This window comes from Notamacropus eugenii, chromosome X (assembly GCF_028372415.1).
Source record: "Notamacropus eugenii isolate mMacEug1 chromosome X, mMacEug1.pri_v2, whole genome shotgun sequence".
Lineage (NCBI taxonomy): Eukaryota > Metazoa > Chordata > Mammalia > Diprotodontia > Macropodidae > Notamacropus > Notamacropus eugenii.
The window spans coordinates 8,512,284-8,641,192 of NC_092879.1; the positions used below are offsets into that span (position 1 = coordinate 8,512,284).

General features: G+C 39.0%; 2 pseudogenes; both read left to right on the plus strand.

The window, feature by feature from the left end:
- Positions 1-47,526: 47,526 nt before the first annotated feature.
- Positions 47,527-113,266, plus strand: LOC140515868 (peptidyl-prolyl cis-trans isomerase FKBP7-like; annotated as a pseudogene).
- Positions 113,267-114,649: 1,383 nt separating this feature from the next.
- On the plus strand, positions 114,650-121,597 carry LOC140515870 (BRCA1-A complex subunit Abraxas 1-like; annotated as a pseudogene).
- Positions 121,598-128,909: the final 7,312 nt, after the last annotated feature.

Here is a 128,909-nt window from a genome sequence, read left to right on the forward strand (position 1 = left end):
TTCTTGGGGAACAGGTGTCTCCCCCTATCCTTTCAGATGAGGAAGAACAAGGCATACTGTCAGAGGAAGTCAAGGCCTCTGCCTCCAGGGCCTCCAAAGGGAACTTAAATTGCACTCAGGCAATAGAAGACCTTAAAAAACAAGTTAGCAGCTTACTAAAGGAGAACGAAAAAGATGCTGAGGAAAATAACAGCTTTAAAAAGAGGCTAACTCAATTGGAAAAAGAGGTCCAAACAGCCAATGAGGAGAAGGAGGCTTTAAAAAGCAGAATTAGCCAAATGGAGGAGAAGGTTCAAAAGTTCACTGAATAAAATAATTCATTGAGAGAATTGGGTTCAGGGAAATGAATGAGTATGAGTTAAACCAAGCAGTTAGTAAACAAAACCAAAAATTTGAAAAAACAGAAGATAATGTGAAAACATCTCACTGGAAAAACAACTGACCTGGAAAATAGATCCAGGAGAAACAATTTAAAAATTATGGGACTACCTGAAAGCCATGATCAAAAAAAGAGCCTAGACATTATCTTCAGTGAAATTATCAAGGAAAACTGCCCTGATATTCTAGAACCAGAGAGCAAAATATGTATTGAAAGAATCCACTGATCACCTCCTGAAAGAGACTGAAACAGAGAAACTCCTAGGAATATTGTGACCAAATTTCAGAGTTCCCAGATCAAGGAGAAAATCCTGCAAGCAGCTAGAAAGAAGCCATTTGAGTATTGTGGAAATACAATCAGGATAACACAGGATCTGGCAGCTTAAACGTTAAGAGATCAAAGGGCTTGGAATGGGATATTTCAGAAGTCAAAGGAACTGGAATTGAAATCAAGAATCACCTACCGAGCAAATCTGAGTATAATACTTCAAGGGAATAAATGGTCATTCAATGATACAGAGGACTTTCAATCATTCATACTGAGGAAAAGAGCAGATATGTAATAGAAAATTTGACTTCCCAAGACAAGAATCAAGAGAAGCATGAAAAGGTAAAACAGAAAAGACAAATCATAAAAGACTCTCTATAGCTGAATTGTTTACATTACTACATGGAAAAGTAGATATTTATAACTCTTGAATCTTTTCTCAGTATTTTGGTAGATGGAGAGATTGTACATACATACACACACACATACACACACACACAAAATAAAATAAAAAAACGAAGGACGATCACAACAACAACAACCTGATCAAGGTACTGTTTCCGCAGTTCCATGAATATCAAATGCATCACTTTGAGGAGCTGGGAATATTTATCTTGGAGAAGACTTAATGAGGATACAATAGCTGTCTATTGTGAGAGGGGACGTGAGTTCAAATTCCAGTTCTATAACTTGCTATCGCTGTTTCCTTAGGTAAACAATTTAATTTCTTTCTCAATTTACTCATTTATAAAATGAGAGAATTGGACTATGTGACCCCCAAAGCACCACTCACTTCTAAATCTGTGATAATTTTGGATCTTAATGAAATAAAGAACGTGTTGTCAAGCTACTAGTGAGCATGTACTGTGTTGGTAGTGGCTATATAGCCCCATGGTGGGTTACATTAACACTGAAAAGGCAAATTAGAAACCGTCCCCCAATGGACAAATGCCCAAAGGACATGAACAGGCAGTTTTCAAAAGAAGAAATCAAGCTATTAAATAGCCATATGAAAAAATTCTCCAAATCTCTAATAAATAAATACAAATTAAAGTATCTCTGAGGTTATACCTCACACCTTCCAGACTGATATGATGAAAAAGAAAAATCATAAACTTTGGAGAAGCCATGGGAAAACAGACATATTCGTTCAATATTCATGAAGCTGTGAATTGGTGTAGCCATTCTGGAAAATAATTTGGAGTCATTTTCAAGGAGTTACCAAACTAGGCTTATACCCTAAAGATATAAAAGAAAGAGAAAAGGACCCAAATGAACACAAGTATTTATAACCACTTTTTTTGTGGTAGCAAAGAACTGGAAACTAAGTGAATACCCATCAATTGGGAATGACTGGACCAATTATGATATATTAATGTAATGGAATGCTATTGTGCTATGGGAAATGATTAAAGGGATCGTTTGAGAGAAACGTGAGTTGACTTGTATGAATTGATACCGAGTTCAGTAATAAAAATCACGAAGAACAAGTTATAAAATAATGACATTATAAAGAAAAATAACTTGGAAAGACTTAAGAATTCTGATAAATGCCATGACCAACCAGGATTCCAGAGGATCAACGGTATACTGTGCTACCCAGATCCTAAAAGAGAGGTAAATATACTTAAGATGTAGAATGATACACACATTTTTGGACATGGCCAATACAGGAATTAATTTTCCTTGACTATACAGATTAGTTATAATCATATTTTTCCTTTTAATAGGGAGAAGGTGAGAGGAAAAGAGAATAAATATTAATTTAAAAATAAAATAAAACACGTAAATAAGATACATTTTAGAAAGCATCTGTTACGATGTAGGCTGTGCTCCCTCTGTTCAATTTGGTCATCTATTTGACGATGGAAAGATAATCCATTCTTTCCAAAAATCCAGTAGCATACGAAGTCATGAAACTGTGTTATTAGAAGGAACTTTCATCTCATTTAGCTCTATTCATGAAACTAAGAGCACAGAGGGAAATGGAAGTTTAACTTGTCCTGCCTTGCTATTGACCTCTGACATTACTTTCTCAACTCTCCCTCTCTTGTGAATCATCATAACAGCCCCTTTCACAAAGACACTGGGATGTTCAACTGAAGTAGTAGCCAAACTACTGAGCCCTGAGGATAACACAGAGAGATGAATGCTTTAGCAATCAAGGAGGTAAAACTGCCATCTTTCAATTTGGCATCTTCCCTCAAACTGAATTCCACTATTTTCATGACCTTTGAACTCACAGAAGAAAGTGAGCATCATCTTGTTTCCATACTTCAAATGGAAAGGGGGTCTGTGATCTCTTATGTGCCCTAACCAGTGGCATTTTTTACTAACAGAATATGAAGCATAACTCATAGAAATAAATATCCAAACATGCCTTCTGTAAAAGGATAAATATGGATCTCCCCATTTGTGTTTCTAGTTTCCAAATCTGAGTTAACAGTTTCCAAATGGATATAGATGCTAGTATGAGTAATAAAATATACATTTATTTGAAACTATTACTATTAGCTTTTTGTCATCATTTCTTTTCTCGATAAAGGGTTATCAGTAGTGGAGTTACTGTCATAAGTGAATCTGTGAAATTGTTTATATTAAAAAGAGGTCCTTACACTTGAAAGATTAGAAACCAACTTAAATAGAGTTCTAAATAAACTCCTGAGGAGGGTGTGGTATAAGGGGCAGGGAGGTTTGGTTTTGCCTCATGACATCATTGATATATGCAAATTAATACCACCAGAACAAATGAGTAATTCATTAATAATGCACAGTTATGCCTAAGGCACTGAGAAATTAAACAATTTGCTCCTGCTAATGCAGCAAGTATGAATCAGAGCTAGGAAATAAACTCAAGCCTTCCTGTCTCTAAGACTGACCCTCTTGTCACTTCACAATGTTGCCTTTCCTACTAGATCTTTAATAAGTATATTCCATCTTTAAAATAATACACATCACTGTTTCCACATGTTATTGCCCAGCCATTGTGCATCCTTTCCCCTCCACATCACACTTTTCTCCATATGTTATTTACTAGTGTCAGAACCATCAAAAGAACACCTGCCATAGCTCAAGGTGAGAGGTGAGGGTGGTCTGGAAAAAAGTTATGTTTCTGAAGGCAAATATCCAGGTCAAAAAGCTGGGGATATTTTTGTGAGTAACCACAATGAATTCTGACCTTGGATGCCAGGGCAGAGGCATCTGTCCTCCAACTGGATATTCTCTAATATCATCTATGCTCTTACAGAAATTCCTTATGGAGCCCCCAAACTGCAGTGATTATTCATTGATTTTTTAAGTCCCCAGTATTTACCAAAAAATAGTTGCAGTTACCTAGAAAACTTGTGAAGGGGAGTAACAGATGTCCTTCTTTGAACACTGGATATAGAGTGGTTGCTTTGATTAAGGGGATCCATTTGCCTTTTTACCTACTTACATCTCCCAGGAATTAATATAATTCCATTTATACCATTCTGAGCTTGGAAGAAAATGGGGGCCACCAATATGAGTTTTTAGTTTGGAGGGTAAATGATGGTTTCAGTTTCAGTAGTTGTCCTTCCAACATATAGTTAAAGTGAAATAAGGAAGGCCTAGGGAAAAGGCTCAGTTCAAGAGGAATTTCAGTTTCTCAAGCTTCCATCAAACACTGATCCCAGGCACTGAAATTGACTTGGAAATTGGAAAATGGGACTCATAAGAGACTCCACAGTTATCCACTTCTTCTTTGGAAGAAAAAAATAGTATTTTCCAATTTGATCATCTTGGATTTGAAAGCCGCAAAAGATATATTGTCTAGAGAAGTGCTAAGAATGGATTTCCAGGACTAAGCTAAGAAATAACAGATGGGGGTGGGGAACATTCAGAATGGAGTTGAGGGATTTTTTGGAGTTCCCAAACAAGTCACCCTAGGGACTTTAACTAGAGTCACACTGAACATCTCGTCAATCATTGAAGGGCAGTGGTCTTAATTAAAAGGCAAGATTCTAAGGACAGAGCACCTTAATAACATCTCAAAGTGCCAATGAATGTCTGATTGGAATTCAAATGATTCATCTCACTCATCCTGCCCCCACACAACTCCCTTTTCTTGAGTTGATGCCTTTTAACCTTTTTTTTCCTTTTAAAAGTTTCTTCTTCTAACTGCCTGAACTGATGTTTATATTATGCCTAAAAATTATTGTAGAAAATCACCTCTTAATGAATACATTTCCTAGAAGAATTATTTACATTATAACCTGTTCCTAGATAGTCAGATGAAAATCTTCTAAGGTATATCATTAATCATCTAATTTATTATCATTACCGGCAGAATAGTATGCCTTGGCCCCCTTGGAAAAATGTTGCTATATCAGAGAATCAAAAGTAAATAATTTTCAGATAGATTCAATTTAGAGTCACCAGAGGCTAAATAGTAAAAAAAAAATGATCAATTTTGTCTGTGATCAAAGAATCCATGTCTACCCTTAACACAATTTGAAATGCATAAATTTATAGAAACATAGTCCATTCATTCCTTTAACATTCATTCAGAACACATTTCTTAAGCACCAGCTGCATGTAGAATAAACATCCTAATCGGAATGGGTTATAAATAGGGATAAAAACAGTTTCAGTCTAACTACATTCCTACAGATTTTATTATTATGTGCCGACTCTGGCATAAGCACAAATTTCATAAATGAAGATCTAATATGACTTTAGATTCAATTTTATTTTATTTTCAGTTCTAGATTCTCTGTCTCTCCCTGCCCCCTTATCTACCCATTGAAAAGGGAAGAAATACAAAACTGATTACAATTATGAAGTCGTGAAAAACAAATTTATTTCCACATTAGCCTTATTCCATCAACAATAACAACAACAACAACAACAAAACAGGGAAAAGAAAGGAAAAAATGTTATGTGATTTTTAAAAATCACAGCAAAATAGTACTCGGTGACAGCAAAATGAGCAATGTGTTGGCACTGAATTAGTTTGGTTTCCCCATTTTAATTTGAACTTCTTTCTTTCTTCTCCTATCCCAGGGTATAGAATCACAGAATCTCAGAGGTGGGAGAGACCACCAAGTGATGTCAGATCAAAAATATCCTCAGTAAGTGATTGTCTTGATAGAATTAGCATCTAGCCCATCTCACCCAACTCCGTCTTTTCCACAAAGGTAGTGGGAGAGAATTTGTTAAATACTTTGTTGACATCTAAGTGTATGGTAATTATATCATTCACTTGAGTTTAGGAACCTTTTCCAAAAGGAAAAAGAGCATAGTCTGGCATGATCTGCTCTTCATCAAGACACGGTGACTTTGTGCTCACTGTTCTGCTATCAAAGGATTCTCAACCCTCCCTAAAAATATATACTAGAATTTTTCCAGGAATCAGTGTTAAGCTTACTGACTTATTCTTTGCACATACATCCTTCTTCCTTCCTTCCTTCCTTCCTTCCTTCCTTCCTTCCTTCCTTCCTTCCTTCCTTCCTTCCTTCCTTCCTCCTTTTCTTCCTTCCTTCCTTCCTTCCTTTCTTTTTTCTTTATTTCCTGCAGCATCCTTCCTTTTTTATGAGGATCATTGATAAACAGTGATAGTGTCTCCATATCTTCCAGTTTTTTCAGTACTTTGAGTTATTGTTCATCTGAGCCTGGTGATTTCAACTCATTGAGAGTAGCTACCAGGATCTACCATGTCCAAACTTACCTTTCTGTTAACCATTTCTATTCTTACTTTGCTCATCCAAAGATAATTCAACCTGGCAGGGAAAATAGATACAGCATTAGAGTTGGGCCTTAATACTAGCAGGCCTTACCTACCCTGAGCAGAGATCTTGCCTTCTTCTTGAGCCTCCTCTCATATCCAGTATAGCTAAGGAATTCCCTGGAGCAGCTAGGTGACACTGTAGTGGACAGAGTGCTGGGCATGGAGTCAGGAATCTTCCTGAGTTCAAATCTGGCCTCAGACACTTACTCTCTGCGTGACTCTGGGCAAGTCACTTCACCCTGTTTTCATCAGTTTCTTCATCTGTAAAATGAGATGGAAAAGGACATGATGAACCACTTCACTATCTTTGTCAAGAAAACCCCAAATGGGATCACAAAAAGTCAGACGTGACTGAAGTGATTGAACAACAAAGAATCCATTTTAAGATGAACAGAAAAGTCTCTGTAGATCCACCCCATTCTTTCTCTCTCTGGAGGAGGTGCTACATTTATTGGTCAAGAAACATTTACGAAACACCAACTATGTGTGCCAGGCCCTATGCAACGCCCTGGGGATACAAAGACAAAATGTGTGTGTGTGTGTGTGTGTGTGTGTGTGTGTGTGAAGACTGTACTTATGATTTCATTGCTAATAAGGAATGTGTGCAAAATTCTACCAATGCTGATTGTCTAGAGCACTGATAGGTTAAGCAACTTACAAAATGTCACTCTGTCAATATGTGTTAGAGGCAGGATTTGAACTGAGATTTTCCTATTTTTGAGGCTGGCTCTCTATGTACTATGTCATGCTGCCTCTTGTATATGTTTGTGTATATGTGTGTGTGTGTGTGTGAAAAGTATATATGTGTGTATATAAATTACTTATACATGAATATACGTACACCCAAAACAGAAGGTGAAAATTAGAAACAGGAACAAGATTGGGGATACATCAGAGTGAGGAAGAGTGAAGAATTAAAGATGATGCCAAAGTGGCAAAAATGGATATCTAGAAGGATGGTGGAAACTTTAAGTGAAAAGGAAGTCTAGAATATGGATAAGAATGAGTACACTTTCAGACAAGTTGATTTGGATCTGTCCATAGTATATTGAGTTAGAGATTTACGTATAGATTTATGGGGGGTGGAGCCAAGATAGCAGAGTAGAAAAACGCATATACTCTAGCGCTTCCCCAACAGCCCACAAAATACTGTAAAAAATGACTCTCAATAAATTCTACAGCAGAAGAAGCCACAGAACAACAGAGCGAAAGAGATTTCCAGCCAAAGGTAACCTAGAAGGCTAACAGGAAAGGTCTACTTTAGAGAACGCTAAGCAGAGCAGAGCCCAGTGCTAGCCACGCTACACTGGAAGGAACAGGACCTGAACAGACCTCTGGGGCAGAGTTCTCAGCAGGGAGGGTCCCAGATACCTCAACCCACAAGCAACAAAGAATGCTCTAAAGATAAGTGTAGGAGGGCTTTCCCAACTGAGCGAGAGGGGAATGGGGTTCATCCAGCAATAGCCCCAGGCGATGGCAGCAACAGCAGCAGCAGCCTGCAAGAAGGCGCGGAAGGCCAGGAATCAACCTGGATCCATTGTCCAGGCAGCTCAGCTTAAAGCCTCTGGGAGTAGGGAGCAGCTGATCTAAACCTTAGCCCTGAGTGATGGTCCCACCCCCACCAAAAGGCCAGGGGAAAACGAGCAGCTAAGTCAAATCTCAGCCTTGAACATGATACCAGGGAGAAGAGGGGCAATAGGACCATCCTCTTGACAAAGGATTCATAAGTCAAATAACTGGCTGGGGAAATGCCCAAAAAAGGGGAAAAAAAATAAGATCATAGAAGGTTACTTTCTTGGTGAACAGATGTCTCCGTGCATCCTTTCAAATGAGGAAGAACAAAGCATACTGTCACAGAAAGTCAAGGCTCCGGCCTCCAGGGCCTCCAAACTGAACTTAAATTGGACTCAGGCAATAGAAGAGCTTGAAAAGAGAGTTAGCAGCTTGCTAAAGGAGAACCAAGAAATGCTAAGGAAAATAACACCTTTAAAAAGAGGCTAATTCAATTGGAAAAAGAGGTCCAAAAAGCCAATGAGGAGAAGGAGGCTTTAAAAAGCAGAATTAGCCAAATGGAGGAGAAGGTTCAAAAGCTCACTGAACAAAATCGTTCTTTGAAAGAGAGAATTGAATTCATGGAAGCTAATGAGTATGAGATAAACCAAGCAGTTAGTAAACAAAACCAAAACTTTCAAAAAACAGAAGATAATGTGAAACATCTGACCTGGAAAATAGATCCAGGAGAGACAGTTTAAAAATTATAGGACTACCTGAAATCCACTATCAAAAAAAGAGCCTAGACATCATCTTTCATGAAATTATCAAGGAAAACTGTCCTGATATTCTAGAACAAGAGGGAAAAATAAATATTGAAAGAACCCACCAATCACCTCCTGAAAGAGACCCGAAGAAAGAAACTCCTAGGAATATTGTGGCCAAATTTCAGAGTTCTCAGGTCAAGGAGAAAATATTGTAAGTAGCTAGAAAGAAACAATTTGAGTATTGTGGAAATACAATCAGGAACACAAAGGATCTGGAAGCTTCAACATTAAGGGATGGAAGGGCTTGGAATAGGATCTTCTAGAAGTCAAAGGAACCAGGATTAAAACCAAGAATCACCTACTCAGCAAAACTCAGTATAGTGCTTCAAGGGAATAAATGGTCATTCAGTGATATAGAGGACTTTCAAGAATTCATAATGAAAAAGCCAGAACTGAAGAGAAAATGTGACTTTCAAACACAAAAATCAAGAAAGGCATGAAAAGGTAAACAGGAAAGAGAAATCGTAAAAGACTTTCTGAAGCTGGCCTGCTTACATTCCTACATGGAAAGAAAATATTTGTAACTCTTGAGACTTTTCTCAGTATTTGGGTAGGTAAAGGGATTGTACATACATACACACAGACACACACAGACACACACACAGACACACACACATACACACATATATAGACAGAGAGTACAGGTTGTGTTGAATCAGAAGAGATAATATCCACAAAAAATAAATAAAATAATAAGTAAGGGGTGAGGGGGGAAAATACTTGGAGGAGAAAGGGAGAAATGCAATGGGGCAGAATATAACTTGTAAAAGAGATAAGAAAAATTTTGTTCAATGGAGGAGAAAAGGGAGAAGGGGAGGGGATAAAAGGGAAGCTACTCTCTCCACATATGGCTTAAGGAGGGAATTACATGCTTACTAAATTTGGTATGAAAATCTATCTTACACTACAGGAAAGTAGGGGAGGAGGTGACAAGTGGGGTGAGGGGAATGATAGACAGGAGGGCAAATGGGAGAAGAAAGTAACTAGAAATAAACACTTTTGGGAAGGGACAAGGTCAAATGAGGGAATAAAAAAACAAGGGGGGATAGAGTGGGATAGAGGGCAATATAATTAGTATTACACAACATGATTATTATGGAAGTCTTTTGCAAAACGACACATATTTAGTCTGTATCGAGTTCCTTGTCTTCTCAGTGGGGATGTATAGGGAGGGAGAGAAGTTGGAATTCAAAATATTAGAAACGAGTGTTGAGAACTATTATTGCATATGTCAGAGAAATAAGAAACACAGGTAATGGGGTATAGAAATTTATCTTGCCCTACAAGAAAAGAGAGAAGATGGAGATAAGGGAAAGGTGGGGTGTGATAGAAGGGAGGGTGCATTGAGGGAAGGGGTAATCATAATGCAAGGTATTAGGGAGTGGGGGAGGGGAGAAAATGAGATGGGGAGAAAAATTGGACATGTTACAAAGTGATGTAAAAGCAATTAGTATTAAAACAATTGACTGAATTAATTACTGAGACTAAATCATAGACATCTTTAGTTTGGGGTAAAGAATTTTAGTCTAATTTTCCTAGAGCCAGGTAACTTGGGGTACAATTTGGCATTGATGGAAAAGTTAAGGTTTTAATGGTAAATTTGATTTTATGTTTGTTATTTAATCAGAAACTAGAACATGTATAGTAAGTCATCTGAACCACTTAAGACTTACCTCAAAAGATGTTCCTTAGCCAATGTGAAATTATAGTCATATCTGAAACCTGGTTATTGGAACTTGCTATTTTAAGATTCTATGGGACTATTAACTGACTGTTCCTCTGAGTCTAACTCCAGGTATGGACAGCAAGAAAGGCGGTCTGAGCCTCCAATCTATGATGCCAGTAAGCCTATGAGATGCTGGTATGAACTTCAAAAGGTGATCTCATGGGAAGAGTGGGAGAGTGGCTGTTCAGCCTGGGTTGAGGTAGGAGTCTCCTAACTCAATTTCCCCACTGATACCTGGCAGACTTTAAGCCTGACTGAATGCAAGTTGACAATCTACTCCCGCCTGGAATTGAGGTGAAGTTGAGGAGATATTGGTTCTCTTCAATGTCCCTATTTTTAGTGGCAATTTCCTACAATCAATAGGTTTCTAAGCTTAATACCAGATCCATTAAATTATAGATTGTTTGTAAGGGAACATCTGAAGTTAAGTCTAAAATTAAGTTATTAGGCTTAGGACTTTAGACCAACAACAATGTTAGGGGCCTTTAATTCTTAGCAATAGTGTCGAGACAATCAGGTCAAGGGCTTGTGAAGTTACCATACATAGTTATTATTTGTGTCTCGGTTAATGTTAAAAAAAATTCGTTTGTGGTCTATATTGTAATTGCTTTAAGAGAAGTGTCACCTGACCAAAACTTGGAATTGTTTTATGTGATATGAACTGTGTTAAAAATAAAAAATAAAAAAAAATGAAATAAGAAAGTAAAAAGGCGGGGAGCGGAGCCAAGATGGCGGAGTAGAAAGACGCACATACACATAGCTCCGAAACCACAACCCACAGAACGGCTAGAGGGGACCAACTCACGGTGAATTCTGCACCCAGAGGCCACAGAATATTGGAGAGAGGGAGATTTCTGTTCCGGAGGGACCTGCAAACCTCTCGCGGGGGATCCTTCGCGCTGTGGACTGGGCACCGGGACTGGGAGCTGAGTGCAGCCCTGCAGCAGCCGCGACACCGTGAGGAAGAGAACCGAGTGGGCTATGGGGACGGGATCTCCAGCGGCCACGCGGGTCCCTCCACCCTCAGAGGGACCTGCAAACCTCTCGCAAAAGGTCCGTTGCGCTGCAGACGCGGAGCCCAGCCCAGACCTGCGGCGGCCGTGGCTCCGAGAGGTACAGATCCGAGCAGGCTTCAGAGACGGGATCTCCAGCGGCCGCACAAGCCCCCCCACCCACAGGTGACGAGAGTCGGTGAGTCTCTTTGGCGGGTCGAGAGGGGAGTGGGGTGCCCCCATGGCTCGGGCCCCCCTGGGAGATAGAAGCTGAGAGGCGGTTGCAGACAGGGGCTCCCCAAGCGGGCGGGAGCCTGGATCCATTGTGGAAGGTCTGTGCATAAACCCCCTGAGGGAACTGTGCCTGAGAGGCAGCCCTGCCCCGACCTGACCATCTGAACTTAATTCTCACACTGAATAGCAGCCCTGCCCCCGCCAAAAGCCCTAAGGCGGGAAGCAGCATTTGAATCTCAGTCCCCAAACGCTGGCTGGGAGGACCAGGAGGCGAGGTGGGTGTGAGGAGAATATTCAGAGGTCAAGCCACTGGCTGGGGAGAATGCCCAGAAAAGGAAAAGAAATAAAACTATTGAAGGGCACTTTCTTGGAGAAAAGACACTTCCTCCCTTCCTTTCTGACGAGGAAGAACAATGCTTACCATCAGGCAAAGACACAGAAATCAAGGATTCTGTGTCCCAGCCCACCCAATGGGCTCAGGCCATGGAAGAGCTCAAAAAAAATTTTGAAAATCAAGTTAGAGAGGTGGAGGAAAAACTGGGAAGAGAAATGAGAGGGATGAAAGAGAAGCATGAAAAGCAGATCAGCTCCCTGCTAAAGGAGAACCAAAAAAATGTTGAAGAAGTTAACACCTTGAAAACTAGCCTAACTCAATTGGCAAAAGAGGTTCAAAAGGCCAGTGAGGAGAAGAATGCTTTCAAAAACAGAATTAGCCAAATGGAAAAGGAGATTCAAAAGCTCACTGAAGAAAATAGATCTTTCAAAACTAGAATGGCACAGATGGACGCTAAGGACTTTATGAGAAAGACAGATATCACAGAACATAGCAAGAAGATTCGAAAAATGGAAGATAATGTGAAATATCTTATTGGAAAAACAACTGACTTGGAAAATAGAATCAGGAGAGACAATGTAAAAATTCTGGGACTACCTGAAAACCATGATCAAAAGAAGAGCCTAGACATCATCTTCCATGAAATTATCAAGGAAAACTGCCCTGAGATTCTAGAACCAGAGGGCAAAATAAATGTTCAAGGAATCCGCAGAACACTGCATGAAAGAGATCCAAAAAGAGAAATTCCTAGGAGCATTGTGGCCAAATTACAGAATTCCCAGGTGAAAGAGAAAATATTGCAAGCAGCTAGAAAGAAACAATTCAAGTATTGTGGAAATACAATCAGGATAACACAAGATCTAGCAGCCTCTACATTAAGGGATCGAAGGGAATCGAATAGGATATTCCAGAAGTCAAAGGAACTAGGACTAAAACCAAGAATCACCTACCCAGCAAAACTGAGTATAATACTTCAGGAGAAAAAATGGTCTTTCAATGAAATAGAGGATTTTCAAATTTTCTTGATGAAAAGACCAGAGCTGGAAAGAAAATTTGACTTTCTAACACAAGAATGAAGAGAACCATGAAAAGGTGAACAGCAAAGAGAAGTCATAAGGGACTTACTAAAGTTGAACTGTTTACATTCCTACATGGAAAGACAATATTTGTAACTCTTGAAACATTTCAGTATCTGGGTACTGGGTGGGAGTACACACACACACATGCACACATGCACACATAAATAGAGACAGAGTGCACAGAGTGAATTGAAGAGGATTGGATCATATCTTAAAAAAAAATGAAATCAAGCAGTGAGAGAGAAATATTGGGAGGAGAAAGGGAGAAGTTGAATGGGGCAAATTATCTCTCATAAAAGAGGCAAGCAAAAGACTTATTAGTGGAGAGATAAAGAGGGGAGGCAAGAGAAAAACATGAGGTCTATCTCATCACATTCCACTAAAGGAAAGAATAAAATACACACTCATTTTGATAGGAAAACCTATCTCATAATACAGGAGAGTGGGGGACAGGGGCACAAGCAGGGTGGGGGGGGAGGATGGAAGGGAGGGCATGGGGAGGAGAATGGAATCCGAGGTCGACACTCATGGGGAGGGAAAGGATCATAAGAGAATAGAAGTAATGGGGGACAGGATAGGATGGTGGGAAATATAGTTAGTCCTATACAACACAACTAGTATGGAAATCATTTGCAAAACTACACAGATTTGGCCTATATTGAATTGCTTGTCTTCCAAGGGGAAGGGGTGGAGAGGGAGGGAGCTAAAGAAGTTGGAACTCAAAGTGTTAGGATCAAATATAATGTTCTTACCACTGGGAAATAAGAAATACAGGTTAAGGGGTCAAGAACGCTATTGGTCCCTAGAGGACAAAAGAGAAGACGGAGACAAGGGCAGGGAGGGAGGATAGAGGAGAGAGCAGATTGATCACAGGGGCAATAAGAATGCTTGGGTTTGGGGGGGGAGGTGATAAAAGGGGAGAAAATTTGTAACCCAAAATTTTGTGAAAATAAATCTTAAAAGTTAAAGAAAAATAAATAAATAAATAAAATTTTAAAAAAAAGTATTTGCAAACAGCCAGTTTGAAAGAAATCAAGTACTGAGGAGCCACAATCAGGACCACAAATGATTCAAGTGTTACTCCTATAATAATATTTTATTTTTTCCCAATTGCATGTAAAACAATTTTTAACATTTATTTTGTAAAATCTTGAGTTCCACATTCTCTCCTTTCCTCCCCTCCTCCCTCCCTGAGATGGTAAACAATTTGATATCAGTTACACATGTGCAAACATGCAAAAACATTTCCATATTAGTCATAATGAAAGAAAACATTGACCCTCCCAAACCCCCTACACACACACACACACACACACAGACACACACACACACACACACATACACAGAAAATGAAAAATAGCATGCTTCAATCTGTACTCAGACTCCATCAGTTCTTTCTCTGGAGATGGATACCATTTAGGATTGCCTTGGATCATTGTACTGTTGAAAATTGCTAAGTCATTCACATTGGATACAATAATAATACAATATTAATGTTACTGTGTAAAAAAAAAAGAAAGTAAAAAGGCAATTATATAGCAAAAAAAAAAAAGAAGTAATAAAAGAAATGTACATATAATAGGCAGCTGGCGCCTGTGACTAAAGCTCAAGTGTGAGACTAGGGCTATTATCGATAAATGGAAATTTTAGTCATCTGCAAAGATGAAAAGGAAACCCATTGAAGCTGCTATGTCTTTCCTTTCCATTTAAATCTGTATTGAAATTTGGAATTGAAAAGAAAAGAAAAATGATTTGTTTAAAAAATAAATTTATCTGTTTGAGGAAAAGTTTCCTGATTGTGTCTGTAGAAAGTCTTCAACTTATACCTGAAAGACCTTGGGCAAGTCACTTTCTTCATCTTGGCTTCAGTTTACTCCTCTGTCGAATGAGAAAATTGGAGTAGATGTGTTTTAAGGTTCCTTCCAGATCTAAAATGTGTGATACAGTATCCTTTTGGCTTCAAAAAAATGTGGTCCTTTTGGTATTCAATAGAATTCAAGCTTCTTGAGGCAGTCATATTTTCTTTCTTGGTCTTTGCAACCCTATAACATAATACATTGAATGCTTTACATACAGTAGTAATAAATACTTATTGCATTGGATAATTGAATTCATGTACTTGGTTTGCACTGTGACCTTTTATTCATTTATACTTTGCTTTATCAGGTGTTCTGAGATAGATGGATATACTGTGTATATCCCTTCTAGGGCAGAGGCCACTTCTTTTGTGATAATATCTTTCAAAGAGCTATCTTCCTATCATGAAAATGTCATTGGCAAAACTTCTTCTAAGCCCTCATATACAAGGAAGAAGGATTCTTCCCTTGTCTGTATGCCTCTGAATTTCTGGACTTCAATACCATGAATGAGCTGGAGTTTTCCTTTAGAACCTCCCTAAGAACCCTGGGACTCCTCACCCTGGAACATCCATTTACCCTTATACCCTCTCTTCACTTCACTTTTTTCATTATTTCCCTTATGGAATTCTTGACATTTGTTCCTCCAGATGAATTGTCTTATTGTTTTTTTTCTCTCTAAAATAATCCAGTAGTATTGTATATGTAAATTAATTTAGGTAGTATTTACATTTTTATTATGTTGGCATGACCCAATCGAAGAGCAGTTAATGTCTCCATTCATATAGGTCTCTTTTATTATTGAAAGACCTGTGGTTTTACACTCTTGTATGAATCTTCCTAGGTAAGTTCTTCAATATTGTATAGATTCTGTAGTTATTTAAATGTAATTTCTCTTATTATCTCTTCCTATTGGATTTTTGTTGGCAATATATAGAAACACTAATGATTTGTGTAGGTTTATTTTACATCCTACTACTTTGATGAATTTATTGCTTAAATTGTTTCTTTTTTTACTTGACTCTCTAAGGTTACCTCTGTAGATCATCATATCATCTATGAAAAGCAATAATTTTGCTCCCTCTTTGCTTTTTTAACTTTTGTTGCTATATGTTGCATTTGTATCATTATATTAAATAATAATATTGACAATTAACATCTTTACTTTGCCCCTGATCATATTGGAAAGACCTCTCGTCTCTCACAATTACATAAAATGCTAGATCTTGGTTTTATATTGAATGCTATTTATGATTTTAAGGAAAGGGAAATTTATTACTCTGGTTTCTAGTATTAACACAAATTGATACTGTATTTTGTCAAAGCTTTTTCTGCATCTGTTATGTAATCATGCAATTTTGATTATTTTGTTATTAATATGGTATACTTACACTTTTTCCTAATATTGAATCAACCTTGCATTTTTTATATAAATCCTATTTTGTCATAATGTATAATTTATTTGATATGTTGCTATAGCCTCCTTGCTAATATCTTATTTAAGATATTTGCAACAATATTTCTTAGGGACATTGGTCCATAGTTTTCTTTGACTGATTTGTCTTCCTCTGGTTTTAGGTAGTAAGACCATAGTATCCCTTATTTTCCTATTTTTGCCAGACAGTTCTTGTAATATTAGAAAAAATCATTCTTTGAATGTTCTGCTTATAAAGTTAACTGGTCTAGGGAGTTTATCTATGGCTTATTCAGTTTTTTTTTTTTTTTGCTGATATTGATTTATTTAAATTCTCTACCTTTGTTAGTTTGGGTATTTTATACTTTGTAGATATTAATCTTTTTCATCTTAATTGTCCAGTTTTGGAATATTATTGGGCAAAATATTTTCTACTAAGTTTCTTTATTCCTTCCTCATTGCTTTTATTTTCTACTTTTTCTTACTGTTTCTATGTTTGTAACACTTCTGGCATCTGATCCCTTCACTCCAATTGAAACTATCTCCTTTGATCAAGAACTCATTATGTCTCACCTAGATTATTGCAATATAACTTATTGATTGATTCAGTCAGAACAAATGTGAACAGGTCTTCTCTGTGTCTTGAACAAATCAAAGCCATTTAATGAGATCACTATCTAAGGAACTTATGTAAAAGAGAAGACCCATCTCAATACCAGATGGAGATTTCTATTCTGGCTATATCTTTGTGGAAAGTGCTCATTTCTTGGTCCAGTGAATTATTAAAAAAAAAAAAAACTTTGTGGAGAAGTGTGGGAAACAGAATATTATACTTCTACCTATTCAGCCATTTTAAGGAGGGTCCAAAAGTTTCTTTTTTCAAGAATAAGTCTATAGAATAGATATTTTTGAAATTAATCTTCTTTGTTATCATCTTAGAGATGAAATTAGAAATATAATTTTGTTATTAGCATTGGACTGTTTCCTTCAGCTTTGTCACTGCCATTCCTGAAATTTGGGCATGCTTTGGTGAATTCTATATCATCACTGATCTATTACAAGAATATTTACTATTCTTGTGTGTTTTGAAGACAGTGCTCAGTGACTTCCACTGCCTTCGAAATGGACAAATTTGTGCGTATATTGAATATAAATAAAAGATTTGTCACACCCCTAATCAAGAGTACAAGCTATGCATTTTGTGATATGAATCAATGGTACAAGTGTACTAAAGAAAATTATTGACAGAAAAATGTAACTATGCATTTTGATTTCGTTATTTACAATAGATGAGTGAAAAATATATATTTTTTTTAAAACTTAGAGGTATGAAGAAATAAGGGATGATTTAAACTTTAATTTGATTTTAGCAGCTTATATTTCAGATGCCAGAATCTGAAACTGAAAAATAGTGCAGTACAGTGGAATCAGTGCTGGATGGATGAAAGACTTCATGCCAGTCCTTCCTCTGTTAGCTAGATGTTAGCTAGGCTGTCTTCAGTAAGTCACTTGACCACTATAAGCCTCAGTTATATCATCTGTAAAATGCGTATAATACCTGAACCAAGTACCTTACTGGGTACGAGTAGTAATTATTAGTTGAATGAAAGCTTCTTAAGGCAAGGGATATTTATTTTTAACTTTGTAAACCCACCACTTGACACAATGTATGACTCATACTAGATACATGATAAATGTTTGTTAAAGGACGAATATTAATTCAGACCATAGGGTCATCGCTTTACAGTCGGATGAGAACTTAGAAGTGGTCTCCAAGTCTCTAATTTTACAAATGAAGAAGTGAGACCTAGAGACATGAAATTATTTCCTCAATGTCATAGAGAGAGTGAAAGATCCAGAATCAGAACTCAGATTCTCTGACTTCAAATCTGGTAAACACACACACACACAAACACACACACACGCACTCACACACACACGATACATATATACATACATCTATACATCTATATACATACACACATACGTATATACATATGTGTTTATACATATACAGACATATATACACACAATATATACAGCATATAGTGTTCACATGTATATGTATATGTATGTAGATAGAGAGATTGATATTGCTTAAGCTGGAAGTATAGCCACTCATAGGCCAAATTCCACTACTGATTGGCACAGGAGTTTTGAGCTCTCTATTTTCTGACCTTGGCTAATTGCCCCTCTTCAGGTAGCCTGGGGTTCCCTGATCCCAGGGACTCACCATTTTGTTACTAGATTTAGTGTTGGGCACTCACTTGGCTTCACCCACTGCATATCAGAACTGTTGAGCTCAAGTGATCCACCAGCCTCAGCTGCCCCAGTACCATAAATTGCAAGTCTGTACCACCACACCAGGCTCCAGTGGGTTTTCCACTGAGGCTATTGGCTTCCTCGATGCAGAGTCACTGAGTCATAGAAAAGCTGAAAGAGAATGCAAACGAATAATATATGTCAAGTATTTTATAAGCCATAAATTTAAATTATTATTCATTTATTAATCCTTATCTATGTGCTTGACACTGTTTTAAGTACTAGGGATACAAACATAGCAAAAGAATCCCTGCCCTCCGAGAGCTTACATTCTCATAGGGGAAGGCAACATGTATATGAGAGTGGTGGTCAAAAAAAGGAGTGTCATAAGGGCACTTACTAGACTCAATGGTACTATCATCTGACTATTGAGCCCAGAGCAAGAGATAGAAAGGAAGGTTGGGGACAAGGTCATGAATGTTGTATGCTTCCCTTGGAACAGGGAGCTTGGTCTTTTGTTGGTTAGTGCTAGTAAACTAATTTAGTTTGCACTACCTTGTTAATAAATAAGCCAGCTCATTCCCAGGAATGGAGTTCCAAAGCTGAGTAAGTTCATTCTTCCAGGTATGAAAGGCATTTGGTGGGCAGTCTAGTCTGCTACTGCTGCTCCAGGTAAGGAGAAGTGGAGACAGCACCAGAATTGTTGGCAAAATGGCCAGGTGGACAGCTGTATTGGATGTAAAATATGGTCTGGCCTGGTAATCTCGGGCCAGCTAGATATAGTGGGCTAGGTTAGCAATAATAATTCTTATTCCAAGTCCGCCTTCTCACAGTATGTTACCGTGACTTCTAATCATGCCCCTATCAGACTTTGGCTGCTAAGGCAGGTTTGCTTTAAGTTTCAGAATCTGCTTTGTCTCATTCCCTCAGTGTGTTATGGTTGTTTAACATGACAGATTCCATTGACATTTTGGTATACAGACAAAATCATTTGTTTGGGGAGAAACAATACATGTGGAGGTAACACATGCTGAAATTTAGAAAAGTGAGAATCCTAAAAGAGATATGAGAGCTATATAGTCAGCATGACAAGCAGAAAAAAGAGAAATGAGGATTCTTTTATGATTAAAATATCTGAAATCAGAATGATCAAATTTTCCTTCCTAGCTATTTAAAATGAATTTTCAAATGGCTAAATTCACAATATATTGAGCATAAATAATGTCATTATCTTTAAAATATGAATAGTCATTGCCATAAGTGGAGGGTTTTGTGCCTCAGGCAGACATCACAAGATGCCACACAGTAATGAGGGGTTGAGGAGCATGGTTCATGGAACATCATGCTGTAGGTGGGGGAGAAAGCACTCAGGTACACTAGATCAAGGGCCCTGCTTAAGGCTGCCTCTTGGAGGCAGAAAAGAAAAGAACACACTGCAGCCTATCATATAGTAGATTCCTATTTTTAACTCCATATCTTTGCTAACTAGGTGCTAACATTTTTCTTTTCTGCTGAAGAACTCTAAGTGTTGACAGAGCCTTCTAAATTGTGTGCCCTGGCACAAATTCCCCATTGCCCAATCCTAGTAATGTCTCTGTAAACCATATTTATACTGTCTTTAAAAGCTATCCACTTTTCAAATATTATTGGGAATATCTTCCTAAGTTAACCCTTCCACACCTCTAAAAGACAAAATGAAAATTGCTGTAGATGGATGGCAAACTATAGTTTGGGCTTAGAGAGATTAAAAAATCATTTAAAAATGTTTAATATGACTAGTTCTCCAGCTTTTTAATCACCTAGTCTTCTTGATTCTCTTTTAATTTCTCCCCCTTGTCATCCTTTCATCATTTAATTATAATTCATCCTTAACACATCAATCATGACCCTACCTCTGACACAGACTGACTATGTGACTCTAGACAAGCCATTTCAGCTCTGACTAATCTATGTAACTCACTAAGACTCCAAGTTGTCAGGAAGGAATTGGCCTGAATTGGTAGAGGGAGTTTCCTCATCCTTGAGATTTGTATATTTACAAAATCACAAGCCAAGCCTTTCTAATGCAGCACACTGCAGTGAATGCTTGAAAAAGATTAGGGGAAAAAACCAACCCAGAATCACAGACATTTTCTTTCCACAGTAATTTTTAAAGCATGCACCATAGGCTAAATAGTAGGGGGAACTGGAGGAAGTAGAACATCTGGGCATTCAGAGCCTGTAATCAGTTGGTGAAAGGCACAAATCCAAAGCTTAGATTTTAATTAAACATTTATTAAGGCCATTCTGAGGTAGGGGAAGGGCATGCAAAGATAAAAAGAAACAGTGTTTGCTCTTACGGAGCTTGAGTTCTAGCAAGGGGGGTCAGGAAGTGGAAAATAGCTTCTGTATCAATGATGAAATGCAAATATATGTAAATAAATACAAAACGGGGAGAGGTAAGTGGAACACCAACTGTTTTAGAAATCAGACCTTTTGTAGGAGGTACTACTTGAGATGAGATAGCGGTACCTAGAGGCAGAGCTGAGGAAACATATCCTGTGGGCTATTCTGTACAAAGACCTGGAGAAAAGACATGGAATGCCATTCAAAGGACATTTCAATCAGGCCAATTTGGCTGGAATATCAAATGTGTGAGGGCTACTTGAATGTGTAATCATCCTAGAAAGATAAATTGGAGCCAGGCTGCAAAGGGCTTTAAATGCCAAGCAAAAGAGTTTTTATTTTATCCTAGAAATAATACGGAGTCACCAAAACTTCTTGAGGGAAGGATGTGACCAGACCTGGACTTTAGAAATATCATTTTAGCAGCTGTGTCTAGGATGGATGGGAGACAGAAGAGGCTGAAAGTATCATTGCCAGGTAGAAAGTTACTGCAATAGACAGAGTAAAAGGTGACTCATGATCTGAATTAGGGTGGTTGTTTGAGTAGAGAAAAGAGGAAAAATATGAGAGATGTGGAGGTAGATTCCACAAGTTCTGGCAGTTAATTGGATATGGGGAGGGGAAGCTAAGGGAGAGAGAAGAGTAGTTGGATGAATTCTAGGCTGCAAACCTGAGTGATTGGGAAAATTGTGATGCCTTCCACAGAAACAGGGAAGGGAAGTGAGTTCCAGATTAGACATATTGATTTTGAGATGCCTAAGGAACATCCAGGGGAGCTGTCCAGCACTCAGTAAGGTATGTAGGACTGGAGCTCAGGAGGGAGATAAATGTTTCATGAATTGCCAATTCTTAGGATAAGTAAGTACTTTTCTTGAGCTAAGCAGTGTTTGTTGTGTAAACAAAGCCAAAAATTTATAGATTGCCTAGTTTTGACACATTTCTTGGAGCAACATTCTGGCCAAGGGAAGCAGCTGACTGAATCAGCACAGAGCTGGGAATGGAGGGTGGGCTAACCAACCAGTGGAGAAAATAGAGTTCCTCTGTACTGAACCATTGCTACAGCAGCAGGCCAGGGTAGTTAGTAGCATTACTAGGGATTTGTAAGAAAGCTGAGTGCATGTTAGCAGGTGCTGACGGATGGAATTAGTGTGGATGGAATTAGCTTCTTTTTTTGACTTTTAGAAGGCATTGTATTTTCACAATGAGAATTGGACACCCTGAGCTTCTAGGCATTTGGAAAGGCATTATTATATTCTGTGATATGTAGAAGAGGGAATGCTTAGTAAGAGAGAGGGAGAAGGAAAAAAGAGAGAAGGTGAGAGGGCAAAAGGAGGATGGCCATTAAAAAGGTTAAAGAGACATGATTTTGAGGTAATCTAATGATTTTGGTAATAAGGCAAGCACTTGGGGCAAAGTCAAGATGGTGGAGTAGAAAGACATACGTACTCTAGCTCTTCCCCCACAGCCCATAAAATACCTGTAAAGAAAGACTCTCAACAAATTCTAGAACAGCAGAAGTCACAGAACAACAGAGTGGAGGAGATTTCCAGCCCAGGGTGACCTGAAAGGCAGACAGGAAAGGTCTGTCACACTGAATGTGGAGCAGAGCCTGGCCCAGCCTGGGCTGCATGGTATCAGGAGGAGCAGGACTGGGGCAGGCTTCAGGGATGAAATCCCCAGCTGCAGCGGCGGTTCACAGATCCCTCAACCCACAGGCGCCAAAGGTCAGTGAGAGGGCTTTCTCAATCAGAGCGAGAAGGGAGCAGGGTTCTCCCCTGGTCCTGGCCCGAGGTGGCGGCAGAGGCAGCAGCAGGCAGCAGCAGCTTCTAGCGGCCAGAGAGTCCATTGTTCCATTGTTGGGGCACTTAGCTCAAAGCCCTGGGGGAAACTAAGCAGCTGGTCTGAACCTCAGTTGCCAGGGAGGCCAGGGAGCAAATTCCTCTCCAGTGATTGTGACCCCATGGAGGAACTGAGATCTTACAGGTCCCCAGAATATACCCCAATCTGTCTCTCTCTCTCTCTCTGTCAAGGACCAAAAAAGTCAAGTAATTGGTTGGAAAAATGCTTCCAAAAGGGAAAAACAAACCTAAAACTATAGAAATGTACTTTCTTGGTGAACAGGTATTCTCTGTCATACTTTTGGATAAGGAAGAACAATGTTTAACAACAGGGGAAGGCATAAAAGTCAAAGCTTCTGCATCCAAAACCTCCAAAATAAATATGCAATGGTCCCAGGCCATGGAAGAGTTCAAAAAAGATTTTGAAAATCAAGTAAGAGAGGTGGAGGAAAAATTAGGAAGAGAAATGAGAGCAATTCAAGAAAATCATGAAAAGTGAGTCAACAACTTGCTAAAGAAAAGCCAAAAAAAAAAAAAAACGCTGAAGAAAATAACACCTTTAAAAATAGGCAAACTCAATTGGTAAAAGAGGTCCAAAAAGCCAATGAGGAGAAGAATTCTTTAAAAAGTACAATTAGCCAAATGGAAAAGGAGATTCAAAACCTCAGTGAAGAAAGTAGTTCTTTAAAAATTAGAATGGAATAGATGGAAGCTAACGACTTTATGAGAAACCAAGAAATCACAAAACAAAGCCGAAAGAATGAAAAAATATGGAAGATAGTGTGAAATATCTCATTGGAAAGACAACTGACCTGGAAAATAGATTCAGGAGAGACAATTTAAAAATTATGGGCCTACCTGAAAGCCATGATCAAAAAAAGAGCCTAGACATCATCTTTCATGAAATTATCAAGAAAAACTACCCTGAGATTCTAGAACCAGAGGGCAAAATAAGTATTCAAGGAATCCACAGATCACCTTCTGAAAGAGATCCAAAAAGAGAAACACTTAGGAACATTGTGGCCAAATTCCAGAGTTCCCAGGTCAAGGAGAAAATATTGCAAGCAGCTAGAAAGAAACAATTCAAGTATTGTGGAAATACAATCAGGATAACACAAGATCTAGCAGCTTCCACATTAAGGGATCGAAGGGCATGGAATAGGATATTCCAGAAGTCACAGGAACTAGGACTAAAACCAAGAATCACCTACCCAGCAAAACTGAGTATAATACTTCAGGGGAAAAATTGGTCTTTCAATGAAATAGAGGACTTTCAAGCATTCTTGATGAAAAGACCAGAGCTGAAAAGAAAATTTGACTTTCAAACACAAGAATGAAGAGAAGCATGAAAAGGTAAACAGCAAAGAGAAGTCATAAGGGACGTTACTAAAGTTGAACTGTTTACATTCCTACATGGAAAGACAATATTTGTAACTCTTGAAACTTTTCAGTATCTGGGTAGTGGGTGGGATTACACAAACACACACACACAGAGAAAGACAGAGAGACAGAGAGAGGGAGAGAGTGAGACAGAGAGACAGAGAGACAGAGAGCACAGAGTGAATTGAAAAGGATGGTATCATATCTTTAAAAAATGAAATTAAGCGGTGAGAGAAATATATTGGGAGGAGATAGGGAGAAATGGAATGGGGCAAATTATCTCTCATAAAAGAGGCAAGCAAAATGCTTTTTAGTGGAGGGACAAAGAGGGAAGGTGAGAGAAAAACATGAAGTTTACTCTCATCACATTCCACTAAAAGAAGGAATAAAATGCACACTCATTTTGGTATGAAAACCTCTCTTACAATACAGGAAAGTGGGGGAGAAAGGGATAAGCAGGGTGGGGGGGGGGGACGATGGAAGGGAGGACAGTGGTAGGAGGGAGAAATTTGAAGTCAACACTCCTCAGGAGGGGCAGGATCAAAAGAGAGAATAGAAGCAATGGGGGGGGGGCAGGATAGGAAGGAGGGAAATATAGTCAGTCTTACACAACACGACTATTATCGAAGTTATTTGCAAAACTACACAGATATGGCCTATATTGAATTGCCTGCCTTCCCAAAGGGAATGGGTGGGGAGGGAGGGAAGAAGAGACGTTGGAACTCAAAATTTTAGGAACAACTGTCGAGTACTGTTCTTGCTACTAGGAAATAAGAAATACAGGTAAAGGGGTATAGAAAGTTATCTGGCCCTACAGGACAAAAGAGAAGATGGGGACAAGGGAAGGGAGGGATGATAGAATAGAGGGCAGATTGGTGATAGGGGCAATTAGAATGCTCAGTGCTTAGGGATGGGGGCAGGGGACAAATGGGGAGAAAATTTGGAACCCAAAGGTTTGTGAAAATGAATGTTAAAAGTTAAATAAATAAATTTTAAAAAGAAGAAATTATCAAGGAACACTGCCCTGATATTCTAGAACCAGAGGGAAAAGCAAGTATTCAAGGAATCCACCAATCACCTACTGAAAGAGATCCAAAAAGAGAAACTCCTTGGAATATTGTAGCCAAATTCAAGAGTTTCCAGGTCAAGGAGAAAATATTGTATGCGGCTAGAAAGAAACAATTTGAGTATTATGGAAATACAATCAGGATAACACAAGATCTAGCAGCTTCTACATTAATGGATGAAAGGACTTGGAATATGATATTCCAGAATTCAAAGGAACTAGGATTAAAACCAAGAATCACATACCCAGCAAAACTGAGTATAATACTTCAGGGGGAAAATAGTCATTCAATTAAATAGAGAACTTTCAAGTATTCTTGATGAAAAGACCTGAGCTGAAAAGAGAATGTGGCTTTCAAACACAAGAATCAAGAGAAGTACAAAAAGGTAAACAAGAAAGAGAAATCACAAGGGACTTACTAAAGTTGAACTGTTTGCATTCCTAGGTGGAAAGATAGTATTTGTAACCCTTGAAACTATTCTCAGTATCTGGGTAGCTGGAGGGATTATACACACACATAGACACATGCACACACAAACACACACACACAGACACACAGACACAGACACAGACACACAGACACACAGACACATATATATATATGTGTATATATATATGTATATATATACATATATATATACATATATATATATATATATATATAGAGAGAGAGAGAGAGAGAGAGAGAGAGGCAGAGACAGAGAGAGACAGAGAGCACAGGGTGAGTTGAATAGGAAGGGATTATATCTAAAAAATGAAAAATTAAGGGATGAGAGAGGAATATATTGGGGGGAGAAACGGAGAAATGGAATGGGGCAAATTATCTCTCATAGAAGAGGCAAGAAAAAGCTTTTCCAATGAAGGGTAAAAGAGGGGAGGTGAAAGGGAAAAAATGAAGCTGACTCTCATCACATTTGGCTCAAGGAAGGAATAACATGCACGCTCAATTTGGTATGAAAATCTATCTTACACTACAGGAAAGTAGGGGAAAAGGGGAGAAGCAGGGTGGGGGGGATGATGGAAGGGAGGGCAAATGGTAGGAGGGAGCAATTAGAAATAAACACTCTTGGGGAGGGACAAGGCCAAAAGAGAGACTAGAAGAAATGGGGGGTAAGATAGGATGGAGGGAAATATAGTTAGTCTTACACAACATGACTATTAAGGAAGTCATTTGCAGTACTACACACATATGACATATTGAATTGCTTGCCTTCTCAGTAGAGATGGGTGGGGAGGGAAGAAGGAAGAGAAGTTGGAACTCAAAGTTTTAGGAACAAATGTTAAGAATTGTTTTTGCATACAACTGGGAAATAAGAAATACGGATAATGAGGTATAGAACTTTATCTTGCCCTACAGGACAAGGAGAAGATGGGGATACTTTATGGGGAGAGGTATTAGAAGGGAGGGCACCTTGGTGGAAGGGACAATCAGAATGCAAGGCATTTGGGGATGGGGGAGGGGAGAGAGGGGGGAGAAAAATTGAAGTTCAAAATTTTGTGGAAATGAATGTTGAAAACTTAAATTAAAAAAAATAAGGAAAGCACCTATTAATAAAAAGATAGTCATTTGACCATCTCTCTGTTAGACCAAAGACAATCATGGTGGTCAGCTCAGGACTTATGCGGTTCTTTTGAAAGAGGAGTGACAATCAACTCTAACAGGTTAACACAATAGGAAGTAAGCTATATGAAAATGAAGGACTGAGAGTGATATCATGTCATCCTTGGAGAGTCAGTATTATTTCTATATCCAAATCACTCCCAGCTTTGGGCAATCTAATCAAAGAATTTATCCCTACCCAAGCCTGAGTATAACAGAATAGGCTTCCCCACCTTGGATTAAATTCCCCGTAAGGTTGGGTGTTGTCTGACCAATTGAAGAGAGTTAATTCCATCTCAGTATCATTAATGTCTTTCTAGAGAGTGAACTTTTTACTTTTTAAGATCAGGACTTTAGAAGAACAGAACTCTGGACTTCCCAAAATTATTGGCTATTAATAATCATTTCTCTCTGGAGGGAGGGAAGGAAGGAGAGCGGAAGGGAAGGAGGAAGGGAGGGAAGGAGGAAGAGAGAGAGTGAGAGAGGAGGGGAGGGAGGGAGGCAGTGGATGGATGGATGGATGGATGGATGGATGGATGGATGGATGGATGGATGGACACTTGCTATCTATGCAACCTTGGTCATATCATTTAACCTTTCTGCGTTTAAACTTTCTAGGTTCAGTTCTATAAAATGAGGCAGGTGTAGATTAGATGGCAGCATGGTACAGGGGAAAGAGACCTTGTGGATGAGATAAACCTAGTTCCAAATTTTGCCTTTGTCATTTTCTACCTGTATGACCCTGGGCAAGTCATTTAACCATTTTAGGGCACGGTTTCCTCCTCTGTACAATGAGGGGCTTGGATGAGACCTCTGAAGCCCCATCTAATTCTACATTTAGGTTTTCCTATAAATTTAGTACTTCTAAGATGCCTTCTAATTCCCCATATGCGATACTCCATCCTGAGTTCAGCCTGAATCAGATTAAAATATAATTGGAAAATATTCAACAAAAATAAATAAAAATATAATAGAACATGAATATTGTTACTATGTGGTTTTCTAAATCAATTTCCAGCTGGCAGTGATCCTTATTTGTTGTGTTGGTGGCCTCCTTTCACAGCACTCCACCTTCCACAACTTGAACCTAAGATTAATACTTTGAATGTGCTTTTATTAAATTTCATCATATTAGATTCAACCCAGCATTCTAGTCGGTCAGGATCTTTTTATTTCTTGATTCAGTCATCCATGGTATTAGCTATCCCTTTCAGTTTTGTGTCATCTACAAATTTCATGTGCATACCATGTATGCTTTATCCAGTTAATTGATAAAAATGTAAAACAGAACAGGAAAAAACATCGATCCATGGGACACTCCACTTCTAAGTTGAAAAGAAACTATTTCTGGATGGATAAATGAATGGGTGGATGAATATGCAAAGTATTGTGCTAAGCTCTGGAAATACAAAGAAAAGCTATGAGGGCCAATACCCTCTAGGAGTTCTTGCTCTATCAGAAGAAACTTCACATAGAAGCTTCCAGTGGCAAGTCAGATGAAAAAGTCCTATGCTTCTTAGGGCTGCAGCTTAGAGCAAATGGCAAGACCTCTTCTTTCATATCACTTCTGCTGATAAAATAATATCAGTTTCTGATGTCGAACCAAAGATTGTCTTTGCTGCTGTTATACGGAAGAGAGAAGATTTGGGAAATAAGTAACCTGTTAGAAGCAGTTTGGTTTGTGATTTTCTGCATGATCCTAGCAATGTTTCAGGGTTTGGTGAAAGACTGGTTATTTTGGGTAAAGAACAAAGAAAGATAATAGATGACCCCAAATCAAGGTCTGGGATGCTGTCAGCACCACTGGAGTTGACATGGTCTGAGAACTTGGGAGGAAAACTTTGGATCGATTGAGTCTGGAGTAATGACAAGATTTCACAGGCCCCTTCCTCCTGAGATTGTCATGAGAGCAAAACTAGAGTAGGGGTATATCTATACAGGCTTGTTATAGTGTTTCAAACATCATTACTGTACACTATTATATAGTAAGAAAACTATTATCTCAGCACCAAACTTTGGCATAATATCTATACTAGGTGATCACTTTTAGGTTGAAAGAGTAAGACCTTCTACCCTTCTTTGTAATTTACCCTCCTACTCAACTGGGAGCTCTGTGATGTTGTCTAAACTTTTTAATTTACCCAGAATCTAGCACATTTCTCTGTACACAGTAGTTCTTTAACAAGTGTTGATTATTTGAATGAATTAAAATTAATGATTGTTAAAGATAAAATTTATTAAAATTATATTTTATTGTTTTGGAGATCTTTGTGTCTTCTTATTGTGGCAACTATCTTATATTAAACTTCGGCAAGACATGGAAATAATAAAGGCAATGATAACCTTTGCCCATTTTCCATGTCACATTTTTGGAACTGATGGATCAGTTGAATACACCCTAAAGCTGCTGCATTTGTTCACAGTGCCTTCTTCTTACATTTCCTGGTTTTAATTTGATCTTGATTTTAATCTTTTCCCTAGCTAATCTGTGGTCAGACTGCACATAAATAGCTGATTGTGATATGATACACACTAATAACCAGTGGTTTTCCTGGCTGAAGGAGCTCAGAAATTTCCTTAGCCAGTAAGCAGTTGATCTCCTTGACAAGCAGAGAAAGAGATGGCAGCCAAGGGCAAAGATGGTTTAGAATACAAAGCATTTTTTAGATTCTTACATTGGATGGTGGATACACTAAAAAACAACAGAAGCAAAAACAAGTCTACAGAAATATTGGTGTGATATCTGGCAGAGCCAAGATAAAAGTTTCATAAAAGAAACTGGGAAAGTGAGAGAAAGTAAAAGGAAAAGAGAGCAGATTTGTCAATGTTTCTATACCAATCTATTTTCATCATCACTGACACAGTACCGCCACATTTAACCCAAACACTTCAGTCCAAGACGGTAGTGAAAATGGCCATTAAGATGAAGAAATTGAGAAAATGGCTAGACCAGACCAAGTACACCCCAAAGAAATCCCTGCTGGAAGAGACATACTTTTGAAAACATCAGAGGCTTGGAGGGGAAGATATTTAAAGTAGGGAAGAAAAAACAAGGGAAAAAAAGAGAGAACACAAATAATTATGGAGTCATGCCTGCTCTTTCATCTCTAGAGTATCTTTATGGAAAGGTACAATACATACATCCAGGTTATCTTTAGAGAAATTGGGAGGAGACAGTAGGAAAAAGGCTTTCATCAACAAACAATTCTATATAGCAATCCACATAGTCCTAGTGATACAATTGACTGAAAGGGTCAGAGAAAGCAAAATTCCACTGTATCGATTTTTGTTGATTACAAAAATATGTTTTACTTGTCACTTGACTCCAAAAAGGAGAAAGAGCATACCTACGCTAATACGATGGTTTTGGGACTCACTGATCTGGTTAAGTATCTCTTGTCTGGGGGTTGGTATTTCACTCATTGATTCAGGCAACAAATGATTCATATGTGTCTGCTATGGGCATAGCACTCTGCTAAGGGTTATGGGGGCTCTGACATCTTGACTAGTCTCCTTGCTATGCATATATGCACAAAGGTTGCATTTTTTTTTTTATTCAAAGGATAAAAGAAGTAGAAAGGAAAGAATTTTTTCCACTAAAAAGCTTTATTAAGAAGTATAAAGCATGCTACTCATATTTAGGAATATGGCATCATGCAGTACTGGTGGGGATGCTGCTGGTATCAGATCTGTGGTACACAGGGAATCTTCTAGAAACAAGAGTACAGTCTGACCAAAGGGAAATCTTACCATGTTACGGCTTGATATATGAAATGTTGGGCTGATCTCCTACATGATTAACTGCTTTTACCCACCTTATAACTCATCATTCAACTTAGCCATCTCTCTGCTTTTCAACTGACCATGGGTTTTGCCCAGTAGTTTTGAAATGAAGAAGACCAAATCTCACACGACTGAGGTATACTTTGTGAGCCTATGCTCACAAATAATAGAGGTAATAGAGAATTACCATGAATGTTTTTTCCTCATCCTTTAATAGCATAATAATAATAATAATAATAATAGCAACAATAATGGAGGACTGGTTATGTTTTTCAGGTTTATTGAACACTGGGTTATTAGGTTCAGTTATTTCTGATTTCTCCTTGTCTAGTTTCTTCCATTCATCTAGTTTTTTAAAAATGAAAAACTTTTTTTTAAAGTTCTTTGGCCTTCTTTCTGAGAAATTCATGGATTTTAGTGAGAACTGGGTTTCCATTCTTGTTCTGCAATTTATAGTCTGTGTGCCATTGGATAAGTGATTTCCCTTCTCTGGGCCTCAGTTTCCTCTGTTGTGAAATGGGCTAGACGGCCTCTAAGGTCCCTCCCAGTTCTGAAATATGAAACCATGAAAGGCTGTAATGACATAGAAACCTTTTCTCTTTTCTAGAAGTACCTTTCTCTGTAAGGTCAAAGTGTTTGAGAAAAAGCAGCCCTGCCAGCCCAGGTGGTGACTTGGGCATGGCTGAGAGCCCAGGTTGAAAGACCTCTCAGTGATGTTTGGATGAAATCTCAGGCCAGGCCACTACTGAGCTGAGATTCCAGGGACGGGAAGGCAGAACTTCCCAAAGTACCTGTCAGAGGGTTGAATAGGAACAGAGATGGTAGATGGTGGGGACTGATCCACGGATCAGTTGGGATTTGGAACTGGGTGAGTGATGATAAGCCAAGGGGCCTGAGGAAAGAGGACAATGTAAAGATGAACCTGTTCATTATGTTGTCGAAATTTTGAAGGGATGAAAGTTAGGCCATAGGGACTGGTGGAACAGATTGGGAAAGCAGGACAGGGGTCAAGTGCTCAGAGATCAGTTCAAGCACAAAAAAAATGAGCTTGAGTGAGGCACAGGATGAAATGGATTGAAAAACGTTATGGCTAGGTAAAAGAATCTCTGAATTCTGAGTTGTGGAGGCAGAACATGTATGGGTGATGATGAGCTTACTATGAAGACAGTTGCAGCTTGTATGATGACATCTGTTGCAGAGGATGGGGGCCTGATACATACTATGTGACCACTGGAAAGTCACATAATCTCTCAGTGCCCAAGCAGCATTCTTCAAAACAGAATTGACAGATAAGCGGCTAATATCCATCAGTGATGGGAGGTTTCCACACCAGAATTTCCTTATACTAATGAAATCATAGGTCTGAATCTTACACAGATAAGTGTCTATGTAAGTATAGATATACTTGAATATTTAGTAATGTCAGTGAAAAGGTGGTCGTAGGAGGGCATGGCAAAATATGGTGGAAAATAATGGAAGCTAAAGGAGAAGTCCTTAGCCTGGGGACCATGAATTTATTTACGTATTTATTTCAGTATAACTAATTTCCTTTGTAATTCCATATATTTTATTTTATCCATTTAAAAATGTGATTCAGAGGAGGAATCCTAGGTTTTACCAGACTTTCCAGGGTGTCCAGGACACAACAAAGGTTAAGAGTTCCCATGCTAAAGGTTCAAAGACACCACAGAAGCCTCATGTCTATATAACCTCAATATTCCCTTCAGGAAGGGTCTAGGGAGGAGCTGAATAAGGCCAGCATCAAAATGCCCATGAGGATGAAGGTGGCTTTGTATTACTAGGCAGAAAATGACTGGTCACCTGAATAGGATCCATTTATTAATTATCTATGTCCCTATGTCACACCATCAGCTCATCAGAGCAAAGATCAACATACCAAGAGGCAAGGAGTGAGAAGCAAGGCAGGGCAGGTTGTCAGGAGGCACTGGGGTCATGAGGTGGGCCTAGGAATCCCCTATTTTATCCAATGCACACAAAAGGATGAGCAGAACCCACCAATATTCTGTTTTCTGCCTGGAATATGGCATCCCTCTACTTTCTTCTGTATGTAGTGAAAGATAAAATAGATGCCTGGCCTTCTTAAGAAAGACCTTCTTAAGAAATTGAAGGTTTAAGAAGGATATTCTCAACTTGGGGAGATCACAGCACTTGAAAAATGAATTAAAAAGACCAGGACTGATGCATTCATATTACCTCTCCCATGGTCTGGTGACCAGTGAGCCAGTTTTTTTTTTTCTCCCTTGATGGGAGAAAAGGTATTTTTCATTAAAAAGGAACTATTTTAGACTTTGATATATCTTCCTCATAAGAAGTTTTAAATTAAATTAAAGTAAAATGGAGCACTCTAATGGTATATTGTTGAGAAAAACATTGGCGTTCAATGTGAATTATAATTACCACTTTAGGATCCACTATAATACCCCCAAATCATCAATTGTCCTGATTCCTTGATGTAGAGAGTGGAGGGGAGGAACCCTGCAGAAGGTATCTCTTCTCAACTTGACACAGACAGGAAAGTGACCTTCCCTCTATGCTCTGAAATCACATCACCATTAGACAGATTTAGGTCTGGGGTAAAAAAGAGTTTCCTTACAATAAAAACTATAGAATAATAATTAGCAAGCTTGATTTGTAAGGTAGTGAGCTCTTTATAACTGAGAATACACAAGCAGAGGTTGGATGACCACATGTGGCAGATGCAGCTTCTAATTGGACTCCATAATCTCTGAGGTCACAAATCCAATGTGAGTTTCTTTCTTCTTTGCCTTACAGAGGTATATAGGCCACAAATCTAGAGCCCCTTGAGCTGTAAATACATAAATTCTGAGAAATTGAGAAAGGCAATCCCTTCTTGGGACCTCAGTTTCTACTTCTGCAGAATGAAGCTCTTAAAGTCCTCTAAAGTCGTGTCAAGCTCTATGTCTGTCTGATCCTCTGAAGCCTAGTGCTGGGTTGGGGTGAGAGACTCTGAATGGCTCCAACTTCCCAAGGCAGCCCATTCCACTGGTGGGTAGTTCAGATTCTTAATAAATGTTTCTTTCCTTCAACTGAACAGAAATCTGCTTCTCTATAACTTACCTTAGTTACTTCTAGTGTTGCCCTCTAGAGCCAGGCAGAGGAAGGCCAGGCCCTCCACATAGCATTCTTTCAAACACTTGAAATGGCTGTCTCAGTTCCTCTACTTCTTCTCCTTACTAAGCTAAATGTTCTCAGATCCTTCAGCTTATTCTCAGATAGCATGTTCTTCAAGCCTCTCACCATGGAAGTAGATAGACTGCTGGATCTGGAGCCAGGAAGACACTTATTAGCTTTGTGACCCTAGGCAAGTCACCTAACTTCTGCCTGCCTCAATTTTTAATGTACAAAACAAGGAAAATAATAGCACCTGTCTGCCAGGGGGATGAAGATCAAATGAAACAATGTTGCTAAAGAACTTTGTAAAACTTAAAGCACTATACAATTGCTAGCTATTTTACTAGCTGTAATCCTGGTTACCTCTTCTGAATGCACTCTAGTTTGTCCGTGTCTTTAAAATGAGGGCACTTAAGACTGAACCTAGAACTCCTGATGTGGTCTGTCCAGAGAAGAATACACTGGACAATCTAATTACAAGAGCAGCATATATTTAAGGCGGGCAGGCCCAACAGCTATCATTTAGTCCCTCTCCCTTAGTTTACAAATGTGAAAACTAAAACTCGGAGAAGTTAAGGCATGACCTTGCATTTCCTAGAATCCATTCCTCTCTCGGTAAGCCAGGATAGCTTTAGCTTTTGGACTGCCCTGTCACAATTCACTCTTTCAGCCTCTATGTCACTAAAGGCCTCTAGATGTTTCTGTGAACATTTACCCTTCCCCACTGTGGCACTAAATTTCATTTTCTAGGAGCTTCCAAAGATGACTAACAGTCTCTCAGCAGTTATGTGTTTCATTTTTTCTGTGCCTTGGAATATAGTTTGTTGGGGCCTATGGATTTGAATTCATTGAGTCTCTGGGTGTTCCCTTATCACTTCTTCATCATTAGGGAGTGAAACAAGAAAAAGAGGGAATAGACAAGAAAGATATTGTAGAAATTGGATAGAAGAAGTAAAGAAAACAAAGAAAAGCAGTGACCCAGAAGGTTACACATGGGTTTTTTTGGCTACCGCATTCACTGTTAACTCATTCCTCTCTCTCATCTTGTACTTTTTTTTTAAATTTAATTTATTTTCTTGCTATATTTTAAGTTCTGAACTTTCTCCCTCCCTTACCACTCCACAATAGAGAAGACTACCATTTGACACAGATACATATTTATCTTTTCTGCAAGAATAGTATTTTTTATGTACTTTGTTAAAATCTGGGTAAATTCTATCTAATAGTATTCCTTTGTTCTGCCAGTATCATTTCTTATGATATAATGAAAACTTCTTCTAGGAGACAAGTTTTTGTGATCAACTCTTTCTTTCCCAGATTCAGACTAACCATCCCTTTAACAATATACTGTAATGCTGAAAGAAACCATACACAACAAGCCATTATCATTAACAAATGTGAGTACTCCAAATGTATTAGAATCCAAATTAATAAGGTAAGCATTAACCAAGATACAAGAAGATATAAACAGTAACACAATAGTGACAGGAGACTTCAGTGTCCCTTTCTCAGTTTTGTATGCCTAATAGAAAGATATAGAAAAGGAAATATGCAGAACTAAACAAATTGCTGGAGAAACTAAAGTCAAAAGATTTATGACATCTACTAAATGGGACTGCAAAAGAATATATGTATTTCCTAGTACCATATGGAACCGCTACAAAAATTGGCCATATATCTGGGCCCAGAAATATTGCAAACAAATGTCAAAAGACAGAAATAGTAAATATATACTTAATAGATCATAACATAATAAAATATTTATCGGTTTATGGACTATAAACAAAAGACACATACCAAAGTAGATACTTAGCAATGAAATCTTAAATAATGAGTGTATCAGAGAATAAATCATAGAAACAACTAATAATTTTGTGAAAGAAAATGATAACGATGAAGCAACTTACTCAAATTTCTGAGATGCAGATAAACAGTCCTCAAAGGAAATTTACATCCCTATAAACATGAAATATCAAATAAGAAAAGAGAGTATTAATGGACTGAATATGTTAAAAATTAGAAAGTCAAGAAATAAATCTAAAATAAGCACAAAAGAAGAAATGTTAACTATTAGAGAATAAATAAATTGTAAACACAAAAATCCATAGAAATGATAGATAAAAATAAAAAGCTGGTTCTTTTAAAAAACTAATAAAATAATAAACCTTTAGCTAATCTGAATAGAAAGAAAGCATAAACAGAAAATGAGAAAGGTGAAAACACAGCAAAAACAAGAAGAAATAAAAAAAAATTAGGACATATTATGCATAGCTATATGCTAACAAGACTGAGTACACAAAATAATGTAGAATATTTTCAAATACATAAAATACCCTATTGGTAGACCAGATAGAGATCTTAAATAACCAGATCTCTGAAAAGAAAATAGACCTAGCTGTAAAAGAACTGAAAAAGTCCTAGTCCTGTTGGATTCATAGAATTCTATCAAACTTTATATATATATATATATATATATATATATATATATATATATATATATATATATATATATATATATATATATATATATATATATATATATATATATATACATATATATTTTTATTTTTCAATTCTTAACATTCACTTCCACAAGAATTTGAATTCAAAATTTTCTCCCCATCTCTCCCCACCCTCCACCCCAGGACAACATGTACCCCATCCATCCCTTCTGCCAGTCTGTTCTCCCTTCTATTAACCACCCTTCTTCCATCCCTCTTCTCCTCTGTATTCCTGTAAGGTAAAATAGATTTCTATACTCCATTGCCTGTATAGCTTAATTTCCAGGTGCATGCTAAAACAATTTTTAACATTAATTCTTAAAGCTTTGGTTCCATATTCTCTCCCTCGCTCCCCACCCACCCTCACTGAGAAAACAGTAATTCAATACAGGTCATACATGTATAACAATGCAAAGTACTTCCATAATATTTATGTTGTAAAAGACTAATCACATTTCCCTCTGTCCTATCCTGCCCTTCATTTATTCCATTCTTTCTTTTGACCTGTCCTCCCACAATAGTGTTTACTTCTGATTATCCCTTTCCCCAATTTGCTGTCCCTTCTATTATCTTCCCTCTCCTATCCCCTTCCCCCTTGCCTTCCTGCAGGGTAAAATAGATTTCCATATCCAGTTGAGTTTCTGTTATTCCCTCCTTAAGCCAAATCCCGTGAGAGTAAGGTTCAGTTATTTCCTTTCATCTCCCCCCTCTTCCCCTCCAGTATAAAAGCTCTTTCTTCCCTCTTTTATGTGAGACGATTTTCTACATTCTACCTCTCCCTTTCTCTTACTCTTTGTACTTTCCATTCAACAGTAAATTTTATTTTTTTAGGTATTCTCCCTTCATATTCAGCTCACCTTGTGCCATGTATGTATGTATGTATATGTATGTGTGTATATATATATTATATATACATACACACATATATATACATGCACACATATATATATAATATACACATACATACATACCCATACACACCTACATGTATATTCCCTCTAACTACCCTAATATCTAAAAATGTCTCATGAGTTACAAATAACATCTTTCCGTGTAGGTATGTAAACAGTTCAACTTTAATGAGTTGCTTAAGGCTTCTCTTTCCCGTTTACCTTTTCATGCTTCTCTTGATTCTTGTGTTTGAAAGTCAAATTTTCAATTCAGCTCTGGTCTTTCAATCAAGAAAGCTTGGAAATTCTCTATTTCATTAAAATTGCATTTTTCCTCTGAAATATTATACTTAGTTTTGCTGGGTAGGTGGTTTTTAGCTTTAATCCTATCTCTTTCGGTTTCTGGAATATCACATTCCAAGCCCTTCGATCCCTTAGTGTAGAAGCTGCGAAACACTGTGTTATCCTGATCGTATTTCCACAATACTTGAATTCTTTCTTTCTGGCTGCTTGTAATATTTTCTCTTTGATCTGGGAACTCTGGAATTTGGCTACAATATTCCTAGGAATTTTCCTTTTGCTATCTCTTTCAGAAGGTGATCCGTGAATTCTTTCCATTTCTATTTTACCCTCTGGTTCTAGAATATCAGGGCAGTTTTCCTTGATAATTTCTTGGAAGATGATGGCTAGGCTCTTTTTTCATCATGGTTTTCAGGTGAACCAATAATTTTTAAATTATCTCTCCTGGACCTATTTTCCAAGTCAATTGTTTTTCCAGTGAGATATTTCACATTGTATTCTATTTTTTCATTCTTTTGGTTTTGTTTTATAATTTCTTGGCTTCTCATAAAGTCATTAGTTTCCATTTGCTCCATTCTAATTTTTAAAGAACTCTTTTCTTCAGAGAGCTTTTGAACCTCTTTTTCCATTTGATCAATGTTTTTTAAAGCCTTCTCCTCATTGACTTTTTGGACCTCTTTTGTCATTTGGATTAGTCTATTTTTAAAGGTGCTATTTTCTTCAGCATTTTTTGGGTCTCCTCTAGCAAGCTGTGGACTTGCTTTTCATGATTTTCTTGCATTGCTCTCATTTCTCTTCCCTATTTTTCCTCCACCTCTCTTACTCGATTTTCAAAATCCTTTTTGAGCTCTTCCATGGGCTGAGACCATCGCATATTTTTTGGAGATTTTGGATGCAGAAGCCTTAACTTAGATATCTTCCTCTGATGGTATGCTTTATTCTTCCTCATCCAAGAAAGTAACCTTCTATATTCTTATTTTTTCCCTTTTGGGGGAATTTCCCAGCCATTTCCCCTTGACTTTTGAGTTCTTTGTCAAGTGGAGGGTATACTCTAGGCACCTGTAAGTTCTCAGTTTTTCCAAAGTGGTACAATCAAGGGAGACAAGTTTACTCCTCTCCTGGCCTGTGCTGTGGTCCGTGAGCAACCACAAGAACTCTTTTCTGCCCAGGATCTGTGAGTAGGATTCCCTCTCCACAGCTACCACCAATTCCACCAAGCCAGCCAGTGCTCTACCTAACCCCAGGACCTCCACTCAGGGTTGAGACCCAGAACAGCATATCCCACATCAATTTCCCCAGGGTCTTTAGGCTGAGGACTCCAAAAGTGGATGCTGCTCCTGCCCTGGGGCCAGACGCCACTCCCTTCGCACCCAAGTGGAAGAGCTTTCTTATTGATCTTTGAAGATATCATTGGCATTCTGGGTTGAGAAGTCTGGAAAACACAGATGCTACCTGAAATTCTGTGCCCTGAAGCCTGCTCCAGTCTTTTCCCTGCTTGCCAGGCCACCAAGGTTGGACTGTGCTCTGCTCTGAGCCCGGGGTGATAGATTTTTCCTGTTGCCCTTCCAGACTGTCTTGGGCTAGAAATCTCTTTCACTGTGTCGTTTTGTGGCTTCTGCTACTCTAGAATTTGTTTAGAGTCATTTTTACAGGTACTTTATGGACTATGGGGAGAGAGCTAGAGCAGGTCCATCTTTCTACTCCGTCATCTTAGTTCCACCCCTTCAAATATTTAAAGAACAATTAGTACCCATACTTCATAAATTAGTCTAAACAATTGAAAAAAGCAAGCACTCTACAAAAATTCTTTTTTTTTTGTTTTTGTTTTTTTTTATCGTTACATATTTTTTTAATTTAACTTTTAACATTCATTTTAACAAAATTTTGGGTTCCAAAATTTCTCCCCTTTTGTCCCCTCTCCCCCAAACACCGAGCATTCTAATTGCCCCTATCACCAATCTGCTCTCTCTTCTATCATCCCTCTCTGCCCTTGTCTCCATCTTCTCTTTTGTCCTGTAGGGCCAGATAATTTTCTATACCCCGTTACCTGTATTTCTTATTTCCTAGTGGCAAGAACATTACTCGACAGCTGTTCCTAACACTTTGAGTTCCAACTTCTTTACCTCCCTCCCTCCCCACCCCTTCCCTTTGGAAGGCAGGCAATTCAATATAGGCCAAATCTGTGTAGTTTTGTAAATGACTTCCATAATAGTTGTGTTGTATAAGACTAACTATATTTCCCTCCATCCTATCCTGTCCCCCATTACTTTTATTCTGTCTTTTGATCCTGTCCCTCCCCATGAGTGTTGACCTCAAATTGCTCCCTCCTCCCCATGCCCTCCCTTCCATCATCTCCCCCCCACCCTGCTTATCCCCTTATCCCCCAGTTTCCTGTATTGTAAGATAGGTTTTCATACCAAAATGAGTGTGCATTTTATTCCTTCCTTTAGTATAATGTGATGAGAGTAAACTTCATGTTTTTCTCTCACCTTCCCTCTTTGTCCCTCCACTAATAAGTCTTTTGCTTGCCTCTTTTATGAGAGATAATTTGCTCCATTCCATTTCTCCCTTTCTCCTCCCAATATATTTCTCTCTCACTGCTTGATTTCATTTTTTTAAGATATGATCCCATCCTCTTCAATTCACTCTGTGCACTCTGTCTCTATGTGTGTGTGCGCGTGTGTGTGCATGTGTGTGTGTGTGTAATCCCACCCAGTACCCAGATACTGAAAAGTTTCAAGAGTTACAAATACTGTCACTCCATGTAGGAATGTAAACAGTTCAACTTTTGTAAGTCCCTTATGACTTCTCTTTGCTGTTCACCTTTTCACGCTTCTCTTCATTCTTGTGTTTGAAAGTCAAATTTTCTTTTCAGCTCTGGTCTCTTCATCAAGAATGCTTGAAAGTCCTCTATTTCATTGAAAGACCATTTTTTCCCCTGAAGTATTATACTCAGTTTTGATGGGTAGGTGATTCTTGGTTTTAGTCCTAGTTCCTTTGACTTCTGGAATATCCTATTTCATGCCCTTCAATCCCTTAATGTAGAAGCTGCTAGATCTTGTGTTATCCTGATTGTATTTCCACAATACTTGAATTGTTTCTTTCTAGTTGTTGCAATATTTTCTCCTTGACCAGGGAACTCTGGAATTTGGCCACAATGATCCTAGGAGTGTCTCTTTTTGGATCTCTTTCAGGAGGTGATCGGTGGATTCTTTCAACATTTATTTTGCCCCCTGGTTCTAGAATCTCAGGGCAGTTTTCCTTGATAATTTCATGAAAGATGATGTCTAGGCTCTTTTTTTGATCAAGGCTCTCAGGTAGTCCCATAATTTTTAAATTGTCTCTCCTGGATCTATTTTCCAGGTCAGTTGTTTTTCCAATGAGATATTTCAGATTATCTTCCATTTTTTCATTCTTTTGGTTTTGTTTTGTGATTTCTTGGTTTCTCATAAAGTCATTAGCCTCCATCTGTTCCATTCTCATTTTGAAAGAACTATTTTCTTCAGTGAGCTTTTGAACCTCCTTTTCCATTTGGTTAATTCTGCTTTTGAAAGCATTCTTCTCATCATTGGCTTTTTGAACCTCTTTTGTCAATTGAGTTAGCCTATTTTTCAAGGTGTTATTTTCTTCAGCATTTTTTTGGGTCTCCTTTAGCAGGGTGCTGACCTGCTGTTCATGCTTTGCCTGCATGTCTCTCATTTCTCTTCCCAGGTTTTCTTCCACCTCTCTAACTTGATTTTCAAAATCCTTTTCGAGCTCTTCCATGGCCTGAGCCCATTGAGTGGGCTGGGATACAGAAGCCTTGACTTCTGTGTCTTTCCCTGATGGTAAGCATTGTTCTTCCTCATCACAAAGGAAGGGAGGAAATACCTGTTCACCAAGAAAGTAACCTTCTATAGTCGTATTTTTTTTCCCTTTTCTGGGCATTTTCCCAGCCAGTGACTTGACTTCTGAGTATTCTCTTCACACCCACTTTGCCTCCAGATCCTCCCAGCTAGCGCTTGGGGTCTGAGAGTCAAATGCTGCTTCCCAGCCTCAGCGCTTTGGGTGGGGGCAGGGCTGCTATTCAGTGTGAGATTAAGTTCAGCTGCTCAGATGGGGGCAGGGCCGCTTCACGGGCTCACTTCCCTCAGGGGGTTTATGCAGAGACCTTCAACAATGGATCCAGCCTCCTGCCTGCTTGGGGAGCCCAGGTCTGCTCCCACCTCTGCTGCTGCCTCCCGAGGAGGCCTGAGTTATGGGGGCACCCCACTCCCCTCTCGACTCGCCAAAGAGACCCTCTCACCGACCCCTGTCACCTGTGGGTGGAAGGACCCACGCTGCTGTTGGAGATTCTGTCCCTGAAACGTGCTTGGATCTGCTGCTCTCGATGCCACAGCCAACGCAGGGCTGGGCTTGGCTCCAGGTCCGCAGCACGACGAACCTTTTGTGAGAGGTTTGCAGGGCTCTCTGGAACAGAAATCTCCTCTGCTCCACCGTTCTGTGGCCTCTGCTGCTCCAGAATTCTCTGGGACTTCTTTTTTACAGATGTTCTATGGGCTGTAGGTTCGGAGCTATTTGTATGTGCGTCTTTCTACTCCGCCATGTTGGCTCCGCCCCCCCCCCAAATTCTTTATGAGACAAATATAGTTCTACTACATAAACAAGGGGAAGGTGAAACACATAAGGAAAACTATTGGCTAATAAAATAATTGAATATTGATTTAAGACTTTTTATAAAAACATCCTGTCAAGCAGACTACAGTGATTTGCCCAAGAAATCATTCATTATCACCAAGTAAGATACACACACACACACACACACACATACATACAAGGATCATTCAACATTAGGAAAATCAATCAAGATAATTCATCTTATTAAAAAACCAAAGTATCCAAAAATCACATGATTATCTCAGTAGATACAAGAATAAGCCTTTGACAAAATATTTTTTGTTGTTACTCATTGGTTTCAATTTTATCTGACTCTTCATGACCTTGTTTGGGGTTTTCTTGGCAAAGATAGATAATGGAGTGGTCTGTCATTTCTTTCTCCAGCTCATTTTACAGTTCTCCATCCATTGTGCTACGTAGTTGCTCACTGACAAAAGATAGCTCTCTTTTATGCTAATAGTTCTAAGTAGCATAAGCATAGAAGGACCTTTTTAAATATCATAAAGAGCACCTGTCGAAAAAAAAACCAAGTTGTCATATGCAATGGGGATACAATAGTATCTTGTCCTGTAAATATAGGATTGAAGCAAGGATGTTCTCCCTATTATTATTTGACATAGTTTGGAAATGCTAGCAACAATACTAAGATAAGAAAAAGAAATTAAAGGTATAAAGATGTGTGTGTGTGTGTGTGTGTGTATGTTCGTCCTTCGTTGCCGAAGAAGACCACGCCATCAGAGAAATAATGACCTGACTCGCACTTGACTTTGTTATTTTTTTTTGGGTGAGTGAGAGCTAAAGATATAAAGATAGGCAAAGAGGAGATTTACTGATGGAATACTTGGAAAATTCCAGGGAATCAATAAAGATACTAATTGAGACAATAACTTAGCAGAGTTGCAGGCTACAAAACAGACCTTCAAAAATCAACAGCATTTCTATTTAATCATAAATGCCAAGAAGTTGAGTCTCAATTGTTGAGGCTAATTTATGAAGTATGGGTACTTATTGTTCTTTCAAAGTTTTATGGAATTCTCCTGTGAATCCAACAGGACCAGGAACTTATTTTTTCCTTTGGTAGTTCTTTTACGGCTAGGTCTATTTTCTTTTCAGAGATTGAGTTTTTTATGATCTCTCTCTGGTGTTCTGATTGTTTGGGTATTTTATAATGGAAGGGGAAATTCCATTCTAAATAATTGAAAAATGCATAAAATGTCTGGGGATTGATATACTCAAGTACACGTAAAACAATTATAAAACAGTCCTTAAATGCTTAGAATAATATATAGTTTTCATGGTTTGGCTTTGCCAATATAACAAAAACAACAATACAGCCAAAGTTAATTTACACTTTAAATGATCTACCAATCAGATTATTAAGGGATGCTTTATAAAAATAATAATGCCAAATAATAAAATAATACCAAAATTCATTATAAAACAAAAGATCTACAATGTTAAAGTAAATGATGAAAACAAGTTAGGAGTGAAGAGGAGTTGCACTTCTAACCATCCAACTACTTTATAAAGCAAAAGTCATCACCAAACCATTTGACATTATTTTAAAAATAGAAATAGATCGATGGAACACATTCAGTGAGGAAGAATCAGAAAAAAATGGAACTCAATAACCCAGTGATAAAGCAAGAAAACTTAAATTACCTATAAGAAAACCTCCCTATTTGTAATTTAAAAAACTGCTGGGAAAGCTGGAAGGCAGACTGGCAGAAATTAAGCTCAGAACAACACCTTACACTATATTCCATAATATACTATAATGACCTTAACGTTAAAGAATATACTATTAAAAAATAGAAGAGAAGCAGGTCATATACCTTTCACAACTATGGGGAGGAAATTTAGGGTCAGAGTAATATAACTGAACAAAGATAAAATAGGTAACTGATTATGAGACTGAAAATCTTCTATACAGATAAAATTAATGCACTTAGCAATTAGTAAATATTCATATAAGACTAATGACCATTCCCCGATAGATAAGTAGTCAAAAGAAATGAACAGAAAATTCTCAAAAGAATTGAAAAGTTTTCACAACCACATGAAAGAATATTCCAAATCACTAATTGTAAAAGAAATGCGAATGAAAACGATCCTGAAGCTTTACCTCCCATCTTGCAAGTTGGCAAAGATTATAAAAAATGAAAATAGTTAATGTTGGAGAGATTGTGGAATGATAGGCACACTAATTCATTGTTGTTAAAAGTGTTAAATGGCATAACCGTTCTGAAAAATAATTTTGAATTATGCAAATAAAATAAATACAATGCCCATACTCTTTGAACTAGATACTCCATTATTGGATTTTACTCCAAAGAAGCCATCAATTAGAAGAAAATTCACATATACACCAAAATATTTATAGCCAATATTTTTGTGATTAGAATTAGAAAAAAAAGTAGAAAAAAAGAATTAGAAAAAAAGTAGTTCCCTTTCAACTGGAGAGTGGCTAAATAAATTGTGGTGCATAAATATATGGAATATTTCTGTGCTCTAAGAAATGAGGTGAGTGATGAATACAGAAAAGGATGGAAAGGTCTGCATGAACTGATGCAGAGTGAAGTAAGCAGAGCAAAGAACATTATATATATATGTATATATATATATATGTGTGTGTGTGTGTGTGTGTGTGTGTGTGTGTGTATATGTATGTATGTATGTATGTATATGTATATACAGGTGTGCGCTACTACATCTGTCCCCTTTTTAAAAAAATCTAATCTGTAGACAGGTACCTAATGGGTAAGCACAATTTATACCCAAAAGATGTAACTTAAGTTAAAGCCCTCATTGCAAACCACTACAGAGCCACAGAAGAGGGCCAATTTTCCTCACTAAACTGAGAGTCCTTTGACATGCTACTGCATTGTTGGTAGAGCATTGAACTAGCCCAATCTTCTTAGAACATAATATGGAATGGTTAAAAAGAACAAGAACAAAACTCTTCATACCTTGGACTCAATGATTCTATAAGTGGGATTCTATCCTAAGGATGTTATTAATAGGGAAAGAAATCTCTATTTGTTTTTGTTTTGTTTTGTTTTGTTTTTGCATTTCTTTGTATCCCTAGCTCTTAGCACATCATAGTGCTTGGCAAATAGTAGCCATTAAATACGTGCTTGCAGACTGCCCAACTGACTGAAATTTATTCGTCCCTTTATGGGAGTTCTCAAAGTTCTCTGCTGCCTTGGTTGTGCTTGAGCACTAAAATATTTTCACATGGCATCTGTGGCTGGGAGAAAAGGAGAAATTTGGATACTAGGATCCCTACAGGCTATGAAAGATCATGCTAAATAAGTTGTCTGTCGTATGTGACACCCTCTTTCCAGTGTTAGATTAAATTTCAGGCCACCAGTAGATACCAATCAATACCACAGTAATATAGCACCTACAGTGTGACAAAGGTAACAGGACAACCATCATATGGAAGAACAATATGATTTGTCCACAAAACCTATCCATTAAGGAAAAAAGAAAGAAGGAAAAAAGGAAGGAAGGAAAGAAGGAAGGAAGGAAAGAGGGAATATTAAAAGAAGGAAAGAAGGTAAAAAAGAAAGGAAAGAAAGAAGTAAGGAAGAAAGGAAATAAAGAAAAGATGGAAATAATATAAAAAGAAGGAAAGAAGAAAGGAAGAAAAGGATTTTAGCAAAACTAAACATCCTACAAATATGTCTAATAGTAAATATATACTTTACCAATACCTGAAAAGAAGAGGAGGTTTATTTTCTCCTCTGTCCTTTGGGACCATGCTAAATCATTATAACTACAAGTTATGCATCTTCATGATTCCTAGGATGCCAAGAAGGGATTCTTGCGAATTTATGAGTATTTCTATCCTGTAGAAGGCATTGCTTTTGAGCAATAATGAATACTTCTGTTCCATTTAGAATTGTGTATCTAAGCCTAACTCTAGCATCACAAAGTGAATATTAGTGGTAAGAAGATGAGGATCATAAAGGGTGAGTGCCGGTTTAGAATTCAAGAAACACTTGACATTATAACAAATGCCTTGAGGCTTGTGAATTGAGTGGCACCATATGTTTTCCAGTGGGCAGTGAAGTCACTCAGCAATGGTTGCCCTTGGTAGAAGAAATATATAGCACTCTGCATACTGAGCTTTCAGTCAACAAGAACTTGAGGATTAAAACTCTCAATTTATTTTTGAAGCAGAAAAATCATGAAATTCATATACCTGGCTTGGGGTTAGGTGGGAGAAGAGATAAATAATACTAGACCAACTTATTTCCTAAGCAATTGTCAGTTCCAATTTTACCCTCCTTTTTCACTTAAATACCTACTTTATCAATGTAGGCGTGCCTAAAGTTCCCACTCCCCTCCTGTAAATTAAATCTACCATCATACACTCAGATACTTAGAAATGAAAATAATAATACCGAACATTTACATAGGTGTTTTACATTTACATTTATATTTTACAACATTTAAAGTTAAGAAAATACTAGATAGTCTCTGAAGGAGACACTTTGGTATAGTGAATACAACCCTGCACTTGGAGTTTAGGAGATCTTTCTGTATTCCAAAGTCACTTTAGACGCTTATGAACTGTGTGCTCCTGAACAAATTGTCTTACATCTTTCAACCTTAACTTCTTTTTTTTTTTTAATTTAACTTTTAACATTTATTTTCACAAAATTTTGGGTTACAAATTTTCTCCCCTTTTATCCCCTCCCCCCCAAACCCAAGCATTCTAATTGCCCCTGTGACCAATCTGCTCTCTCTTCTATCCTCCCTCTCTGCCCTTGTCTCCGTCTTCTCTTTTGTCCTGTAGGGCCAGATAGCTTTCTTTACCCCTTAACCTGTATTTCTTATTTCCTAGTGGTAAGAACATTACAGTTGATCCTAACGGAAATCTCTATTTGTTTCCCTCCCCTTCTCCCAGTTAGTAGCAGCATTAACCCAGGTGTCCTGTGGTATATGAATATAATGTAAGATTGTTAGGTTGTCTGTCATTACAAACATAAAAAATATGAATAAATTTAGAAAGCTATGGAATGATGTAGAGTACTGAAAGTGGAATCAAAAGAGCATCCTACATTCTGATTACAACTGTTGAAATAATGAAAAGAACAATCAACATTCTACAAAATGGAAAAAAAATGATCAATCTAGATAAATATTAACAAATGAGACTATCTGATAATTGTGTTAAATCAATTCCTGTATTTTTGTTAAGCTGTAAATGAGCAAACTTTATGATTTCAAACATAGTCTTTTTTCTTTTAGTACATTTGAAGGTTTGCATTTATTGATTACATTTGAAGGCTTTGATCAAGCTTCTGTTGTGTCAGTTTTATATTTTTTTAAAAAGTACTTAATATGCTAGACATGGTGGTGAATGCGGGTAATCCCTGCTGCTGAGGAGGCTGGGCTGGCAGACCTCTCGAGCTCTGGAGTTTTGAGCTGCAGTGGGCTAAGCTCTTTGGGTGTCCTCATGAAATTAGACACCACTATAATGAGATGAGGGGTGGAGAGGGAGTAGGGATGGAAACCAAGCTGCCTACGGAGTACAAAACAAAGTAGGTTGAAGCTCTTGTGTTTTCAGAGGTGTAATAGGACTTTCAGATGGCTTCCTGCACCTTCATCCTGGATGAGATGGGGAGACCCAGACTTTTAAAAATTATTAAAATAGAGGGCGGGGCCAAGATGGCAGAGTAGAAAGATGCACATACTGCTAGGTCTTCCCTCACAGCCCATAAAATACCTGTGAAGAAAGACTCTCAACAAATTCTGGAGCAGCAGAAGTTACAGAATAACAGAGTGGAGGAGATTTCCATCCCATGGTGACCTGAAAGGCCAGCGGGAAACATCTGTCTCACCAGACAAAGAGCAGAGCCCAACCCAGCCTTGGCTGTGCAGCGGGCTTGGGGAGGAGGACACAAGCAGGCCTGGGGGCGGAATCCCCAGTCCCAGAATCCCGAGTCCCAATAGCAGCGATTGGCAGATTCCCTCAACACACAGGCTCCAAAGGTCAGTGAGAGGGTTTTTTCAGCTGGCCAAGAAGGAAGAAGGGCCTTCCCATAGCTCCAGCCAGAGGGCCCATCTGGCTGGCAGCAGCAGCTTCTACAGCAGCCCCTACAGCAGCCCGCATCCATTGTTGGATTGTAAAATCCCTGGGGGCACTGAACAGCTGATTCTTACCTCAGCCCTGTGCAGAGGCACTGCCCTCACCTGATACTCCTGAGGGTTCTGAGCAGCTGATCTTTATCTTACACTGAATGGCGGCCCTGCCCCCACAGCTTATCTGAATCTCAGCCTCCAGTGCTGACATGGCAGAACTGGAGGCGAGGTGGTCGTGGAGACGAAACTCTGTTATTCAGATTCTGGACACAAAGTTTCTGCTTGTTCCCAGAATAGTGTACACGCTTGATTGTACCACCTTAGAGCAACTGAGGTCTTACAGATCCTCAGAGTATACCATACTCTTGACAAAGGATGCAAAAGTCAAGTAACTGGTTGGGAAAATGCCCCCAAAAGGGGGGAAAAAGACTATAGAAGGTCACTTTCTTGGTTAACAGATATCTTCTTTTTGGAAGAGGAAGATCAATGCTTCCCATCATGGAAAGACATAAAAGTCAAGGTTTCTGTATCCCAAATATCCAAAATGAATATTCAGTGGTTTCAGGCCATGGAAGAGCTCTAAAAGGATTTTGAAAATCAAGTAAGAGAGGTGGAGGGAAAATTGGGAAGAGAAAAGAGAGAGATGCAAGAAAATCACAAAAAGCGGGTCAACAGCTTGCTACAGGAGACCCAAAAAAATGCTGAAGAAAATAACACCTTTAAAAATAAGCTAAATCTGGGGCAGAGTCAAGATGGCGGAGTAGAAAGACACACATATGCTAGCTCCGAACCCACAGCCTATAAAATATCTGTAAAGAAGAACTCCCAACAAATTCTGGAGCAGTAGAAGCCACAGAACAATGGAGCAGACAAGATTTCTGTTCCAGAGAGCCCTGCAAACCTCTCGCAAAAGTCTGTTGCGCCCCAGACCCGGAGCCGAGGCCAGCCCTGCCTTGGCTGCGCAGCACCCAGAGGAGCGGATCGGAACGGGCTTCAGGGACAGAATCTCCAGCAGCAGCACGGATTCCTCTACCCAAAGGTTGGTGAGAGGGTCTGCTCGGCTTGCCGAGAGGGGAGTGGGGTCCCCCTAACTCAGGCCCCCTCGGGAAGCAGCAGCAGAGGCAGGAGCAAACCGGGGCTCCCCAAGCAGGCAGGAGGCTGGATCCATTGTTGAAGGTCTCAGCATAAACCCCGTGAGGGAAGTGAGCCCGTGAGGCGGCCCTGCCCCCATCTGAGCAGCTGAACTTAATCTCACACTGAATAGGAGCCCCGCCTCCGCCCAAAGCCCTGAGGCTGGGAAGCAGCATTTGAATCTCAGACCCCAAGCGCTGGCTGGGAGGATCTGGAGGCAAAGTGGGTGTGAAGAGAATACTCAGAAGTCAAGTCACTGGCTGGGAAAATGCCCAGAAAAGGGGAAAAAAAATACGACTATAGAAGGTTACTTTCTTGGTGAACAGGTATTTCCTCCCTTCCTTTGTGATGAGGAAGAACAATGCTTAACATCAGGGAAAGACACAGCAGTCAAAGCTTCTATATCCCAGCCCACCCAATGGGCTCAGGCCATGGAAGAGCTTAAAAAGGATTTTGAAAATCAAGTTAGAGAGGTGGAGGAAAAACTGGGAAGAGAAATGAGAAAGATGAAAGAAAAGCATGAAAAACAGGTCCACACCCTGCTAAAGGAGAACCAAAAAAATGCTGAAGAAAATAACACCTTGAAATATAGGCTACCTCAATTGACAAAAGAGGTTCAAAAAGCCAATGAGGAGAAGAATGCTTTCAAAAGCAGAATTAGCCAAATGGAAAAAGATGTTCAAAAGTTCACTGAAGAAAACAGTTCTTTCAAAATTAGAATGGAACAGATGGAGGCCAATGACTTTATGAGAAACCAAGAAATCACAAAACAAAACCAAAAGAATGAAAAAATGGAAAATAATGTAAAATATCTCATTGGAAAAACAACTGACCTGGAAAATAGATCCAGGAAAGACAATTTTAAAATTATGGAACTACCTGAAAGCCATGATCAAAAAAAGAGCTTAGACATCATCTTTCATGAAACTATCAAGGAAAACTGCCCTGAGATTTTAGAACCAGAGGGCAAAATAAGTATTCAGGGAATCCAAAGATCACTGCCTGAAAGAGATCCAAAAAGAGAAACTCCTAGGAACATTGTGGCCAAATTTCAGAGTTCCCAGGTCAAGGAGAAAATACTGCAAACAGCTAGAAAGAAACAATTCAAATATTGTGGGAATACAATCAGGATAACACAAGATCTAGCAGCTTCCACATTAAGGGATTGAAGGGCATGGAATAGGATATTCCAGAAGTCAAAGGAACTAGGACTAAAACCAAGAATCACCTACCCAGCAAAACTGAGTATAATACTTCAGGGGAAAAATTGGTCTTTCTATGAAATAGAGGACTTTCAAGCATTCCTGATGAAAAGACTAGAGCTGAAAAGAAAATTTGACTTTCAAACACAAGAATGAAGAGAAACATGAAAAGGTGAACAGCAAAGAGAAGTCATAAGGGACTTACAAAAGTTGAACTGTTTACATTCCTACATGGAGTGACAGTATTTGTAACTCTTGAAACTTTTCAGTATCTGGGTACTGGGTGGGATTACACACACACACACATGCACACGCACACGCACACACACATAGAGACAGAGTGCACAGAGTGAATTGAAGAGGATGGGATCATATCTTTAAAAAATGAAATCAAGAAGTGAGAGAGAAATATATTGGGAGGAGAAAGGGAGAAATGGAAGGGAGCAAATTATCTCTCATAAAAGAGGCAAGCAAAAGACTTTTTAGTGGAGGGACAAAGAGGGAAGGTGAGAGAAAAACATGAAGTTTACTCTCATCACATTCCACTAAAGGAAGGAATAAAATGCACACTCATTTTGGTATGAAAACCTATCTTACAATACAGGAAAGTGGGGGAGAAAGAGATAAGCATTGTGAGGGGGGGATGATGGAAGGGAGGGCATGGGGAGGAGGGAGCAATTTGAGGTCAACACTCATGGGGAGGGACAGGATCAAAAGAGAGAATAGAAGTAATGAAGGATAGAATAGGATGGAGGGAAGTATAGTTAGTCTTATACAACACGACTATTATGGAAGTCATTTGCAAAACTACACAGATATGGCCTATATTGAATTTCTTGCCTTCCAAAGGGAAGGGGTGGGGAGGGAGGGAGGAAGAGAAGTTGGAACTCAAAGTTTTAGGAACAGCTGTCAAGTACTGTTCTTGCTACTAGGAAACAAGAAATACAGGTAAAGGGGTATAGAAAGTTATTTGGCCCTACAGGACAAAAGAGAAGATGGAGACAAGGGCAGAGAGGGATGATAGAAGAGAGGGCAGATTGGTGATAGGGGCAATTAGAATGCTCGGTGTTTTGGGGTGGGGGAGAGGACAAAAGGGGAGAAAATTTGGAATCCAAAATTATGTGAAAATGAATGTTAAAAGTCATATAATAAATAAATAAATAAATAAATAAAAATAGGCCAAATCAACTAGCAAAAGAGGTTTAAAAATCCAATGAGGAGAAGAATGCTTTCAAAAGCAGAATTAGCCAAATGGAAAAAGAGGTTCAAAACCTCACTGAAGAAAATAGTTTTTTAAACATTAGAATAGACCAGATGGAGACTAATGACTTTATGAGAAAACAAGAAATGACAAAACAAAACCAAAAGAGTGAAAAAGTGGAAGATAATCTGAAATATCTCATTGGAAAAACAACTGACCTGGAAAATAGATCCAGGAGAGACAATTTAAAAATTATGGGACTACCTGAAAGCCAGGATCAAAAAAAGAGCCTAGACATCATCTTTCATGAAATTATCAAGAAAAACTGCCCTGACATTCTAGAACCAGGGGTCAAAACAAATATTGAAAGAATCCACTGATCACCTCCTAAAAGAGGTCCAAAAAAACAAACTCCTAGGAACATTGTAGCCAAATTCCAGAGTTCCCACATCAAGGAGAAAATACTACAAGCAGCAAGAAATAAACAATTTGAGTATTGTGGAAATACAGTCAGGATAACACCAGATCCAGCAGCTTCTACATTAAAGAATTGAAGGGAATGGAATATGATATTCCAGAAGTCAAAGGAACTAGGACTGAAACCAAGAATCGGGTAGGTACCCAGCAACACTGAATATAATACTTCAGGGGAAAAAATGGTCTTTCAATGAAATAGAGGACCTTCAAGCATTCCTGATGAAAAGACTAGAGCTGAAAAGAAAATTTGACTTTCAAACACAAGAATCAAGAGAAGCATGAAAAGTTAAACAGGAAAGAAAATTCATAAGGGACTTACTAAAGTTGAACTGTTTACATTCCTACGTGCAAAGACAATATTTGTAACTCTTGAAACTTTTTTCAGTATCTGGGTAGTTGGTGGGATTACATAGACGCACACACACACACACATGCACACACACACGCACGCACACAGAGACAGAGACCACAGAGTGAGTTGAATAGGATGGGATCATATCTTTAAAAATGAAATTAAGGGGTTAGAGAGGAATATATTAGGAGGAGAAAGGGAGAAATGCAATGGGGCAAATTATCTCTTATAAAAGAGGCAAGTAAAAGACTTTACAGTGGAGGGAAAACGGGAAGAGGTGAGAGAAAAATCATGAAGCTTACTCTCATTATATTCGACTCAAGGAAGGAAAAAATGCACACTCATTTTGGTATGAAAACCTATCTTACAATACAGAAAGGTAGGGGAGAAGCAGGGTGGGGGGGATGACGGAAGGGAGAGTAATGGAAGGAGGGAGCAATTAGAAGTCAACACTCTTGTGGCGGGACAAGGTCAAAAGAGAATAGAAGAAATGGGGGGCAGGATGGGATGGAGGGAAATATAATTAGCCTTACACAACAAGACTACTATGAAGTCATTTGCAAACCTACACAGATATGGCCTATATTAAATTTCTTGCCTTCCCAATTGGGATGGGTGGGGAGGGAAGGAGGGAGAGAAGTTGGAACTCAAAGTTTTAGGAGCAACTGTTGAGTATTGTTCTTGCATACAACTAGGAAATAAGAAATACAGATAATGGCGTATAGAAAGTTGTCTTGCCCTACAGGACAAAAGAGATGATGGGGATAAGGGACGGGAGGGATGTTAGTAGGGAGGGTAGATTGGTGATAGGGGTAATTGGAATGCTTGGCGTTTTGGGGTGAAGGGAGGGGAGAAATGGTGAGAAAATTTGAAACTCACAATTTTGTGGAAATGAATGTTGAAAACTTAAATAAATAATTAAAAAAATACATGATTGAAAGTGGAGATACGTGGAATGGTCCTATAGAGACAGTGAGGGATAATGGACAGACACTGTGCTCATTGGTATCTTTAAGAAAGACTCCTGATACTTTGGGTGGTGATGGAAGGTATTACGTAGTGTGGGCAAAATGAATGAATTGAGGTCATCATTTTTGGAAGGAACAACCTGCATTGATAAGATCATAAATGGATTGGGAGTATTTCAGCAAAGTGTCAGGATAGAGCAATATCTATTAAACTGAAACTTCTCTTCTAAGGTTAATTTATTTTGTTGTCCTAATTAAGAGACAGCAAAAATAATAAAATGCTTAACAAACTAGTAGCCTCAAAATTAATTTTAGATAACTTAGCATAGTACTTCACACATAGTAAACCCTCAATAAAAACTTTTTCACTCAGTCATTCATTTGTGACAAACTAAAGCAATGTATTGTTTGGCCCCTGTATGTTGCCTTGATAGAAAAGGTTTTTTAGAAAACTAAAACCACTCTTGTTTGAAAACACCTCCTTTATCTCAATAGCATAATCAGCATTTCAAGTTCCATGGAACATGCTCAGTTTCGCAGTATGGAACAGTATTATTGAGTGGAGATATGGAACAAATTAGGCTGCAAGCTAATAAAACAAACAAACAAACAAAAATTTTTAAAATAGCATATTTAATAAAGCTTTATCATGACCCACTTCTGAGAGTACAAAACTGATTTCTGATACTTTAGGAATGAAAAGAAAACATTTAACAACAAGTTCTGTCACTGTTCACTCTTTTTTTTTAAATTTAGAAGGTTGTGTTATCTTTTTGTAAAAAGATCAGCATTAGGAGATGAGTTAGCTCTCTGTTTCCTATATTTCCTCCTTCCCTGTCCCTCTCCTACACCTCTACCTCTCCTTCCTTTGTGTGTGTCTGTAGCTGACTGTGACTATCTTTTCTTTTGTGTCTGTCTTTCCTAGTGCTTTTCTTTTTCTGGACTTCTCTTTCCATCCCCCCCCTTTTCCCCCTTCTTCCCTTTCCTCCTCTTGTCCCATTTCCTCTCCCTCCTTTCCCCCAGTCCCTCTCCATCAGCCAGTCATCATATTCTACAAATTACAGATTATGTGTCTACGTGTTTTCATGTCATGCATTTATGGAGCGATGGTTTTCAGAGACTGTTAGAGGTGAAGGAGTGACATCTTTTGCCTGTGCCGGGTATGCAGGAGGCATTTACTAACCGCTTGTGCAATGAACGAATAAACTATTCGATCTTTCACAGTTTAAAAAGACAGAAGAAACAATGTAATGGTTTTGTTTCACTTCAGCATTACTCAAGTGGTTTCCATATTCTCCTTGCCATCCAACACCACCACCACAGACAGAGCTTGTCTTACTATCACATGGAAAACCTCCTATCTGTGTTTTCCATTTCCTAATGGTAGTGTTTCAGTTGGCTTCTGTTTTTCTCCCAAGCACCCTTCTAATACCTGAGAATAAGACTCCTTTCATCTAACCTTAAAACTCTGTAGTGTCTAAGCTAGATGGAAAAAAAGTTAGCAGTTGTCGGGAAAAGTAGTAAATAAAGCATCTTGGCCATTTTTCATAAGCAGTGCCCTAAGTGGTTATGTAAATTTAATGTAAAAAATGTGTCTTTGGACTTAGCATACACAGCTACAATTTTCTGAGACTATTAAAGTAGGAATGGAAATTCATTGAAGCACAGACAAAAGTTAAATGATTGCTGGGAGATTAGAAGCTTTTTCAACATTTAGTTTGCTCTGTTTAATACAGATATACTTTTTTTAAATTCAAAATGAAGCATATTCACTCCATTTTCAAACCCTTTTGAAAGTGTACACCACCAAAAACTTCTGGCTTATATTTGGGGAAATATTCTTTTACATAGACTAAGGTGGACTAATATTCTTCAGCAAGTGAATGCTTTGGGTACTTATGGGACCCTGGCCACTATTTATTACTTGAAGAATTATTCTATAACTCCTCGGGGGAATCTGATGTAATTACTTAGTCACTCAGTTTAGGGAGATGCTTGGAAAACCTTCAAGCATATTTATAATTCAGTTTCTTTCACTTTTCTCTGTGCCCTGGCCAGTTCTGTGATCTTCCCCTCCAAACCAACAAAGCAGACCTAGAGTCTATGTGAGTGTACCACTCGCGTAGTTCGTGAAGTGGGTCCATGTGTCTGTCTACTTGTGAGTTTTCATCACTGGAAAACTTTATGTTCCTTTTTGCTTATTTTCTATTTCATAATATTCCTGAAGAAAGGCAGACCTTTAAGTTGGCCTATCATCACAGGATGTTAGATGCTTCTTCTCTGGGATGTTGGGACCTCATCCATATCATAAATAATTCCCCTCCTCCATTTTTTCCATTCTAAGAAGTTTGGGGACAGAAGTACATTTAACACTGTCGTTAGGGGAAAAGATGTGGCATTCTATTGCCCTATGGCTACATTTGCCATTCTTGTGATTTCCCTGACCAAAGCACCCCTCCTTGGCCACCATGCTCCAGTATGTGTACTCTTCATCTATTAGAATGTAAGGTCCTTGAAGGTAGGAACCATCTTTTTTATATTTATATTGCTAATGCTTAGCATAGTGCTTTGCGCATAGTAATAACTTAATAAATGCTTTTAGTTCATTCATTCACACTCTCATTTTACCATGGAGGAAAATGAGGCATAAAGAGATACAGATTACACAAGATCACAGAGCTATTAAATAGCAATCAGGATTCAGACTCATGTTTCCTAAACTTCAGTTAGCTTCTTTCTCCTCCCCTAAACATTAGCTTCAATTTATAAATAATATCATTTGTTTTAGAGGTGGAAAGGACCCTAAACATCATCTAGTCTAAATTCCATCTTTCCAGATGAGGAAACTGAAGCCCAGAGAGGTAGGAAATGGTGGCACCAGGACCTTAACCCAGGTTATGGACTCTATATCCAATGAGTGCTCTTTCTACCACACTGTGGTACTTGGATGACTTAGAGATCTCCTTTGACCATCAAGGAAAGTGTTCATTTTTTGCTGTAAGCACTGCCTATTCCTGAAATACTTGGACTCTGATGCTACAAGACTCTGTCCAGGTCAAATGCCCAGCCAATAATTCCAATGTATGGGCAGCAAGACAAAAGATGGAAGAAGATGCTGATGACAACTTTCACCTACTGAATGGTTTTCATCATTCGTGGATTCCTAGCACTGCACTGGCCTCCATGAAATATTAAGAAAGTAAGGTGAGGATTGTGATCTGTTTCAGTGGAAGGAGAACCCACAGTTATGAGATCATGGATTCATCAAAGCTGTGATTTGTAATTAGTCCAAGTTGATGCCTGCTGTACAATGTCTTCTAAGAGTAGTAGTAGACACCATTTAGATAGCCCTTTAAAGTTTACAAAGTGCTTTACACACATGATATCATTGATACTATTCTTTGGAATTTGAGTACCATTTGCTTTCTGTCTGTTGGCTTGGCTGTATTTCATAAGTAGCTTATTGGCTGTAAATAATGAGCATGAAGAGATTAAGGAGTTTGCATAATGTTCCTTAGGTGACTTAGTGGCAAGAAGGTTCAGTCCTAGCACTTTAACTAATAGGCCACACAATTTAACACAAAAACCCCTTCAGGACCACTGAAGGCCTTTGGGATCTTAATCATTCTTGCCTTAATCTGCTAATTGAGCAGCCTGACCAACCTAGGGCAACTTTAATGGAGCCATTTCACTATTGTTGGCTAAGGCTAACAATGGCCAACAATTAGCCAGACTAATTTTTTAATGGAAACTAAGATCCCAATGGTGTTCATTTTCTCAGAGAATTTGAATCATTCTTTTTGCATTATTCCAGTAGCAAAATAGAAATAGATTTATTAGAAGCAGCACATTGCTTCCCAGATCAAAATTGCCTTTGGCTTTTAGAATCGATTATAATCTCCTATTACGAATAATGTATGAAGCCTGTGCTTCCTTCTACTAACATATAAGAAGGACAGAAAGCTAATTGGTATCTTCAGTATGGGGGTGAGATGACACAAAACATTCAATCAGTTTTCAGGTTTTCCAGAAGGATAATACAGTTGAACCTAGGCTCCGCTGACACATGCACTAGTAGCTATGTGCCTTTAGTTCTTTTTCTAATAACTTGATGGATCTCACCTTACTTGCTGACATCACACCGTAGTTGTAGGCATGGCCAAGTTCATCAGGAAGGAGGAAGGGGAAATGTAGGTGGCAGCTGCAGGAATAGCTCAGAGATTTTGGACAGGTAAGAGAACATAGAAGGAACAAAATTACTAGCAACAGGCTGGGAATTCCAGGAGGAAATTCAAGTGCTCAAGGCCTACACTATCCCCAGAGGTCAGAGTCAATATAAGTCAGATTCTGACCTGGCTTCCAGGATCCAGTTACTTACATGTAGCCTGTTAAGGAGGGAAGCCATAGCAAAATATTCTAATCTGAGCATTAAGGAGACAGGACTTGGGTAGGATAAGAGTTAGGGACTGAAGGGATGGCAAATGCAAAGTAGAGACATAGCATGGTGTAGTAAAGAGACCAGAATGGAATGAGAAGAGCTAGGTTCAAATTCATATGTTATTTATTATGTGGCCCAGGGGAAGTTCGTTAATCTTTCTGAACTTGAGTTTCCTTTTCTTTACAATGGGGAATACTTGTGCTACCTACTTGTCATCATTGTGTGTATCCAATGAGAGAATCCTACAAAGTACATTTGAATGTGAATGCACTTCACATTTCATCATCATTATTTCTTTTATACATTTTTGTACATATAGATCTTTTGCTTCTTTCTTTGATTTCTTTTGGGTCAAAGCCTGGTGGTAAGATCATAGGGACAACAAGGTGGCACAGTGGATAGAGTGCCAGGCCTGGAGTAAGGAAAATTCATTTCCCTGAGTTCAATGTCACCTACATTTCTCCCTGAGTCAGACACTGACTAATTGTGTGACTCTAGGCAAGACACTTCACCCTGTTGGCCTTAGTTTCCTCATCTGTAAAATGAGCTGGAGATAAAAGTGGTAAACCATTCCAGTATCTTTGCCAAGAAAACCCCAAATGGAGTCATGAAGAGTTGGACATGACTAAAAATGACTGAACAGCAGTAACATCATCATCATTGGTCCAAAAGGGATGAAAAGTTTAATGACTTTTTATATACACTTCCAAATTGCTTGCTAAAACATCTGGACCATTTCACAACTCAGCTAACAGTTTAACATCATTTCTGAGTCTTATTATTTTTGTTATTATTATATTCTAATAATCGTCTGTACTATGAGTATGTCAACTTCTCATACATTGATGGACTCTGCCATTGGTCTGTAAGGTAGTGATGATAATAGAACTTAACTGAGTTTTCCCCTAATAATGGTGTAGAGCTAGAGGAATACAGAAGAGAATCCACCCATGGATCTGAATTCTCTCAACAGGTACTACAGCTGTCTAGAGGCCACAGAAGCAGGAACATTTGACAAATGCAACATATATTTCAACTGACTAAATTTAGCATTACGAAAGAGAGAATAACAGTAGGCAGACTCACCAGGGTTGTTTTTTAATTGAATGAAAATAAATCCTGATAGATTCACCCTGTCTTCATGATTCTGCTGGATTCCCGTGGATGACAACCCACGCTATTGTATCAGCATATTTCAGTGCACCCGTGGATTTTTGACATCATCAATGGGGATACTCTCTCCATTAATGGGATACAAATTCCTATATGCCTGTCCATCCTGTAGAACTCTTGCTTATGTAATCACACAAATCCTCCATAGACATATTGGTTGTATTTCAAGGGCCTTCTTACATTCTCATTCTTGAGAAATTTCATGAATCCCAGTGAAGCCTATAGGCTGTTCATTGGTTATCCATGACTCTTGCCCATGAGACTAGTCTACCTTATTTTTCAATTAATGAATTCTTTGAAAACATCCTTTAAATTTCTTCTCCTGTGCACTATTCATTTGCAATATATTACAATGTACTCATACCCTCCTTGAACTTCTCCTTTACCCTGTGGCCAACCCTTACCTTGCATTCTTCAGAGACTACAGTATTCCATGTCTTAGTCATACAGTGGTGGCTGAAAAATATTGATATAGATGGGCTTTTGTTTCAGGGAGAAATTTGGCCTCATTAAAATGACTGCAATTTTCTCCAAAGCAACTGAGTCCACTATCATCCTCTTGTTCAATTCCAGATACAGTTTATTGTCCATTTTAGCATCTTACTAAGATATGCATACTGATAAATAAGCTGCCAATTCAACACACTGTAGTCTAAATCAGCGCTTCTTATAGTGTGGGTTGTGACTGGTCTATGACCTACAGTTTAAGAAGTGCTGAAGAGGATGCAAGTAGAAAACATTTAAGGAACTTTGGTCTAGACAATAGGCATTCTTCATCCACTTGTTCTTTCCTGTGTGGATAGTTAGGCCAAACTCTTTTGAAAAAGTTATAGATCTCATTTCTTAGGCCCATGAATTACACTGTTGACTACTCTGTTGTGTTTGTATGTATAATTTATGCATACTTTTAAGAATGTTAGGTTTCTTTTTTTTCCCAACTTGAGTTTAGGTCAAAGTGGAAGAAAAGCATCCTTTTTTCCTGAATTCTTGGAAGCTCTAGGATCCAGCTCATGTGAGTCCCAATTATTTGCCTGCAGAAATATGAAGGTCCAAGTCTGATCCTGACTTGGCTTTAGCCCTCCAAAACCTAATATTCACCATTCTGGGAAGTCTTCCTTGAATTAAGACCAGGGGTAATCCATAAATGATTGCTGAGGAGGGACCACAGTGAAGACAACCGTATCGAAATGCTGTCACTCTTTGAATGTTAAAGCATCCAAACTATGGATTTTGGATAGCAAGAAGAAGATTATTCATTAGTGTTAGACAGCAGAGTTCATGTCACTGGAAATATTACTATTCTGCATGCAGTAACTACATATAGAACTGCAAGAATCCAGCTCAATCAGAGGCTCATACAATGTGTTGCAAATATTAGTATAGCTGCAAGTTAGAGTAGGTACATTAAGCTATGGAATAGCTGAATGTCAGAAAGTTCGGAGACAAGATTATGAAAAAGATCGATATCATTCTCAGTATCGAATTACCTACAAAACCAAATTATATATTATTTGGGCATATCAATATAATTAAAGATAGACCCAAGTCTGCAGAAAATATTGATATCCATATTATATATTACAAACTAGAAATCTATCTTTCTTTTGAATGACAAAATGGCATTGTATACAAAATTCAAGTATACCATTCCCCATGGCATACTCTGAGTAATGATAATTTGCTGTGTAGAGTCTACATTGGTCATTAATGTATTCCAGAAATACTCATTACATTATCTGCAAGGCCCTGGACTAGGCACTATAGGGAGTATAAAGACGAAGACCATATGGTCCTAACACTCAAGGAACTTATAGTCTAGTGGGAACAGATGAGGATTAATGCTAAATGTGACTATATATATATACACACACACACACACACACACACATACATACATACACACATATATACACATATACATGTGTATGTGTGTATATTATATATACACGCACACATATACATATAAAAAGGGAATGAGGTCACTGTGTTTGCATGGATTTTTGTTCTGTAAGACCTGGAAAAGATAATAAGAATATACTACTCGTTCTACCTTCCGGTACAGACCATTTCAGTCCGTGCGAGAAAGCCACTTCCAAGGTAGTTTGTGGCAATTTTAAGAGTTGCTTAGTTTTTTCGGTTCAGATGTGAGTCATTTACAGTATGAAAGCTAGGACTATATTTCCTATAAGCCCCAAACATCATTTACCTGATGGGATGTGACCTTAAGAAGTCTATAATTTTCTTTCTGAACCTGCACAGACATATTGGAATTGAGCTTCCGAGATCCTTGAAAACATTTTTTAGCAACACTGAGCACAGCACAGACCTGTTTGTGTGGGGAGTTTTGGGCCCTCATCAAGTATTTCATAACTTCCTTATATTGTGTCGAAAATTCTTTCCCTATAACTTTCATCCACTTGTCTTAGTTCTGCTTTGTGGATGAAGAAAAGAACAGGTCTAACTTCTCTTCCATATGGCATGTAGGGGTCCATTCAAGGAATGGGAGATGGTAGAAGAAAAGTCATGGGTACAAGAGAGAGCATAGGTCAAAGAACAGCCCAGTTTAGTATGTAAAGAATGTGAAGGGGAATGGTTTGAAATAAGACTTGAAAAGTCGATTGAAACTATGTGGTGGATAGCCATGAATGCCAAGATCTGGAATTCACGCTTTATTTGGTAGGCAATTAGAAGTCCATAAAGGTCGTTGATGTTTTGGGAAATTATGTTGTAAAATGAGTACATTAAGAAGATTATTTGGACAGTGGTAGATATTGTAGAAGAATGTAAAGGAGGAAATAGATACGATAGACTTCTGAGGTACAATCAATTGTACTTAGATACCAATTATATGTGAAGGTTAACAGAGAAGGAAGACTCAGAAATGATCCTAAAGTGTTGGTTGAACTGCGAAATGGTCCAGATATTCTGGAAAGCAATTTGGAGTTGTACATAAAAAGTCATTAAACTGTGCATCCCTTTTGGGCCAAAGAACTCACCACTAGACTTTGACTCTAAAGGGATCAAAAAAAGAAGAAATCTTACAGACGCTATTTTTGTTTAGACATGAGTTGTACTATGGGGTCTAAAGCCCTGAGATTCTGTGATTGTATGCAATCCAGAAGCCAACTGCTGAACTGAGAGAATGGAACTAGAGAGAATGACGGTCATAGTAAGAGTGACAATGTTTCAGGGAGAAAGGAAAAAGTGAAAGAGGTGGAAATCAGGTTTGGAGGGTGCAATCGAAGAAAGGAATATGAGCATCCCAGATCTTGGAAACAGAGAGCCGTTTTGAGCCATAATGAGATCTAGGGCATGACCATCCTATAAAGGGAGCTAAAACAAAGAGGGGATGAAGGCCAGAGGAGTTTTCAAGGAGCTGCTTGTTTCTAGGATCCTACAAACCTTGCAGTCTTCAATATGTGTATATGTATGTATGATATATACACATATATCTGTATATATCTCTGTGTGTTCATAATACACATATACATGTATGTGTATAGATATATATCACATATGTGTACATATATGTAGGGGTCTGTCATAAGACCACCATTTATAACAACAAGTATTATATAAGCTAAAAGCTGTAGCCATTACCTTGTCTGGCCGTTCTCATTTAAGGGGGCTTGGGGAACCTCAAAGACTACCCATTCCAACTCACACCTCAATAAGAAATCACTTCGCAGTGTGCTCAATAAATGGTCACTGTCTTGTGAGGGAGACCCCACTAGGATATCCCACTCTATTTGGAAAGAACTCCAATTTTGTGAAAACACAGCATGTGAGGGGATAAAGTAGGGATTCTTCAGTATTGTTGTATCCTGGAGTCCTTTGACACTCAAGGCTGGTGAGGCTTCTGGACACCCTTTCAGCATCATGTTTTTAGATGCATAACATACAATACACAGGAACATAAAGGAAACAAATTATATTGAAATAAATTATAAAACAAATTTTTTAAAACATTAATTTCATAGACCCCTAAGTTAAGAATCCCTGGGATAAAAGAGGTCTTAGACCTCAGTGACTTGGAAGTAAAGACAAAGATTTGGAAGGAGTTCTCTAAAAAGGCAAGGATTTTGTCTATGGAAGGCAAAGTAGAATAAAATAAGGCGAAAGAGAAAGAGAAAATGTACTGCAGGTATTGAAAACCGCGGTAATTTAGGATAATGCTATAAACAAACAAATAAAAATGAGCCAATCCCCAAAGTTTGTGTTTATCTGTGATCAGAGATCTTACACAAAACAGTTTGGAAAACCTTGCATTAAACCATGATTTCCCTTTGAATCAACAAAGAAATATTACTCATTTATGACCCTTATTCTTTCTTCTTTTTAAGCCAATATTTACTTTAATAAAACTAATGAGAAACCAAATGAGGTTTACTAATGAATTAGAAAAGATACGTTACAGTGACCTGATATAAGAAGAAGGGTGGCAGACCCACAGATTTCCATATGTTGGAGAGGTTGATGGGTAACCAGAAAAGGGCTTCCCTCTGAGCCTTCTGATAAACAAGCTGTGTCCAAATCACTTAGGGTCAGGTTGTTACTTAAGGTATTTATTACACTCAGATTGCTATCTGGAATTATACTGAGCTTTTATTCCTATGAACAGGAAATTATGAACATGTTGGTCAAGATACCAGCAATTCCAAAAGATAAGATTCCTACTGAAATACAGTCTGATAAATGAAACTGACTTGGTGAGATGCTGAAGACTGCTCACCTACAGAATGGTAAAGGGACTTGGGGAAGGTTGATTAGAATAAAACAGTGGTGAAATTTACTAAACTTGTTAAACATCTGGAGATTTGGATTGTATGATTCAGAGCACAGCTGATGGACTCATTTCAGCCATCCCTCACAATCAATACGAATTACCACAATCGGAATTGCCCTAAGGCGCATGAGAATGCATTGATTGTAACGGAGAGAGCCATGTGGAATATTTTTACAGTGTTTCTTATGAGAAAACAGTCTCCTAGCATGTTCCCTTAATATAAATACTGATCAAAGGAAAGAAAACCTTCTGAATAAAGTAAGTAGCCAAAACCTACCAGAAAAACTTTATTTGCCAATTTTAATTTCTGTCAACATTTTCTTTTGATTTTTCTGCTTTGAAATAGTCCACATCTCAATGACTAAAGAGAGGGTGAGGAACTGCCCTAAATATTCCTTTTATACTGATGAATGATAATTTCACACACTCTCTATTCTCTGCTCTTATTGTGCAGATTATAATCCTGATCACAGAATTTTAAAGTGGGAAAAGCCCTCAGCAGTCATCTTATCCAGGTCATCAAGTCCAAGCCATGAATAGGAATTCCCTCTACCTTATCTCTGACAAGGCATCATGCTGCCTCTACTTGAAGACCTCCAGGGAGGAGAGTCCCTCTCTAGGTATCCCATTCCACTTTTGGGTAGCTCTAATTAGTCCCTATGGCTAGTCCTAGCTTTGTCTCTTTGTAACACCTTCCTCCTCACCACTATTAATTTTGCATTCTCGAGATAGTGAGAACAATTCCAATCCCTCTTTCACCTATCAACACTTCATATACTTGAAGAGCTGTCATGTGCTCTTCTTCAAGTTAACTTTACCCAGTTCCTTCAATTGATCCTTTCTATTAAAAGGGTCATCCCCCTGACTACTTTTTAAAGAGGCCTATTCACTGAATGGGCATCACCTCACTTTAAGTGAGTACTTGAAAAGGTCTCAGCCAAAAAGGCCAAGGCCTCCCAACTCATCCTGGGCTGTCTCCAGTCATTCTGATGAATATCTGGTTATGGGATTCAGATGGCTCTGGAGGGGAAGTGAGGCTGGTGACCTTGAACATCCCTCTCTCACTCAAAACAAAGTCAAATGTAAGTCATGCCATCATTTCTCTGATGTCAGGGTCCTCTTAGAAAATGAAGGACAAACACAACAAAAACAACAAGATAAAATATTAGAACTGTAGGATATCCAAGCAGGAATGGACCTTAGAGATCACCGTATCCAGGCCTGGCCCACAGAGGGAAAGTCTTGCCTAATATCACCCAGATTAATTGGCAAAACTAAGGCAAGAGATAGGGTCTCCTTATTCCTGGCCAAGGAATGAACATTAAACACGATGTATGCAGATCATTGTGCTGAAAAATAGGAGCTATATCAAGATTCATGTAAATAAACTATAGTGCTTGCTCTCATGGAGCTCATAATCTGGTGTTCTTTCTACTGTATCACAATGGGGACCCTAAAATGGTGATCACAGCTATCACTAAAAGTTAACATGGCCACACTTTGAACATGTCAAGTCAGCCTAACTTCAATTCTTTATTTTTATAAAGTTGGCAGATCAGCCCTTGTATATGGGGCTTTCAACAAGGCTTTGGTGGAGTCTCATAGTTATATTTTAGACCGATATGGAGAGGTATGGACTGGGTGAGAGCACAGATAATGATGCAGAATTGGTTGAATGACTGATCCTGGAGACTGGTGATTAATGAATCGGTGTCAACCTGGAGGAAAGTTTCCAAAGGAGTATGCAGGGTTCTGTCACTTGCTGCATTCTGTTCAACAACATTTTATCAATGAAGAGTGGCTGGCAGAGTTGTTTAGCTTATCATATTTACAGAAGACACAAATCTTGGATGGATAATGAACACTTTGGATTATAGACTTGGCATTCCAGAAAGATGCCTGTAGGGTGAAACAAAGGACTGAGCATAATAAGATGAAATTTAATAGGATAAAACCAGAAAAGGCCTACCATTAGGTTAAAGAAATGCCAATTTCTTAAATAAAGCATGAGGAAACATGGCTGGAAAACTGTTCAACTAAGAAGACTTGGAGGAAGGTTGGGAGAGAGTGGATAGTGGATAGTGGACCTTAAGCTCGATATGAGTTAACAGTGTAACACTGCAGTCAAATTAAATTTATATAATCAGAGAGACATAGTTTCCAGAACAGAGGGAAATGACATTTCCACTGTCCCCTATCTTGGCCACACGACTCAGTATGGAACCCAGAGATGAACTGGATTTTGGAGAGAACAACCTGGATTGTGTCAGAACGAAGACAAACAAGATGGTGAGGGAACTAGAGAGGATCTCTTTGTTTGAGATTTGGTTGTATGAGGATTGGCCAAAATAACTGGAGATGTTTACCCTAGAAAACAGAAGACAAAGGGAAGGTATGTTTGTAGTCTTTCAATATTTGAAAGTCTGATATATTGGAAATGGATTAGACTTATTCTGTTCAACCTGAAAGGACAGAACTTGGAATGATCATGGAAAGTTTAAGAAGGGTAGATTTAAGCTCGCCAAAAGGAAAAGCTTTATAATTGTTATTGCTGTTGTTTAGTCATTTCAGTCCTGTCGAACTCTTCATGACCGCATTTTGGGGTTTTCTTGGCAAAGGTATTGGAGTGGTTTGCCATTTCCTTTTACAGCTCATTTTACAGATAAGGAAACTGAGGCAAAGAGGGTGAAGTGTCTTGCCCAGAGTTATCCAGTTAGTAAGTGTCTGAGGTTAGATTTGAATTCAGGTCTTCCTCACTCCAGGCCCAGTACTCTATCCATTACAATCTGCCAAGCTGCTTGTAAGAATTAAGAGTTATCCAAAGAATCAGTTGCTTCTTGAGAAGTCTTCAAGCATTTTTCAGGGACATTATCGAAAGGACTGATGCTGTCTGAAACTTTGTGGTGCCTTGAACCCCTTGGGCAGTCTGGTGAAGCCAATGAAATTCATCTCAGAATCATGCATTTAAATGCATAAAATAAAATATCAGAACCCAGTTATATTGAAATGCAGTTATGAAAAGATTTTACAGTAGAAGCGCAGGGATGCCAGGTTCAGGACTCCTAGACTACATGATTAGATCCTGTGAATGCCTATTTAAACCCTGCTTCCTAACATATCCTGTGTCTCTGAAAGCATCTTCTTTCTCTTGGCGCCAGTGGGTGGCCCTCAATGTGGGTCCTAGAACTCCTCACTTTCTATCACCGTGGTAAGCCACCCTTTACGCCAGTGGGCTGTGTTGATGTATATGTCTGCTGTTATCAGTCATTCTAAAACCATCCACAATCCATCCACAAGCAGCCAAAGCACAGTCCATATGGCTTTGTTCATGGGGGAGCATCTGTAATTGACTATTGTCATTGCATAGCTTTTCCTCAAAGCACCATGCAGACATTTAAGGCCCTGTGGGAAGGAGGGGGCAGTGGAGTAAGCTGGCTTTCCTCCCACTGTGTTATTTAATGTGCCATCTGCTAAGGTGCCACATTTAAACTCCAAACCAAGGAACATGGTGATAAGACCCAGAATGCATGTGAGCCACGAACAACTCCTTGTTAATGGATGCAAATGGAAATGGAAATGCAGAATAGGTACTCCAATATGAGAATGCCTCTACATAACCGAAGTTGGAGAAAGCATTCTTTAATGTGCTGGCTCAGTCACATTTCTGGTCGCAATGCTCATTCCTTCTAGAGCTCTTGGGTCTGAGGCCTTATTTGGGTATATAGATTATGATCTTTTCAAAATAACTTTGTTTGAAGAACAACAATCAGAAATCAATTGGTAGGTTCTCTTCCCAATTTTTCTGATGATTCTGGGAATTTTTCTTGGGTCTGTCAGTGGACCTTGCTCATGTTCTGGGAAGATGACTTTGAGTACAATTTCCTTGGATGTTCCTAGAGGTATCCTACGTGACTGCATCTTCTTGGCATGGACTGGGCCTGTGACCAACGTGGGTCTATGATGAACGGGTGCCACAGGGCCAAGGAAAGTTGCATCCTTGAGAATATCTTCCTATAGTCTGTCTATGGCAGGACTTAGCCTCAAAATAGGAAGCAAAGGTACCATAGGATTTAGATGCAGAAGGGACCCTAGATCTCACTGAGGTCAAGGGCTGTTAACGTTTATTTGGATCATGGATCAATTTGGCAACAGTCTAGGGAAGCCAAGAAAAAGTTAAGGCCCTTTTTCAAAACCATGTTTTAAAATACTTAGAATCGAACGCATAGAATTACAAAGGTGACCAATTACTTTGAGATACAATTGCCAACCTACTTTTTTTAAATCACAGACCCCAATTCAAGGACCCCTGATCGAATCTGATTCCTTCATTTTACAGAGAAGGAAACTGAGACTCAGAGAGGGAAAGGAACTTACCTAAGGTCAGGAAAATAGCCAAACCTGGATTCCAGCCCAGGTCCTTTGGCTCCCAAACCAGTAGTTCTTCTACTCCTCTGGGCCAAAAAGATGCACATATGGAAAACAAGTGACAAGGTGACTCAATTTGGCTCCTTTATCCACACTTTTTGAAAACTTTGGAGATGGGGATTGTCTGCTCTACCAATCACTTTCCCTAACATTTATCTGCCTTCCCAACTATAATAAATCCTTATGAAGAATCACATTTTAATGCTGGCTCTGAGTGACATCCAGACCTAGTGTTATTCCAAACATTTGGATGGAAGTCTCTAAAAACAACAAAATGTACAACTGCAAGTCTCGTTGTATGTGCATGTGTGCATGTGTGTTTGTGTTGAGGGTCAGCTTTTGTTTTGAAATAGGGCATTTAGGCAAAAGCATATTAGAAAAACAGCCTAGCGGGTCTCACAAAATTCCCATTAGCATGCTTTGCTGAGAATACAAATAGTCATGCAGAACTTTTCCTGGTTCCACCTTCAGCAAAGTGCTCACACTTTACTACACAGATAAAGAACTCTGTACACAGACACCTTAATGCCCCTGCACTCATTTTCTACTCCTAGTTCCTAAAAATGGGATATTTCCCCAAAGTGCATTTTGAAAATATAGCCCATCCCCACTTGACACTCTTAGTAGAACTCTGCAAATATGCCCTGGGGTGATTTTCTTAAAGGGAATCCTAAAAGTAAATGTCTTTTTTGTCCTTTGACATATAGATTAATTTTCATTATTTTGCAACATTCAACTAATGCTAACAAGGGGTTATTTATTCAAGATTAGGCTTAACTCACAGTCGAGTCAGATCTTGATACTGCATCCCTGTAGAACCAGAATATTTTCTGTGGCATGATAGGAATGTGGACAACACATTGGATTCAGTTGCATTAGAGCTCTCAGTTTCAGTGAGATCTGTGCCACTGGCTAGACAGCCTCCCACATTACTGGTCATTGCCTGGCACCCAGCATCACTTATTTGGAATCACTCATCATTAGGCTGTAGGCAGGTTCTATGCACATGGAGCAGACCATCTTATCATTGTCTTCCCCATAGGCCACTTCTGGGCAGGCAAACGTGGCAGAGAAACAGATCCAAAGTTTGTCTACTTTGGGCTGCAAGTGTCTTTGGTGTAGCAGAAAGAGGACTGGACTGTGAGTCAAGAGAATAAGGCTCTAGTCCAACTAACTCCGTTTCCACATCTATCAATGGAGAATGCAAAAGGAGATGGATGATCTCTCTCATGCCCTATCCAGCTCTGCCTTTGTATAATAGTAATGGTATTAATGACCAGCACTTACATAGTCTTTGAAATTTTGCCAAGTACTTCTTATACATTGCTTCACTGGGGCCTCACAGCATCACACTGGGGATATAAGCGCTATGATCCCCATTTTACAAGTGAGAAAACTGAGGTTTAAAGAGCCCAATTGAGTCTGAGGTAAGATTATCTTCAAGATTCACAGTATCATAGATTTTCTGCTGGAAGGGAGGGACCTTAACAATATTCTCATTTAATCCCTTTATTTTATAATGAGGAGAATGAGGTCTAGATACTTACCTGAAGTCACACAGGTAGAAAGAAGCAGAGATGTAAATCATAGCCAAGGCTTCTGACTATAAATGTCAAGCTCTTGCCACTGAAGCATGATGCCAACCTAGGTCCTCTCTAGCTCGCATACTCTATGCTCTAGGGTCCCTTTGAACTCAAACACTCAATGAATCTAAAATATATCTAGGCCAGAGAAATTTCATGGTCCCAGTCCAACTTGCCTCCTGATTAAGAGACATAATCCTGCTGTCAAGTTGTTAGGTGAAAATCATGTCAAGAAATTCCACATTCACTTGTTAGATTATGATTTAATTGGCAAACTAATGTGCCAAATAATGAGGCTAAGATCTTTGACTAGAAAAAAGTAGAAGGATAAAATAGAAACATTGGCTCCACATCTTTTTTTTTCAATATGGTGAGCCAGGGACTGACTATACAACATCTGGTTGAAAAGTAGAAAGGAGAAGGCAGCAAGCATTTAATAAGTGCCTACTATGCGCTATGCACTTATACTAAGCCCTTTACAACTATTATCTCTATCCTCACAACAATTCTGGCAGGTAGATGCTTTAATTATCCACATTTTACAGCTGAGGAAACTTAGGCAGACGGAAGTTAAGTGACTTGCCCAGGGTCTCACAATTAGTTAGGGTATGAGGTCAAATTTGAACTCAGGTCTTCCTAATGGCAGGCCCAGCATTCTGAGCACTGCAGAGCCACCTCGCTGAGAAAGATTACCACAGGTTGGTTAATTGACATATTAACAGAGAACTAAAACTAGCTATTTGACTAAGTGTTCCATCAAACTTATTTGACTCCCTTCTTTTGCTTCTAGTTCTATCCCCTGCACCTAAGGAGACCAGGCCTGATCTCTCTTGGGCCTTCAGATACTTGAAAATCACTTTCATGTCCATACTAACTCTTTTCTTGTACAGGCCAAATAGCCCCAATTCCTTTACCTAATTCTTATATGTCATGGTCTCAAGAACCTTTACCACCCTGGGTATCTTTTTTTAGACTCTTTCCAGGTTACTTTGGTGCCTATAACTGAACACAATACTGTAGGCATGGTCTGACCAGGGCATAGAATAGTAGACTATCTCTTACCTAGTTCAGAGTTCATGCCTCTCTTAGGACAGTCTCAGCGAACATTTATGGGTCACTAGGTGATGCTGCAGTGGATAGAGAGCCAGGTCTGGAGTCAGGAAGACTCATTCCCCTGAGTTCCAATCTGGCCTCAGATACTTCCTAATTGTGTGGACCTGGGCAAGTCACTTCACCCTGTTTGCCTCAGTTTCCTCATCTATAACATGAGCTAGAGAAGGAAATGGCAAACCACTCTAGCATCTCTGCCAAGAAAATCCCAAATGTGGTCACGAAGAGACAAACACAACTGAAAACAACTAAACAACAATTAGAGGAACATTAGTTTATTTGGCTGACACTTGGCACTGTTGTACTATTTCCAGCTTGTAGTCTCCTAAAACTTGAGATCTTTTTTCAGAAAAATTGCTACCTAGACATGCCCCCCAATCTTGAACTTGTGAATTTAGTCTTTTTGGGACCCAGGTCTCAGAAATGATATTTACCCCTATTCACTTTCATTTTGCTAGATTTAGCCCAGCACTCTGGCCTGGTCAGATCCTTTTGGATCACAGCTTTGTCAGCCAACATGACAGCTGGTCCTTGGTGCTTTTAGCTCTAGCACCTAGTAGGGTGCCTGGCATGGAGAAGGCCCTAATAAATACTTATTGATTGAGCGACTGGCAAAATGCTTATTTTAGCAGAGTATGTAATAGGAAATTGTAAAACAGTATAGGCCAAGCCCAGATCCCTGAGCCATTCTCCTTCCAAACTGATACCTAGTCACTTCCTACTTCAGTCAAGTTGCTGAAACTCCCTGGGCTCCAGTGTGCTTATCCTTAAAGGCAGTGGGTCATTTTAGATCAGAGGTATCAGTACTATTCAATTAGCTAACAATAATTCCAAGTAAACTGAACTAGATTAAAATGGAATTGACATATATTGAACAAAATAAAACAAAAATATAATAGAATATAGATCATGTTCATGTGTTTTTTCTAAGTCGATATGTGACCTATAGGCAGTTATTAGTTGAGTTTGGCACCACTGGTCCAGGTGACTTTGAAGGCCTATTCTAGCTCTGTTTATGATCCAGGAAAACTCTTGGGTTCTGGCCATTTATTTCATTCAAAATCCACTAAATTGTACTATTTTCCAGCTTATGTCACTCCACATGTGGGTGGCATGTGAGACATTTTCTTGTGCTTTGCAAACCTCTAGTTATACTATTTCTACAGTATCTTGCTGCAACCTGTTCTTGGAGAAGTCACATTGGTTCTTTGTGATGACTCCTTCCATGTGTAGTTGTTCACTAATCATCTCCTTAACAATATATTTAATATTTTTATCAACTTGTAATTTGCAGATCCTGGTTTTGGGGGTTGTTTTTTTTTAATGATTACCCAACACATTACTTCATCTGCTTCCCCTCACTGATCTCTTATACTGGTTCAGAAATCCCACCCACCCAGTCTTTTGATATCCTGAGATGGAACTCAGCTGGATCACCCTATTTGAACTCTTCAGAGGCTGCTAGGTACCCTTTTATCATCTTTTAACCCATCTCAGTATGAATACACACCCACTGATGTGTGCAAGGAAACACTGAATTGTGTATGTGTATATCTCAAATCATATAATCCTAGGAAAAATTGTTTCCTGTTTTTCCTACTGACTTAACTTTTGAGTACCCTCCCAATACATGCCCGTAACAAAGCCCTTGGTTGTCCCTTCCAACTTGCTTTGTTCTTGTGTGAAGGGGAGCTCAGCTGTTTTCCCTTCCTTGACTGAATTAGATTTTCACTTACTTAGTTTGGATTTTAACTTTTCTCTACAAAGTTTCCTCAGATTCTCAGGTGGTATTTATTGAAGTATCACCACCCTTACACTATGCCTTCACAGTGTGGTTCCCTGTCAGTGAGAGTCATGTCAGATGGAGCTATTTCTTGATAAAAATTAGATTGAGTAATTGTACATAAGTAACTGTACATCTTAATTGAGAATTGTTTTGATTTTGAAGAGGATTCTATGGCATGAGTATTCAATGATCTACAACTTTCTACCCCTATCCCCTCCCATTCCTCCCCTGTTACCTCAGTGTAGTGTAGAGGGGGCCCAAAGACAAGCTCTGGCAGGGCTTCAAGTATGGGTCTGTTTCCAATGCCATAACTAGTACGACGAGCATGGGGCATGCTTCCTCCCCATGGTGATGATATCTCCTCACCCCAAGGTCTTCCCCTAGGCTATAATGATATATCACACAATATAATTAATCCCGGTGCCTCCTTCTTCATCTAATCCTTGAAGGTTAAGACTATCCCTACCCCCAACATGACCACATTCATGGTCATGTGCTTACCAACCCAAAGTGCTCTTGCCCCAGGTAAAAAGAATACCCAGTGATATTATTGTTGCTTATATGAGGCCAGCCAAGGTAAATCCAAAGAAGATTGTCATCAGAAGACGAGACACCAGATGATGAGCTTGTGTGACCACAACAACTTGCCTCCTAAGATTTGGAGAGGTCATGATCTACTTTGATAGGAGTGCTGAGGCCAGTGAAATCAAAGATCCTGAGACTGTGGAAGTATTTCTCATGTGTTACACACAATCCCTCCATACCTTAATCCCAGGTTATTTATTTTGTATTTTGTTAAGTAATTCCCAATTATATTTAAAATTTTAAACATTCATTTTTAAAAGTTTTGAGTTTTAAATTCTCTTCCTTCCTCCTGCTCCTCCCCCCTTACCCCTCTCTCACCTTTTAAGAAGGCAAACCTTATGTTATCTATCATGAATGTGAAGTCATGCTTAACATTACAGACATGTTGCAAAACAAAACAAACATATACACACAGAAAAATAAAGAGTGAAAATGTATCTTTTAATCTGCATTCATAGTTCATTAGTTCTCACTCTGGAGGTAGATAATATTTTTCACTATGGATCTTTCCAAATTGTCTTGGGCCTTTACCTGAGTTCTTTCACAGTCCTTCATAATTGAGCATCATTATAATATTGGCATTCAATGTTCTCCTGGTCTTGCTTGCTTCACTTTGTATCAGTTCATATAAGTCTTCCCAGGTTTTTCCTAAAAGTATGCTGCTTCTCATTTCTTATAGCACAACAGTATTCCATCAAAATTATATACTCCAACTTGATCAACCATTCCCCAATTGATAGGCCTTCTCCAAGTTTCCAATTCTTTGCCACCACAAGAAGAACTGCTATAAATGTTTTTGTGCATATTTTTCCCTTTTCTTTGATTTCTTTGAGATACAGACCTCATAGCAGGATTGCTGAGTCAAAGGGTTAGTAGCTCTTTAGGAATAGCTCCAAATTGTTCTCCAGAATGATTGGATGACTTCACAACTTCACCAAAAGTGTATTCCACTCTCAATTTTCCCACCTCTCCTCCAAGATTTGTCATTTTCCCTTCCTGTCATGTTAGCTAATCTGACAGTTGTGAGGTGGTACCTCAGAGACCTTTTAATTTGCATTTCTCTGATAGTGATTTTTATGTGATAGCTTTGATTTTTTTCTTGTGAACTGTCCGTTCATACCCTTTGACCCTTTATCAATTGTATCCCCTACGCAGTTTAAAATCATTAAATAGGGGGGCAGAGCCAAAGAGGAGTGAAATCAACTCACTTAAGTTGTATGACAAACTCCTTCAGACACCTATAAAAAGAGAATCTGAACCAATTTTAGAGCGGCAGAATCCAACAGGAGACAGTGCGGTAGATTTCTGGCCCAAGACAGCCTGGAAGGTCGATGGGAAGGATCTGTTGTACGGGGCTGAAGGAACTCACAGGGTTCAGGTTGTACCAGCACAGACCCTTCCATGGCAAAACTGAGCAGGAAGCCTGGGCAGTGTGGAGAAGAAGCAGCAGTAGCACTGTGGGATCTGAAACATATCAGCCCAGGATGGGAATCCAGGAGGACTAAGAGCAAGAGAAGTCCAGACTCCCAGGTAACAGCAACAACCGAACTAGAGACTATCAGTTCGCAGGTTAAATGTCTATAAATCATCCACTTGAACTCCTGGAAGCCAAAATGGTGGAGTGATATGTAAATGCTCTACCCCTCCCCTTGTTGATCTTGAAAAGCCCAGAGAATATTTCCTCAGGAAAAATCCTGAACAAGGGATCAGTGAAGAGGTAAACAGTCTCTTAGCCCATGGGGCTAGGAAAATCACAAATGCAGTCTCTCTTGCTGTGGCTGAAGGGGACTAGTGAAGGACCAGCACTGCCCCACACAACCCCACCTCAGCAAACTGGGAAGTGATCTTGAGCCCCAGAGGGGAGGAACCCTTAACAGCCAACACCAGGATGCCAGGTGTGCCTCAGCACAGCTAGGGGAATTGCACAGACACCAACACAGCCACTGAGCCTGTCTGAGCTCTAGCTCAGAAGAAGCCTCCTATGACCAGATCACCCATCCCCCATGCTTAACACAGCTAGCTCCAGGGTAACTCTGGGAAAACTCAGAAAGACTTCCCCTAGCCTCTGCTTTGGCACACCAGCCAGCTCAGCACCAAGTAAACTGCAGCATTTTAGCTTCTAGCTGAAAGAACAAGAGGCCACAATATGCAAAGCCTCAAGTTCTAAGAGATATCAATACAATTTAATGTAATCAAAATTACAATTATCCATGTTTCACTTCATGGTGTCCCCTATCAAACATTTGAAGAATAGTTAACTACAATACTATATAGACTATTTGGGAAAATTGGTAAAGAAGGAATTCTACCAAATTCTTTTTATGATACAAATATAGTTCTGACACCTAAACCAGGTAGAGCCAAAACAGAGAGGGTGGTACTAGAAGTTTGTAGATGTGGAGGTATAAATGAATTTCAAGGTTTTGAAAGGACGGAGGTCTATGAAAGGTTTCACAGAACATCTGGTTCAACCTTCTCATCTTACAGAAAGGGAAACTGAGAACCAGAGGAGGGAAAAGACTTGACCAAGGTCACATAGTCAGTAATGGGACTTGTACATGAGTGCTGCTTGCTAGGATGCCTGGCATACATCCGGTCATCTTCCTCCTCTACCAGTCAAGGTTCATGTGACCAACTAAGATCCCTCAAAAGGTACTATCCAGTTGCAGGTTTCCACAAATCCCTATGATTTAGGCAGGTTACTCATAGACCTAGGGTTTTGAGAGCTGCTCTGATGACATTGGGATTAAGCAAAGAATCAGAAAAGCTCTGGACTCTGGACCAGCTGGTCCTACACATATATCAGGGTGAACATCAGGAAGTCCCAAGACTTGTCTAAATATGTTTTTGAAATTCTCTCTACTTCAATATTCACCTGGGGCTTGGAGGTAAAGGCCTAGGCCAGATCTCTGTTTCCTGCCCTCAGGAAGCTCAAAGTCTTGTGGGGGATAAGGATTAGGCACAGATTAATCAAATGTGAACTCCTCTTATACTTTGAATGTGGGAGAGGTAGAAAGAGGCTGTTGTGCCACAGACATCCAGGAGATGCTTTGGAGGTGAGCAGCAACAAATATGGTCTTTCAAGGATTGGGAAGGGGGTAGAAATTGTCAGCTGAGAAGAGGTGTGTTTTATGACAGTCCTCTGGCATAAAGAATTCTCTCTTCCCGTACTGACCCTTGTTTTCTACAACTGAACTTATAGTACCCTCATCACCCAGCATAAGTTCAACTGTTGATAGATTAAGTCCTTGTCTTGGAATTTAGTTTAAGTCTAAGGAAAGGACCATGGGTCTGCAGAGATGCTGGAAAAAGAAGCCCTTAATGAGTTCCTGTGCTGAGAATAACGTGCAAAACAATGGGCATCAATTCAATGCACAAATTCATTGCAAGCAATAGGAGTGATAAGGAAAGGAGAGAGGAAAAGGGTACCCAGCACACAATTCAGGCATACATACTGAAAATATAACGCATGAAATGGCAATGCTGCTTTGGGGAGCACAGAGTCATGGACCCATGAAAGCAGAAAGGGCATGCTCTAGCAAGCAGGTGTGCTCCTGCTGGCAGGGAGAGTGGGCTCCAACAAGAAAATGTGAGTATGCTCCTGCTAGAGGAGGGTATATGCTCCAAAGTGATTTTCTGAGACTAATGTTCAGATATAATGATTTTGGACAGCCTCCCTGGAGCTAGACCCATTACCTATCAGGAAAAATATTGTCAGATCAGGGTCACATAGTATTTTGTGTGGTTTCTTATTGGGAAGGGAAATACAGCTGGTGGCAGACAAAATATTGCTTGGGGGACAGAACAGTACTAACCTTCAAAATTGAATTATCTGTATTTTTCTCTGAGTAAATTCTATAAGCCTATAGCCTTCCTTAACAGGAAAATCATGATAGCCTCAAAACCATTTGGGCTAATGCGATAACAATGATTTCCACCTTTAGAGTCTATAAACTACAGCTTCCCTTAAGGGAAAACTATCATGGTCATTTCAAGAACACCAGGCCTAATTTTATAGCAACATAGGAACTGGAGGTAAAAAGAAGGGACCTGCCTAGACCACAGAGACTATGGGCGTCAGGGTGGGGAAGGCAGCTGGAATAACCCCTTGGACAGAACTCCTATGCCCTGTCCTCTTCCACCATTGGTATGTTCTACTACCCAGGAGGAAATGGGTTCTTCTTCAGTCTGTACAGATAAGGCTCATGGACATCACTAAGATATTCTCCCTGCTGCAAACAATCTGATAAGGAATACAATAAGGTAAGAAGCAGGAGCTGAATCAAATTGTCTGCAACAATGAGCCCACGACTCAAGAACAGCACCTTCATCAAGAATAAGATCTTCATCAACATGTCCAGTCACGCCATTGTCTTATTGGAGGAAAGACAGAAGTTACCATATGTAATCATATTCATTCAGACCCGTACTCAATTTTCAGTTCTCATTAGTATTAATCTGTTCTATGTGACTGTATAAGGAGTAATGACTATCAGCAATTAATAGCAATTATTTAAGTGATATACTCATGTAGTTAGTTGCCTAACAATAAGTAAAAGAATATAAATGTACAAATGCACATTTTAAATAAATCATAAAGGAATAACTAGATAGAATAGGTTCTTATAGCAAGCTTCTATAGTAGACCTCAAAACTTTAATGCAATGCTCAGTACTTGTTTACCAGCTATGAAGCTCACTTGCATGACCACAAGAATACTGACAAGGATATATCTCCACCTTGTTTTGCTCAAATTCCAGCTCCAAGTAGAGCGTGGGCACCATGGTATGGAATGTCCCCCAATTTATTTATGGTATCTTTATACTGTTTGGACCATCTCCTCTTGCTCAACATGAAGAGAAATCCATTCACCTCATAACCAGTGGAGTCATATAGTCAGAGAAGATATCCCCTGCTTTGTTCAACCAGTGAGCCCCCTTGCTGATGCATCATTTTTGGCCCTGAGAACATGATCTATCAACCAGTGGGATTTTGTATTTTGTGTTGTCTCTCCAGAGAGTCCAGGAATTGAACCTGGTATCAAACCTGATAAAAAGAAGGTCCTAGAGCCCAGGGGTATCTCAGATCATGAGGAAAACCTGAGATCCACTGCATTAGATGGAGCCATGGATCCTTTAGTAAAGGGTTAAAATAAATGACTTGAAGCTCTACCTCAATCTTGTACAGTCTTGTAGACTGGACAACTTTGGACCCCACACATATAGCTACAAGAAAGCCAAACTTCTGAGGGCATCCAATTAAAATTCTTCTGCCTTGATCTATTCAAAAGTGTTATAAATGGGTGAAAAAGGGATGTGGACTGATGAAAGGATGCATACACGAATGACTATCATTTCATATGGAATTTGAACTGATTTAACATAGAAAGGGAATGAAAAAGATTTAGCACTTAAACTTCTTTATGAAACCTCATATCCCCTTATCACCTTGGAGATGAATAGTCACATATCGTCTTTATACAGATATGTGTGTGTGTGACTATTCATATATATATATATATATATATATATATATATATATATATATATATTCTTTTATAATCCATGTTCATTGATATCTATTTATTACTCATATGTATTCTCCCTGTATTCATAGATACCTCTATAAATACTCATATATTCTCTCTATTAATTTATATGAGTGCATTCAACTACATACTCTCTCTCTAAATATTCATAGATGTGAATATTCATATATTCTCCATAAATTCATATGAGTGAATGCTCATTTATCCTCTCACAGGGAGACAAGCAATGGAGGGTATAATAAAAGTTTAGAGAGACATTTAATTAGGCAAGTCACCTGGAGGCCATTAAAGGATGAACCTGAAAGGAGAAGGACAAAGAGATGAAAGATAAAGAGACCTGCACAGGTTTCACTTTGATTCTTGTAACTCCCAAAGATAGTACACTGTCACGTGTGAAAAAAACAAAAGCAAAAAACTTTGTTTTAGAAATGGGCCTCTGGGGGCAGAGCAAGATGGCAGAGCAAAACTGAGCACTTTCGTAAGCTTTCACTCAAAGCCCTCTAAATACTTGCAGAAAATGACTAAACAAATTCTAGAGGTACACAATCCACAAAATGACAGAGTAAAACAAATCCCCAGCCCAAGACAATGTGGAAAATTGACAAGAAAGGTCTATCACACCCAAGGATGGAGTGGAGTACAGTCCTGCATGGGGTGCACCAGCGTAGACTGTCCAGAGCAGGCCTCAGAGGATTGAATCATTGGCAGCTGTGGCAGTTTCCAAAGAGCTTAACACACAAACACCAAAAAGGTCAGTGGGAAAACTCTGTGGGAACTGAGTGAAAGAGGAGAGGTGGTCTGCCTGAGTCCAGCCCCAGTCCCAGGGTGGTGGTGGGGCAGTGGTGGCAGCAGAAGTAGCAAAGGTTGCCTCCAGAGCACTGGGCCCACAGATGGTGGGGAATCGAGTTGTGATACAAAACCCCTGAAGCCTCGGATAGTGTTCCCACCCCCATCCCCACCCCCACTGGAAGCAGTGTTCTACCCTGACAAAGAGTTAGAAAGTCAAGTGATTGTCTAGGAGGATGAGAAAACATTTTAAAAGAACTCAGACTATAGAATCTTCCTTTGGTGACAAAGAAGATCAAAACATAGAACCAGAAGAAGAAAACAAAGTCAAAGCTCCTTCATCAAAAGCCTCCAAGAAAAATATGAATTGAACTCAGGCCATGGAAGAGCTCATAAAAGATTTTGAAAATCAAGTGAGAGAAGTGAAGGAAAAATTGGGAAGAAAAATGAGAGTGATACAAGAAAATCATGAAAATCGAGTCAACAGCTTACTAAAGGAGCCCCCAAAAATACTGAATAAAATAACATCTGAAAAAAATTAGACTAACTTAAACTCTGTAAGAGATTCAAAAAGTCAATGAAGAGAAGAATACCTTAAAAAGAAGAATTAGCCAAATGGAAAAGGAGATCCAAAAGGTCACTGAAGAAAATAACGTCTTAAAAATCAGAGTGGAGCAAATGGAAGCTAATGACTTTATGAATCATCAGGGAATTGGAAAATAGAACCAAAAGAATGGAGAAAAATGGAGAAGACAATGTGGAATATCATACTGGAAAAATGACTGACCTGGAAAATAGATCCAGGACAGGTAATTTTAAAATTATTGAACCACCTGAACGAAATGATCAAAAAAAGACCCTACACATCATCCTTCAAGAAATTATCAAGGAAAAGTGCCCTGATATTCTAGAACCGGAGGGTAAAGTTAAAATGGAAAGAATTCACCAATTGGCTCTTGAAAGAGATCCCAAATGGAAAACTCCTAGGAATATTGGAGACAAATTCCAGAGTTACCAGGTCAAGGAGAAAATATTGCAAGCAGCCAGAAAGAGATAATTTGAGTATTGTGAAAATACAATCAGGGTAACCAAGAACTAGCAGCTTCTACATTAAGGGATGGAAGGGATTATAATATGATATTCCAAGGGAGAGAGGAGCTAGGATTCAAACCAAGAATTGCCCACACAGAAAAACTGAGTATAATCCATCAGGGGGAAAAATGATCATTCAAGAAGACTTCCAAGCATTCTTGCTGAAAAGACCAGAACTGAATAGACAATTTGACTTTCAAATACAAGGATCAAGAGAAGCATGAAAAGGTAAACAGTAAAAGGAAGTCATAAGAGACTATTAAAGTTGAACTGTTTAAATTTCTACATGGAAGGATATGTGTAGCTCATGAGACACTTCTTGGTATTAGGGCAGTTGGAAGAGATAGATAGATAGATAGATAGATAGATAGATAGATAGATAGATAGATAGATAGATAGATAGATAGACAGACAGACAGACAGACAGACAGAGAGACAGATAGATAGATAGATGGATAGATAGATAGATAGATAGATAGATAGATAGATAGATAGATAGATAGATAGATAGATAGATAGATAGATAGATAGATAGATAGATGGCACAAGGTGAGTGAATAGAAAGGGATGGTATCTAAAAATAAAATGAAGGGGTAAGACAGGAATACATTTGGAGAAGGAAAAAGGAGAGATAGAATGGGGTAAATAATCTCACCTAAAAGAGGCAATAAAAAGGTTTCACAATGGAGGGGAAGAGGCACGAAGTGAGAATGAATGAGTCAGCAATAGTCTCATCAGATTTGGCTTAAGGAGGGAATAACATATACACTGAATTGGGTATCTTTCCCTACAGAAAAGTAAGGAGGAAAAGCATAAGATGATAGAAGGAAGGTCACATTGAGAGCGGGGGTAGTCAGAAGTAAACACTTTTTTAAAAATGTTTATTTATTTATTTTTAGTTTTCAATATTCATTTCCACAAAATTTTGAGATCCACATTTTCTCCCCATCTCTCCCCTCCCCCACCCCCTAATGCCTTGCATTCTGATTACCTCTTTCCTCAATATGTCCTCCTTTCTATCATAACCCTTATCCCTTCCCTTCCCTTATCCCCATCTTCTCTTTTTTCCTGTAGGGCAAAATAGATGTCTATACCCCAGTACCCTTATTTCTTATTTCCCAGTTGTATGCAAAAAGGTTTTTCAACATTCATCTCTAATACTTTGAATTCCAACTTCTCTTCCTTCCTTCCACCTCACCCATCGCCATTGAGAAGGGAAGGAATTCAATATAGGCTATATATATGTAGTTTTTTCAAAAGACTTCCATAATACTCATGTTGTGTAAGACTAACTATATTTCCCTCCATCCTGTCCTGCTCCTCTTTTATTCCATTCTCTCTTTTGACCTTGTTCCTCTCCATAAGAGTTTGCTTCTGATTACTCAGTTCTCCTTTTTGCCCTGCCTTCTATCATCCCCCTCACCCTACTTGTCCCCTTCTCCCCTACTTTCCCGTAGTATAATAGAGATTTTCACACCAAACTGAGTAAGCATATTATTCCCTCCTTTAGCCAAATGTGAAGAGATTAAGCTTCACTTTTTACCTCTCACCTACTCCATTTTCTCCTCTGTTTAATAAGCTTATTCTTGCCTCTTTTATGAGTGATAATTTGTCCCATTCCATTTCTCCCTTTCTCCTCCCAATATATTCCGCTCTCACACATTAATTTTATTTTTTAAATATCATCCTGTCTTATTCAACTCACCCTGTGCTCTATCTGTAACTATATATATGTATGTATGTATATATATATATATATATATATATATATAGAGAGAGAGAGAGAGAGAGAGAGAGAGAGAGAGAGAGGTGTGTGTGTGTGTGTGTGTGTGTGTGTGTGTGTAATCCCTCCAGCTACCCAAATACTGAAAAAAGTCTCAAGAGTTACAAATACTATCATTCCATGCAGGAATGTAAGCAGTTCAACTTTAGAAAGTCCTTTATGATTTCTCTTTCCTGTCTGGATGGCCAAAAGATGCCCAACTGACTTGGGTGTTACTGGCTCCTTTCCTATTTCCCTCGCCTCTCCTCTCCTTTCTTCTCTCCTCTCCTATCCTCTCATCTCCTCTGTCCTGTCCCCTGTCCTTTCCTGTCTCAAAACCTTAAACCTACTACACTCTGAAACTGGGACTCCGTTGGGTTCCTGCCTGAGGACTCCTCTGGATCCTCCTATCTTGAGAGTGATGAACAATCGTAAATGTTGCTGTTTCCCACCCAGCCTGATGTCTTTCTTTTTCTTGACCTCATTAAGGGGGCCATGCCCTGGCTTCTTCTTAGACAGGCCTATTCAAAGAACGGGCGTTTCCTCACCCTAAGTGAGTGCCTGCAAAACACCTTGGCCTAAAGGGGCTAAGGTCTCTCAGTGCATCCTGGGTCATCTCATCTTATGAATATCGGGTCTCTGGATTCAGATGACTCTGGATGAGAAGTGAGGTTAGTGGCTTGCACAGCCCTCACTCACTCAAAACAAAGTCAAGTGCAAGTCATGTCATCATTTCTCTGATGGCATGGTCTTCTGCATCAACGAAGGATGATGACTATCCTGTTTACCTTTTCATGCTTCTCTTGATTCTTGTATTTGAAAGTCAAATTTTCTTTTCAGATCTATTCTTTTTATCAAGAATGCTTGAAAGTCCTCTATATCACTGAGTGACCATTTACTCCCCTGAAATATTATACTCAGATTTACTGGGTAGGTGATTTTTGATTTTAATTCTAGTTGCTTTGTCTTCTGGAATATCGTATTCCAAGTCCTTCGATCTCTTAATATAGAAACTGCCAGATCCCGTGTTATCCTGATTGTATTTCTGCAATACTCGAATTGTTTCTTTCTAGCTGCTTGCAATATTTTCTCCTTGACCCAGGAACTCTGGAATTTGGCCACAATGTTCCTAGGAGTTTCTCTTTTTGCATCTCTTTCAGAAGGTGATTGGTGGCTTCTTTCAATATTTATTTTACCCTCTTGTTCTAGAACTGATATTGCTGAACAGTTTTCCTCGATACTTCCATGAAAGATGATGTCCAGGCTCTTTTCTTGATCATGGCTTTCAAGTAGTCCCATAATTTTTGAATGGTCTCTCCTGTATCTATTTTCCACGTCAGGTTGTTTTCTAATGAGGTATTTCACATTATCTTCTATTTTTTCATTCTTTTGGTTTTGTTTTGTAATTTCTTGGTTTCTCATAAAGTCATTAGTCTCCATCTGTTCCATTCTAATTTTTAAAGAACTATTTTCTTCAGTGAACTTTTGAACCTCCTTTTCCATTTGGCTTATTCTGTTCATTAATACGTTCTTCTCCCCATTAGTATTTTGGGCCTCTTTGCCATTTGAGTTAGTCTCTTTGTTAAGGTGTTAATTTCTTCAACATTTTTGGATCTACTTCAGCAATCTGTTGACTTGCTTTTCATGATTTTCTTGCATTGCTCTCATTTCTCTTCCCAATTTTTCTTCCACCTCTCTTACTTGATTTTCAAAATTCTTTTTGAGCTCCTCCATGACCTGAGGCCATAACATATTTATTTTGGAGGTTTTGCATGCAGAAGTCTTGAGTTTTAGTTCTTCCTCTGAAGACCTAAACTGTTCCTCCTCATTGGAAAAGATGGAAAAGAATACCTGCTCACCAAGAAAGTTACCTTCTATTATCTTATTCTTTTCCCTTTTGGGGGGCATTTTCCCAGCCAATTACTTGACTTTTGAGTTGTTTGTCAGGGCCGAGCTCTGGGCTAAGATTCAGATCAGCTGCTCAGTTCCCCCAGGGGTTCTAGGAGGAGGGCTCCAAAACTGGAAGCTGCAGCTGCAGTGGCTGCTGCTGGGGTACAGATCACACTCTTTTTTCCTGGGTGACTGAACCCTCCCACTAACCTTTGAAACTGTCTGTGGCACTGGTGGCTTGAGCAGGTAGGGAACTGCTGCTGCCAGTGGCCTGGAGAGCCTGGAATATTGGGAGGATGTTCTCAATAGTATTAGGGGAGTTGGAAGGGGAATGTGTTTAGGGATAAAGATAATGAATTTGGTTTTGGACATGCTAAGTTTAGCTTTGGACATGTTAAATTTCAGATACGTTCTCAACAACAAGTCTGAAACATTCAATAGTTAGGTGGCGATGCAAGATTGGAGGTTAGCAGAGAGGTGAAAACAGAAGTGGTAGATATGACAATCATCAGAATCGAGATGATCATTAAGTCCAATGTGAGATGAAATCCTGCCTCTAACATATCCTGGCTATGTGACCCTGGAAAATCCTCTTAAGACACCCAGTTTCAGAGCCAGTACTGACCTACATTAGGAGAGAGAGAGTTCCTTATTTATTATTTGGCACAGTTTCTGCCACATAGTAGGTACTTAAATGCAATTTGACTGGCTGGAATATGACTATTTGGTTGCCCAGAGAAGTTCATCGATATTGTATGTCAATTTCATGATGGCATGTTTGCCAGGGTTCTGGAAACTTTAGAGACAGAAGTGTTGTTGCAGAGCATTTCAGGTCTTGGGGAAACCGAATGAAAATGCCTGGATATGGGACACGAATTGTTTTGCTGGGAAACTGTAAGTAGATCAGTAGTGTGGTATTGCAGAATATGAAGTAGGAAGTAAAGGGTAAGAAAGTGGGAAAGGTAAGAAATCATCAGATTGTAAAGAGATTTCAGTGCTAAACAGAAGAGTTGGAAGAAAGAGCTCTTAGAGCTCATAGAGCAAAGGGGGCAACATATTCACTTCGAAAAAATCGCATTGGCAGCTCAGTAGCAGATGGATTAGAATGTGGAGAGATTCATCAGGAAGACCAAGCAGAAGGCTACTAGTTATAGTTGATGATGGTTCCCACTCTGGATTTTAATGATGTGATTAGTGTTTGAGGATAACGGGATTCATAGAAGAGTTGTAAACAATAGAAATATCAAGATTTGACAATGAAGTCGATATGTGAGGTGACTTGGAGAGGGGAATCAAGGATCTCACCATGATTGAGAGCCTGCCTGACTGGAAGGATGGTGGTGCCTTCCATTGGAATAGGGAAATCCAGAATCACAAAGACAACAATCTCTGCCAACAAGGGAGTTTGCATTCTGTCAGGGGAGACAACAGAGATATCTATAAGAAGGGCTAGTCAACTATAGTCCAAGGGGCAAGTCTGGCTACTGCCTGTGTTTGTACAACCTGGTATACCAAGAATGGTGTTGGTAACATGCAGGGTTCATGGGGGAGGGGAGGGACATGGAATGCCTGGCCAGTGAGACAGAGTAGGGCAAGGTTTCTGGGTGAGGCACTCCTGCTTTACAAAACTGGGCAGCAACTTCATTGGCTCTCTGCTCTCACCTTGGGGTATGCTTTGCACAGACATTTTTGCTTGGCGTGTGGCTGCCTGAGTAGCCCTGAGTGCTGGAGGTAGATATCTGGTGGATGAAAGATAGCATAGGACCTGCCCTATGTGCACCTAAGAGCAGGGACTTAGGAAGTGACCATAAGAGGCCATGAGAAACCAGCCCAGAGAAGGTAGGAAAACAGTCCCCAACTGCTGCCTACAAGACCTCCTTCACCTTGCACTTACAGATGTGGGGGTGCAGTGGAATGGCCTTGTAGATTTTTATAGGAAGAAGGGCTAAAAGAGACCACAGACGTGATCTCGTCCTCCCTCCTCATTTTAGAGAAAGGATAACTGGTATCAACAGGAGAGCAAGGCCTTGGCCATGGTCACACAGCCAGTAAGGAGAAGAACTAGGACTTTAGCCCAGGATGTTCATGCCTGCCAGTGGGGTTGGCTTACCTCTTGGCATCTCACTTCTTTTCAGGCTAAGATGCATATGTTGAAAATCCCCTCTGCATAAGGTGAACACTGTTCGCTGAGATTTGGGCTGGTTACTCACAGAACTGATGTTGGTTTTTATGTTAAGAGGTGGTGAGTAACTACAGTTATGAGAGTGTGGTTAAGTGAGGGGCGCAAAGCAAGCCCCTGAGTTTTGAATCAGCCTGGGAGGCACATTGATCAAGATGAGCTTGAGCAAATTCCATAATCTTTATGAATGGGTGTCTTCTATTTGTAGGGGGAAAAGAGGGATGTCTTCCACCTGTTCCACTTATCTCTGTATTTGAATATTGTTCTGGAACTTGGATGTGGAAGTCTAAGGAGGGTTGGCATTGGATTACTCCCCTCTTGCCCCTCTGAAGCAGTTGCTTCCCCTATTGCCTCTTCTACCTCCTGCTGTGCTCCAGCTGTAGTGAACTCTTGACCAGCTGCCACCCTAGTGTCCAAATATCTCTTTCTGTCTTCCTAAGTTACCTGCTTCTGGAAAAAATGGCTCACTGTGAACTTTTCTTGACTTTCCCAACCATTTGGTTTGGTTCATTTTCTAATTCATTTGTGTAGAAGGATGTAAAAAACCTAAGACCAAAGGCAACAAAGCTAAGGTATTTCTCGTCCCTGACCTACAACTGAAAAGCAGTTTATTCAACTATCACTGGGCTGTAGTTGCTACTGATTACTTATGGTTGGGCAATTACCCCTCATTCAGTCATGCTAATAAGGAGTTAGGGGATGAATGATGCTTCCCACTAGAACAAAGTGTGTAGGACAGGCAACTTCTACTGTTAAAAGGAAATGATATATTCTAAGTCACTCTCTCCCAGGTCCCCAGGGCCCCTGGCACTATGAATAGCTGGGATGCTTACCCTAACAAGAGTTTCCAATCTACCACAAGTGGTTCCTCAAACTAGCCCCAACTGGAAAACTGACCATCTTAAACAGTTCTCTGAGCAAGAGGTTTACCCGTGACAATCAACAGCATCTACATAATGCCTCTGGTTGGCAAGGTGGGGTATCTTACCTCCTCAAGGAGTTAGGCTTTCCAGTTCAGAGCTTTCCTTGTATCTAGCTTCCAGGATAACTTATCCAAAGTGTCTGAAATACTTTAAGGAGAGTTTCTTGCTGACTCCCTTCATCTCTTTATTATTATTCCCATGGTGATAGAGTCATGTGACTATCCCACCATTCTGCTCCTTCCATGTCTCTTCCTTCTCTATGTGTCCTGGAACCTGGAATGGGTACGTCTCTTCTGGGTTCTTCTCCAATCTGTCTTCACCTACTGTTTCTTCTTCTCTCCCTGCCACTGTTTCCTGCTCTCTCTCTCTCTCTCTCTCTCTCTCTCTCTCTCTCTCTCTCTCTCTCTCTCTCTCTCTCTCTCTCTCTCTCTCTCCCCCTTCCTCTCTCTCTGTCTTTCTCTCTCTGTCTCCCTCCCTACTTTGCTCCTCACTGTTAAATAGATGATCCTTCCACCCCACTTTGTTCCTCACACCCATATGTCTCTCTATGTACTTTCACTTACTGATTGTGTCCTCTCTTTATGTGACTTTCCCTATTTCCCTTCTCGTCCCTCTTTGTGACCTTTCCTTCTCCTCTCTCTTTACCCTCTCTGTCTAGTTCGTTGCCTCTCCTCTCTTATGTGTCCATCTCCTCTCTGTCCCTCTCCTTTTCCCAGGCCTCCCTCCCCTGATTAGGTAACCTCTACTGCTTTTGTTTCTTTTTCGTTTCTCCTATGTTTCTCCCATCTTCATTTGCCTATCTCTTCTTTATATCCCTTTCTTCTCAATAAGCCTCCTCAAAACTCTCTAAACGTCTTTGTTCTTTTCCCACACCTCCCATCTCTCTGTCTTTCTCACCTTCTTTAGGTCTCCCATTGACCACTTTCCTTTCTCTTTGTACACCCCACATGTTTCTAGGATCCTCTTTTCTCTCTGTATGCTGCTCCTCTCTCATTATGTCCAACTCTGTCTCTCTCCCTCTTCCCTATGTGTTTCTCCTCTATCTCTGTCCTTAACTGCACTATATACCTTCTTGACTCGCTGCTAGAGATGTACTCTTTTCTAATTGTCTGTCCTTATCATGGCTATGTGTCTTTCTTCTCTCTCTATGTGTCCCTTTACTCTCTGAAATGCCCTCTGTCTCTCTTCAGGTTTTTCCCTTCTCTCTAAGTTATTTCTCTGGCTATGCCCTGAGCATACCATGTGTGTGTATTCCTGCTCTTCTCTGTGCATCTCTCCTATCACTTTTTGCTCCCACATTCCCTCTCCTTCATCTACTTGTGCCTCCCTTGCTCTATAAGTCGTACCTCTTATCTTGGTGTCATTATGTTAGGTGACCCTCTGACTGTCATTCTCCTCCTCAAGTGCCCACTCCAGACTCTACTTGCGCTTTTCCTCTCTATGTGTCCATTCTTCACAATGTGTTTCCATCCTTCCCAAAGTGTCTTTGCTTACCCCTCTCTTCTTTCTCTGTGATCCTCTCTTTCTTTGACCAAACTCTCTTCTTTTCCCATCCTTCCTCCGTGTCTGTCCCTTAATCTCACTATGCTTATTCCCCTCTTTGTGTGCCCATTTCTTCTCCCTGTGTGTGTGTCTCTTGCCTTTCTTCATCTTGATCTTTATCTCCCTCAAACCTTACCCTCACTTTGTTCTCCTCTACTTTTTCTTTACCCTTTTATCTCTCCATGTTTCCCCCTGTCTCTATTTGCCTGCTTTTCTCTATCAGCGTGCTTCACTTGTCTCCATGGCCCTCTTGCCTCTTAATGTGGCCATCTTCTCACTGTCCTTGCCTTCTCTATGTGTTACCTGTCCTCCTTCTACCTTCCTCTCCTCTCAAAGGATCCCCTTAACTTTCTGTGTGTGTCTCCCCTTATGATCTGGCTTTCTTTATTATCAATGTCCTTCCTTTCTCTTTATACCCCCTCTTCTTTCTCAATGTGTTACATCTGTCTTCATGACCCTCTCTTTCATCTAAGTCTCCGTCTTCTCTCTGTCTTTCCCACTTTTTCTGACTACCTTCATTTGTCCCAGTTATTCTTGTTCATGTGTGTAGTTGGAGGACCATCTAGTGCACAGTGAGGACTATGGTAGCCATTGATAAGTGACATACTCTTCCCCCTTTTCTCTGAACCAGCAGCACTCAGAACAGGGAGACTGAAGGCGGGACACTTGCAAGAATCACTCAGCACGAGGGGGGCATCCATGGAATGGGATCTACAGTGTTGAAAGGGAGTCTAAGGGTCTTCCTCCTTCTGCCTCCTGGCCTGCTCCTGCAGCCTCCCTTCTTCTTGACACAGTTAGTGATACTACTCATGTCCAGCTTTCAAGTTCAGGTGTGGAAGGTACAGGTAGTTTACATTGCACCCTGCACAGGAATTTTGGGAAATGGAAATTCTCTGGACTGTGAGTCAAGAGGACTCAAGTTCAAATCCTGTCACTGACTTACTACCAGTGTAGTAAGTACTACATATCCCTACCCCTCCTTGGACCTCTGCCTCCTCTTCAATTCAATGTGTAGGTTAGATTCGATGGTCTTGGTGATCCTTTCTGATTCATTCTCTACGATCGTTTGAGATTGTCTGAGCCAGAGTTTTTCTCATCTGCCAAATGAGGTGTTTACATTTTCCCCCATCATTACAATACTGGATTAATAGTTGCAGCAATCCAGTCCAAACCAGAAATGCTATGTTCTAAGGATGCACCCTGCTCTGACCTGCCAGTTTTTCCTTTTCTTTCTTTTCACTTTATTATGTGCCTTAAAATTAAAATTATATAAAATCACAAACAATTTCCCCTTTAAATCCTGGGAACTTAGCACCTTATATTGGTCAACATATACTCCTTAGGCATTATCAGCATTTGCAATAAATGAGTCTTACCCAGAACATTTAGGTGCTTCTTCAGTAGACATAATGCTGGGCCTGGAGTCAGAGATTTCACTTTCTGAGTTCAAACCTGAGTTCAGACACTTACTAGCTGTGTGACCCTGGACAAGTCACTTAACTCTGTTTTCCTCAGTTTCTCATCTTTAAAATGAGCTGGAGAAATAACCAGCAAACCACTCCAGTATCTTGCCAGGAAAACCCCAATTGGGGTCAAGAAATGTAAGACATGACTGAAATGAATGAAGAGCGAGACTCACCCAATACAGAAGTGCCCCTGTCACCATAATTGGCTTGGAAGTGTACCCCAACGACAGTGTCCAATCTAACACAAGTGCCCCCTTAAACTAACCTCAGCTGGAAAATGTTGTTGGTTTGATTTTTATTGTTGTTAGAGAAGGCTCAATAATTTCACCTTTACTCATTTCCTGGGTGGCTTAGGACCTGAGTTTTCCTTCAGAGCATCACCATCACAGTGATAGAAATTGTATTAAATGTTGCAAGAGGGGGGAAGGACAGAAGGAGGGAAGAAAAAAGAAGGAAAGAAAGAAAGACAGAGAGAGAATGAAAGGAAGAGAGAAAGAAAGGAAGAGAGAGAAGGAAGTAAGGAAGAAAAAAGAAAAAAGAGAGAAAGAAAGAAAGGAACGAAGGAAGAAATCTGACCCATAAACCTCAAGTTAACTGAGCGTCCTCTGATCAAACAAATTTGCCTTCCTTTGGAGAGAAGGGTGGGGTGGACAGAAAGGAGGAGATGAGCTGAGTTACCCAGGTAGCTGGGTCCCCATTCAGGCACCTCGGTCTACTCACAACTCTGTGTTCAATATGTTTAGTCTGAATGCATAAGGAAAACCTGTATCAGACTGCACGCCATTTTGGATAAGGAGGACAGGGAATGGGAGAAAATTTGAAACACAAAACCTTATAAAACTGAATGTAGAAAACTAAAAATAAATTGTTTTTTTCAATGTGCCCATATCTAACTTTATTTTAAAAGTTCCCTATTGAGAGAAATAATTATTTTTATATTATAGGAATAAGTAATTATTAAATTAGCACTAAGTTTTCTTTTCCTTTCTCTTTATTCATTCAGGGAGCAGTTTCTGTGGATCATTCAGCCAGTCTTTGAAGGATAAGACTTATAGATGAGTTTGGTCTAAGAATTGACTTACATATCCTTGATCTCAGGTGGGATCTCACCCAACCTGAAGACCTAACTTTTGTTTAGGGTATAAAGAGAATCTAATTTAGGCGCATTCTAACCCCCACCCAAGCATGTGGGCATCCCTGAACCCCTCTTCCCCGTGCCCTTGCAACCCTCCATCGCAATCAAGGGGAACTCTTCTAATGAAGGAGAAAATCATCCAGAGTGATCTAGGTCAACATGGAGACTTTGTCTGGATTGCTGGAGGTGACTGAGGCTCATGATCAAGTCACATTCTCAGCAGAAGGTGCTGAAGACTTTTAGCCCACTTCCTCATTAATATGTCCACATCCCCTGATTAATTGTTCACCAACCAGGGTTTATTTCCAACTGTCAAGGCCATACCTTTTTCCAAAGGTATTTAAGCATTCAGTGATCTGCATGGTTTTGTCTTTGGTCACTGAGAGAAAGCACTAACCAATTCAGGTATCCTTGATACTTAATTTCCTTCAAGCTCCACCTTTCTATATCCCATGTCTATGAAGGATAGGAAGCTGTGGAAAGGGACTAGACTTACGCAGCTTGTTTCAGGAATCATTAGCGAGACCATTTTACAGGCTATATTGGACATTGTATTTAAACATCTCTGGGCATTTCAAAAGTGCTTCTGCTGTGTGAGGAAAGGTCACATTACTCAAGACCATTTTAAGAGAAAAAGGTATCCTAGAAATCAAAAGGGGAGTGGTCCGTAAGGAACAATAATGCAGGAGGAGAGAGAGGTAAGGATGTCAAGGACAGTTTTAAGTTGAAAAACTACTCTTTCTATTGTTAATTACCCAAGTTATTGTGTTTGCTGTTGTTCTGTTTGTCCTTCATTCTCAAAGAGGATCAAGAGGATGGATGACATGACTTGTAGTTGACTTTGATTTTAGGGAGGGAGGGAGGGCTGTGCAAGGTCACCAAACTCACTTTCTTCTACTGGGCCATCTGGATCCAGTGGCCTGATGTCACTGGGAGATGATGCGAAGATGCAATGGGAGACACTGGCCCTTTCACGTTATGGTCCTATAGTTACTTTGAGTGAGATATACCCATTCAATGAATAGGCTTCCTTAAGTAGTTGCTCAAAGCATGGCCCATATAATAAATAAAATAAAATAAAATAAAATAAAACTGGGAAGAGAAGTCCCTCAGTGTTCCTGGGTAAAAGAAAAACAATTACTATTCAATATTTAAATTCACTCTGTGTTAGTTTGGTGGGGACTTGTCCAGTCTATGAGCTCCAAAATGAATTAATTTTGAGGCTTGATCATTGAGCAAGAGATGTAGCCAGTAAACTCACAGGGAAAAAAGGAGGTTTTGGGGGTGGAACACAAAAGGATGAGGAGGAGGAGAAGGAGAAGGAGGAGGAGGAAGAGTAATTATCCAAGCAGGCATTTAACAAGTGCTAACTGACTAACTAAAGCTGAGTGTGGAAATAAATTTCATCGTAAATCAGAGAACTACCAGCTACTGGGTAAGTTTAGTTCCTGCTTCCTTCTTATTCCTAAAATCCACTGGTGAACTATTAGGGCCAAGATCTCCTAGTCAGAATTTAGAATTCCCTGCTCTCTGATAGAATTCTGTCCTGATAACAATTAATATCATTTTTGACTTTTAGTAAGGGGAAAAACCTGAACTAATCAATTAAACAGGTTTCTTTTGTGACACCAGGGTGGAGGCCTTTCCGGAATGCTGACACAGCAGGGACAATATTGATTGCAGCAGCTGCTTCAGGAGCTCTGAGTCAAGAGGCAGAAAGGGGGTCAGACACCTGGTCAGAAAGTGATCACAGGGATCTTGTTGCTAGCACTCAGTACAGCTGGTGCTGATGGGCAACTCTATTCCTCATAGTAGTTCTGGTTGTAGTTCCATGGTGGAGAGGGGTGGTAGTGCTTACGGGTACAGGGGAGCAGGGACGCTTTCTGGTTCAAAAACAAAGCACACAGACGAGGAGAGCAGTGACCACACCTCTGCTCAGATCTCACCACCTTGTAATCACCAAAGACTTGTAGACTCCCAAAACTAGCTCTGAAAACAGCAGTGTGATAAAGCTTCAAGACTGGGAGAGTGCTTCTGCATCCACAAGGGAGATGCCCAATTTTAACATATAATTCAAAGTCAATAAATAGTCTGGAAAAATGAGCAACAGCAACAAACAAACAAACAAATAATAATTTAAAAAATTGACCATAAAAAACTACTATGGTGTCAGGGTAGACCAAGACACAAAATCAGAATAAGACAATGAGGAAAAAAACTCAACCAAAGTCTCAAATAAAAATGATAATTGGACGAAGCCCAACGAAAATTCCTTGAAGAGCTAAAGAGAAAAGAGTGGTAGAGGAAAAAACGGGAAAATAAATGAGACTAATGTAAGAAAGTTATGAAAGGAGAATTAGCAACTTGGTAAACAAGGCACCAAAAAGCCATTGAAGAAAAAATAAAAACAGAATTGGCCTAATGGTAAAAGAGGCACACAAAAATTTACCTAAGAAAAGAACTCCTTTTAAAGTAAATAGGCCAAAATACAAAGAGAGATACAAAATCTCACTGAAGAAAATAATGGATTAAAAATTAGAATCAGGCAGCTGAAATCTAAAGACTCTGTGAAAAAACAAGAAGCAATATAACAAAGTAAAAAAAATGGGGAAAAGAGAAGAAAATGCGAATTATCTCATCAGAAAAAAACTGATGTGGAAAACAGATGAAAAATAGATACAATTTAAGAATCATTGGGCTACCAGAAAGCCATGATTAAAAAAAGCTAGACATAACATTTCAAGAATTTATAAAGGAAAATTGCTGAATATCTTAGATCCAGAGTGTAAAACAGAAATCAAAAGAATCCACTGATCACTTCCTAAAGGAGATGCCAAAATGAAAACTTCATGGAATATTATTGCCAAATTGCAGCACTCCCAATTCAAGGAGAAAGTATTGTAAGAAGCCAGAATGAAACAGTTCAAATATTGTGGAGCCACAGTCAGGACCATACAAGATTTAGCAGCTTCCATGTTAAAGAAGCAGAGGGCTTGGAATATGATATTCCAGAAGGCAAAGGAGCTAAAAGTACAACAAAGAATCACCTACCCAGAAAAACTGAGTACAGTCATTCAGGGGGGAAGTGGATATTTAATGAAATAGAGGACTTTCAAGCATTCCTGCTGAAAAGACTGGAGTGGAATAAAAAATTTTACATTCAAATAGAAGACTCCAGAGAAGTGTACAAACAAACATGAAAGAAAAATCATAAAGGAATCAATAAAGTTAAAGTGTTTACATACCTATATGGGAAAATGATTCATATAACTCATTAGGTCTTTCTCAGTATTAGGGCAGTCAAATGGAGTACACATAGTCAGAAGGTGTGGGAGTGAGTTGATCACGATCTCCAAAAAAAAATGAAGGTGTGATAAAGGGAGTTACTGAGAGAAGGGGAAAGGAGAGGTGGCATGGGAAAATTTTCACACAGAAAAGAAGCACAAAAGGAAGAACTTTTACAGTGGGAGGGTAAATGGGGTGGAGGGGACAATTCTTGCACCTCACTCTCAATGGAAATGGTTCAAAGAATGAAGAATATACACATACACAGACAGAGATAAACACACACACTTGGCTATGTATGGAAATCTATCTTACCCAATAGGGAAATCTGAGGGAAAGGGAATAAGAGAAAGAAGGAGGGTCAAATAAGAGAGTCAGTTGTTTGAACCTAGCCCTTCATGGCTTGGAAACTGAATTATTTCCATGTGCCTTTAGCCATGTTAACTATGTTGCACAATTCCCTCTCAATTATCAAATCACATGTTTTCTGGGAGCCACTGCCAGGTTTCTTTGTATAGACTCCTGGATACATCTGTCACAGAAATTGACCCTGCTCCTGAGTGGACCTTGCCCTTCAGTTTGGAAAGGGCCTGAAGAAGACGACATGAGACATAGACATCTTTCTCAAGGGTCCAGACCAGACCTTCATGAAGAACAACTCCCTCCGTATCTGAGTCCCTGGCGTATGCAGGACTGGTTGATTAGAAGCTTTTCCATACCTTTGTTGGTCTACAGGTGAAACCTTAGGCTTGGCTTTGACCAAAAGGAGGAAATGATAATATTTAATATTACTTTTTGGACTTTAATAAGGGCCAGAGCTTGAATTAATTAATCAGAAGAAGAGCCTGGACCTAACAGTCTCTTTGTTCACAGAAGTAAACTCAGATTATCCCTCTTATTACATCACCAAGGCCAGATGGGGCTGACTTAGCATTCTTTATGAGACCCTTAACCGAAGACACCATCTTGAATAATGGAACTCTTTCCATATCTTCATATTTTGTGGACATGTACTACGTTAATGGTAAAGAACACACATATATCCTAGGTTGTAATTTCAATTGAAACTTTGACAACGCTGTTATCTTATTGTATTTACCACCCATTCAATTAAGAAATTCCTTTCTCACTTAGTAGTTAAACACATGGAGACCATCAAACTGAGGGACACAGCCACTCTTGGATTGTCCTAAAACAGATTTAAACCTGGTTGTTCCTGTAACAATCAGAAGTTTTTCTGACTCCATGATCATGTAACCACTAACTTTAAGGGAATAAACAAAAAATGCATTTAGCCTGTTTGTCTTTTTTAACCAAACTTTCAGGTTGACACTAATTACTGGACCTCATTTAATGATAACTTGCTAGCCTTGCTATTAAATAATTTTCGCTCAGAAACTTTGTTCCTCAAGATTATTTTCTATTTCAGATAATTAATTTTAACAACTGTGCTGAGTAATTATAAAGACAACATAAAAGAGTACCCTACCTTCAAAGAACTTATGTCCCAGTGGGGTCTGCAGCATGGAAACAGAAAAAATGCAAGGTAATTTGAGAATGGAGGGAGGGAAGGAGAGAGGGAATGAATGCTAACAAAGAGGGAAATCAGGAAAGGGTTCACAAAGAAAGTGGCCCCTTAGATGGGTATGGAAGGAAGCTAAGCATTTTAAAAGGCATAAAAAAATAGCTTGCTCATAGGCATACAGGTGAGAGATCGAACATTAAGTTTAGAGAATGGAGAGAGTAAGCCACTTAGTCTAGTCTATAAATATGTATAACATAAATTAGGAAAGTTAGGCAGGAGCCAAAATGAAATGTTTTAAATGCCAACTTGAGTTGCTGTTTTATCTCTGAGGCAATGAAAAATCATTGGAGATTTTTGAGCAGGGATTAGCAGGATTAGACTGTGATTTGGGAAGATTATTTTGGCATGCTGTGGAAGTGGATGGGGGGGTGGGGAATGGAGCTAGGGTAAATGGAGGAGATTGATTAGGTTATGCGACTGTCCATATAACTAGGTAATATAGATTCAAAATTGGGCAGGGACAATGTAAGGGGGAAAAAGAACATGGATAGGAAAGATGTTGAGATAACACGGATAAGACTGGACAATGGATCAGAGACATAAGGGTTGGCAGAGAGGACCGTTGATCTCTAGTTTTCAATCTTGACTGACAGGAAGTTTCGTGACACCTTCAACAGAAACAGGGAAGTTTGGAGAAAGGGTAGGTTAAAGTGGAAGAAAATGAGATGTGTTTTGGTTGATTTGAGCTTGAGTTGCCTAAGATGTCCAAGAAGGCAGTTAGTGATATGGGACTGGAATTCCGGAAAAATATTAGGTCAGGATATGTATCTATTTGCACGGGATTTAGTGGGGGCCATTCACCCCGAGCCGACAGGTTTATCTGACCAGCAGGGCCTGTCGACCCTGAAGGAGCTCGCTGTGAGTAACGATGAGGTGGGAGGCAAAGATGTAAGGCAACTCCGTTTATTCAAACTAGCTCAGGCACTTATATAGTATCATGTACGCCTTAGTTACGTAAGCAGGACAAGCAAGGTTAAACTAGTTTAAGCAAGTTTTGCTACTGCTTTCCAGCCACGTTTCAGGAAGTATCTGGTGGTGAACAGGGGCGGAACCCTTCCTCCCAGTGCCATCTTGTTCATGCCTTACCAATCTCCCCTCAGATTACCTGAGCCGTGATTGGTGTATGCTGTCCAAGAGAGCTGAGGGTTGGCAATTCCCTTACATATATTCATGAATCATCTGTATAAAGATGATACTCAACGCATGAGAGCTAAGATCACAGAAAGCAGAGGGCTAAGGACAGCATCTTGGGGCATCCTCATGGATAGGGGGCAAGAAATGAATGATTATACCCAATAACACAATCCATATTAATCTTAACCTTATGAAAATTTTTGTAACACTTTGCTGTACCATCCATTTTGACATATTGTCTTCTCCTGCTACTTCACTAATTCATGTCTTTTCTCCAAGAAGCCCGAGTGAGGTGCCTTTTTGTACTCTCTTTAGTATTTAGAATATTGTAGGTGCTCGTGTTTGGAATGAATTAATGAGGAAAGACACAGTAAGTGTTAGTTTCTTTCATGTATTGCTTCTTTTTTGTACCCCTCTAGGAAGGTTTTCTACTTGAGGAAATAAGAGGTCAAAGAATAGCATTACAAACTCTCAGTTGAGTGACGCTGAAGTTGTTTATACAGTGGGTGAATCTAGCGTATGTGTCAAATCAGTGTAAATGTTCTTCGAAAATGTTTTTTAAAAATTAAAAATAAAACTTTTAGTGGAGATTGTGGATAAAATGTATGTACTCCCTATTCCTCATCTAAAAGTATTAGGCAGAGCTTGTGTAAAATACAAAAAAAAAAACAAAAACAAAAACAAAAACAAAAACCCAAGTAACCAAAACTGAGGACAAGTGAACAGAAAGAATTACAAATCAAAAGTTTGAGAGAGAGTTTCTGGGTAATTAACAATCAGTTGATTATTTATGCTAGCAAATAATCAATCAAGTGAGGTCACTAGTTGCTCTCCTAACCAAAGACATAGAATGGAAGTTCCTGAATGTTTTAAATACCTTTGGAAAAGGAGGTGTCCCTGAGGGTGAAACTCAGTTCTGAGTGGTTAACAATTAATGCGAGAATGAATACTGTAATGAGAAGTGAGTGGCTGGGGGATGTGACTTGGATCATGTGGAGACTCCTAAATCATCCTCCAACAGCAGTCTATACAAAAGAATCTGTTCTCTACCCAATCCTACTTGAATTTGAGCAGTGATAGGTTTACAGTAAGAATTCCACCTAGATAAGGTGGTCTGGGAGGGGTGAATTTGCAGGCTAGGTCAGAAATGCCCTTGAGAAACTGGACTTTGAATGGGTAAGCAAAAGAGGATCTTTGGGCTCCATATATAAAATTGGTTATTAATGCAATAAAAAAATTTTTCTCAGTATTTCATACATTTGGTATCAATTTAAATGGAATTTCTTTGTCTATCTCTTCCTGCTGGGCTTTATTGGTAATATATAGTAATGCCAATGATTTATGTGAATTTATTTTATATTCTGAAACTTTGTTGACATTTCAATTGATTTCTTAGTTGATTCCCTACCATTCTTTAAGGAAACCATCATACGGTATGGAAAAAGCAGTAATGATGTTTGCATTCTGACTGTGCTTATTCTCTCACTTTGATTTCCCTGTGTTATTACTGGAGCTCTAGCACTTCTAGCATTGTACCAAATAGTGCACCTCCTTGTTTTACTCCTGATCTTATAAGAAGAGATGCTAGTTTATCCCCATTACATGAAATACTAGCTCTTGGTTTTAGATAGATACTAATTATTCCTGGGTTTCTTGTGTTATCGACAGGAATGAATGGAGTATATCATCAAAAACCTTTTTCTCAGTATATTGATATAGTCATATGATTTGTTGTTGTTCTCATCACTTATATTTATAATACTGAGCCAGCCCTGCAGTCCTTGTTACCATTGTGATTTGTTGGTGTTGTAAAATTATTTTAAAATTTCACATCATATATTCCTCTGGTATAATTTTCTTTTTTCCCCCTTACTCTCCCTTGTTAAGATAGGAAGACCATATTCGTATCATAGAAGGCATTTTGCAGGACACCTTCTTTTCCTAATTTTCTCTACAGTTTATGTAATACTGAAATTAGTTGTCCTGTAAATGTTTGATGGAACTTGTTTTTAAATCCATCTGGTCCTTCAGGTTTTTTAATGTATGTCTTGCTTAATTTCTTCTTCTGAAAATGGAATCTTTAAATACTTGTTTACTTGTTATATTAATCTGAGCCTTTTTATTGTTATAAATATTCATCCATTTCATTTCAATATTAATTTTATTGGCAGATGACTGGGTGAAACGGTTTTCTAATAATTTCTTTTATTACTTTATTTTAAAAAATCCTTTGAATTTTTGACCTTGGTAATTTGTTTTTCTTTTTAATCGAATTAGCAAATTGTTTATTCCCTTCCTACCTCCCCTAAACAAAACAAAACAAAACTACCACTTAGGTTTGTTTAATAATACATTTTTTCTTTTCAGTTTTGTTAATCTCTTATTTTGATTTTTAGTACTCCCATTTTGATATTAAATCTGCCGTTTTAAATTTGATTTCTTTCTATTTTTCTTTAATTTATTGTATTTTTCTAGCAATTACACATCAAGACAATTTTTAGCATCCATTTTTATAAGATTTCCTAGAGTTCCAAATTTTTCTCCCTCCTCTCCTTTCCAAAAATGATAGGCAATTTCGTATAGATTGTACATAGTTATCATGCAAAGTATATTTCAATTTTAGCCACAGTTATGAAAGAAGAAAATAATTAAAAGAAAAAGCACCACAAAAAAAGAATAAAGTGAAAAAAGTATGCTTCAGCCTTCCTTCTCAGTCCATCAGTTCATTATCTGGATAGCATTTTCCTTCAGGAGTCATTTATACTTCACTTAGATCACTGTGTTGCTGACAGGAGCTGAGTCATTCGTAGTTGCTCGTCCCACAATGCTGCTCATACTGTGTACAATGATTCCTGGTTCTGCTCATTTCACTTTGCCACAGTTTGTACAAATCTTTCCAGGTTTTTCTGAAATCTGGTTGTTTATCATTTCTTATTGCGCAAGAGTATGCAATTACATTCATGTACCACAGCTTGTTGAGCCGTTCCCCAATTGATGAGCATCCCCTCAGTTTCCAATATTTTGCCAGCACGAAAAGGGCTGCTATAAATATTTTTGCACATGTGGACCCTGTTCCGCTTTTTATGATCTCTTTGGGATACAGACCTAGTAACGATATTGCTGCATCAAAAGATATGCACAGTTTTGTAGCCCTTTGGTTATAGTTCTCTGTTGCTCTAGAGAATGCTTGGATCAGTTCACAACTCCCCCTGCATTACATCAGTGTCTCAATTTTCCCATATCCTCTCCAACATTTATCATTTTCCTTTTTTTGTCTTATTAGCCACTCTGATAGGTGTGAGTTAGTACCTTAGAGTTGTTTTACTTTGCATTTCTCTAATCAAAAGTGATTTAGAGTACTTCTTTATATGCCTAGAGATAGCTTTTATCTCCTCCTCTGAAAACTGCCTGTTCATATCCTTTGACTATTTATCAATTGGAAAATGTCTCATAGTCTCATAGATTTGACTCAGTTCTCTGTCTAGTTGAGAAATGAGGACTTTATCAGAGACACTAGTTGTAAAGTTTGTTTCCCAGCTTTCTGTTTTCTTTCTGACCTTGGTTGTATTGGTTTTATTTGTGCAAAAGTTTTATGTTTTAGTATAATGAAAATGATCTATTTTACTTTTGGTAATGCTCTCTATTCCTTATTTGGTCATGAGTTCTTCACTTCTCCATAGATGTGACAGACTATTTCTTACTCTTCTAATTTGCTTATGGTATCACCCTTTATGTCTGAACCATGTACCCATTTTTACTTTATCTTGATATATAGTGTGAGATATTGGTCTATATACCTATTTGGGGCCACATTGTTTTCCAGTTTTCCCAGTAGTTTTTGTCAGTTAGTGAATTCTTATCCCAAAGGCTGGAGTCTTTGGGTTTATCAAACAGTAGGTTACTATAGTCATTTACTACTGTGTCTTGTGTAACTAACATATTCCACTGATCTACCACTCCTATTTCTTAGCCAGTACCAGATAGTTTTGATGATTACTGCTTTTTTATGTAGCTTGAGATCTGGTATGGATAGGCTAACTTGCTTCATTAGTTCCCTTGATATCTTGATAGTCTTGACCTATTTTTCTTCCAGATGAATTTTGTTATTTTTTTTCTAGCTCTATAAAATAGGTTTTGGTAGATGGCTTTCTTTTTCAATTTGCATGCCCAATTCGTTGATCTCTTCCTTTTCTCTTTTAGTGATAAAAATGTTGAGATAGAAATTTTCCCTAAGCATGTATGCATCCCCCAAATTTTGGTATGTTGCCTCGTTGTTGTCATTATTTTAATGAAATTCTTATGTGTTTCTGTGATTGTAAGGGGCAGAATCTGTTCTGGCCTAATTGTGCCATTTGTATCGTGGGATATCTTCTGAGAGAACAGCGAGATACTGAAGAAAGAAGGGCCCATACCAGCTTGGTTATTAATAGGTTTCATCAGGGAGAGCTTACTCACAAGAGGCCAGTCATCTTGGGTGGCATTAGGACGAAATAACATCGTGGATCCCTGCACCACTCCTACACTAGGCCACCTATTCTATCGTTGTTTGTTGTGTGTCCTTTGTTCTGGAACAGGACTAATGACATCAGAAAGGTTGTCTTGACTTGGACGTGAATTGTATTTAAGTAAGACAGCGCTGTGCAGTTTCTCCTCCTCCAGATCTATCTGGGTCCAGTGGCAAGATACAGATCTTGGTCTTTTTAAGCTAAGGTCTTTCTCAGGTCTCAGTCTGCTGAGTTTGAATCCCAAGGGGCCTTAGCAAAGCCTGATTTTCCAGGGCTTTATTGCAAGAAATCATAAATGAAATCACATGGGACAAGAGAGTTAATTGTCCCAGTTTTTTTTTAAATGATAAAACAAATAAGACAGAGAAAAAGAAAGAAATCTAGCCTGTAAACCCCAAAAAGTCTTGTGAGGTTTCAGTGACCAAAATTTATATTCCTTTGGACAGAGTACCCACAAGTAAGGGTATGATTTTCTATGTGGACAGAGGGAGAAGAGGGAGGGAAAGAAGGAAGGAGGGAGGGAAGGAGGGAGGAAGCAACACTGCCCAATTGGAACTGGCCATTTGTGTCCCCAGCTACTACTATTCACAGATTGTCGTTTGCCCTTCATTCTTGAAGACCAATGACATCAGGAAAATGATGTCTTTACTTGCAGGTGATTTGGATATAAGTGAGGCGGGGCTGTGCAAAGTCACTAGACTCATGGTCTCCTCTGGAGCCCTCTCACGTATTATATAGAAACAGAACAAAGAAAGCATAGTGCCAGAGATAGCTCAGGGTTACATACAAGTGTTTTCATGGGATAGCTGGAGCTTCTTTTGCTGTCTACATTTACTCAAGGTAGTTTGCTTTCTTCTGTGGAGTCATAAGTCACATTCCCTGTGGCTCTCCCTATACAGTGATTTGTTCTTTTACTCTCCTATTTTTTAGAGTTAAGTTATTTTGTCTCAAATTAATTTTTAATAATTTTTGGCAGCCTTTTATGTAACATAACTTAAAAGATGTGTTTAATATTCTGCTTTTCTACTTTTTCATTAACTGACGGCAAATTTTTGTAAAATGCCACATACAATGAAATATATCTATTCTTTTTTATTCCCAGTTAGTAACCATCAAACTTCTATCCTATTCAACTTTTCTAAAATGTGTTCATGTCCTTAGCTTTTTTTCCCGTATATTATTCGACTATATTTGTCTAGATCTGAAAAGGACACATTGATGTCCCACACTATTATTGTATTTTCTGTTTCATCCTTTCATTCATTTACTTTTCTGTATTTAAATATTACGCCATTTGGTCTGTATTTTGGTACTGATATTAATTTATTGTCCATGGCAGTTTTCACCAAAATGTTATTTTGTGGTTTATCTCTTTTAATCAAGTCTATTTTTGCCATTGTCTTGTCTGAGATCACGATTATTACCCTGTCTTTTTTTTTTTTTGCTTCAACTGAAGAATGAACAAATTTGTTCGAAATGCTTATCTTAACTTTTTTCAAGTGTGTTCCTTGTAAACGACATATTTTTGGATTGTACTTTCTCAGATTTTTTGTTATCCTCCTCCACCTTATGGGTGACATCATTCCATTCTCATTCACAGTTATCATTGATTATGTATTTCTCTTATATTTTTACCTTTATTTGTTTCCTGTTCTCTTCTTATAAAGAAGAGGGCTATGCAAGGATTGTGCTTAACCCCAGTGCTATAGGTGCTACCAGCTTGCTTTTGTTTCTCTGCCCTTCTTCTCCTTCTCTTTCCAAGAGCCCTATCACAGATTACTTACTTTCCTTTTAAGTCCCTCTTTATGGACAACCCTCTATGGATAGATATAAAAAAATTTCACCAAGTCTGTTTTCCCTTTGATTCCCCCCTCTCCCCTTCTCCTGCTGTTTCCTTGTTGAGAGAAACCGGGATTCTGTATTCTTCCCTCTCTTGAGCAGTTCAGATGAAAGTGAGCTTCACATGTCATCTGTTTCCTCAATCCATTCCTCCTTGTTTGCATAGTCTTCTATCTGTGCATCCTGATTGCTTGTTATACTTTCCCTCATCTTTTATCTCCCATTCCACCATCCACCTCCACTCCCAGTGTATTCTTCCCTCTCTTCTTTTTTTTTTCTTTTAGATGATACAAACACTTCTACCAGGCCCTCTGCTTTATTTGGCATTTTCTAGACCCCTGATGATATTAGGGTTTAGAGGTGAAAATGATATCATCTTCCTCTACTTGAATGTAAACACTTCATGCTTGTTTAATACCTTATTATTGCTCTCTTGTATTTATCTCTTTTTCTGTTTGTATTTCAAACTTTCTACTCAACTCATCTTTCCTTCATGAAAGCTTGGCAATGCTCTATTTCATTAAAAGTTCATTCCACCTACAATCAGTACGCTGCCTGAGGATTTAATGGTTTTAAAATTATTTTATTATGACAAAACATAGCTTTCCTAGTATCCAAGAAGGGCCTACTTTCCCTACTCCTTAGTTGAAGGTTGTAAGTGATGGTGACAGCTGCTTCCTTCATGTGCACAGCATTGTCGCAAGGGCAGTCCTTCAGCTGGGCTAGTTGTAACAGCCATTACATCAGTGCCAGTGTACTATGTATTTGCAGTTAGACTTGCCCAGTTAGAATTGCCTGAGGATCATAGGTGGAAGACACTGGGAGAACTGAGTTAAATTTATAAGAATACAAGTCGTTCCCCAACTGAGAAATGGTCAAAGAACATGAAAGTCAGTTTTCAGATGAAATTAAAACTAACTATAGTCCTATAAAAATGCTCTAAATCAATACTGATTAGAGAAATGCAAATTAAAATAATTCTGAGGCACCACATCACACCTATCAGATTGGCTAATATGACAAAACAGGAGAATGATACGTATTGGAGAAGATATGGGAAAATTGGGACAGTAGTGCATTATTGATGGAGTTGTGAACTGATCCGACCCTTCTGGACAGCAATTTGGAACTATGCCCAAGGGCTATAAAAAAAAAAAAAACCTTTGATGCAGCACTACGAGGTTTGTATCCCAGAGAAAGCATAAAAAAGGGAAATGGTCCCACATGTACAAAAATATTTATAGCAGCTTTCTTTGTGGTGGCCAAGAATTGGATACTGAGGATATGTCGTCAATTGGGGAATGGCGGAACAAGTTGGGGTATATAAATGTAAAGGAGTAATATTGTACTAGAAGAAATAATGACGAGGCAGATTTTAGGAAAACCTAGAAAGACTTGCATGAATTCATGCTGAGTGAAGTGAACAGAACCAGAAGAACATAGTGCAGAGTAACAGCAACGTATTGGAGTGACCAAATGTGAGAGACTTAGCTCTTCTCAGTAATACAGTGATCTAAGAAAATTCTGAAAGACTCATGATGGAAAATGTGATCCACATCCAGAGAAAGAATTATGGAATCTGAAGGCAGATTGGAGCATACTATTTTCTCTCTCTTTTCTTTCTCTTGGTTTCTCCTTCTGCTCTGATTCTTCTTTCACAACATGACTAACGTGGAACTGTGTTTCATATGATTGTACACATACTGCATACCATTTTGGGAAGGAGGGAGGGAAAGAAGGAAAATTTTAAATTCAAATTTACAAAAGTGAATGTGAGAAACCATAAATGAATACATAAAGGAGGGAAGGGGGAAAAAACCATAGAGAAGCTTAAATAACAAACAGAAAAAAATGATTTTCCTTTGTCAACCTGGTCAGAGGTTTGGTTGAAAAATGGAATTAGGTTGTACATGTGCTGCATATTCTCTTTAAGCTAGAAAATCATACATATGGGAGTTACCTTCATTGTGATTTTAAACCAGGGATATTTGAAGGGTACTGGTTTTAATGTGTTCTAACTTTCTTTTACCAAACCATTGTTCTAGTCACAATTAGTTCATATAGAACACAAACAACACTGTCATAACTCTACCTAAGAAGTGGATTGGGGAATTTCTTCTAGCTCTTCCAGGATTTGGCTTTTTTAATTCAGTCGTTCGATTAATTTTAAGAAAAGGGTGCTTTTTTTCTTTAACTAGGTCACTAAAGCATCAGTAGGCACAAAATAACATAGATGTGCATGTGAGAATCTACATGAATTGAGTTTCCTCCTTTTGAGGCATCCCATGAACTTTGGGCTGAAGACATTTAGCAGTTTGATACCTACAGAAACCAGCTTCACAATCCTGGAAGCTTTATCTGTATAGAAAACTTTTATTTCATAAACAACAAAAATGCTGGTTTTATAAGGTTCTGCATAAACAGCCTCAGGCTGGATGACTATTTTGTAGCTATGCTCTAACATTTCTGTTTACCATTGTGTTGTATCTGAAGGGGACTTTTACAGCCTCAGAGCACGCCCCCTTCCCCTTCTGACTTCAGGATGCTTGTGTCAGTGAAATTTATAATCTCCCTATGTGTCAACCATAAACATGGAAATGACATAAAATGGGAATGCCATAATAAGATGGAATCCATAAAGCAATAAGAGAGGTGCCATAGTATCAATTGAAGTTACAGGTCCAAGAGGATGCCAAGGAAGTCTGTGTTTCTTCTACCATAAACAAAGATGTCAAAACGTAAGTGTCAGGGAGGGGGTTGGAGCCAAGATGGCAGAGTAGAAAGACACACATACTGCTAGCTCTTCCCCCACAGCCCATAAAATACCTGTAAAGAAAGACTCTCAACAAATTCTAGAACAGGAGAAGCCACAGAACAACAGAATGGAAGAGATTTCCAGTCCAGGGTGACCCGAAAGGACAATGGGAAATACCTGTTGCTGTGAATGCGGAGTGAAGCCCAGCCCACCCTTGGCCACACAGCTGGCTCAGGGAGGATGCCACCAGGCCTGGGGATGGAATCCCCACTGGCGGAATCCCCAGTGGCAATAGCAGCAGTCAGCAGATCCCTCAACCCACAGACGCCAAAGTTCAGTGACAGGGTTTTTTTTTAGCTGGCCGAGAAGGGAGGAGGGCCTTCCCATAGCTCTGGCCAGAGGCTGCACTGGACAGGCGGCAGCAGCTTCTACAGCAGCATCTACAGCAACCCGTATCCGTTGCTGGATCATAAAAGCTCTGGGAGCACTGAGCAGCTAACAATTACCTCAGCCCTGAGTAGAGGCCCTGAGGCAGCTGATTTTTATCTCACACTGAATGGCGGACCTGCTCCCGCAGCTTATCTGAATCTCAGCCACCAGTGCTGGCTTGGCAGAACTGGAGGCAAGGTGGTTGTGAAGACAAAACGCTATTACTCGGATTCAGGACACAAAAATTTCTGCTTGCTCCCAGAACAGTGTACATGCTTGATTGTACCACCTTGGAGGAACTGAGATCTTACAGACCCCCAGACTCTTGACAAAGGACCCAAAAGTCAAGTAACTGGTTAGGAAAACGCCCAAAGAAGGGGGAAAATAACAAGGCTATAGAAGGCTACTTTCTTGGTGAACAGATATCTTCTCCCATCCTTTTGGATGAGGAAGAACAATGCTTACCATGAGGGAAAGACATAAAAGTCAAGGCTTCTGTATCCCAAACATCCAAAATAAATATTCAGTGGTCTCAGGCCATGAAAGAGCTCAAGAAGGATTTTGAAAATCAACTAAGAGAGGTAGAGTAAAAATTGGGAAGAGAAATGAGATTGATGCAAAACAATCATGAAAAGCAAGTCAGTAGCTTGCTAAAGGAGACCCAAAAGAGTGCTGAAGAAAACAACACCTTTAAAAATAGGCTAACTCAATTGGCAAAAGAGGTTCAAAAAGCCAATGAGGAGAAGAATGCTTTCAAAAGCAGAATTAGCCAAATGGAAAAGGAGGTTCAAAAGTTCACTAAAGAAAATGGTTCTTTAAAAATTTGAATGGAACAGATGGAGACTAATGACTTTATGAGAAACCAAGAAATCACAAAACAAAACCAAAAGAATGAAAAAATGGAAGATGATGTGAAATATCTCACTGGAAAAACAAATGATCTGGAAAACAGATCCAGGAGAGACAATTTAAAAATTATGGGACTGCCTGAAAGTCATGATCCAAAAAAGAGCCTAGGCATCATCTTTCATGAAATTGTCAAGGAAAACTGCTCTGACATTCTAGAACCAGGGGTCAAAATAAATATTGAAAGAATCCACTGATCACCTCCTGAAAGAGATCCAAAAAGAGAAACTCTTAGGAACATTGTGACCAAATTCCAGAGTTCCCAGGTAGGAGAAAATATTACAAGCAGCTAGAAAGAAACAATTTGAGTACAGTGGAAATACAATCAAGACAACACAAGATCTAGCAGCTTCTACATTAAGGGATCGATGTGTTTAGAATAGGATATTCCAGAAGGCAAAAGAACTAGGATTAAAACCAAGAATCACCTACCCAGCAAAGCTGAGTATAATACTTCAGGGGGAAAAATGGTCTTTCAATGAAATAGAGGACTTTCAAGCATTTTTGATGAAAAAAACAGAGATGAAAATAAAATTTGACTTTCAAACACAAGAATGAAGAGAAGCATGGAAAGGTAAACAGGCAAGACAATACATAAGGGACTTGCTAAAGTTGGACTGTTTACATTCCTACATGGAAAGACAATATTTGTAACTCTTGAAACTATTTTCAGTATCTGGGGAGTTGGTGGGATTGCACACACACACACACACACACACACACACAGAGTGAGAGAGACAGAGAGAGAGAGGGACAGAGACAGAGACAGACAGACAGAGAGAGAGTACAGGGTGAGCTGAATAGGATGGAATCATATCTAAAAAAATGAAATTGAGGGGTGAGAGAGGAATATATTGGGAGGAGAAAGGGAGAAATGGAATGGGGCAAATTATCTCTCATAAAAGAGGCAAGTAAAAGACTTTCCAGTAGAAGGAGAAAGGGGGGAGGTGAGAAAAAAACATGAAGCCTACTCTCATTACATTCGGCTAAAGGAAGGAATAAAATGCATACTCATTTTCGTATGAAAATCTACCTTACAATACAGGAAAGTGGGGGAGAAGGGGATAAGCAGGGTGAGGGGGATGATGGAAGGGAGAGCAATGGGAGGAGGGAGCAATCAGAAGTCAACACTCTTGGGGAGGGACAAGGTCAAAAGAGAATAGATTAAATGAGGGGCAGGATAGGATGGGGGGAACTATAGTTAGTGTTACACAACACGACTATTATGGAAGTCATTTGCAAAACTACACAGGTATGGCCTATATTGACTTGCTTACCTTCCCAATGGGGGTAGGTGGGGAGGGAAGGAGGAAGAGAAGCTGGAACTCAAAGTTTTAGGAACAACTGTTGAGTATTGTTTTGCATACAACTAGGAAATAAGAAATACAGGTAATGGGATATAGAAATTTATCTTGCCCTGCAGGCAAAAAGAGAAGATGGGGATAAGGGAAAGGAGGGATGTTAGAAGGGAGAGCAGATTGATGATAGGGGTAATTAGAATGCTTGGCATTTTGGGGTGGGGGAGGGGAGAAATGGGGAGAAAATTTGAAACTCAAAATTTTATGGAAATGAATGTTGAAAACTTAAATAAATAAATTAAAATTAAAAACCAAAAAAATCATAAGTGTCATTTAATGTTCATAAGCAATAAGTAAAGAGGGGTGTCATTATTCAAGATAATGTCTAAACAAATACCATAAAATAATAAGATAAGGGCAATATCTGGTGACACCCAGTCCTTGTTAGAAAAATCTTTCCAGTCAGCTAAATTCAGAAGGAGACCTTCAGGTTCACTCAGAGAGCGCGCAAAGCATGTCTGTTATGCCAACCAGGGCGCTGCTACTTGTTGCTTAAGCTGGGTTTTGGCCTTCTTTGGGGGGCTCAAGCAATGCTCAACTTAAATATCTCAAGTGAGGGAAACCTCACTAACTCTTATTTAACCTCAAATTATGAGGTTTAGAGTTGGGAGCGCTAGTTCATGTGTGAAAGAATTCACTTGGATGTTTTAACCAAGGGGAGCTTTTTATTTTGTGTGAAAAAGCATCATGGGATGCCTTAGCAAGAAAACTAAGCGAGACTCTGATATTTGCGGGAGTTATGCTTATATAAGAATTTCAGAGTGATGATGTTATTTTAGAGGTTTTTATGGAGGTTAAAGATTAAAGACAGGAAAGAATGACATAGGATGAAGGAGACAAAATTTTTTGGTACAAGTTCAAGATAAAGTGGAAAGGACGTTAAGACACCTTCAGGTTACACAATAAACTAGAGGCTTCACAAAGTACGGCAAAAGCAACCCTTAATATTATTTTCAACCCTTCAGGAGCTGTTTGTAGCCACATCACAACCTCCCAAGGAAACCCATTCCACTTTGGGGTAGCTTTAATTGTAAGGAAGTTTTTTCTTACTTCAGGCAACTTAAACCCGTTGCTTCTAGTTCTGTCCTTTGAGTCCAAGCATAACAAGTCTGATCCTTTCTCCACAACTGACTGTATCTGTGCCCGATCTTACATTCTCCTAAATAAAGATCCCAAGTTCTTTCAGCTAATCGTTATATGGCATGAACTCAAGACCTTTATCATCCTGCTTGCCTTACTCTAGACACCCTTCAGCTTATTGGTGGCCTTTCCTAAAATGTGGTCCCAGAACTGAACGGAATACTGTCTTTTTGGTCTGATCAGGGTACAGTCTCTCACCTTTCTTCTGCTTTCTATCTCCAGCCAGACAACTCCTGTTGAACCATGAGAGGTTTTAAGGGCAGGAGCCTAATGCTTTAGGGCTAGAATTCACCCAAATTGGATTCTATTTACACTGTAATCAGAAATAACCTGAGCTAGTTGGGTTGAGTTCTAAAAGAATTTTTCCTGAGGGTTAGGCCAATACCTTTTTCAGCCCTGCACTTCAGAGACTTACTGACTTACTACTCCCAGAATAAGGAAATACAAAGGCAACAAACCTCAATCCTAATTTGGTTATTAATATAATATAAAATAGTCCATTCTTTCAGATTCTGGTTTTAATGGGGTGCTTGGGTGTTTTTGCTTGGACCCCAATTCCAAAATCAAATTTCTCCCAGCTTGAAAACACTATCCCTGACAGTTTCTACCGCAGCCTAGATACTATGCATAGCAATAACTCCTGAGTGGACCCCAATAAAACAAACTGGTCGTTCCCTACCCCAAGAAGAAGCTGACCTCTGACGAAATCCTCTTGTAAAAACAGGACTATATAGTAACCACAGAATATTCTTGTATTGACACCCACAGTTATCATATACAATCTAGAGGTCAAGCCACAGACATCAGCTCTCAAAGATATCTTGCTACAGAGATAAGACCCAAAACACACCCCTGAAAAACCCCTTCCCCTGGTTTCCAGTAGTGAATGAAGACAGTGACCAAGGTTGTAAATTACCATGTAATTAGCATATCTGCCAGATAATGCAGGACTTTTCCTATATAAACTTTAACATCATTCCTGTTAAGTTGCAAATTCCTTAAGGAATGCAAGTTCCCTTAGGAGCTCAGCCTGCCATATTGGAGTCACAATACACCTTTGCCAACTTGACTTAGACAATGCTTGAGTCCATGAATTCATTCCAGACGACCCTGTCTAGTACTCTGGTCTTTGGGGAGTCCCTGAACTCCTTAAACCACATCAGTTTCAAGAAAAATATTTCAAAGTTTTCTTGGTAGGACTTCTTTTTCTCTCCTGAAATTTTTTTGGTAAAGTCTGAGGAATGCATAAAAATATTATGAGTACAAACTGACTTCTCTCCTCATCCCCCTCCTTTCTCCCTCCTCCTTATTCCTCCTCTCCCTCTCCTTTTCGCTCTCCCCTTTCTCCTCCCTCTACCCTTCCTCTCCCTTGTCCTTTTCTTCCCTCTCTTGTTATTCTCCTTTTTCCCACCCCCGACTCCTTCCCTCTACTCATACCCATTCCTCTTTTCCATTCGCCTTCTTCCTTTACCTTCTTCTGATCCCCATCCTGTCTCATTCTCCCTCTCCTGTCTCCCCATCTTCATTCACCCCCTTTACCTCTCTTCTCCCTCCATTTTCTCTTCCCCATTCCCTTCTCACCATTGTTTTTTCCTCTTCCCTTCTCCCTCCATTCTCCCTCATCTCCCCCCCCCAACCTTTCTCCACCCCAAGGGAAAATCAAAAGTGCCCAAGGGGATTGCCATCCTGCTACTGCCGGCCCTACCCGAAATCCCAGGGTGCAGGCTCTCCTGCACATCACTTCTGACTCCTGCTACCCAATGACAATCTAATATGCACGTAATGCTTTAAGAGCCAAAAAGTAGAGGAAGTTATGGATGAAGTGAAAATAGAAATTTTGCATCTTCCAGAAAACTGTTCTCCCAAAAGCAGGAAGGGGGACCTGCTCAATGCCCATTATGATGGCTACTTAGAAAACAGCACCCAATTCTACTGCAGCCAGACACAAATTAAAGATCATCCAAAATGGTTTGTTCCTGGTGTTGGGCAAGTAATAAAAGGCCCAGATATTGCTATGATGGGTATGTGTTCTGGAGAAAAAAGAAAAGTGACAATACCTCCTTCACTGGGCTATGGAAAGGAAGGCTATGAAAGTTTCCTTCCTAAGACCAGAAGAATATAGCCGGACAAATTGGAAACATGAAAATCAGTTTCCCAGAAATCATCATTGACTATCTAGCTATTTGCTTATAGGTCAAGACAAAGATAGCTTTGATTCTACCAGATACAACACTGATTTTAGAGATTGAATTGTATGCTGTGACCAAAGGACCCTGAAGCATTGAAACATTTAAACAGATCGATGTGGACAATGAGAAGTAACTTTCTAAAATGGAGATCAATGATTACTTGAAAAAGGAATTTGAGAAAGAGGATAAGTCATAGCATGATTCTGTGTTAGAAGATATTTTTAAGAAAAATGACCATTATGGAGATGGCTTCATTTCTTCCATGGAATATAATATATATCAACATGAAGAACTACAGCATATCTTTATAAATTCACATGGATGTCTTTTGTATTATCTATAAAATAATTTTTGTCCAAATTTTGCTTACTTTTTTTATAAGGCCACATTTTGATACCTTGAAAAACATTAATTTCTGAACTTCATGTAAATTTTAATGACAAATTATAATGTACCCCCAAAAGTAGTGGAAAAAGTAAAAAAAAAGTATTGTAAGTACAAACTAATATTTTTACATGTGGAATGTACAAAATGCCTATGTGTAAATGCTCAAGCTTCTCAACAGTTTTTCTAAATGTTGATTGTTGTCTTTGAATATTTTCTTATTCATTTTTGTCTCATTGTGGTAGTATACTTTTAAATAATAGAGACATTAAGTTTGATTTCCCCCCACTCCCAAGGTGATTGGATGATACAAATTTGGACACAATTCAGACAAAATGATGACATTTCGACAGCAGATTCTTCATGCAAAATTTACATCAACTTTCAAATCAGGGACTTGTTTTTCTGTTACTAACATCAAGCATAACCACAGAAAGCTGCTCCACTCATAAACTGTATCATTTATTACAAAGACATTACATTGAGTAAGTGTTGGCATATATTTCTCTTAGCTAGTAAACTTCAGAATGGGATTTTTCAACGGTTATTAAATATTTTATATGAATATTTAAGTTGATATAGCCACTGGTTACGCATGCGTATAAGTAAGATGAGCTTTTCCCTTTCATATCTGAATTTTCCTGAACACAGGGGTCATAGTGATCCTTGGTACCAGTAGGAGGAAAATTACAAAAGGGCAGTACTATCTTACGTTATACAGATGCCTTTTCCATGCAGCATCTAGACTTGTCAAAAAAATGTATTGACTTGAGAGGTTTTTTTAAACTAATGGATAATAGCTTAAGCCAAAATATTAACCTAACTTTAGCTAAGTGAATTTAAGTGAACTAATCATTGTAAAATCAAAAAAATTATGTTGCTTTAATATTTAAAATAATTGACAGTGTTGTAGATAAAAGTAATTGCTTATAAATTGAATCACTTTTAGCTGAATAATTATTTAGAACAAGTAAACAAAAATGGTTTGTCTACAACAAATGGAAAATAAATAGAATGCCAATGAAAATTTTCAACCTTGTTTTAAATTCATATCAAAAAATGTTTTTTGGACTTTTCCTTAAAGTGCCTTTAGTGGTGGCCAGCTTGGGTATGTTAGAGCAGCAAGGATATAAGATTGTGTAAGCTTCCAGTAGATGCACTGACTTCAGTTGAACAATTCACACACATAAGTAAGATGGTTCCTCATCTTACCTATTTCAAATATGTTGTTGGTGTTCAGTCCTTTTGTCAGTTGTGTCCAAATCTTTGTGACCCCATTTGGGATCTTCTGGGTCAGGATATTGGAGTGGTTTGCCATTTCCTTCTCTAGCTGATTGTACAGATGAGGAAACTGAGACAAACAGGGATAGGTGACTTGCCCCGGTTCACACAACCAGTAAGTGTCTGAGGTCAGTTTGGAACTCAAGACGATGAGTCTTCCTGATTTCAGGCCCAGTGCTCTATCCAGTCTGGGAACACCTACTTGCCCTAAATTACAAGTACACTGATTTCCTGAAAAAGGATTTTTTCGTGTCATTAAATCTAAAAAAGGATCTAATCTTCAACTAATATAAAGCTAAAGCCACTATGGATATATTCTTTCTAGAGATTTATGCTCTCTCACTGTAATCATGTCCTCAGGACTTCCTTTTATACTTCTCTAATTGCCTATCATCTCAGTAGATCATTAAGCATAAATAAGTGCTTCCTTTGGGTCAGGCTCTATGTTAGGGATACAGGGAAATAATTCCTGTTCTCAAGGAGCTTATATTCTTTTTCTGGGAAGCAACATATTTACAGATGTGGGAAATACAAATTATATATACAAGGTACTTGAAAAAGAGTCAAGGGTTTCATGGTATCTCTAAAGTTGAATCTGGGGCCCACTCTGCTGGGAGACATGGCTTGACCCCAAAGAGTGAGATGGGTCACATTAACCCCCCTTTTCTATTGTAGCCAGTGTAGCCTTGCTGCCAACCGTGTCACACTACCCCCTTCAACACACTTTTCCCTCTGTCCCCTCCCACAGCTGGCTTTAAGTGGGTGCAGTAAGTTTCTGCTCCTCAGGCCTGTTTTGCAATCTAACTTCACCTAATTTTGATGCCAAATAGATAGTCCATATTTATGCTAGAAGCAATAGAAACCAGGCACTGGAACTTCTTTTTTATTTATTTTTAATTATTAAATTATTTTATTTGTTTTTAGCATTCTATCATCACTTCCATATATCTTAGATTTTTTTCCCCTACCTTCTCCTCCTTCCTCCTCACTCCTACCTTGAGATGGCATACAATTTTATACAGGTTCTACCCATACATTCCTACTAAATACATTTTTACCTTAGTCATGTTGCACAGAATAATTAAAGTGAATGGGAGAAATCATAAAACAAAACATAATACAAAGAAAATGATCTGCTTCATTCTGAGATCAAATTCCATAGTTCTTTCTCTGGATGTGGAAGGCATTTTGCCACAAGAGTGAGTTAGGAATTTTTTAAGTCCGTGCACTGCAATGAAGTACTAAGTCTACCAGAAAAATTCCTCGCACACTGTGGTTGTTGCTGTGTACAAAGATCTCCTGGTTCTGCTTCTTTCATGCAGCATTAGTTCATATAAGTCTTTCCAGGTCTCTCTGAAGTCTTCCTGTTCATCATGTCTTTACAGCACAATAGTATTCCATTACACTCATATACCAGAATTTATTTAGCCATTCCCCAATGGATGGGCATCCCCTTGATTTCCAGTTTTTGGCCAACACAAAGAGAGCTGCTATAAATATTTTTGTACATGTGGGATCCTTTCCCATTTTTATGATCTCTTTGGAATACAGTCCCAGAAGCGATATTGCTGGGTCAAAGGGTATGTACATTTTTGTAGCCCTTTGGGCATAGTTCTAAGTTGCTCTCCAGAATGGTTGCGTCAGCTCACACCTCCACCAACAATGTGTTCCAACTCTCCCACCTCTTCTCCAGCATTTGTCTTCTTCCTGTTTTGTCAAGTTAGCCAATCTGATAGGTGTGATGTGGTGCCTCACAGTTATTTTGATTTGCATCTCTCTATTCAATACTGGTTTACAGCATTTTTTCATATGACTATAGATAGTTTTAATTGCTTCCTCTGAAAACTGCCTGTTCGTATCCTTTGACCATTTATTAATTGGGGAATGCCTTGTATTCTTCTACATTTGACTCAGTTCCCTATATATTTTAGAAATGAGGCCTTTATCACAGACACTAGTTGCAAAAATTCTTTCCTAGCTTTCTGATTCCCTCTTGACCTTAGTTTCATTGGGTTTGTCTGTGCAAAAATTTTTCAATTTAAGATAATCAGAATTAATCATTTTGCACTTCATAATGTTTTCTATCTCTTGTTTAGTCAAAAATTTCTTCATTCTCCACAAATCTCACAAATACACTATTCCTAGTTCCTCTCATTTGCTTATGGTATCAACATTTATACCTAGATCATGTACCCATTTGGATTTTAGTCTTGTGTGCTGTGACAGGCATTGGTCCATGCCCAGTTTCTCCCACACTGCTATCGAGCAATTTTTGTTAAAACCTGAGTTCTTGGGGGGCGGAGCCAAGATGGCCAAGTGGAAAGACACACATACGCAGGGTCTCCCCACATAGCCCATAAAATACCTGTAGAGAGGGACTCTCAAAAAATTCTGGAGCAGCAGAAGTGGAGAACAACAGAGTGGAGGAGATTTCTAGCCCAGGGTGACCTGAAAGGCCCATGGGAAACGTCTGTTGCACCAGATGCGGAGAGGAGCCCAGCCCAGCCCAGCCTTGGCCACGCCACGTGGTTCGAGGAGACTCTGGGAGGAGGACACCTTGGGCGTGGAATCTCCAGTCGCAGCAGTGGGACCTCAGATCCCTCAACCCACAGGAGCCAAAGGTCAGTGACAGGGTTTTTTCAGCTGGCTGGGAAGGGAGAAGGGCCTTCCCATAGCTCCAGACTCAGGCAGCGGCTGCAGAGGTCACCTTGGGTAGCCTGCAACAATTTTCACAGCAGCCCGAGACCATTGTTGGATCATAAAAATCCCTGGGGGCACTGAGGAGCTGATTCTTGCCTCCACCCTGTGTAGAGGCCCTGAGGGAGATTGGTGGCCCTGCCCCCCACAGCTTGACTGAATCCCACCCCCCACCCCCACCCCCAGTCCTGGCTTGGCAGAACTGGAGGACAGACGGCTGTGGAGAGGAAACTCTGCTAAGATTCTGGGCACAAAAATCCCTCCCCATGCCCAGACCAGTACACACTTGATTGTGCCACCTTGGAGGAACAGAGATTTTACAGATTCCCAGAGTATACCATACTCTTGACAAAGGACCCAAAAGTCGAGTAACTGATTGGGAAAATGCCCAAAAAAGGGAAAAAATAAGGCCATAGAAGGTTACTTTCTTGGTGAACACATATTTTCTCCCATCCTTTCAGATGAAGAAGAATAATGCTTACCATCAGGGAAAGACATAAAAGTCAAGGCTTCTATATCGCAAACATCCAAAATAAGTATTCAGTGGTCTCAGGCCACGGAAGAGCTCAAAAAGGATTTTGAAAATCAAATGAGAGGTGGAGGAAAAACTGGGAAGAGAAAGAAAAGAGATGCAAGGAAAGCATGAAAAGCAGGTCAACACGTTGCTAAAGGAGACCCCAAAAATGCTGAAGAAAATAACACCTTGACAAATAGGCTAACTCAATTGGCAAAAGAGGGTCAAAAAGCCAATGAGGAGAAGAATGCTTTCAAAAGCAGAATTAGCCAAATGGAAAAGGAGGTTCAAAAGCTCACTGAAGAAAATAGTTCTTTCAAAATTAGAATGGAACAGATGGAGACTAATGACTTTATGAGAAACCAAGAAATCACAAAACAAAACCAAAAGAATGAAAAAATGGAAGATAATGTGAAATATCTCATTGGAAAAACAACTGACCTGGAAAATAGATCCAGGAGAGACAATTTAAAAATTATGGGACTACCTGAAAGCCACGATCAAAAAAAGAGCCTAGACATCATCTTTCATGAAATTGTCAAGGAAAACTGCCCTGATATTCTAGAACCAGGGGTCAAAATAAATATTGAAAGAATCCACTGATCACCTCCTGAAAGAGATCCAAAAAAAGAAACTCCTACGAAGATTGTGGCCAAATTCCAGAATTCCCAGGTCAAGGAGAAAATATGACAAGCAACTAGAAAGAAACAATTCAAGTATTGTGGAAATGCAATCAGGATAACACAAGATCTAGCAGCTTCTACATTAAAGGATCGAAGGGTGTGGAATACGGTATTCCAGAAGTCAAAGGAACTAGGACTAAAACCAAGAATCACCTAAGCAGCACAACTGAGTATAGTACTTCAGGGGACAAAATGGTCTTTCAATGAAATAGAGGACTTTCAAGCATTCTTGGTGGAAAGACCAGAGCTGAAAAGAAAATTTGACTTTCAAACACAAGAATGAAGAGAAGTATCGAAAGGCAAACAGCAAAGAGAAGCCATGAGGGACTTATTAACGTTAAACTGTTTACATTCCTACATGGAAAGACAGTATTTTTAAGTCTCAAACACTGAGTTCTTATCCCAGAAGCTGGAGTCCTAGGGTTTATAAAACAATAGATTGCTATATTCATTGACTACTGTGTCTTGAGTACCTAACCTATTCCAATTTCCTATTCCAGTACCTAACGTATTCTACTCCTCTGTTTCTTAGCCAGTACTAAACAATTTTGATAATTTCTGCTTTATAATACAATTTGAGATCTGGTAAGGCTAGGTCACCTTCCCTAGAATTTCTTTTCACCAGTTCCCTTGATATTCTGGACCTTTTGTTCTTCCAGATGAATTTAGATATTATTGTTTCGAGCTCTAAAAATAATTTTCTGATAGTTTTGTTAGTATTGCACTGAATAAGTAAATTAATTTAGGTAGGATTGTCATTTTTATTATATTGGCTTGGCCTATCCACGAGCAACTGATGTGTTTCCACTTACTAAGATCTGACTTTACTTGTAGGAAAAGTGTTTTGTAGTTGTGTTCATATAGTCCCTGAGTTTGTTTGGGCAGCTAGACTCCCAGATATTTTATAATGTCTACCATAGCTTTAAATGGGATTTCTCTTTCTATCTCTTGCTGTTGGGCTTTGTTAACAATATAGAGAAATGTAGATGATTTGTGTGGCTTTATTTTGTAACCTGCAACTTTGCCAAAGTTGTTCATTATTTCAAATAGCTTTTTACTTGATTCTCTGGGATTCTCTATGTATATCATCATGTCATCTGCAAAGAGTGATAACTTATTTTCTTTGCCTATTCTGCTTCCTTCAATTTTTGTTCTTCTCATTGCTACAGCTAAACTTTCAAGTACCATATTGAATAATAGTGGTACCGTATTGAATAATAGTGGTGGAACTTCTTGATCAGGGAAATGAAGTAGTCGTACTTGTGCTCTGGGATTTCCATACTTCCCCATGTGGCTATATCCAACTTTTCCTTTCACTGTCTCAACTCTGCCTCTTTCCTGCAAAAGATTTCACTACCTATGATATTGACAAGATAAAGCCCATTTGTCTTTCCCTTCCTTCTGACAGGGTGAAGTGGTCCTTCTCTTTAAGAGTTCCACTTAACTCCATCCTCCTTACTCCCATCTAACTCTTTCTACCTCCATTCCCCTAAAACCTTGTCCCATCATTGCTCACCTTACTTTTAAAAGTTCAGACTCTCAATAAATAATCTCAGAAAATAAGTGAACTTTGTGTCACTGGGCAAGAAGAATGAAAGATAATTAGATTGAACCTTTAAAGATTGTTTCTAGATTTAGAAATCATGCTAACTCTGCATATGTAGGATGCCTTGTAGACAGATATATAAATTTTTCCTAGTGACATCATCTATAAAAAAATACTCTACCTCCAAAAAATTTAATAATTTATTATCATGCTTAGATTGAAGGTTTTTTATTAAGAAAGTTTGTTTTAGTGAGTTACTCAGCCAATATACTTACAAATCTATAAGCTTGAATTATTTTTTGGTTACATTAAGCTTCTCCACGCCCCCCCAACTAGTCACATTGTTGTCAGGTAAAGAAGAATATTTCCCTTTCAGACATTAATAATTAGCCTTTGACATGGTTAGGAAGTGGTTAAAATTTGCGAGTGTTGCCCTATTCTATTCAATAGAGTTCCTCTTCACATAGTTTACTAAGTATGTTATGACTTGGAATGTTGTATGTATAATTAAAGTTATTTTCTTTCGCAGAAGGTATACACTCAAGTACTAGACAGTGAAAAATTAACCAAAAAAATGGTAAAGGGTATAAAGAGAATAAAAGAAGAACTTGCAACAAGAAAAAGACCAAAGATTGTAGTATCAGGTAAAAAGAAAAGTTAATAACTATATATTTTTTCCTATACAGCTTTACCTAGCACTTTCAGATTGACAAAGTTGTTACTTCACAAGCAGACCATGCACTCCCAATTTTGCCAAGACAACAGAGGCTCAGAAAGGGATGGCTTGCGTGCCTGTACTAATCAGTTCGTCAGCCAGTATGCAGCAAGCCTTGTCAAACATTTAAATAACCTCAGCTTAACAAGATTGGATGTAGTCAGTAGTCTTTGGTCAGTGGCACACATAAGACGTTTGGATAAGTGAAGATTCTTTCTTCAATTCAGGTTCAAAAGTCAGTTTTGGCAGATGTAAGCCAAGCTTGCCGAATATTCTAAGAAAAATATTACTGTGGATAAAATTTTACAGTTGAGCTTGAGTGGCTTGTTTCTTAGCTTATTTAAGCCACGTGGCTTATTTAAGCCACGAAAAGCCCTGTAGCCTCACCTTTCTTGTCACTCTGAACTTTACCATAATGTGAATTATAATATGTTGTCCTATTTGATTTAGCAAGAAGAAATGGTGACCCAGAAGCAGAAGAGAATGTTTTACTCTGTCGGGCTTGACGTACATTTTTCCCAAGTCAAGAACTTTTTCTTTCATGTATCTTTTGTTTGAAAGGCAGGCAGATTACTAGTAAGTGCTGTAACACTCAGTGCAGTGAGTTAATTCTGATGCTTAGAAAGCCCTGTTTCTCCAGATGATGGAACAAGATGCCAAGTTGAACATAAACCTCTTGACTTCAAGAACCAAAGACCATTCAAGAAAGCAGACATATTACAATTTCAGAATCCGTCCCTTAAAAGAGACGATGAAAACAGAGCCGGGGAAAATTACTGGCAAGCAGTACAGAAATAGATGGAGGTGCTGAGAAAGTAAAGGATGTCACTGAACTTTCTGAACTTTTCATATAATTTTTCTTACTGTCCTGACTGAACAAAAGGGAACAGAGGAAAAAGTTTATTGTATTACTAATTGGAGAAGTTCTAATAATTTTCTTAAAGTATTGCTTCATGGAAATAATTTTGGAAAATTAGGAATTGACACATTAGGGATGAGGCAATATTTTTATTACAGTATTCCAAGTGTATGGCAAAAATTACTAGTTATTTTCAAGGTTGTTATTTTGTCTGTTTTTGTCAATAACAGTTTTCACTGAAAGTATTATTTCGCTTTGTACATGAAATATTTCTGTAAAAAATCCTAAAACCTAAAGCTATTTGGTCTAAGAAATACAGGCCACACTAAAAATTTAAATTTCAGAATTCAACTGCCCAAGTTTTCAGGGCATTCATTTTCTGCAGCCTAATAAGCGATCATATTTCTAAACTAATCCTCGATCAAGAAGTTCTTGTGCCTACCTTTTGTGCTTATGTAAATATGTGTTTTCCGCACTAGAAACCAAGTTTCTGGATTAGAGGCACTTTTGGGGGTATCTATTATATATACGCAAGAATATATATAAGTATGTATATGTACATGGGTGTATGTGTGTGTCTATGTGTGTGGGTATATATACATAGATAGACAGATATATAGATAAGCAGACAGACAGGTACATACATAGATAGGTAGACAGGCAGACAGAGAGAGACAGACAGACAGACAGATAGACAGATAAATAGATGGATGGATGGATGGATGGATGGATGGATGGATGGATGGATGGATAGATATAGATATAGAGATACACACACACACACACACACACACACACACACACACACACGGTCAGAGGGCACAGAGTGAGCTGTGAGCTGAATGTGAAGGGAGAATACCTAAAAAATAAAATTTACTGTTGAGTGTAATGTAGTAGGAGTAAGACAAAAGGAGAAGTAGAATGTAGCAAATCATCTCAAATGAAAGAGCCAAGAAAGAGCTTTTACAATGGAAGGGCAGAAGGGGGAGATGAAAGGAAAGAAGCAAATCCTACTGTCATGGGATTTGGCTTAAGGACCATGATCTCAACAAGGTAACGGCATGATTTACAAATGAATTGTAATGAATAAAGTGAGGGAGTACTGTGCAAAGTTACCAGTCTCCCTTTCTTCTCTGGAGCCACTACGGGAAGTGTCCTGAATGCAGTGGTAAACCTTGGCCTTTTTAAGTTAGTCTTTCCTAGGCCTCAGTTTGACTGAGGCAACACCAATTCAGTGATTCAGGTTAAGTAAGAAATGAGGCAAAGAATGGCCTCCTTTATCTACTCAAAAAAATAATCAGTCTGGTAGTGGAAGACTCTCAGGTTTGCTGGACAAAACAGAAACAGTTGCTATTTACATTCACTCAGAGTCATCAGGGCCCAAAGAACGACCACTAAGTGGAGCTTGAGCTGGGACCTATTGTTGGCCAACTGAAGAGAGCCAGAGTAATTTGGGTTTAAGGCATGGTCCTTAAGGAAAAAAAATAGACTGGGCATATCATAACACACACACACACACACATACACACACACAGATGCCACAAGATATTTCTCATCAAAGGTTCTCTATATAACACCATCTCTCCTTGTGAATACAGTTGGGTCAACCTTTTCAATGTCTGAGGCAGACTTTCCACCTCCTTTTTCCTTTCCTGATATGTAATGTTTCCATGTAAACTAAGGTGGACGTAGTTTTGGTTTTTTTTTTTTTTTTGAGGGGGGTTGTTTTTTCTTTCTGAGTGTCTACCCTGACCCCCAAATATATTCATCTCCATCAAATTCAATCCTCTGTCTGTCACCAAAGCCACCTATGAATCTTTCTTGGATCCTCTGGGTCCTCTTCTTTTCTCTCATCTCCTTGGGCTTCAATTATTTCTATGCACATGATTTCCTCCGTGTGTGTGTGTGTGTGTGTGTGTGTGTGTGTGTGTGTGTGCGTGCACGCATATGAGTGTGAATCCCAGTGAAAGGGGAGAAGGACATCAGAATCCATCATAGAGCTTGATCTGGGCTCCCCACAAGACATAATCCTGGGGTGAGGGGCACCTAGGGTGTGGTTCAGCTCAACCTAATCAAGAGTAAGTATCTTCATAGTAGAACTGTAAGAACATCACTGAAATTCTGATATTACAAGGATCATTTAATGGAGGGGCAGTCCATATTGCATTGGCTATTAAGAATTTCTGTCATTATGTTAACAACTTTTTGTCACCCTGTCAAATATATCCTCAAAACAACCCAAATATGTTGTTGAAAGTTCTGTTGATTCAAAATCCCATTGTTCCCAACGTTGCAAATCAATCAATATTGAAGGAGACTCTGATGGGGAAGGAGACACCAAGTCTGCAGCTTTTTGTATTACCTGCTCTTTGTCACATTTGCCTACCTGTAAATTGGCATGTTCTTTCTACCTTGCTGACATAACTATTAATATAATTATTAATGTAATGACAGAAAACGGTTGATACCAATTGTAATTTGGACTGCCTAAACTTTGATCATCATGACAATGCCACAATTTCAGTAATGTCTTTATTTTCTTACCTTCAAGGAAATGAGATTAGATTGAGCTGACCTATACCTTAGGTACCCCATTCAGAGATGTTGTTTTGTGGGGAACCCAGCTCAAGCTGGATATCAGTTTCTAGTGTACTTGCCCACTTCCATTAAGATTCATGGCATAAGGGGTAAAACAGCCAGATTGAAGTGGCTTTCCTTACCCAGACTGCCATGGGCCACTGGGGTTTAATGACCAGGCCTTACCACCTCATACTCTCTCTTCCCCCTCTCCTAAAATATGAAAACATTTTCATGTGTCTCTTTGGTTAGGGAAATCCACTTGACATCCCCCAGGGTGGGAGATTTGCTACCCTGTTTTCTCAATTAAAGATGCTTTATTCCTTAAATCAAGGCTTTGATTTGTTTGAGGACCTGACAAGGAGAAAGATTGTAGATGGCACAAAGACCCAATTTAGAGTCAGTAGGCTATATCAAGATGGTGAGTTAGAAAAAGAAATGAAAACTTAAAGATCATTTATAAGAAATCCTTGAACAAAAGATTCTCCCCTTTTCAGCACAGTTAAGCATTAAAAAGCTGATTCACAGCTGGGTAGACAAGAATGTTTCTCACTTATTCTCATATGATTAGCCTCCTACCTTGCTGGGCCAGGTACAGATCTTCCAGTGCAGGAGGAACAGAGAAAAAATCAATTTTCCCTTTGGCAGTTTTGTCTCATGACACACGCTGGAGGATGACCAAAGAGTGGCCTTGGGAGAAGTGTAGCCTTTTGGCGACCATGATCCCCAAGACCTTCCAGCCCTGTTATAAGCAGCAAGCTAAAGCTGTTTGATTTGCTTTCACTTTTAAAGTAGAAATCATTCAATGATTTTGTGCTCAGGTAGAGCAGGGCAGCCTTCTTCCAGCAATGAGAACAAACTCATGTGGTTTGATGTTTATCAACTGTTTTGCATTCATTATACAAAATTACTCTTCTTTTTACAATATATGGCTATACATATTAACATGGGAAGAGTAAAACTATTAACACAACCTCTGCATAATTTGTGAAAATCACCTTGTGAAAATCTTGGAATTATCCACAATGAATCAATGTTCTCATCTTCTTGAAGGGGAGTGGGAAAGGATTTATACATATTTGTAGTATTTAGGACTTTTGAGGTATTAATAGCTAAGTCAAGATTAAAGGAGCAGCACAATAAATTAGGAAGTCAGGCAGGAAATGGGGGTGTCTAACGATAAGATATCTGTAAATCTGATAAATCAAAAAGCAGGATCTTTGCTGCCGTTTAGATAATTCAGAACCACGTTGTTTTCTTTTCTTTCTGAGCTGATCAAGACTGGTTTAAGCACTTGCAGGCATCTCTGAGTTCAGCTAAAACTGGTGGTGAAGTGGGTAGAGCACCAGTGGAGGAGTCAGGAGGACCTGAGTTCAAATGTGACCTCAGACACTTGATACTCACTAGCTTCATGACCTTGGGCAAGTCACTTAATCCCAATTGCCTCATCCTGGGTCATCTCCAGTCATCCTGATGAATATCTGGTCACTGGATTCAGATGGCTCTGGAAGAGAAGTGAGGCTGGTGATCTGCACAGACCTCTCTCACTCAAAACAAAGTCAAGTGCAAGTCATGTCATCATTTCTCTGATGTCATGGTCATCTTCATAAGTGGAGGATGAACAGAGACAGACTTTAACATCTATCTCTCTCTCTCCCTATCCATCTATCTAGAGAAAGAGAGATTGAAGTCAGGTACCTCTTCTGTTTTAATTTTAAGGAGCACGATTTCAGTAGTCAGTTATCTTAGTGGAGAGTAAATTATGAGCTATCTTTTGATACCTTCATGGGAAATCTGATTTCACTTGTGGTTGTTATTTAATCTGGAATTAGAACCTGTGTGAATAGTATGTCCTAAAATGCATGACAACTTATTAAGAATCACCTGAAAGATGTTCCCATTGTTTAAAGGGATTCCGAGAACAGTAGACTATATTTATGTCTATTTGAATACGGTTAATGACCTAATATGTTTTCCTAAACAGTTCGGGATTAATATATTGACACATATCATTAAAAATTGAACCCAGGGAAAAAATTATTTACTTCCCATGAGTACTAGTAGCTATGTATTCATTTATGGAAATAAATCCCGAAAGTATCTCCTAATCCTAAGGATGAAATTAGGAGGAGTGGAAATTTTTAAGAAAGGGTAGTGGCAATGCAATACCCACAGTGGAAGCTCTTGATATGCATACATATATCCAGGGTAAATTCACAAAACATAAAATCTCCTCCACCAAGATGAAACCAAAATACTTATTCAGAAACAAGAAAGACAGTTCCACCACGGTAACAACAAAGTTTGTACACATTACTACTAAAGGGAGCACCACCACCCCCAGGCCTTCATTCTGGTAAGCCTCCTCACAAACAAGCTCCTTTAGGCAGAATACCTTTCTCTCTCACTCACACTAGCTACTCTGCCTCAGCTCTGCCTTGCTCTCTCCAAGCTCTGCTTCACTCTCTCTCAGCTTCGTCCTTCCTGTTCGACCAGTATGGCAAACTCCTCCCACCATCAGCTTCATGTGACTCAGTCTGTGGACTGGGCCAAAGCTCAGAGCAGGTCACATGCACCTATTAAGGGATAGGGAAGACCTTCAATTTCCCTTACCATTACAGAAATAAATGAGATGAGATAATTTATATGTTAAAATCAAACATTCCTGTAGAATATATAGTCCTTAGCATGTTCTAATAGCATGTTCTGAAAAGGCCTTGCTTATGTAAGTTCTAGAAACTAGATTTCAGATTTTATATATAAAGTTGCATTGATATAAAGAAGATAGAAGTAGCAAGTGGTATGTCATAACTCAAGCTGTCTAAAGTTTCAGATGAATTATGAGTTCCTAAATTTGATGTTCCTATGGTGCTATCGGTAATGAACCCAGAATCATGAGGCTTGAGCTGGTTTTCACCATATGACCTAGTTATTGGAAGCAAATTTAGAAGCATGTACAAATTATATTGAGATCCATTTTACAAAAGATTTTCATAGAATCACCTAGGACTCTGCAGGTGACTTAGAGGCAGAGAAGCAAATCCACTGTAAAGAGACCTCTCTAGAGCCACCTGAGGAGGAGGAGGTCTATTCTGCGATGGCTCGGGGAAGATGTTTCCAAGCACCAGGCAACTGCAAGGGACATATGGGACTCAAGACAAAGTGTGCTAATTAACTGAACATTGGGAGTGGGTTACCACCCTATTCAGAGAGGTTTTTCTCCTTGAGGCAATACATCTAACTTTGTTTAACTTTATGATATTGATGGAAACATGGGATTGATTTATGACACTTGTTTCCTATTGTCAGTTTAAATCCCCTGGTTTATAGTCACTAATGTGATGCAGAACCATCTGAATGTCTGTACATGTATATATGCATATGTGTATGTGCATATATGTATATACACATATATGTACGTGTGCACACACACACATATATGTACAGGCAAGCATACATCCACACGTATGTATTAGTTTTGTTGTTCAGTTACTTCCACATATGTGGTTAGCACCAAATGGGGTAATCGTTGAAAGCTATGTTGACTCATCATCCCATCATTCCCAGCCCTGGTTATCAGAAAGTGCTGAAGGAGGCTATGATGGGAAAGGAGACACTAAATTGACAGCTTTTGTATTAACTGCTCTTCATTACCTACCCCTACCTGAAAATTGTCGCATTCTTGCTACCCTGGGAAGGAACTGAGATGCAAGGGCCCAATCTCTTCTGCTGAGGTGGACCTGTCAGAGTGCAGTAGGTTTAAAGTTTTGAGAAAGGAAAATACAGGACAGAGAAGCAAAGGAAGGGAAGGAAGGGAAAGAAACGAAACCAGCCAGTAAAACCCAAGCCAACTAGGCATTTTTGGTCACTCAAATTTGCTTTCCTTTGCAGAGGAGAAGGAAGGGAAGGGAGAATCAGACAGGAGAGGAGGAGCTGAGTTACCCAAATAACTGGATTCCCATTCAGGCAGCTGCGTCTACTCACAGGATTGTGTTCGTCCTTCGTTGCTGAAGAAGACCATGCCATGAGACAAATGATAACGTGACTTGCTGTGACTTTGTTTTGAATGAGGGAGGGCTGTGCTAGGTCGCCAGTCTCACTTCCCCTCCCAAGCCATCTCAATGAATGGAATAAAAAAAGCTGAAGGTGCAATGAATAACAAGCATTACCAAAGAAACAAATGAGATAACAACAAATTAAGAATGCAAATATACAAAAGTGGGAAACCTAGGAAAAGAGGAGTCAAAAACAACACTAAATAAAAATATGATGATTGTACAAGCAAAATATGGATTTCAAGGTAGAATGTACAGAGACAACATGAGGATCATAGGTCTCCCAGAAGAATACAACAGGACAGAAAATCTTAACACCACAATGAAGGAAATAATATAAATGTCCAGAAATTCTGAACACAGAACATGAAAATTCCAGTTGAAAAAATTCAGAGTGCTTCTAGAAGACAATTGTATAATGGTTAAATTTCTTTGAATTCAGAAATAAGAAGTTCTGCAAGTCATCAGAAGAAACAACATATTGTCCAATCAAGGAGAACTAAATGAATTGAGTTTAAGGCATGGTAAGGGCTTTTAAGAAAAAAATATAGCCAGTAAACCCAAACAGAAATAGGTAGGTTCCAGCCATCCAAATTTGCCTTTCTTTGGAAAGAACATCCTCAAGTAAGGGAATGATACCTGATGAGGGGAGAGGAGAGGAGAGGAGAGGAGACG